This window comes from Hydra vulgaris, chromosome 06, assembly GCF_038396675.1.
Source record: "Hydra vulgaris chromosome 06, alternate assembly HydraT2T_AEP".
NCBI classification, from domain to species: domain Eukaryota; kingdom Metazoa; phylum Cnidaria; class Hydrozoa; order Anthoathecata; family Hydridae; genus Hydra; species Hydra vulgaris.
In genome coordinates, this window is record NC_088925.1 from 59,224,144 (window position 1) to 59,351,596 (window position 127,453).

The following is a 127,453-nucleotide window of genomic DNA, read 5'->3' on the forward strand; positions in this document are numbered from 1 at the left end:
AGTATAGCTTCATGTCCTCTTGGTCATTTCTTTACTGTACAATGTGCTGAAATAGGCGGTTGTCTCCAAAAATGTCTACCCTGCGTTGTTTATGAGGTGAAGAAAATATGGCAAAAAGCAGGAATTTCTTTTATTAATACTGATAAGCATATCAGGTTTTTATAAAATTAGAATAATTTTAATTTTTAGTTTAATCCAATTTCAAATTTATGTTATATAAGTAGCAATTATAAAGTCATACAATTTTATATATTTATAACAAATTACATTAATTTTAATGCATTCTTCTTCATTTGTTTTAGAGACAAGATTGTTGACTTAGAAAAGAAGAGAAAAGATTTAAACAAACACAGGAACCGTTTAAGTACAAATTTAGTTTTAAAAAGAGAACAGTTTTCAAGAATGCTAGAGGAGGTATTTGATGTAAGTCAAAAGAATTGTGAAGGTATTATTATGAAAGATAAAACTAAAGATATAAAAACTAGAAGAGAAGATGCAGATTTTCTTAACGACCAGAAAGGAGCATGTGTTCAGAAAATGTTGGGTAAAGATAAAATTTCACAAAAATTTGTAAAAAACAAAATAAATAAAAAAATGAAAATAAAAAATCAAAGAACAAAAGAGCCCGTAAGAAAACAGAAAGAGTAGGTTACTGAGAAATATAAAAACACAACAAAAATTTTAAATATTTTAGATGATAACCAAGATGAAGAGTATCTACAGCCTTCGAGAAAAATTAGAAAATCTATTGTTGTTCCTCTTATTGTTCCAAATAATATAGGAAAAGATTTAGCTCCAAAAACATCACGATATAGAATAAGTTCGACTGCACTGAGTGCAACTCTTGCTTCTCTTATAAATAATAGTTCTGGAATGACAGATGATTTTTCTATTTCTAAACAAAGTATTTTGAGGTAGAAAAAATTAAGTATAAGAAAAACTGCCTGTAATATTAAAGACAACTTTATTACATTGGCTAAGGGTAAAAGTCTTACTGTGCATTTTGACTCAAAAATTATGTTAGAAATAAAAGAACTTGGTAAAGAAAAAGTTGAAAGAGTAGCTGTACTAATCAGTTCACCAGATCTCTCAGAATCCCAACTTTTGGGTATTTTAATTGTGAAAGTTGGCACTGCTGAGTCTCTTGGGAAAGCAATTAAAAAAAAACTTTACAAGACTGGGAGCTATTTGACTATGTTGAATTTCTGTCCTTTGACACCATAGTTACAAATACTGGTTGGCTAAAAGGAGTCTGTACTCTAATTGAGCAGTGGAGAGGAAAAGCTTTAATTTGGATGGCTTGTCGTCATCACGTTTATGAAATACATATAAAGGTAAATATTAAAAAAATCATATAATATTTTTATATTTATTTATATATTTGATTATTAATATTTCTTGATGAACTAAATGCTTTATTAATAAAATTTATTTAAATGATCTGAAATAAATATATTTTAGTACTTTTCAAATGTTCTGGTGGTAAAACAAGTGGACCAAAGACTGAGTTATTTGATAGGCTGAAGAGTAATTAGAAATTGATTCTTGAAAAGAACATAAATTATAATAACCTAAAGAGATTCTTTTTTGGAAAAGCAGGTTGGTTTAATTGTCCTATTTAGATTAATGTGTTTAATTATAAGTTTTAATAACAAAGTTTTTTGAAATTTAGGCTTTTGAATCATTAACATTCCTTCAAAATTGTCTAGATAATGATATATTTCCAAGAAATGACTACTAGTATTTTATGCAATTAGCAGTTCTTTGGATAGGTGGCAAAGTAACAAAATTTCAATTTAGATTTCCAATAGATTTGCATCATGCCAGGTTTATGGCACAGGGAGTTTATTATTTAACATATGATCAGCCACAATTCAGTAACTTATGTCCTAACATAATATCATTGCAAGAGGGAAAACTGATTTATGAAATTGCTTCATTTACAGCACTATTTTATGTTCCATGGTTTATTAAAGCTTCTATCCCTGCCATAGCACCTTCCTTAGATCTAAAAGCTATTAATGAAATGATACAATATTCTGAATTCAGTTTTAAACCAGCATAAGTCGCACTGAAATCACTTAAAAAGCACAATTGGTATTTAAATGAAAGATTTGCGGTTATGTGTCTTGCTGATAAATGTTTACCTGTAGATCAGCTACAAAAATTAGCTCTTAAATTAGCTCAAACAGCGAAGCCCACCAGTTATAAGATGGGGAAACTGAATTCCGAAATTTTTACTAACAATAATAAAAAAATTACTAAAAATATTGAAGATTTTATTGGTCCTGAAAGCTGGTTTTTATTTAATTTATTAAAAATGACATTATATGAGACAGAATGGCTTAAAATCAGTTCTTCAACCTGGGAAAAATTTTTGAGTTATATTAGATTTAAAAATTATGTCACTGGTCTTCTTGTTGTAAATGATAGTGCAGAACGTGCTATTAAACTTGGTCAAGACTTCATTGAAACTTTCAGAAACGAAGATAGCCAAGCTAATTTATTAGTTGTTGCAGATCATCGGCTAAAATTTCAGACAACAGAAAAAAAATCTTTGTTGAAAACTTTAAAACAATCTTTCTTTAAAAAATAAATGCAAATGTAAAAATATTTTTTATTTAAAATACGTAGGGAAAAAAATATATACCCCCTCCCTACCTCTCAAATATACCTCAAAATATGCTCAATACGCAAAATATGCTCATATGCAATATATGCTCATATGCTGATATGCAAATATGCAAATATGCTCATATGCAAATATGCAAATATGCAAATATGCATAAATATGCAAATATGCTCATATGCAAATATGCTCATATGCATACGCAAAATATGCTCAATATGCAAAAATACCTCAAAATATGCCCCCTCCCTACCTCTCAAATATAAAATCATGTATTTAAATGGGTAGGGCTGACCATTTCCATCATCTTTGCAATAAAACAAAACATAATCTAAAAATAGATATATCAGGCTACAAAAATAACCCTTAAGATATCTTTAAAATATTTGTAAGTGACCCTGCCCCCCTTATTATTTACAAAAACTATAAATTTTCTAACTTTCGGACTACTAGGACCAACCATAGGGGTACCCATAAAAAAAAATTACATTTTTTTAATACACATATCAAAAGGAACCAGAAAATTTATTATGATATTGTTTTAATTGACTTTGGTGTTTTATGCCCCACCCTAATAAACATACAAATGTTTGGAGTTTGTTCCATGTCTGGAAGTTAGCAAAGAATCTCAAACATCAAAAAATGAGCCTGCATCATAGCATTTTATGTTTGTTATTTAAAGAAGTCAATGTGTTTAAAAAGTAACTTTCATAAAATGGTTTTATTATGGATGACTCTGCTACTTTTTTTTTTTTTTTTTTTTTGACCCAGGGATTGTCCATAAATTATATGACGCTAAATTTCACTAATAAAAAAAGAAAAAAGATGAAAAGTTTTTCCTCGCAGAATCTTAAGTTAAATATAGCTAAATTAACTTTAATGAAAATTGCCACGTAAAGAGCTTAAGATCTCCTACTTCTGTTTTTAAAACAAATTTAGCGAAGCATAATTACGGACGATTCCTTACTGCCAGTGCCGTGGCAAGTGGGTCGTAGGCCCCCACCGCCAAAACCTGCCATTGGTGCCAAAAAAAATTTTCCACCAGATAATACCAAAATAAAAAAAAAAGCTCATTAAGTTTGCAAAATGACCCCTAAATTTTTAAATAGGCTCCCTAAAATTGCTTCCGCACCCAACCAACCGTGGCTAGACTCCCGTGGGGGAGCCTAGCCACAGCAGTGCTTACTGCATTAAGCTATTATAAAAAAGTAAGATGCATTAATGATTTTAAAATTTATACTTATGTAAAAGCAATTTTTTGAAACGACTTTTACTTTGTAAATAAATATGAGTTTACTTTCAAATGTAAATAATGTAAAAGCAAATTACAACAAAAAGTACATTTAAAGGTAAGTCACGTGAGAAAGCTCTGGTTTCTTTTACTTTTTTACAGGGCCGCCGAGAGCCGTCATGCCTCCTGGGACAGCAACCCTGATTGACGCCCTTATTTATGAAAATTTCCCTAAATTATTATATATTTTTTAAAATTTATTTGAATTTTCAAACTATATTTTTCTATACAATGTTATATCTCTTTTTTTTATACAATGTTATATCGACTTTTCGTTTAACGCTCGAACCAACTGAGCTATCCAGCCACAGATTTTAGATGAAGGACTTTTTTTTTTTTTTTTGTAGGTACCTAATTTTCAGTCCCGGGACAAACTATCCCTTTCGCCCCCCCCTGTCTCTCTCACGGCGGCCTTTCATTTTTAAATTACATTACATAACACAATGGTTCCTTAAAACGTATTTTACTACTACTTTTAAAAATAATTTATTTAAAAAATTTATATTATCGTAAATTGTAAATTAAAAAAAAAACGTGTATAAAAATGAATTATGTAAAAGTCATATGCTACCATAAGTAAATGAAATTTACTAATAACTTTTTTTAGGTAGCCTTTTTATATTTTATTAGAAACATTCAATTATTGAAGAGTAAATTATATAAAATTAATTTCAATTACATAAGTTTACATTTTATACAATTTTTATTTACAGTTAAAGTAATCTATATGAATATATAAGTAAATTTACTGATATTCTACAATAATTTTGAGAGGATATTGTACAAAACTTGCAATAAAGCAACAAACTTTTAGTTTACGGCGACATTTGGTCTAGACAGTTTTGGGTATTTCTTCCCAGTTAGTTAGTAATTTTATATTTTTTGTTAAACATCTTCGGCTAAATTTAAATTTTAGCTAGTTTAAAAACTTATATACTAATATTTTATTTTTCAAAAGTTTCGGTTGTATTGATATATAATTATTACTTGTTATAAAATATAAAATTATTACTTGTTCTTAACTATCTTCAAATTACATCTTAAAATTTACGTACGGAGACGTCATTATATTTTTGGTTATTCATAAAGTTATTAAATGAGTTTTAATTAGGTTTTTAATAGAAAATTTAAAGTTTAAATAGAAAATAAAAATGTTTACAGAAAGCGTAATTGGACGTAACTGTATGATAATATTAGTTAAGGAAGCTGTTGGGTAATAAATTCTAGTCGGTTTGTTCATGCCTTTGACAAAACAATGTAAATTTAAATTATGTGTTTTGTTTGATATATATTTCATAGTCGCTATTTGTTATAATGCCTTTATTTAAAAATCTAAAACTTATAATTGCCCCCTAAAGTGGGCGCTTCGTGACGTGCACACGAAGCAGTTTCTCTTCATCTTGTAATAATTTTATTCAAATCTTATATGCATCATTAAAATGCCTCAGCTGCTCAACTGAACTCGCTGATTCAGCAGCTTGTGACTATTTTGGAAACTTTTTCTTAAAAAAATCTAAAAAGCAAGTTTTAATTTCTAAATCAATTTTTAGTAAATTAAAATAATTTTCTTATCGTGAAAAAGTTATGCAAATTCTTATTATTCCAAAGATTTTAAAAAAGATTTTAGACTGTTAAATTTAATAAAAGTTTTAGACTGTTCATTTAATAAAAATTAAAAAAAAACTACATTATTAATTTATTTTACCGCAATATTTTAATTTTCTAGATAATATTATTAAACGGATTTTTGTATAAAATGTGGTGTGGAATTTTGGAAAACATTTACAAATTAAGGGGTCTTAATACACGCTGAGCGCTCTCAAGAGACTAAAGATTAACGTAAATTTTTTATTTATTTATTATTTTTAGTTTTAGGTGCCCCAAGAAGACCCAACGGTCTTGACAAAGGACACCGCGTAAGACAATTTCATTAAAAAGTTCACACCTCCTTCCTTACTGATGGTGAGAAATATGCCCGGAGCTCGCTTCGCATTCAGGTTCTCTTTCTGTTAAAGCAAGCGCTCTCTTACCACTGCGCCACGGCTGCGCCACAGTTAAAATTCAAGTTAATGTTCTACTTTTAACTGAAAATTAAGTAAAATAATTTTAGCTTGAAATAATTTTATAAATAATTATTCAAAAAATGCAAAATATATGCTCTGCAATGTAAAATGAAAGTAGGTTTTTGAAAAAATGTTGAAATAGGGAAAAAGTTGGAGTAAATATACTTGTGGGTTTTTATATTCCCGGAAAAAGCCTTTTTTTTAAAAAAAAAAAGAAAACATTTTACATTCATAATGTTGTTTTACTTTAACTTTTAAATGTTTAAATGCAATCCTATCATTCTCATAAATATCATTCTCTCTAATCCAAGATTAACAAATCCTTCATTGAAGTGAAGAAGTCAAAAATCGTTTGTTAAATTTTGAATATTCACCTAAATCTATACTAAACTTGAAATTATTTTCTTTTATTTTGAGAATATTTTTTCTAGTTTCATTAACTTCTCCCATAAAATATTTATAAACAATATTCATTACATTTATTTTAGATTTTGTAAAGTTTAGCCTTTATCACCATGCAACTTGATCCGATTCAGATATTGCATTTATAGAAAACCTATCAATAGCAGCAAAACGAACCAATCGTTCTCTTGTGACATTTAAATCATAGAATTTATTGTAAATTGAAAACAGCTTTTTTTTATTTGGCGGTTTATCTACACTTTGGCGGTTTATCTTCACATTCTCTATTAAGAATAATATTTTGCATTTTTTTGATGGTGAAAAGTGAAACTTTGCATAATAATAATTTCTGACAATGTTTGTGATTTGCTTCGTTTTTTTTTATTTTTTTGTGATGATTTTCATGGTAAAACTTTACCAGAACCTAATTAACTAAAACTAGATAAATCATAATCTAATAATCTCAACATATGTGTATATATATACTTATATATATATATATCTATATATATATATATATATATATATATATATATATATATATATATATATATATATATATATTATTTTAAAACATCAAGAAAAACAGTTTCTCTCAATCTGTATTTCTTGATGTTTTAAAATAATATATAATATACTCTCATACAAGATGTCATCTTTCAAAAAAATATATATATATTTTATTTTATAGATCTATATATCTATATATATATATATATATATATATATATATATATATATATATATATATATATATATATATATATATATATATATATATATATATATATATATATATATATATATATATATATATATATATATATATATATATATATATATATATATATATATATATATATATATATATATATATATATATTTAATCAATATTTTAGTAAAATAAGCCATAAATACCCAACAAGATTATCCGGAAACAATTTTGTAACTCCAAAATTTAATCTAAAGTTATGTTCTTATTCTATTCAGTATCGGGGATCTTTTCTATGGAAAAGTTTTAAACAGTTTGTTCTTAATAAAAAACAAACACTTCCGCAACTCAAAGCTAATTTAAAATATCATTTAGTAAATATGGATTTTAATATTCTAAATATTGCCAGTTTTTTTTAGAAGGTATCAAAATAAATTTATAATAATAAATTAACTAAAACAACTTTAAAATGTTAACTACCAAAAAACTAAAAATAATAAGATCAGCTATTATTATTAAGAATATCAATGTCTTTATCACACTTCTTTAAAAATGTTTACCTTTGAATATTTTGTCTTAAAGTTTAAAAAGTTTTATTTCTTGTTTCATTTAATCTAAACATGGAGTATCTTTTTGTAAATTATCTTATGTTTATTTTACTTTTGACAATTTTATATATTTTATGTTGTTGTGGATGGAATTTTATTCATTTTATTATAAAAACGACAATACGAGGCAACGTGTATATATATGTATGTGTGTATGTGTGTATGTATATACACATATATATTTATAGATTTTATATCTTTCTTAACTAGGTTTACTTTTAATTTTTTAGCACTTTTTTGTTTCTTAACTTCTTATACTTGAAGTTTGTAAAGATTTTTTAATATTTTACGGACTTGTAAAATACGATTGTAATGGGGCTCGGTGATAAGGCTAATTGATGTCTTATACTATATATATATATATTTTTTTATACTGTTATTTAGGTGCCCCAAGAAGACCTAACGGTCTTGTCACAGAGCACCGCGGATGTGCATTTAACCCTTTCGCGACTGACTTAAAAATATATTTTCTCTATGTAACCTTTAACAAATAAAGAAGAAATATATACTCATATCGTTTTTGATATTAAATAAATGAGACATTAATTGAGGTGATCAATCAAAAAAAAATCTTCACCACTATCATTGAAAAAAAATATCAAGGATCTCATTATGACAGTTTACTTTTTATCTGTTTTTGTCATTTTTTAAAATTGATTTTTGAGCGATCTATATATGCAATTAACAAACGGTTTGAAGCATTAACTTAAGAAGTTATTCACATTTCATAAATAAGTTTAAAGTTTTCCCCAATTGCTATAGACAATTTGAAATATTCAAGACTGTTTATGTACCGCCATGCGGGTCACTCGTCATTTAGAAACAAATTTTATGAACCGCCATACGGGTCACTCGTCACGAAAGGGTTAACCAGAAAGTTCACGCCTCCTTCTTTACCGTGACGCGAAATTATGTCCAAAGCTCGTTTCGAACCTGGATCTCTTGCTTATAAGTGCAAGAACTCTAACCACTGCGCCACGGCCGCACGCACACACACACACACACACACACACATATATATATATATATATATATATATATATATATATATATATATATATATATATATATATATATATATATATATATATATATATATATATACATATCAATTAACCAATCATATATTTTCTAATTAAGGTCTAACAATTAAGAATATATACAAATAGTTTGAAACTAAATTAAAGTAAAAACCTGATGAAAATGATATCAAATAATATTAATGATACAAATAGTAATAATAATATTGATAATAATAATAACAACAATCATAACGATAAAAATAACAATGATAAGAAGAACAATAATGATTTTTAATATAATCATTCATAGATTTCTAAACAAAAACTGAATATTATATGCACAAATAAGAAAAGTTACAAACAGTTAAAAACTGACATTAAGTAACAACCTACTGTGAGATAAAAAATAGTTATCGTAAAGAAACTGACAATGATTAATTAATATTTATAACATTTCTAATCAAAATGAAAACTATATAAGTAATATAATAATATGATATAATACGAATAACAAATAATAATAACAAAATTCAAACAAAAATCCACAAACAAAAACTTAACAAAACTAAGCTTATAAAAAATAAGATAAATTTAAAAACTAAAACAATAACGACACCAATAATAACTAAATTAAAAAAAAATTAAAAATCAAGTAAACAGATAAAAAGCAGCAATACAAGCAGCAATACAAGAGACTCTTGCAGCAATACAAGAGACTAATGCTGCAATACAAGAGACTCAGCAGCAATACAAGAGACTCTTGCAAAGTCGAAAGTAAAAAAAATGTCGAAATAAATAGATTAGTATTTGTTTTTTACTTAAAAAAACAAATACTAATCTATAAATACTAAATACTAGTAAAAAATATTACAATTATAAAGTAATTAAATAATATTAAGAAGTCAATATTTATTTTCAAACAACAATTTAATATATAAGTACAGATGGGGAAGTTTCAAACAGTATATACTGACAAAACGTAACAGCCTACCACACGATAAAATATTTATTGTAAAAAAATAATTTTTAATATACAAAAAAACTAAACTTGTACACACAACATGACATTATAATGGCAATATGATAAAAATACATGAGAATATAAACATAGCGCATATAAACATCGCACAAGACAATATAAATAATGCACAAATATATATTTCAATGCTGTAAAAAACAATTAAAACTTAAAAAAAAAAGTCTTTTTCTTGTCCGTTTTCATTTTTTTAAAAGTTCTTTTTTATACAAAAAAGTACTAATTTTCTTTTTTTTGAGAGTTAAGGGTCAGCGACACCAAGCTGGGTTTTCCTTTTCATAGCACGTTCCCAAAACAGTTCGTAAATTTCGCTGCTTCGAGATTTTTAAAAATATAAATATAAAAATTCTTTGATCAAAAGTTGAAAAGCAACTTTTATATTAGCTTTGATTTTATTTGACACTTTCGGAATTTCAAATATTAAGTTAACAAAAAAAAAAAAAAAGATCTGCCTGCGTTACAAACTCGTTGTTGTTGATAAATAGTTGTTTTTGCAGATCGTGTGAAAATTAACTATTAGTTAATAATCTAAGCTACTATGGTACTAGTCTGATTGTTACAGATAATCACTACGTTCCACACGTTAGGAGCATTTTTTGCAATAAAATTTAGTATTAAAATAATGCGACAAAACGACACCATTCAATAACCACTATCACTTTAAGCGAAAACATGAAAGTTGATTGATTCGGTAGACAAATAAAATTCTAAAACAAGTAAAAGATATGGAATTTCTTGAAACATATTTTTGCATATATGAAAATATATCTGTTGAAAATATTTTACATATAAGTTTTTCCCTAATAAATATAATTTAATATTTTTTTCGGGGTGGGGGTGGGGTGGGGGGGGCAAGACCCCCTGGCCTCCCCGGTGGTTACGGCTCTGAATTAAGAAATCGCAATATGCAATTGAGAAGCAAAACATGTAATTTAGATATTGTAAAATGTAACTAAGAAACACAACATGTAATTAAGAAATCGTAAAATGAAATTGAGAAACACAACATGTAAATAAGAAATCCCAATATGTAATTAAGAATACATAAATTGGTCGTTATGTTATTTGTCAAAACACTCAAGGTTCTATCCTAGGTCATATGCTCTTTTTCATTTACATTAACATATTATCATATCTAATTTTCATTTACATTAACAAATTATCATATCTAAGGTGGCGTTGTTCCCTGATGATACTACCATTTATTCTTGTTTCGATAAGAAGCCAACACTCTCTGATTGCTTGGAGGTGCATTTGAGCTTGAAAAGGATCTCATTTCTGTTACAGCATGGGGCTCTCAGTGGCTGGTGAACTTTAACTCAGATAAAACTCAATTTTTTTTTCAGGTAATTTTTATTGCAACAGTCTAGATCTTTCTATATTTATGAACGGTAATAGACTTGATGAGTCATATACCCTTCGTCTTCTATGGTTAACTCTTACTTGCAATCTTTCTTGGAAAACATATATCAAATCCATTGCAAAATTAGCATCTGCTAAGGTTTCATCTTTTTATCATTCTTGCCACTTTCTTATTCTACATTTTATTTTTTATATCTATAAATCTCAAATCCGTTCTTGTATGGAATACTGTTGCCATATCTGGGGCGGATCTTCCAATGATTCCCTTTCTCTTTTAGAAAAGGTACAAAAAGTATTGTAAACATGGTTGGATCTCCTCCTGCAGCCAACCTTCAACCATTATCACATTGTTGTCATGTTGCTTCTCTTTCTATTTTCTATTAACACTATACTGGGCGCTGTTCAAAGGAGCTAATGTCTTTTGTGCCATCTACAAAAATTCATTCTGGCGTTACTCGTTATTTAGTTAAGCAGGGGTGTGGAGTCGTAAAAAAAAGTACCAACTCCGCCTCCGACTCCAATCGCTAAAGTTTTCAGAGTACGACTCTATTTCCGACTCCGATTATTACCTTTGGAGAAAATTCTTCTAGATATTATTGGGCTTTGAGAAAAATTACCAGATGTAGCTACATCTTCCTAAAGATGTTGTTAGGGGTCATTGAATTTCCAGATGATATTGGACAGATGTTGTTGGTGTAAAAAAAAATACAGATGATCTTGGACAAAAGTGTACACATGATCTTGGACTGCTCTATAGATGTTGTTGGACAAATGTAGTAATCTTTTACCAGAGGTTTTACTATTAGAGTCAAGGTCGCGATTTTGTTTAGCAATTCTTGGATCCTCTAATAATAATATGGAGTATAGAGAGGAACAACCACTATCTGTATATACAAATAAGGCTGTTATCAAATTTTTTACAGAGAATGCAATTCCATAGAAACTAAGTATAAAAAAAATTTCTAAAAGTTAAAAAAAGACCCAGAATCAATATTTGCCTAGGCCTGTGTTTTTTTATTAGTAGCCATTTATACGAATACTTTTTGAAATGAAAAAGATTCAATTTATTTTACGGAAAAGAACAAATTGTGTTAGTTTAAAAACTTTTTTATCCTTAAGGATTTAAGTGGATATGCAATACTTCGAATTATTTTAGTAAACAAAAAGGTTTTTAGGCGATTCAATTCTTCAGCAAGCATATATATTTCTTGCTGAAGAATTTGATTGACAATGAATTTTCCAAGTTTTTCTAGCATTTGGCTTTTAACCTTGTTGATGGTTGCGGTAAATGCCAGACTCACTGGAAATAGTAATCGCTTGAATTCAAAAGGCAAATCTGTTGAACCTTTTGGAGTGCACAAAGCGATATAATATTTGAATAATGAGGTTGTGGACAATCAACAGTATCATTAATGGTTTGTAAGTTGCATTTGCATTTTATTTTTAATCCTTGTTTATAACCTTTTTTTTATCTTAGTGCTTGCTGATAAACAACAGCAGATAAACAAAACATTTTTTTTTTAAATCCATAATTTGGAATAACATTAGGGCACTCATTTATATTCCCGCTTCCATTCCCCTGTTTTTATAAATGAATATGACAGGGAATTTTATTCTGGTTAAGAATGTTATAACAACATAGGCCTTGAAGTACCCAAATATAATAAAAAAGTTTGAAAATTTCATAAAAATCGTAAACATTTTCCAGCTTTCGGTAATTAATATGCTTAACAATGCGTTTACAAATTGTAATTTACAATTTAAGTTCATTTACAAATTACAATTTACGTTTTAAAATTACATTACGTTTACAATTAATTACGTACATTAACTACGTACATTAATTTACGTATACCCCTACGCTTAAATCGATTTATGTATGTTTATCTCCATTATTATGTCAGTCGTCGGTTATATCTTCCATTGCTCAGTGATATAAAAGTGCACATTAGTGTCAAATATCCTCACGCTTTAGTGAGTTCAAATTGACCCCAAAGCAATACATTTATGTGCGGTAGTGGCGCAACGGTTAAAATTCTCGCACAGGGTTAAGAGCAAGAGGTCTATGGTTCGACGCCGTCTCTACTTGAAGGAGGGGTGAACTTTGCAGTTAAAAGCTCTTCTGCTGTACTCTGTGATAAGACCGTAAGGAACACCTTAATAGCCACAAAAATTTATAATTCTAAAACAGGAATGCTCTAAAAATTACCATTTTTAAAAAAAATTGTTTTTATAGAAATTTTATTTAACTCAATTAAAAAAAGAAAACTTTTTATGTTATCGACAATATAAACCGGTTCGCGTAAATAAAAAGTATTCTTTCTAAAAATGCTTTTTAAAAAGTTAATGAACATTTTTTTGAGTAACTTTTTAAACTTTGACATTAAATTACAGTATTGGCTAAATTTTCAGACCTATGTTTTTATTCAATTCTTAATCAGGATAAAATTAGCTGTCATAATCAGTTTTAAAAATAGAGGGGTTGAGATTTATGGAGATAGATGAGTAAGATAGGTAGATAGATGGTACAGGAAAAGACTAAAACTCCTTCGTGCAAGGATCCAATGTGATTAACGCATTGTTTGTAGTCTAAAAACATTATCTATACCCTTTCTAATGAAACCTGTTTTGAGCACATCTTTTGATAGTTACAACACGTCGTCTTCAGCACTTGATTCAGTTTTCCCTGTGCAACTTGAACTAATAAGTGTGAAAAATTAAATTTCTTTTGTTATTTACTTGTTATTTCTTTCTCAATCTTTTTTTTGTTTCAATTTTCTTTTCATTTTTGTATTCTTGCCTCCCTTTATTGGATTCTCCCAGGAAAAGAAAGCGACCAACAATTTCGCTTTTGAGTGGTATCGTGCTGTAATCTTTTAGAGTATAGTTAATTATTTTTCTCCTCCGTCATTGTTATTTCTTTCCTCCGGCAAATGCGATGCACAGATATTAACAAAGATACAGATTGTTTTTATATCTTTTCTTACAATTTCGGTCCTCATTAAAAACTAAAAATTAGATATAAAACAAAAATGAAAAAATTAAATAGCAAAAGAAGCTTAAATAGCAAAAAAAAAATCCAAATATAATCTGAGCATCAAAACTTTTATTTATTTTGCACCAGATTTCTTTTATTTTTTCTATAAATAGCATAAATTTATTTTTTTCTCGAGCAATTTAGCATTCTTTATAAAAACCCTGCCCTCTTTTTACCAAAATAATGAATAACTGCAGCAAATTTTATAATCAAAGCGAAAAGTTTACTAATATGTCCTACAAAGAACTTATTAATCAACCTTAAAAATCGCTACACCTCTTTCAAACCTGATTCGTAAAAAAAACATTACTATTATTCTAAAAATAATAGAAATGTTTTTTTTACGAATCAGGTTTGAAAGAGGTGTAGCGATTTTTAATGTTGAATTATAAGTTCTTTGTAGGAAATATTAGTAAACTTTTCGCTTTGAAAAGGGTTTGAACGGGCTGTGAAAAAGATATTTAGAGATTCGTTCAAACGGGCTGTGAAAAAGATTTTTAGAGATTCGTTCGAACGGGCTGTGAAAAATATTTTTAGAGATTCGTTCGAACGGGCTGTGAAAAAGTTTTTTAGAGATTCGTTCGAACGGGTTGTGAAAAAGATTTTCAGAGATTCGTTCGAACGGGTTGTGAAAATTTTTGGTTTTTTTATTGTGCTTTTTAGTACTTATTTGTTGTGCGAAAAAAAATTCCAGCAAAGTTAAATTAAAGTTAGGGTTAGGGTTAGGGTCAGGGTTAGGGGTCTGGGTTCAGTCTTGTTCATTGTCATCTTTCTTACGCTAATATTGTTTGGGCTAACACACACAAAACTAAATTAATAAGATTACAGAGGCTACAAAACCATGCATGTAAAGCGGTTAACTATTTAAAAAGATTAGAAAACCCTTCCTCTGTAATGAAATACATGAATGTGTTAAATATATCAAAACTAAATTCGCTTCAAATATTAATATCTATGTATAAATATAAGAATAATTTGCTGCCAAAAGTATTTTCTGATATTTTTACATTAGCGTTTTCACAAAAATACAATCTTCGGTCAAATAGCAACCATAACTATCAATTGAGCAGAGTAAAATCACAAGTGTCAAAATTCTCAATTATTAACCAAGGTCCGTCATTATGGAATCAATTAAAAAATACCAATATAAAAGATTTGAAAGCTCTTTTAAACGACAAATGAAATTGCATCTCCTAAACTTCTGATGTATATGCGAGTATGTTTGTATATGTGTGTGTAAGTATGTTTGTATATGTGTTTGTGTATGTGTATGTGTACATATGAGGATGTATATATGAGTTTTTATTCTTCACCTAGTATTTTTCAGAAAAAATATTTTATTGCAAATTTACTAAAGCCATGTGGGCTCTAAATGTTATTGTAAAGGGGCTCTATGAAAAGATTGTGGTGACAACAGTCATCCGTATCTTCTTTGAGCCCCTGTCTGTTTTATATATTTTCTTTGTGTAACGTAAAAGTTTCATTGTAAATTTTAGTATTTTATTTTTATATAAACAGCGAAAAAAAAAAAAAAAAAGTTAGATTTACTCACCTTTTTTTAAGTGGCAGTTTGAAGATGTTATTTTGTTATTTTTACAGTAATATTTTCCCAAAGGTAATTTTTATTTTTCTATTAAGAGAATTAATTTTTTTGTTTGTTTGTTAAAGAAAGTATTATATCTAAATTGCGAAGAGGGCTTTGATTAATGACGTTTCTTTTGCCTTTTAAAGATAGTTTTAAAAAGCTGCCAATTTTTTAATTATTTTTATTTTATTTTAATAATGCTGTCAATGGGCCATCTCATCAATGCGATGACCCATTCATGGTTGCAAATGCGATTAATGTTTGTGAAGATAATTTCTAGATATTTGAGGGATTGTTCATTCCAAAAAAAATTTAAATGATTTGTTTTGCTTTCGTTTCTGTTTTTACCAAACTAAAGGCCTTGGCATTTATTTGTGTTTTATTTTTATTAAGGGCAAGGGTTTCACCTAAAAATTTAATAGAATTGTCTATTGTGAGATAAAGTTTTGTATTGCATGTATAATCTATATAATCTTGCAACTTTTTTGTTATTAATAGTTATTCCCTTAATTTGTGATTTTTTAGGATGTATCCTAAAAAATCACAAGTTAAGAAACGTAAAAAGCGGTCACCCTTGACTAACTTTTCTTTTAATTTTCTTCTCTTCCGATAAGAAGAGATAAAAATTGAAAGACATTATTAATCAAATTAATTAAATAAATACTAAAACCAAATTTATAAAGGCCATCAAAAAAAAATTCCTATCGGCGACTATTAAAATATCGGTCTATTAAAATTATGAATGCATCGAAATTACTTTCGTTTGCAATGTGTATAACGTCTATTGTGTATGAAAGGTTTTTAAATATGATCCTCTGAGGGACGTAATTTTTGTTTCTTTAAATGTAATAGGGAGGATGCTTTTAAGTCGGTTAGATATAATTTATATATATATATATATATATATATATATATATATATATATATATATATATATATATATATATATATATATATATTATAGTTCTATAGTTTGTTGGCTTTAGGAAGAGCGGAAGGAAAAAAGTGATTCTTACGCCAACACATACGTCACTTTTAATTACTTTTGACTTTCGTCTAACATTTCCGTGTTGGACGAAAGTAAAAACCATTAATTTAATTACAAATTAATCGTTTTTTAAAAAAACCACAAAAACGCAAATTTAATTGACCAGAATGTTTTTAAAAACATTCTGAATGTTTTTATAACATTTTGAATGTTTTTAACAATATAAACAATGTTTTTATTTTTATTTTTTTAATAAAATGTTTTTATTTTTATTTTTTTTAATAAAATGTTTTTATTTTTATTTTTTTTACTGTAAATCATGCGCGGAGTGTTTCTACATCGACTATCTTATAGCCTGACTCGCAAGGGAGTGCTGCTACATCGACTGACAAATAGCCTGACTCGCAAGGGAGTGCTGCTACATCGACTGACAAATAGCCTGACTCGCAAGGGAGTGCTGCTACATCGACTGACAAATAGCCTGACCCGCAAGGGAGTGCTGCTACATCGACTGAGGGTTTGGTTGGGGCAGGCAGTCTATCATTATTAAAAAAAAAAAATTCCGGTCTTGCATTTTAATTTTTACTTTTTGTCAACAAAATATCGAAAAAACTTTCGGACAACATCTAAGGGTTCTATATATATATATATATATATATATATATATATATATATATATATATATATATATATATTATTATTATTATTATTACTATTATTATATATTTGTATTTTATATTTTATATTTGTATTTATTATAAATATTGTAACGAAACGCTTATTTAAAATGTAATAAAAAGAGCAAAATAAAAAACAAAAGAAAAAAATTTTTATCAGTAAGGTAACGGTGCCAGTAATTGACCATATAGAAGAAAAATTGTTAAAATAAACTTAAAAATAAAATAAACCTTGTAAAAACAATTTGAAAAACAGCGAAAAAATACTCTCCTACCATTTGGTTGTACATACGTAAACGCAGCAAACATTTGATAGCTTTGAACAAAGATGGCTTACACTCAATATTAATGTGCTATGCTCTTGTCTATTTTTTTTTAGTTTTCTTCCGCAATTTGCTAAGAAGAAGCCGCAAATAAAGTTAATTTTAAAAGGTAAGTACCATTTATTTTCAGGTTACATGATTTTATTTTAAAATAGGTATGTTTGATACTAATTAAAAGTTATTCATTATCTGTTTACTGCTATCAGTAGTCATTTATGGGGGTGGTCAGATATTGGATCTATAGGCGTGCCCAGAACTTATTCGCAGGTCGAGCACAACAGTGGTATATTCAGGGGGAGTAGGTTCCTGCACCCCAATCACCCCTTAAAAAAAATTAGGTTTTGGTTTAGAAATGACCCCCAATTTTCTTGATAATCTTTATCATTATAATCTAATAATGATTAAATCAGTTTTATTTTTTTTATTAGAAATAAAAAACAATATTCCTTTTATTAGATAAATAATTAACTAGGCTATATGAAATTGTATTTAGTATTTTAAAATATAATTTGTGATTTTTTTATTTGTAAATTGTTACAAATTTAATATTTTTATGATAACAAATGGTTTTAATATATTTTAATATAATTCTAAACGTCGTTTTGTTGGTATCATCACTTTAAATTCCTCGATAACTTCGTCATAATTAATATTTGTTGTCATCTGTTGTTCTATGAATAGAAACATTAAAGCGTCAAGTCTTTCTTGAGTCATAGTGCTGCGGAGTTTTGTTTTTACAATCGTCAGCTTAGAAAATGCAAGTTTGCATGAACGAGTTGTTACCGGAATAGTGTTAAAAAGTACTACGACTTTATAGAAGTAAAGAAAAATACAAGTTTTAATACTTGAATTTAGAAAATAAATCGATTGATGAACTGTTTTAGAAGTTTTACCAGATGATATATTAGGCGATTATTAGGTAAATTAGTAACAGGATCATCATGGTGAGGCAAACTGTGTGCTGAAATGTATACATAGATAATGTATTATTTTAATTATCAAATAAATTGAATTCTAATGGTTTATCTAAACCTCAACTACTAGGTAAAGCTATAATATTTAGTTAAACTCAAAAATGCGTACAACAGCAAATTAAAAACATAATTAATTTGTACCTCACTTACTATATTTAGACATATTTATAGATGAGTAATAAGTGGAATATTAAAACTTAATAGGTTGATATTTTAGGGTCAACGCCAAGGGTCACTATACAAGGGTCAATAACAGCACTACTACTAACACTATTAAGTAGTGTATCATTATATAGAGATCGTTGTAGCAATTTATAATGTAAATTAGATCAAATTTTGCAGGTCACGCCTGTGCATGAACTCATAGACACGCCTATGATTGGATCAAAAAATTTAGATAACTTAGTAATTGACCAGGGGTAGTCAATTACTAAGTTTTTTCATTGTTTACCTTAGCTCATTGTAACATGTATGTTTCGTTTTTTTTTAGAAAACTACACTTGTTTTTATATTCTTTACATAATAAGTTAGTTTTATTTAATAGATGAGCAGGTGGTCAAATACTAGAACAATGATATGTCAACTTCTGAATCTATTTTTTTTTTGTATTGTTTTAGATTCATTATGCCTGCCATAAAAGTTCAATTTCAAAAATACTCAGAGAAAATAATGAAGATAGCTATCCAAGATTTAAGAAATAATAATACATTAGTCCGGACAGTAGCTAAAAAACATGATGTGTCAAGAACTACTCTAAAATATAAATTGGAAGGCAAGTCACCTATTGAAAGAAAAATAAGACCTCAAACCGTCCTAAGCTATGAAGAGGAAATAGTTATTGCAAACTGGATCCCAAAAATGGCCGAAGTAAGATTCACTGTAACTGTAAAACAACTTCAAGATACAGCGGTTGGTGACTGACCTTAGTAGAGACAATCTTTTTACTAAAAATTGTTCTGGGAGGACATGGATCCACTGATTTTTAAGAAGAAATAAAAGTATATCTAAACGTATAAGTCAAAACTTAACAGTTTCCTTTGCATCAGTGATACAGGACAATATTTTACAATCGTTCACGAAAGTTAAGTTACTAAAAAAAAAAGAAGATATTTTACAAGTCCTGATGGACCCCTCACAACTTTTTAATTGCAAAGAGACCGCCTTTTTTCTTAATCCAAAGAAAAAAGGCGGTCGTAAGAGATAAGACAATATATCAACAAGTTAATTCAGATGACAGGGAGTGTTTCACAGTACTGATTACTGACAATATCAACGGCAGTTTTAGAACACCATTAGCGATCTATAAATATGAGCGGCTGCCAAAGGAAATAACGCTAAACTTTCTTTCCAGTTGGGCACTAGGAAAAAGTGATTCCGGTGAAAAGCCACAGAAGAAAAACCCAAAAGTAAGAATACTTGCTATAGTGTCTGGGGAACTTAGCCAACTGTATTTTCAAAAGAAAATTGAAAAACAAAAACAAAATAGAAAGACTGAAACAAGAAAGAGCAGCAGAAAGGGAAAAACAGAAAGAAGAGAAAATGAAAGAGAATGAGAGGAAGAAAAAAAAAGAAAAAAAAAGTAAGCATAAATTAAAGAAAAGGGAACAGTATGATGAGTCTGATTTAGACTCATCTGTTTCTATTCCTCAGCTAAGCGATGGTGAAAATTCTGAATGGTATAAATATTCTTCAAATGAAGATTTAATTACGCTGAAAACGGATGATTTTATAATTGTAGAGTACAAAGGGAGTTATTTTCTGGGAAAAGTAGTGCAAGTTGTGGTTAATGGCTACGAAATAGCCACAATGGTTCAGAGTGGAATTTTTTCTTATTGTTCGCCAGATAAGAAAGATAAACTTGTATATTTAAGGGAGCAAATATAAAGGAAAATCCGCCCTACAAATTTGTGTTCTCGATGTGGATCATACCTTATACCGGAATTGAATGTTTAAATCGTTTAGGCGGGATGGTACTTTTAATTTAACGAATATCATCCCGTTACTTTTTTTTCTCCACTTTGAGCACAACTAACGAGTAAATGGTTTATGCCGCTACCAATAGAAATTGTTTGTTTTTATTTTTCTTCGTTTAAAAATGGCTGCTTTTAGTGTAGATCAGACTGATAGTAATAATAATAATTAAAATGATAAATGATAACAAATGCAAAGATAAAATTTATACACCAGCGCATTTATGTGTATATGTATATAATGTATATATACTTATATAAATATATATTTATATATACCTACTGATGGAGAAACAAGCTGTTGAAGAATTAAATTATATAAGTATTTTTACTAATTTATTATTGCTCTGTTCTTTAAGAACATTGAGCACTCTATTTGTAGAATACACTGACATAATATATATATATATATATATATATATATATATATATATATATATATATATATATATATATATATATATATATATATATATATATATATATATATATAAATATGTATATATACAGTAGCGTCCAAAAGACAGGCATGAAAAAAAAAAACTTTTACAAATATTTCAACGCATAAACCACTTAAACCAGGTGACAGGAATAATGTCGAAAAATGAATTTCTGAATAGTGTCAAATATATTAAAAAGGTCAGGTGACAGAAATAATGTCGCAAAAAAAAGGAATAGTGTCGCAAATGAATTTAATGGATGGTGTCGAAAACAAAAAAAAAGAATAGTGTCGCAAATAATAAAAGGAATAGTGTCGCAAATAGTAAAAGAAATAGTGTCGCAAGTAGTAAAATCAGAATAGTGTCGTAAACATAAAAGGGAATAGTGTCGCAAATTAATTTAATGAATAATGTCGAAAACATTAAAAAGTGTATAGTAAAAAAAATAAATAGTAAAAACGGAATTGTAACAAAACTTATTTTTCTGTTAAAGTAAATATGATTATAGGTAGCAGCTGTTCTGGCTTTAGTGGATGGGCTGGGTAACAGCACTGTATGGGTTTAGGTGTTTGGTACTTTTTCCACAAGAAACTACATACTCAATGTATTGCCATGGGTAACAAAAGGTCTTAAAAAAAAATTTTATACCTCAAAACAAAAAAAATGTGAAACTATTTGAAGATCAAAGATAATACCTTAAATTCATTTGTGACACTATTTCGTTTTTTTGTTTTCGACGCTATTCCTTTTATTACTTACGACACTATTCCTTTTTAGTGTTTTCAACACTATTCCTTAAATTCGTTTGCGACATTATTCATTTTTTTGTTTTCGACATTATTCATTAAGTTCATTTGCGACACTATTCCGTTTTTTTGTTTTCGACACTATTCCTTAAAATCCTTTGCGACATTATTGCTTTTTCTATTTTCGACACAATTCATTAAATTCATTTGCGACATTATTTTTTATTCTGGTATTCGACAATCAATCTTGCGACAACTTGCAACACTATTCCTTTTTCACATTTTCGACAATCAAATTTGTTAAAATAAAAATTTGCGACAATAAAAATTTTGCGAAACTATTCCGCCACACCCATCATATTATATACCAATAAAAAGATTTGCAGGTTAACAACTATGGTTTAAACTAATAATGATTATTTAATTAACAATTTAAAGTTAATTTTCAAAATAACGATTTTTGATAAGTTCAAAAGTTTGCGGACAAACTAAAGCTTTTAACATTTTCACCACAAAATTGCTAATTTGTTGATTTCATAAACAAATACTTTATGGAAATAATATACAAACTTTATTTATAAGTGATTGAGATCATATGATCTAAGAAATGTATTTCATCTTCAGTGAAAAAATTGATCTTGAGATCAGTTCAAAATGGAAATTCTTTTCGTAAAACAGCGCAGCTTTATGGATTTGGTAAGTCTGCTGTTGGACGCAAAATAACGCGTTATTAGGATAAAAAGCTTGTAATATTAAGCAAAGAAAATCCCCGTTGGACAGCTGTCAATATAAACGTACAAATGAGACGTTTCTATGGAATGAACTGTAGGACTTCTACTATAAAACGTAGTTTACGTCACGCTAACTTATTTGGAAAAGGCCCAGCTAAAAGGCCATTAGTGTCCTTGAAAAGCCGTAACGTCCAAAAGGAATTTGCATCAGAGCATCTAAAGGGGAGTAGTCAATAATGGTAAAATTCTTTTGTACCATTGTTCAAGAAAGCAAGTTTATGCTGTTCGGATCAAATGGAATCAGGTATATACCAACTGGAAAACGATCCCAAACATACAGCCAAATCAGTTTTAGAGTTTTTCAAAAAGAGTAAAGTTAATGTTTTGAAGTGGTCATTCCAATCACCTGACTTAAACCCCATTGAACATCTATGAGAACATGTTGACCGTCAAATGAAAGAAATCAAGCCTACAAATTAAGCTAATTTATTTAATAAATTTCAAAGAAATATGGGACATAATTCCCATTGACGTTTGCATTCATTTAGTTGACTCTATGCCTTATAGATGCCAAGCCATTCTTGATTTTAAAGGATATCCAACAAAATACTAATGTGATTTTGCTTTTGTAAAAGTTTGGGATCAAATATTGTTGAAAAATTTGTACTCTTTAAAAAAAAATGTTTTTTCTGCAAATTTTTAAACTTATCAAAAATCGTTGATTTATATATCAATTTAAAAATGTTAGTTAGATAATCATTATTGGTTCAAAAAATAATTGTAAACTTGAAAATCTTTTAATTTGTATATAACAAGTTAGCTTTAGTGAAGTATATGCTGATAAAGAAATAAAAATTTCTTTTTTTTCTTTTCTGTCCGCAAACTTTTGGACGCAACTGTATATATATAGTGCCGACGACACTGGGGGGAGAGGGCGGTCTCGTCGGTTTTTTTTCTTTAAGAAAATTCAGGACATAGAGGATTTTTTTTTAAAAAATTGCGCCCTCTCTTTGAAGCCCGTGTCGTTGGCCCTGATATATATACAGGACTGTTTCGAACGGGGGGTGTTGAGGGTGTCCTCCCCTCCCCCTTCCCCCCCCTTTCCCCCACAAAGCTGTCATATATGCATTTGAGATGGCACATTTGTACATTTAGCACTAGAGTTGGCTAGTTTTAAACAATAGTTGGCAAATTTTAAATATTAAGGACCTTTTTTTTTTTTAGGTATCTTTAGTTGGCAAAAGATACAAACAGCATCCCCCCTCCCCATTTGAGAGACCTCTTCGGAACGGTCCTTTATATATACAAAAAAATTGTGAAATAAAGTAGTTAAATAATAAAATAAATGTCCAATTATCAAAAAATATTACAAAAAGCAACTAATATACCTATATTAGTTGCTTGTAAAGTTTGAAGCAATAGACCGAGTTAGTAAGCAGTTGCTTTTACTCCGAATTTTCGGAGTAATTGCTCAAATTACGCGAATAAAAATTTTTGGCAATAGCTTTTTAGTTGCGCGATAGCTTTTACTCTGAGTAATTGCTCATATAAAAGAAAAAGGCGTGAATAAAAAAGGTCTCATAAAAACTCATAAAACGGCGAGCAATTTCTTCAAATTTTACGAGACCTATAATAGTTGTTTTTTGTTATAATTGGACATTCATTTTATTATTTTACTTCGTTATTTTACTATTTTTTGACTATATATATATATATATATATATATATATATATATATATATATATATATATATATATATATATATATATATATATATATATATATATATATATATTTATATATATATACATATATATATATACATAGGCGTAGAGTTTTAGTTTTCCCGGATGGGGTATAATCTATTTTGTAGGAGTTGAAAACCTATAATAAGAAATAAAAGGTTTTTTCAATGGACATAAAAATGTAGTTTATTTTCTCAAGTAAAATGTGTTCATTCGTATGGAGACACGCATTATAAACTCGTTGATTAAATGATCAAGATCAAGAGTGTAGGCAATATTGCGATGGCAATTTAAAATAGCAAAATGATTCAATTGCTCCTGACACATTGTAGAACGCAAATAAGTCTTTAGCCTACGAAGACAAAAAAAAGAGCGCTCACACGTAAATGAGATGACAGGCATACATAGTAAAATCTTTACCAGCTTGACAAACTCGGGAATCAGTGGAATTAATTGAGAAAGGACACCATCATGGTTTACAAGCTCATTCAAAACTGATTCTAAAACAATTAGTTGAATATTTTTGAATTTTGCATGATACACAAATATATTGCGATTGAATTGTAGCCTTCTATAATCTTCAAGTCATCTTTGTAACAGTCTCAACGAATCCAACTTCCAAGCACTAACCAATGAGAAATTTTTCTACATTTGCTCTCCGACTGGTCTCAGTCGGTTCGCAACGGGTCGCAAGTCCCGTTATAACACAATCCAGAGATGCATTGTTCGCGGTAGTGGTCCTTTGGAGTCGTAGCAAAGTATGGAACTCCACTTCCAGTAAATTTTTATGTAATTTTACGTTTCCGTGGCGTCTCTGGTTTGTCAAGTTAACTACATTCTGCTGCTACAACGGCTGCATCTCATAAGACTTTGAAGCGAGTCGCCCAGGCTTTTTTTAACACCTTAAGCGTGTTGATGGTATTTTATTGCAAAATTAAGCTGCATGCCTAAAATGATTTTCAGTAAACGTTTAATATTATAATTTGATTAATATAATATATAAAAAAAAAACACAAAATTTTCAATTTGAAAAATGTGTCAAACTTACAAAAAGATTCCAGATAACCCGCAGCTTCTGACTTATTTTTGGCTGAATTATCAGAACGATTTTCAAAATCCTCTAACCAGTTAATAATGGCGGAATAGTTACTCGTAGTAGATATAATGGATGGTTTTCTAAAGATCCATCGAGTGGGGCAAAATGACCGCAGTGATATCCCGCTTTCTACATCCTCTATATTTCGAAATTTATTGAAACATGCCAATGGTTTTGGAGATCCACGGGCAAATGCGATGAATGATTGCACTAAATTCATAATATTTCTGATCTCTGTTTGATTTTCAACTGAATCTTGTGCTACCAAGTTGAGATTATGAGCGCAGCAGTGCAGTGGAATTTCTGAAATTCGAAAAATAATATAAACTTTTGAAAGCTTAAGCTTTTGAAAATCACCATTGGTATTTGCGGAAATATTACAATCGTTTTTAAATTGTTATATTTATTAATGTTTAAGTATATTATGGTTTTCATTTTTTGTTTATGTATTTGCATATATATTTTATATGCATATATTTAGCATATATATTTTATCTTAGCGTTTGTAATCATTATTTTCATTTTAGTTATTATTATTATCAATCTGATTTACACTAAAAGCAGCCATTTTTAAACGTAGCGGCAAAAAGCGTTTACTCCAAAGCGGAAGCAACTGCTTATGAGTAAAAGTCAAACTTTTATCATCTATTTTAATAACAACACTCTTTTTAAATCATTTAAGATTTAAAAAAATCAAAATCCTGTAGTATAACTGGTATTTATAACTGACCAAAATATCCTAATGCAGTTTATAGAAACTACGTCTTTGATAACTCTACGGAATCTTTACACAATAGCCGATTACGTCCTCAATTGCAATTGAATCCAAAATGTCCTTCTCGGTCGACATCAACATAAATGTCTCAAGCTTGTCGTTACCTAGTGAAAAACGCTGCCAAGTTTTGACGATTTTTAATTTAATAAATGCCCGTTCACAGATCACTTGTGAGAATGAAAGTTGCAATAAATATTCTTAAGCAAGAAACAGATTTGAATAAGCAGTTGCGTATTATGCGTAAATATTTATTAAGGAATATTTGTATTAAATACTATCATAGTATTTTATACAAATATAGTAACTATGGCAACATTTTCAACATTTTTTACAAGACCCTACACAATGTTCAAAGTTTTGAAAATCTCATTTATTCTCATTTTCAGTGGCTTTTGTTGAAGTATCCAATTCTGAGATTGAGTTCGATTCTTTAGAATCTTCGTTACTAGGACTTACTTCAAATTTAGATCGCAATTTGTGAGAACAAAGATTAGTTAGTTAAGAAATTTTTGCAAGAATATTCTGGAATATCATTTTCAACAGTTTCTTTAAAACGTCAGAGATTTTAACACGTAGTGTCTTTAATGATGTGCCTGTTAATTGAGAAACGTTTATCTATTTTATCTATGCTAGTGTTAATCTGATCAATTATTCTACTGAAAAGATCCACTCAAGAGGATTCTCTGGTATGTCATCAAAAACAAGTTCCCCTGCCATACGTTTCTTTCGATGAACTCGTTTTACACGCAACTCTATTTCAACTTCTTAATAATGTTCACTAGCATTAAGGAGGGTGGTGGTTTCTTTAACAAATACATTGTCTTAGAATGGATGTCATCAAAAGATATTGTCTGCAGTTCTTGTTTGTTGACTCTACCATATTCCAAGTACTTAAATAATCTAGACCTCTTGTTTTCAAGTATTCTGAAGCTTGTCGCAAAATGGTGTACACACGTAGAAGAAGAAAGGCTGAAAGAATTGACACCATTTGTCATGCAGTGCTGTGGCTTAAAACGTAGATTTTGCATCGAATCTTGAAGACATCTTAATACAATTAAAAACTTGTAAAAGAGCATAGAACAATTCCACTTGTGGAGCATCATAAGCTCCAAGAATTCGTCTAAACATTCATTCGTTTTCAAGAATCACTAAAGTAAGTTGCTTTACTCTGCAAGAGACCAAATAAATTTTTGACAGCAAGTATAGTTTCTACAATATCTGTTGCGGACGAATTCGAGATCTGCTCGTAACACCACATATATACAGCATTTGTTGAAACGTCGTTTATATAACGTTGAACTCTATAATATTCGTTACGCATATTTGCTGTTCCATCAAAGGATTCACCCACATTTTTTTCCATTCTTAAATCATTGCGTTCCAGTTCTGATTTCAATAGTTGGTATAGTCCTGCACCTGTTGCATCCGTAATTTTTTTACCGCAAATAATCCCTCTTTCACGTCCTCTCCATGTACATACCGCAAGGTTATTGTCTACTAACCAATCACCAACGTATCTTGACTACCATACATTTGAACACTGAATTTCTGATCACCAATATCCTTTACTATATAATTTTACATCAAGTTTGATATAGCTGCAAGAATATTGTTAACTGTGGTCTTTGACATCATTGTTACCAAACCTACACGTCCACTTGTGATTCCTTTTCCTTTATGTATAAGCATTCTTTCCACTTTTTATCTATATTTTTTTTCTATATGATTAATAAATGGAACGTTGAACTCTGTTATCAGCAATACTAGTTTCCGTTATCGATATACTTATCGTGCAAACTGAAGAGAGATTCACCCCGATTACCTCTGTATGGAAGGGCGTGCTTCCCAATGATGCAAAAATTCGTTTGAACACTTCGATGTTTTTCAATACCTGCGCTTTCTGCGTTTCCACTAGATCTTTGTTGATTAAAGAGTTTATATTTTTCCCTGTTGTACAACTTAATAGTGCAATTACTTTTCTCTCTCTGATTCTTTGGTATATGTGGGAGAACTTTTTAAATCCAGTAAAACTAGTAATCTTCTTTAGAAAATGCCATGTGTGCATTGCAGTAAAGTACCACGATTTGAATGTCTTTAACTCTTGCGGTTATCTAACGTCTTTGCATATACTTATTATCTGAAACAAATCGTTGGTACACTCTTTTTGTATCATACAGTTAATGCTTTAAACCTGTATGGTTTGGCTGAATCATGTTATCATTTACTAATGCTATTCTTTGGTTACGCTGTACACTGTCAGGAAGCCGTTTATAAATCAATTTAGTTGTTTCGGTACACTGACATTTTTGGTTGAGACAACTTGAGTTAGCAAAATCTGCTGTTAGTCCTATATATACATCATTTTTACTTTCTTAAGTAACTACTGCAGCGGGTTCTGACTTACAGTCTGTTATAGTTTTTACGGGCAATTTGCCAGTGGTAAATTCTGATTGCTTATGTTGTTGAGGACTTGAGGACACTGTACTTGCTTCACTGATTTACGTTACACAAAAAATTATTTTTCTCAATTAACACTGGGTTTGACTTGGGAACAGTTGCTCCTTCAACAACATTAATATGTTAATTTTTAAACAGCAGCTTGCGTTGTTTAGAATCACGACCTGATTGAAGCAAATCACGCTTCTTCTTTTCTTGTCTTTCATGGGTACCGCTAGATTTTATTTTAGCCTTACATAACGTTGTGCCAGATTTAGTAATGGCCGTCTTCTGCTCATTAGACACTGAAGAATTTGCTTGCTTGAAAGTTCCGGACGAAGCTTTCATAGCAACCTGCTTAATGTACAATGCAATCACTACTATTAACATTTAGTGTCTAATTATTCCTAAATGGTGTTAGCTTGCAGTAACATAGATACATTTAATAATTATAGTAAAACCCCGTTAACTCGGACTCTCAAGGGGTATGTATATATTTTCGGTGTGATAAATGAAAATTTTTTAAAAAACAAAAGTGCTGCAGGTACTGTATGTGATTGTGAGCGAGGTCAACATCTAAATCATAATAAACAAAAAGAAGAAGTTGAGATATAAAACATTTTTTATCTCGGAAAGCTGTATGTTATAGCATGACAGCACATCTTTCCATGGATAAAGCTGTTTATTGTTGTATATGGTTTGAAGGTCAGTCTGGCATATCAGAAAATTAAATATCTTAAAAATTTCAGAGTCTGTGCTTACCACACATTCACAGCTTAAGAACTTCATTTTATGGTACTTGCGTTCCACACCACAGAAACAGTATTATGAGCACTGCAATATATCATTTTTTTTAAATACACACCCAGATGTTAAGTCTATCACTCAAAAATTATCTGCAAGCGGTATTACTTGTGTGTAAAAAGTGGATAGGGTGCATAGCAGCATTGATCATAAATTAAAAAAGACTAAGATATATAGTCCGCTAATTTTGATAGGAATATTAAAGTCTGTTAGGCGCCAAAAATCATTCAATATCTTGCACATAAAAGATTTTTTCAATATTTAGGCTGCAGCTAAATGTTACAACCAAACTTTTACGTAAGTAGAACAATTAAAATATACTTCCTTTATTGTTTCATTTAAGACAAAACATGCAGATGACTTTACCACAGTTTTCTTAGGTAAACAATCATTAAGAAAGGAGAAATCCGCAGACTACGCTGTTGCCCTAGTAAGCGACCGGGGTTGATATTTGACCAGGGCCGGGTCCGGGTTTGATAAAATATAGCCGAGACCAGGGCAGGGGGCGGGTTTGAAATTAGAGCTGCATAAACATTTATACATCTAAAGTATTTTTTTTTTTTTTTATTCAAAATTCATGTTATACTTTGTATACATATATATATATATATATATATATATATATATATATATATATATATATATATATATATATATATATATATATATATATATATATATATATATATATATATATATATATATATATATATATATATATATATATACATATATATATGCCTATATAAACATCATTATGATCAACATGATCATTATAATCATCATTACCATCATCATCATCATGATTATGATCATCATCTGATTATCTTCTCTTTCGGCAAATACTTCACAATATAAATACTAAAGTTTATAAAAATAGGAAAGGATATTGTATAGTAGGATTTGCTATTTATTTAGATGCTGGCATCTAAATAAATAACAAATAAATATGCATAAAGCGCATCTCGGAAGCTTTGGTTCTTTCTGGAATAAAAGTTTGGCAACTTTTATTTCTTCTCTTCAATTTTAAGTTGAGCCTCATTCTACTCCACATATTTCACCATCTTAAGCAGTTGCTTTATTATACATTAATCATTTTTTTAAATGTTTTTTACAAAAACATCTCTCATAAGAACAAATGTCATTTTATTGCTGCAAGAAGCTAATGTAAAAAGGTCCTGTCTGATGTTAAGCTCTGTTATTTTCAGTTTACAAAATCTTGTATTTTATCTCAGATGTTAGGTTCTAGAGAATTTTTTTCTTCAACTTTTACAGTGTCATTAACTAAAGTTAGCCTAACATTTAATCTCTAATTCATTGGTCTGATTTTTTTACATCTCCACAGAATAAAGCAGAGCTATTTGCAAAGAAATCTTACTCTAATTTGACTCTGATGGTCATACTCTTCCTGCTAGTTAAACAGATTAACCCGTTGTTAAACATCCAAATCACTCTACCTTCCAATGCTAAAGTTATTTCTCCAGAACTCTGTTCAATTTTTGCTAAATTTTTAAAACGTATTCAATAAGTGGTTCCGATTTTTCAAAACTCTAGAAAATGCTTTGACCTCTACAACTATCCTACGATTAGTGTTGACTGTTACTAATTTCTTTATATAAAGTTTTTTAGATTATTAAATTTTTCTAACTGCATTATTAAAGTTGTTCATATACTCTTCTTTATTTTAAGTAACTCTAATGGTACCACAAAGTTCTTTGCTTCTGTATAGTTTCTTATCTACAATATCGATCTTCATGAAAATTTTACATCTAAAGTGGCTCTATTTGCTGACAACTTAACTTTATACTCTTGTCTTGACAAAAAATTGTCACTTTTTGCACCCGATTTTTAATCTAATCTCTCTTCTGTAACAGCCTAAGGCTTGCAGTGGCTTATTGATATAAACTCTGGACTTAAAATCCATAATTTTTGTTAGACAACAAAACTCATTTATTTACTGCAAAAAAATAATGTTAGCATTCCTCTATTGATGAATAACAACCATCTTACTCTTAGACAAAGTCTAAATGCACAGTATAAATGTAATTAGACCTGCTTTATCGGCCAGGCTTTAGCCACTCTCCCATTGTTGTAAGGTTGCGTTTGTTTCTTTTTTCTATATATCACGAGCTAACATATTACGAGTTAACATACTACGAGTTAACATATTATGAGTAAACATATTACGAGTTAACTTATCACGAGTTAACATATCACGAGTTAATATATTACGAGTTACCATATCACGAGTTAGCATACCACGAGTTAACACATCACGAGTTAATATAATATATTACTCATATTACGAGTTACCATATCACGAGTTAGCATATCACAAGTTAACATATCACGAGTTAACATATCACGAATTAATATATCACGAGTTAGCATACCACGAGTTAACATATCATAAGTTAACACATAATGAGTTACAAGAATTTTGATTAACGACTATCTTAAATCACTTGGTAAAAATAGCTCATTTTTTTATTTTAAAATACATAAATCTCAAAATAACAAAAAAATAACTTAACGTATTTTTGCCGCGAGGTCTTCATAAGAGAATTCTTCTTTGATACTGAATTTTTTACTATTCTAATAAACACAAGTTTTTTACAATAATTTTTCTTTTATAGTTTTAAGATGACATTTCCTTTATTGTTAATTGATATTTCGTTGGTTGTTTAGAAAATAGGGGAATGGTCTGATATGTAGGTTTTTTTATAATGTACTTTGGCAATTTTTTATCAAAAATATCTGTTGTAACATTATTATCAATTAGAATTAATGAATATTTTGATACTCTAGTAGAGGAGGTGAATTACTCTAGTAAAGCAATTGATCAATCAGCATTGATACTTTGTTACTATGGCAATTGGTCAAGTGAATTGCTTCTGTGATAAAAACTTGATTGTATAAAAGTATTTTAATTTTTTATCTTTACTAAATCTGGAAAAAGTTCAATTTGAAATCTCATTTAATGTAACTTTTTTTCTTTTCTCTATTCGATAATCTAAAATTTGTAACGTATGTTTCAAAATCAAAGAAACTCTAATCAAACAAAAATTATTAAGCTTAAACTAAAAAATAGAATGAAAATAAAATCTAATAATACCATAAACTTTATAAAGAAAATTCCGATTAGTCTATATTGTTGGGTCGTCCTTATATTTGCGTTAGCTGATGCAACTGCAATAGGTTTGCAGTTGGATCAATCATAATTTGCTTTAGTTGACCTAACAGCATTTGCCCTTGGACTAACGTAATTGTGCTTAAGCGCAGTTGCATAAGATTTCTAGGTCGACAGTTTCCAGGAATCAGATAAAAAGGTAAAACAACTAAAAAAACGAATAATTTAATATCATAAAATATTTTGATAAATACTTATACATAAAAATTAAAAAAATAAAGTTAATAATATTTTATATCATTAACTTTAACTATTTGGAGTAGAAAAAGTCTACTAAAAGAAACAGTATAAAAAATATATATATAAAAAAAATAAAATCATAACAAAAGCTATATGCTTATTTCACTCTTTTTAAACTCGTCAAGTTTCTTTTCAAGTCCAAGTTTCCTAGATTGATCTTTGATAAATCCTCTCAGTGCAGATGCGCGACAGTAGTGACAAATAAAATGAGGGTTGTTGTTATGCTTTGGTTTATGACCGCATTGAACGTGTGTAGCAATCGGGATATACCTTTTTATTAAATATAAGGTTAGAACAAAAAAAAAACGAGCTAAAGTGTATTTATGTGATGAAAGGGTTTTAATAAAATTATAATTTTTGCAAAAACTATAATTTTATTAAAACCCTTCAAAAGTAAAAGTTTCAGTATGCGGGACAAAAACAAAAACCTAAAAAAAGATAGAAAAAAATAGTAAGCTTCAAAATTGTGAAACAAAATAAAAAGTTCTTACATTTACCTCATGTCAGAGGCTTGCGCAATTTGTGCTGTTTTTTTACAATAAGTTTGCAAAATCTTAACATGTTGCTCAGCCAGCTTTAGTTTGTTGCTTTCGCTCAGTTCATTGTATCTTGGATGGTCTTGCAATAAGGCTAACGCTTTCTCTGATAGCTGTAGAAGACATTTTTCCTTCAGTAATGTAAAACCGTATTCTTGCGCAATAATCAACTGCTCTACGGTTGGTATTTTTTGTAAAAGATATTTCTCGCACAAACCACGAATTTTGTTTATTTGATATTCACGCGATAAGTTTAATAAACAGTTTATATCTGTTTGTTCTAAAGCAAAATTAAGTTTGCTGTAGTTAACACAAATTTAAAAAAGCAGGATACAAATATTCACTTTAATTAAAAATATAAACTATTAGGAACCTGTTATATGATGCCCAAATGGATAAATAAAATTAAGCATTAATTGTATATGCTCTTTCTTTTTGTTCGGTAATTTTATTATTTGGCAAGTTTTCTCAACAAAATTGTCAGACTCTAACATTACGTTAAACACCGGCGAGCAAGACGACAAAATAAATCGATGCACATGAAACTCGCTATCCTGAACCAAAAGCGTTAAATCAGTTTTTCGGGTAAAATCCCAGCTATACTGGTTCATGACAACGAATGGGAAATCTAAAAAAATAATTTAGTAATGAGTTCATAACAAAATAATGTGTCACTATTTTTTTATTATTTTTATTTTTTATTTTTTAATATTTATTTTAATTATTATTATTTTTAATATTTATTTTTATGATTAAAAATGAATGTTAAAAATCTTTGCACAAAACACATTTTGTTAAAATTTTGTTGTATACTTTTTATTCTTTCAAAGAAATATTTTTAAAGGCTTGACGTCATATTTTCCCTTAAGAGGTATCTATTTCTCTAAGGAAACATTACATAGTTTGTTATATCTCAAAAGAATAATATTAAAATCCATTAACATTAAAACTTTATTTGTAAAATAGAAAAGTTCTAGTAAATTAGTTTTTTATTGTCGTTTAAAAGAAAGAAGAAATTATATTTAAAAGTGGTTAAACTATTCGAGTTAATATCGTTAAACTTTCTTACTACACAAATTATTTTAAAATATTTTGGTTTTTATAATCACAAATTTTTATAGCACAATATATAAAAAATAATATTTAATTTATGCTTTCAAATTAATATATATTGTAAGGGTAAAATCATTTATTTTTTGTCATTAAATCAAAAAATTTTAATGATTTTACGCCAACAATATATTTTAGTTTGTAATCTAATGTAATGGCCTCATCGGCCTTGGTGAATTCAATAAAATATTAATAATAATAGCATGTTATTATTATTAATATTATATTGTATTCGCCTCTCCAAGGTCGTTAGATCGAGTACTGGTTTTTTCATTATTATTTATATAATTGTTGTTGTTACTACCCTCTCTCAACCATTTCACTCCGAAACACGAGGAAACAAACGATGCCGCTGCACAATGAAATAGATTGAACTAATTGTATATGACCTTAATCCCTAACGCCACTTTAAGTTTTTTTTTTGAAATTTTTAACCTGTATAGACTCGTGTTTTTCACGATACATGCACGTTACAAAAACACGTGAATATTATGGGTACTTTTTACTCGAGTCTAACACGTGTTTTTTGAGGTTTTAAAGTGGAAGGGAAGGGAAGTAAAGGGAAGCTTTTACCAGTGGTTTCACATTCTTTACGGAAATTTATTATAATATATTACGTTTCCGTAACGGTGAAGCCATTAATATTTTAACTGGTGTTTATGGTAAATAGTGATAGTTAATTTCACGGAATAAAAACCATTATTGGCACGTGTTATTCTTTATCTTTTAGAAGGTTTTAAAAACGCAACAGAAACCACGCGTAACTTTTTTATGAGTTGTGCTGGCTGGAATAATTGAAGATATTGAAGATAACTTAAAAACATTGAAGATAACTTAAAAACATTTAAATTTAAAAACACCTTTAAGTATGTAAAATTATACTAATGCATTTTTGCTTTAAAACAAGATTATTTAAAATTTCTAATAATAAAATAAAAATTCTACTCTACAATTAAATAAATACACGAACTTATTATATGTTATTATAATTATTATTTTAATATCAATGTTATTACTATTTATTTCATTATTACATTTGATAAGTGAACACGAGTAGAAATAATTACTTACGTAGGTAAAGAATGCTTACTTCAAATTAACTTCTAAATATATCATTTTCTTGCTTTGTTTTATTTTTATAAATATATAGTTTAAGCAACTTGATTTGAAGACTGATTGATTGAATTGTTTTATGGAAAAGAATAAAACTAGTTTTTTACCATTCAAATATAATTTATAACCTATAAATCAGTGGTTAAACTTTTCAACTTTAATTCTCATAGCTTCAAATAAATAATTTTGCATCAGTGTGATTAAGAAATAAACATCGTAACGTTATAGAGATTCCGGTCACTATCGAAATGCGTTGGAAGCTCCGGTCACAGCATTTACATGCAGAGTTTTGCAAAATCCGATGCTACTGACTAGTTTCTATTTGTGTTTTCATTTGTTACGTTGAGACTGCGCAACGGTTCACATTTAATAAACAGAGGAGGGGGGGGGGGGGGATAATCAATGGGTCAGTAGAAATTTTTTACAGAACACGAATAAAGCAATTTAATTTTAGTGTGACTTATATAATGTGCTTATATAAAATTTATGGTGGAAAATAAACGAAAACCTTTAAAGGTCAACGATTTTTAAAGCCCGATTACATTGAAAGTTTTTTATTCCTACCAGTGACTGATATATATAAATACATTTTCTGACTTTTTTTTATAGCTTTAACAATGTTGTTTGTTTGTAGATATTAGATAAATATCCCTACGGGCATTTGTTTTTCAAAGTTACGTTCTAAATATCTTTTAAAAGTTTTTTAAACGTCTTTTAAACGTTTTTACGTAAGAATAGTTAGAAGACGTTTAAAAGACATTTAAAATACATTTAGAACGTAACTTTTAAAAACAAATGCCCGCTAGGATTATTAAACGGGGAGCGGGGTGTGGGATTGATAAGCTTAGGGTGCGTGGGAAAAATTTTCGAAAATTAATAAACATCCTCTACCGTGTATTAAGCATCTTAGAGTATTTATACAAATATAGATTTGCTCAATATGCTTTTGGTATTATTAGATCCTTTCGTCAACCCACAAAGAGAATTGTCAATAAAACCGGTAAATTAATATAATATAATAGAAAGCTCTAGTAGTTTGAAAACTAAGAGTGAAATTAATAGTAATTAAAATCTCTTTGACAGCGTATACACTGTTTAGTTTTGTTAACTAAATAAACTAAATTATGAATTACAAATCATAAAGCTCTTGGTATTTATCAATGCAAGTTTTGAATAATTTCTTGCTTTTGCTTTTAATGATAAAATCAGGTAGTTTGTTCCACATTAATAAGACTATTGGTTAAGAATTGATGACGAAGATTGCAGTTTTTAACAATTTCTCTTCTGATTTTGAAATTATGGCCTCTTGTGTTGGGCTGATATGATGCAAAAGTATTATTAATTAGTTCTACATTATTTATTTCTTTAAATAATTTGTACATTTCAGTGGCGGATCCAGCATTTTTTGACCTTTGAGATAGCTAACTTCCAGACATGGAGCTAACTCCAAACATTTACATGTTTATACTTATATCAAGTAATGACAATTTGCAAAAAATTGCGATGATTGGAGGCTGGAAGCAAAAAAGCCCCAAAATTTTTGCTACACCTGCCCCAAACGTGAGAGCAACAAGTTGATGAAATATTTTTTGTATTATTCTCAACTAGACTTATATTCATCGACAATTTTTAAGTTTCATAGCATTATCTCTCAGCGTTCAAAAATTATGACCATATAAAGTTCCAACCCCCCTCAATTTGAGATGGTTGTAATTTTATATGATCATAATTTTTGAACGCTGAGAGATAATACTATGAAACTTAAAAATTGTCGATGAATATAAGTCTAGTTGAGAATAATACAAAAAATATTTCATCAACTTGTTGCTCTCACGTTTTGGGGCAGGTGTAGCAAAAATTTTGGGGCTTTTTTGTTCCCAGCCTCCAATCATCGCAATTTTTTGCAAACCGTCATTATTTGACATAAGTATAAATATGTAAATGTTTGAAGTTAGCTCCATGTCTGGAAGTTAGCTATCTTAAAGATCAAAAAATGCTGGATCCGCCACTGCATATGATTTAAGTCGCTTCTTATACATTTTTTTTCCAGTGTGCTTCAGCTAAATATTTTAGTTCTTGTTTCATAACTTTGTTTTAGAATCTGGGGTAACTATTTAGTGGCACAACGTTGAACTTTTTCAAGTGCGATAATATCACCTTTAAGGTATGGGCAACATGCTTGTATCACAAATTCAAAATGGGTTCTTATAAATGGTACGTATAGTATCTAAAGCATTTTTTTGTTGATGCAATAAATGTTTTTTAACACTCCAAGCATTGAATAAGTCTTTGATGTACTATTGGTTATGTGACTATATTTGAGATTTGATGACATTATAATTCCAAGATCATTTTTCTGTATCAGAGACTATACATTTTTCACCTAGTTTACAAATATAGCAAAGTTTATTTTTTCCAAAGTGCATGATACAACGTTTTTCTCTATTAAATTTTAATCGCCAGATCTCAGACCACTTGGAGGCTTGGTTAAGTTCATTTTGAAGCAATTTACCGTTCTTGGAGTTAGCTTCTTTCCTGATTAACTTTGTGTCATCTGGAAAAAGCTTAGAGTGTTCAAAAATCTCAGGTAAATTGTTGATATATATAATGAATAAGATTGGAGAAATTACCGATCCTTGGAAGAAAAGCTTGTTATCATGTCCCAGTTTGATGCTTCAATGTTTTGTATCACTCTTTGGTGACGATCAGTTAAAAAGTTGCTAATTCAGTTGCATAGGACATTTGATATTCCATATAACTTAAGTTTGATTGATAATCGTTCATGAGGTACCGTGTCAAAGGCTTTAGTAATGTCAAGATAAAAATATTTAATGTAACGTTTTCTGCTAGCAATTTACTCAAAAATTTCCATTTTTTAATTAGATTGTAAAACAAGATTTTTCCTTTAAAAATTCATGTTGATGTTTATTTAATAGATCATTATTTGACATATGTTTATATATTGTGTCGAGTACTTTCGAGTACTTTAGGGGCTGTTAAGGTTAATGGTTGGTAGTCGGTTGCTATTAATATATCTCCTTTTTTGAATATTGGGATCATGTCTGCCAATTTCCAATTAATTGGTATTATTCCGGTTCATAGCGAGCGGTAAAACAAAGGCTGATGCACATCGTTTTAGTACTAATGATTTTCTCATGTCTAATCCTGGAGATTTATATTTATTTAACTGAATAAGTGTTTTTTTAAACATATTTACAGTTACTGTATTATCTATTTTTGCTTCAAGAGGGAAGGACAAAAAGTAATTTTTTAGAATCGGTAAATTATTTGTATTCTCCCTGGCAAAGAATGACTTAAGTAATCATTCATAATTTTAACTGTTTGGTTAAGTTCTTTAATTAGTTTATTATTGAATGTTCAAAGCTCGGATAGTATTTTTTAAATTGTTTTTGCTGTTATTATATTTGAATAATAGTTTTAGATTGTGAATTGATTTACTTACAAAATTCTTTTCAAATGAGCCTTTTGTTTTTAGTACTTTACTCTTAAAGTCTTTGCATACTGCTTTGTATTTTATTTTGCAGTTAGCCTGAATGCTTTGAACAGAAATTTGACCATAGTGACCTTTTAATACGCACTAAATTTTATTATATCGTTTGATCCAGGGAAATCTATTGGCATTATGAGTTCTAGTTTGTTATGGTAAAGATTTTATGATATTTTCGCAAATTGATAAAATTTTTATTACGCATTTTATCTGGAGATAATTTCTCTACTTATACCAGAATAGTTTTATTATGATAGTCAAAATATTTATTTGATATTTTATTTTCGCTTTTAGTCGATGGCTAATTTCCATATTGATACAGAATGTCCTTGTCTGGTGTTGTCAAGATGAGGTAAATGCATAATATTATTATTAGAGAACGTTAGCGTCTCTAACTTGTTGATATAATGAAGATTTAATTACAGTACGAGCAAATTCTTTGTTGGGTTCATTATCACTTGTCCTAATGTCTTCAATTAAACCGTTCGACCATGTAATTTTATCGTAATTAAAGTCAATCCTATCAATAACAAACTTGTATACACTTTATTATTAATTTCAAATTAAACTTTTTTTTTTTGCATCATTTAATTGAACAATTTAAGCATTTTCTTTTTTTCCATGCTTTATGTAAGGTTACTTTCTATATATATATATATATAAGTTTGTGTGCCACAAAATTTGAAATCAATTTTTGAAAGCTTTTTTCTTAACCAATTTTGCTCAAATTTTGCACACTTAATCATTTTCGATGACAATACAAGGAAATGGAAAAATTTGACCAAAAAAGTTAATTAAGTTAACAAAAATTTAATTTGTATTTCCCCATAAGAACAATGAATTAATAAAAAAAAAATTTAAAAACGTAACAGTAATTTTTCCTCCTACAAAAGATAACAAAAAAAGAATTTCTAGGCCCAATAGAATTCTGCTTGCATAAAGCATGGATTTGAAAAAAGAATTTTTTTTTGATTTACTAGTTTTTGCATCATTTCATTGTACAATAAAATGATGCAAAAAAAAAAGAAGCTTAATTTGAAATTAATAATAAAGTGTATACAAGTTTGTTATTGATAAGAAATTCGATTTCAAATAAACTCGATGATAAGATTGATTTTAAATAAACAATCGTTTATTTAAAATCGAATTTCTTGGGCGGTATATGCATTCTATTAATATTTTCGCTTCATTTTTTACTTTAGGTACCCATACTATCTCAAAATTTTGTTTAATATTTCGAAATATCACTTCAAATGGCACAAAAATTTTCTAAAAAAAATAGTTGTCTAAAATTGCTACCGAGTTGCTAAAAAACCATGTTTCTGTCAATTACATCTATTTGATGTACGCTTATAAAAGTTTAAAATTCCAGCAGCTTGTTTTCCAAAGATGTGTCGTTAGTTAACAAGATTTAAATTTATTACTTTCGTTGTTGCTGTAATACTTCAAGTTTGACCACTTCGTTTCCACGGAAACCAAAAGGGAGAACCATTTTTCAAAGAATTATCTAATTCATTCCTTTAAGAGGGCAGTTTTTATTCCATTTAGATCGCAATCTTTCTGCATCAGAAAGCTGATGAACACGTTTTAAGATTTATGGTTCCTCATTAAATTTATTGCTGCAGCTAATATTGGATTTTGATCAGCGTTATCTCGTAGTTCTACGACAATTGGACCTGGTTTATCTGTTTTATCTGGTTTATCTGTTCGAGATTTCAAACTTTTAACGTGATAAGGGTGATATCTTTCTTATTTACGATATAAATAATTTTAGTTACTTGCTGAATATCATCATTTGCTTTGTCGATAAAAGTTTTTTTTACTTGATTTTTTTTTCTCCTCTTCTTTTTTATATTGATTGATAACAATTTACTTTTTGTAAACATTGAACTTTATTTAATTTTGAATTACATGCTCCCTCGTTGCAAACTTGCAGTTTTAAATCATTTATTTTGCCTTGCTTAAGTTTGAGAACTTTTTCTAGATTTGATAACCGTTTTTTTACTTCGACATCAAGCATTTTTTTGTCTCCTCAACGGCGTCCTACGATTCAACCGAATCGTAAATTTTAATTTAGAACCGAATTTGAAAAATTTATTACACAACCGAAAATATTCACGAAAAAAATTAGAACCGAAATAATTTCAATCAAATTTTCGATCGAAAGTCATAATTGTATTTAGAACCGAAAAAATTTCGATCGAATTATCAATCAAAATGTCATAAATAATTTTAGAACCGAAAAAATTTCGATCGAATTTTCGATCGAAAGTCGTAAAATAAAGTTTTTAAACTAAATTAAATTATAAAAAGAAAGGATTTTGTAATTCGATCCTGCAATGAAAGTATACTTTCCGGTTCTAAATTTTTTCGGTTGCGAAATATTTCAGTGATATTTTCGAGGATAACTATTTTCGGCTCTATCATGTGACACGTCTTCAACTTGTTTGGTTTGCTGAGGTGTTAAGTTTGTCATTGTATTTAATAATGATATTAAATTATAATAATGATAACTACATATAAGTAACGACCCTAACAAACGTAACATAGTAAACATCACCGCTGAAAGTTTTGAGTTTAATTGTCCCAATTGTAACATTTTTATTTTAATTGTCCCAACTGTAACATTTTTATTTTAGGCAAAATTTTGTTACATAATTTATGTGTTGAAGTAAAGTATTTATTTTTGTTACTTAACTTTTTTCAATACTCAAGTTCCCTAAAACTTAAAAATAGTCATAAAATGCGTAACTAATCAATAAAACACAAACATGTTATTAACTAGATTCTTAAATATCAGATCTTAGAAAATTCAAAATCTTAGAAAATGTTAATCAGAATCTTAGAAATTACTTCTATCCGCTTAGCATGTATAAAAAAATAATATTAATCAGAATCTTCGAAAACATTTTTGTCCTCCTAGCTTTTATAAACCTAATTGCGGTTGATGACTACTTGGATGTCTGCCCCTATTGATGCTTTTGAAATAAATATCTTTCAACATTTAATTTTTATGTATCGATTCAATAATAATCTCTCTCCTGAAAACCTTAACAACAAACTTCAAATATATAAGTAACTCATATAAACTGCCTCAAAACTTTTATAAATATACTGAGTATAGCATTGCATATCGAGGACCAAATAAATGGAATATTTACCAAAAAAAATTCAAATGTATGGCAAAGTCATTAAGTTCATTTAAGTTTCTAATCAACAAAGAAATTTTTAAAATTTAAGATTCGTTTGTACTTAAGTAACTGTGAAGTTATTTGATTTAACTTTTTTCAATTTTTTTTATCTTTATTTGATCTACTGAACAGCGCAGCAGTTTTATGTCCTTTGGGGTATTAAAATTAATATCTATATTATATTGAAAATATATATAATGGCTCTATGAAAAGATTGCGATGATGTATTGTCATCTTCATCTTCTTTGAGTCCCTGTCCGTTTAATTCTTTATTTTATAAAGATCATTGTAAAAAAAGAAAAGTTTATAATTTATATTGTGTTTACAAAAACTGTGCTTGTTGATAAGATGTTACTGTCTTCTTCGTTCTACGTACATATTTTTTCTTTCTTGTATATATATATACGTGTGTGTATGTTGATTATTTATTGTTAACCAGCAAAATAAATGAAATAAAAAAACAAAGACAAAACAAAAACAATGAATAAATAATCATATAACTGTAGCATTACGGTAGTTTCTTTTCGATGATCCAATTGAGCAAAAGTATTGTGAGTTTTGTGTGTATGGTAGTATACATAGTCAGATTACGAAATCTTTGTATTTAGCAGAAGTCTTCAGCCCTCTTGGGTTAATTTAAGCAATGTTAAAAGTTAACCAAGATAAACCAATTTGTATAAAAGAGCGATATAAGAAATTTTTATAAATTCCAAATTACAAGAAGGTTTATGTTTTAATACCAAAACACTTGTATACAAGTTTAATGCTCCTGGGCATGTGTATTTCTATATTTATTTTATAGACATTTATATACAGGTAGCGTTGTCTAAGCTGAAATAAATCACGCAAGCATCAGAAAGTAATCTTGAAGAACAATTAAACAGTGGTCTTCAATAAATTCAGAACTGTTAAAAATTTCAACAAAACTGTTTGCGGATAACTATAGAACTTTAGGTATACATTACAAATCTGTTTAAAATAAAATCCTAGCTGCTTTTCCAAAGTTTTTAATAAATTTTTAAATTATTTATTAATTCAATAAATATATTTTCATTTTTTTCATGGTTAAGTACAACTTTATAACTTTTATAAATATAAACTTATCAATTTAAAATTACTCTAACAAGCTGCAATATTTTTAAAGTTATTATAAATTTACAAAGAACAATACCGCCACAAGCAATGGGAGCAATGCCCTTGCTAAGTATACTAGAATTAAAAAGAAATACAACATCTTTTAATAAATAACTTTATATTTTAATATATATATATATATATTTTAATAAATAACTTTATAACCTAATCCTAACCCTGTCAAAAAAAAAAAAGAACTTAAATAGAAATGAAAAACTATAAAAACAGTTTTCATCAAACGCTCCCCATACGACACTTACGACATACGACACTTTGGTTATTATATTAGTTTGATACCGCAACCAATACTTTAAAAAATTCTCTATGAATTGACTCTCCAGCTTGTTCAAGTCCTAGTCCATAATCTGATTTCAGTTAAGGAAATTGTTCAGCGTGTTTGCCATGTATTTTGAGAGGCTCAGACAGATTTGTACCCTAAAACATTGAAAAAATTTTGAGACTTTTTCATAGCAACCATTGACCAAATTATCTTTTGCTTTTGATATTGATACTAAATGTAGCAACAAGTATTTTACCAAGGATATAAATTATAAAAAGTTTAATTGCATGTTGAAGTAGATTGCGATTTCCTTTAAAACCACATACCAAACAAATTATGATTTAACTCATGATGTTTTTTAGTAAAAACTTCTAAAATTGTTCTAAAGTTCTTATCTTGTAACTTTGCAAGTTTTAATTTTAACGGCCATAGCAAGGCATTTATTTCTGCTTAAAATTGGTAAAATTTCCTTCCAGAAAACATGATTGTCAAATCCTTTTATTAAATGTGATTTTGGAAGATTGCATTTAACTATAACCAACATACAATCTGGTTCATTAAAAAGTAAAAGTTTTTGCTCGTGGAGTTCAGGGCATCTCTTTCTTTTATTTCTTCATTCAGCAGGAATCTATGTATAATAAATAGCAGACATGATAATTATTTAGCGAGTAATAATATATAGATTAAAAAATTTATTTAAAACAAGGTGTTTTATAATATTACCTCTTGTAATATTTTTTAAGATCACCGTATGCTAGCAAACCTGTAAATCTATTGTTTAAAGTTTTGGAAGTGATATAAAAATTACAGTTTACATCATATATATTTTCTTCCTCCTGTATATCTTATCCTCGGAGTGATTGCAACTTAATATAGCAATATGGATAGAGATTTCTGCAGATTAAATACTACCAAAACTGATTTAAAAATCTGTTATAAAAATAAAAGAAGATTTCTTTTTTTAAAAGTCTTTAGCTTCATATTTTTATAAGATTTAATCAATGAACTCCTGTTAGCTTTTACTTTTTGTTAGCTGTAAACCTATTAGAATACAAAAATCTTTTCGGTTTCGTCTTCAATCAGTTCACAATCTAACCTTGGATGATAACTTTCTGGTATAATTTCTGCACAATTGTTTAGAAAACAGTGACCTCTATAAACCGTAACCTAAAATAAATAGTTTTACTTATGAGAAATTCTATTTCAAAATACAAAATAAATTAGAGTATAAATATGGAACATAAAATAACACAATGAATCTACTTTTTCATTAGCCTCTAGCTGTCATCACGGCATCAACATTTCTTGTAATTCTGCCCAACAAATACATCCTTTTTTCTTCTTTTTAGGTTCACCCTCTACATCAAACTATTCAATAATTTAGATTTATCCGATGCTTGTTCTCTGTAATATGGAGAAACAGTCTTTTTGCCTATATTGGATATAATAAATATTCTCCATAACATTTATGATATTCTAGTGTTTACTTAAAAGTTTTTCAAGCTTTCAATTGAAAATTTGATTTTTTTAAGCTATATCAAGTTTTAAAACAACTTGAGGTTTGATTCTGTTTTTTAAATAAAGTTCCAAGCAAATGCTTTTTTTACTCGAATCTTGGCTGATGTTTTTTTAGATGTTAAGCGAATAAACTATAGTAAAAACTTTTTTCCAAATTATGCACACAAAAAAAACTAGAAACATTTTCAGGATAAAACATATTTTGAAAGGATAAGGATAAAATCACATGTGATAAATTATGATGTAAGGGAGGAGAAAAAAAGGGGTTTGAAAATAGACAAACGAAACACGATGATTTTTATCGATGACACCTAATAACTGTTTTTTAATTTTTAAGCATTAAAAAAAACTTGAAACTTGAGATATGTTTTGCTAACGTTTTTTATTTAAAATTGTGAAAATATTTTATAAAAATATAATTACATAAAAACTACCTAAACTATTATTCATATATATATAAATATTACTTTTAATGTTAGCAATATGCTAGAAATATCTTATATCTTTTATACTTTATGTCAAAAAAGATTTTTCAGGTTTTCCTTATATTGATTGTAACTCTCTTCTAGGTCAAGTAAGTATCCCCACATGTCAACATTTAGATTGCATATAAAGTCTGTTAACTGTTCTTCATATTTGTGTATACGTCGAAAGTTTCCTTGCTTCCATTTTTTTAAGACTTTATCTTTTCTCACATTTTTCTGAAATGTCTCTTTCCAAGTCATGTTATTCGGCTTCATACTTATTATATTTTCAAATACTGAGCAACGATTTCTCCATAGATATTCATTTTCAGTAATAAAACTTTGCCATTGTTTTGAAACTTGTGATGCAGAGTACTGATCTTTAACAGTTACAAAAAGCAGAATTTTTTCAAATACTTCTTCTGGAAATATATTCATAGGATCCATGCATTATAAATCTTTGAGAGCACTTACTAAATTTATATAAAAACAACAAAAAAAGTTATGTTTTTTTTTTACTATTATTGCAACGTATTTAAAGTGACTGTTTACAAAATGGGCTTATTTGATTGGTTTTGATATGGTGTTAGCTGGTCACACGCTTTATGATAAAAAGCATAGGTAGTTAAGCTCCGTTTTGGACATAACCATGATAAGCGTGGTATGTTTGTATAATGGACTCAACCGCGGGGTCTGCTACTAACCCTGTCTAGAAAAACATTCTAAAGTTGTAACTCAATATGCCTCCTAAAAATAGTGGAGCTAGCAAAAAAACTGTAGAAAAAGTTAAGCAAAAGATCGTAGAGGTAATTAATTTTGATGTTTCATATTGAAGTATGAGTACTTCATGCTACTTTGGCCCAACATTCAATTTGATGCCCTTAAAGATTTCGTTTCATAAGTTTATCTTGTGCACAGTGATTAGTTATTATCAAGTACGCCTTGTAAAATAGTAGTTATAGTCTTTTAAAAAATATTATCAGTCAATTGAGAGAGATCTTTCTATATTTCTATATAACTCATCTAGATTTCCTTATTGTTTGCATTTTATATATTATAATTATGATAATATTATCAACCATAGTCAGCCTATTTTTTTTTTATCATTATTAACCATTAACTATACATGTCTAACAAATGTCAATGTTGTCATGCAGTAAATTAGTATATAATAGATTTACTAGACATGTAAGGTATTTATGTTAAATAACAAGAAAGTAGAATAAAAGATCGAATTGAGGACCTAGATATTTTTTTTCGTTTATGCTATATTTACAAAAATTTTTTAAAATAATATATACAATTAATCAACTGGTAAAAAATGGCCTCGTGCAAAAATATTAAATTGATTGCAACAGCATAATTAGTTGAGATCTCAACACAAAGAGAGACTTCACTGGGATACAGCAACAATCTATCTTGTTTCAACTTTTTCAACAGCTGTAGTGGTCACCCAGTAGCCTTTTTTTGTCATGGTTTGTGTTTCAGAGTTTAGGGTTGTAACACAATAAGTAGCCTCCTCAAGGGTTATAGGATCTATAGCCCATCTTTGGGAGGTAAATACAGGGAGAAAAACATTAGATCCCAAGTATTCAACCTTTTTTTCTTGTTCCAGCAGCCATATCAAATTTAAGAATTCAAATCTAATAGTTTCTAAAGAATAATTAGAAATATAGATTTATATTAATTTATGTTTTGAATTATGTAATAATAGCATTCATATAAATATGATACTGGTCGACTCTACTAATCTTGTTTAACAAATAAAATATAATGAAAAATTGATAATATGCAGTAGTCTTAAATCTTAAATAAATGGAAATTCTGACTGATCCTATCTCCATTTCTTTTTATCAAATTTCTCTCTATTTTTTTCAATTCTAAAGTTAATAAAAAATCAATTTATTGTAAAACTTGTAAAGATTTAACAAAAAGTTTTTAGCTTTGTTTCCTATAGCCTCCTCTCATCAACTTAACTGCCAATACACAAAAAATCAATAGTTTGCATAATAAACAAATAAAAAATAGCAAAAAAATAAAAATTTTGCGTAATAGATATTTTAAAAAGACTTAAAATTAAGTGTGCAACTATATATAGAAAATTATCCTTTTTATTAAAATATCACAAGTTTATATTTTTATGAAATTTTAAAGACCTAATTGCAACGATTCGTTTTAATTTCAATTTTTTGATAGTTCTAAATGTATTTAACCTTTTTTTTAGTTTAGTAAATCTGACTTTTGATATTTTGCCCCTGTGTATGACATACAGGGTTGCCACCAAATCAGGGAATTCAGGAAAAGTCAGGGAAATTTAGAAATAAAAATTAACTTTTATTCTGATAATATATTTACAGTATTAACCAAGTGAAAGTTTATGCAAAACATTTTATATAGTTTTGAGTGGAAACATTAATAATAATTTAAATGAATTTATTAGGTGCTTTTTTTAGAAATAGCTGCAACATGTGATGAGTTTCAAAGTTTCTTTAAACCATATTGTTTTTTCATTCTCTTATTTTAGAATGAATAAAAATTTTAAGTTTTTAAATGACGGTTTATTTAAATGAAGAATGTTTGAGTTTAAAAAATGGCTGGTAAATGGCACAGTTAAATATACTTTATACTTAGCAATGATATTGCAAATGGAGGAAGCATTTTTTTAACTGTGAAAAGGTTGTTAAAAATTTGTTAAAAGTTGTTAAAAATTTGAAAAATAAAAAAAATAAAGTGAAAACAATGAAAATATTAAAGAATAGAAATAGAAGAAAAACATTAAACAGAACTAAACGCAAAAAGTTAAAAGAATAAAAATGTTTGTGATAAATTCGAAAATAAAAAACTTTAATAAGTTATTAAAAAAAAAAACAACTTTTTTTTAAGTTTTATTAATTTATGTTGTATGGATTGTTTATACTGTCATGTATTTTTATCTATTGATTTTAATGTTGTGTGTTTTTGTGCATTTTTTAATTGTCATATATTTCTATGTTTTGTTTATACTGTTGTGTAGTTTTGTGCATTGTTTATATTAACGTGTTTATATTGCTAATTATTTTTATTATTATTGCTTTTTATTTTTGTTGCTATTATTCAAGTTATTTCTTATTTTTTGTCTCATCATAATTAAAAAATATTCTTTTGTTTTATTTTTTATTTTCTATCATCCTTCTTATCATCAAATGTTGTGTTAACTCATTCATTTGTTATCTTTCATGTTAGTTTATTCACATTTGCCCTTTTTTATGTGTGTTATTTGTCTTGCTTTTTTAAGTATTTTTGTTCTTTTTATTTTGTTTAATTTTATTTTGGTTGCTATCTATATTCCTTTTTTTTATTTCCTTTTGCTTTATTTGTTTGTTTTATTAAGGTGTCACTCCAATGACTACTTTTTAACTAAATGAGTGACACCAAACTTAATTTTGTAAAATTATAAATCACTTTGTAATTATTTCAATTTTACGGTTAAATAAATGGATAAAAAAAAGTCAGTCAAGTGCAAAACATGCCAAGTTCAGTTCAACTTATCAAGTATATATCAGAGAGCTGTGACAAGTCTTATGGAGGGGGAAAAACATGTTTAGAAAGTCAAAACTAGTATCCCGCTCCTTTAAACCTGCACAGTTTACATCTAAAAACCTAGGGGTTCTTATAGTAGATCATTCTGATAAAACTTGTGCAGGTATCTCTTTTGCATGCTGTACAAAACAATTGAACTTGTGTAATGAGAATTGTCTACTATATCAAAAAATGTTTCCTGATAGCACAACTGTTAAATCTTATGAGGTTGGTAGAAAAAAACTTGGTTATTAATTTTGGTCTTAAGCACTGTTTACACATACTTTTAAAAGAAATATCTAGAAATTTTTTTTTATACCTTTTCTTTTGATGAAAGCCTGAATGATTCTTTTTAAAATTGTCAAATTGATTTAAGTATTCATTTTTGGAACAATAATCTGAATTGTGTTTAAATAAATATTTTGACTCTAAATTTTTGGGCTACTCTCCTGCAAAAAAATCACTTAAAACTATGGCCACATCTTTGACAATGATTAATTGCATAGATCTGACAAAAATGTGTACAGATGACCCAAAGTAAACTGGTTACTTCTTGATCTTAAAAAGCAGCCTAAGCAACTAGAGCTATCTAAACTTCTTAAAATTAGGAGTTGCAACATCCATGTTGCTTTAAAACGAGTTTTCAATCAAGGAAGTTAATGAAAGCTTCATGCAATATTTTCCATGGTTCTCCTGCCAGAAGTGCTGATTATGTAACTGTCACTTAACTAAAGTTAAATTAACTTTCACTAAATTGAATTTCTTTTTTTTGGTTACATTGCTAGTTTGTTGCAGAAAATTTAATATCAAACAGACATGATTCTATTTCTTTAAAGATTTGTTTTTAACTGATTAAAGCTTAATGAGTTTAATAATTAAACAAGATGTTTTATGCAGCATCATCAATGGGAGGCAACTTCTGAAATTTTATTTCACTAGAAAGCAGAAGTTTCTTCTGTTATAATCAATGACAATTGGTTTTGCTGCAGAACGTAACTTTATGGAATTAAAGGAGAAAAGGTGTGATCTCAAGATGTGATCAATATATTCATGAAAGATTGTTGGCTTATAGTAATTTAAATTCTTGAAAAAGGTTAAATTGATCTTTTCTTGAAGCTACTAGTTATATTACAGGCCGGTAGCAACCTGGGGGGGGGGAGCAGCAGGGGCATTTGCCCCTCCCCTACCCCCTACCCCCCAATAATTTTTCAAATAAATAATTTTAAAGAAATTGACTGTACAAATTACAAAAAAAAAAGGTTCTTAAAAATATTTTGAGGTAGTACTGCCCCCCAATATAATTTTTGTTCCTAAGGCCCTGTATTAGTTTAGAGTAAATCCTATCAAAAAAAAAAATTTTCTTATACAGATGAAATCTGTAGAAGATCAGCTTTTACTATCTTTTACTATCAGCTTTTTTATCAGCAGAATTAGATGAAGTAAAAGCCAGCTTTTACTTCATCTAATTCTTTTCTGCTTGTATATCTCTTCAAATAAATGTGATCTAGCTTTCACACAATTCTTGAAGTTGTTAGAAAAAAGTTCATCTAATCTTTTACCAGCATTAAAAGAATGTCAAACTAAAAATTGTTTAGATGAATTTTAAAACCATCAAAGTTGTTATAAAAAAAAATGAAAGTAAAAATATGAAAGAAAAGTCACTTGTCTTTTTTCACAGAAGAAGAGTAACTATCAAAGATCTTGTGGTATCTAACAAATTGAAGGCTATCAAATCAACAATGAAAGACTGTTTGTAATGCCTCATTGAAATATTAATAATATCTAAAGGAAAATAGAAAGTTGCAAACTAAAGGAATTGAAAGTAATGTGTTAATGTTGTTAAATCAAGTAGTATTAGGACTAAGGAGCAGGAAAAAGTTATGAGTGAAGTATGAAATGCAAATTGCTATTGTCTTCCTATTAATTTAAAATATTTTAAATGTTGGTTATTCCTTCAAGCTTTTTAATATTTTGACATTCTTTATGTTTAGTATGTTTAGTTTTTATATTTGTTTCAAAGACCATTTTACTAATTTTTAGCTGTTTTTTAAAAGGGTACAAATTATTTAATCTTTTTTTTTTATCAAACAAATTATTGGTTTTCCCTTTAAAACAGAAACATAAAAATTTCTTATATATAGAAAGCGGGCTATCTGTTTTCTTTGGGGTGGGTGGGGGTGGGGGGTAAAAATAGCATGTCTGGGGTTAATGTCAAAGTTTTAATTCTAAGATATATTAAAAATTTTTATTTAAAAATTAAGAGTAAAAATGATAGAAATGTCAGGGGAATATAAGTAAAATTTCATTGAAAAAATTTGTGAAAATCAGGGAATTTTATTCTAGAATTTTTGTGCAACCCTGGACATACCATAAGACCAACTTTAAAAAAAATTGAAGTTTACCATAATTGATAAATCTTTTCTCATTAATAATTTAGCTGCAACTTAAAAAGCATTTCTCAAGTTCTTAAAAGATCGTTACATTAATAAAAGTTCGATTCCCACCACGTCCCTGGTAGTACCGCACTCTACTTGTTTCTACGCGCAGCGGCCTTGTTCGTCAAAGTTCGTGTTTCAGAGTTATAGAGTTGAGATGGGTTATAACCACAAGTAGCCTCCTCATATGTAGTGGCCTTCTCAGCCTTGGGGAGGTGAATTACAAACAAAATTAAAAAAAAGACCATTGTGTCTATACGATATATTGATGTTTATTAGAACCACAACCCAAAATTCATTTCATATCAGTTTATTTTATGATTCAGTAATTTTGTTTAAAAAAATAATAACCTCACCATGTTGTGTTTCATGATCCCATTATGCCATTTTCAGTATTTATTTATGGGATCATAGAATTTATGGTCTATTGAACCCATTATTGGTGACTCCAACAATATCAGGTTTTATAAATAAAAATAGAAGTTTAAACTCATTCATTTTATTTTCAATATTAGTATATAAACAAGTTAAATTGTTCGATAACTGTTAATTCAAATCATTGTTATATTGATTTTTTTTTTTTCTCAAAAAAAAAAAAAAAAAACATAACAATTTCTTGTTCTTTTGCTTGTTCCATGCCTCATTAATTACTCATTAATTACTTGTTGCGTAAGTAATTATGTTTTGACACTATTGGTGCCCACTTATAAACTCCTGAAGATTATGAACACCAACAATGAGTTTTTTTCTAATTTCATTTTAGAGTTTTCTTTTATCTGCCTATAACTGACCTTTTGAATGTTTGTTATTTGTTTTTTTGTTATATTGTTAGAAAATAATTGTCTTTATTCACACAATTACTAAAAAATTTTCAAAAGTTTTCTAAAAATTTTTTCTTTTTGTTTGTTTTTACTCTTCTTACTTTTTCTTCTTATTTTTTTATTCCTACATTTTCTAATATATATTATAATTTAAAAATAAAGTTTTTTAAATTTAAAATGTATAGATTATTGTATAAACTGTTTAATTGCTCTATAGATATGTATTGATTTTAACAGGATTATATAGACTTTAATAATTTTAAAGAGTTCATTTCATTCATTTATAAAAAAAATTTTATATTATAATAATGAAAAAAATGTATTTTAAATCTAGTAAATCTTGATTCCTATTTTCTTATCTTTTCTAACCTTTTTATTTGAACCTAAGTAATTATTGTTGTGTAATTATGGTGTTTTTATATTTCTTTTTCTGTATTTTTATTTTGTTTACATAGTTTGCATAGATACATAGTTGTGTGCTTGTGAATTTTTTGCTTCAATCCCAAAAATATTCAAAGTATTAAATATTTTAACTAACACTGGTGTTTCTATCAACAGTTAAGCGATTGTAAGCGGTTATCATTGTTGTTGTCATCATCATTATCACTATCACCGTTATTTAGTTTTAGTAAAATTTACATATTTTTGAAATTTTTTTTATAGGATAAAACATTTGGCCTTAAAAACAAAAAGGGTAAAAAACAACAAGAATATATCAAACATGTTGCAAAACAAGTATGTTAAATTTTTGTGATTTTTATATTATTATTAATTTATAAAGTTATATTTATTATTTTTAGTTTTCTGAAAATTTTTCTTGATTTCAATGTAATTAAAACGGTTGAAAATAGTTTAAACAGGAGCGAAAGCAGTTAAATTTCTAGAAGCCAGAGTTGAGCTATGAAAATTTTAGCTCTACAAGTCTGCATATATATATATATATATATATATATATATATATATATATATATATATATATATATATATATATATATATATATATATATATATATATATATATATATATATATATATGTATGTATGTATATATATATATAATATATATATATATATGTATATATATATATATAATATATATATATATATGTATATATATATATAATATATATATATATATGTATATATATATATATATGTATATATATATATATATATGTATATATATATATGTATATATATATATATATATATATATATATATGTATATATATATATATAATATATATGTATATGTGTATATATATATATATATATATATATATATATATATATATATATATATATATATATATATATATATATATATATATATATATATATATATATATATTAGGGTGGTGGTAAAAACAACTTATTTTAAAAATGTCAGCTGACAACCCCTAAATGTGTTTTATATAATAAAATAATACTGGATTTAAAAAATTTTTGAATAAAAAATATTTTTACGGGTGCCACAAGGCCCTTATACATCAAACAGGTTCCTAATATTATAAAAAAAAAAGTTTTTTAAAAGTATATCATGTTGGGTCTCAAAAGAAGCAAAATTTTATAAAAATTCTAAAAATATTAATTATTTTATAAAAAAAGCTATTATTTAAGATTTTTTCGAAATTATAATTAAAAAAAAATAAACTTTTTTCATTTTTAGTTTAAAAGGTCATTTTTTTTGCAATAAACTATAAAATAACAATTTTTTTTTAAAAATAATTGTTATTTTTGAAATTTTTATAAAATTTTGCGTCTTTTGAGACCCAACATGACATACTTTTGAAAAACCTTTTTTTTTTATAATATTAGGAACCTGTTTGATGTATAAGGGCCTTGTGGCACCCGTAAAAATATTTTTTATTCAAAAATTTTTTAAATCCAGTATTATTTTATTATATAAAACACATTTAGGGGTTGTCAGCTGACATTTTAAAAATAAGTTGTTTTTAGGACCACCCTAATATATATATATATATATATATATATATATATATATATATATATATATATATATATATATATATATATATATATATATATATATATATATATATATAGTATACATGTTAGTGTTACCGGCAGTACCAGGAAGTAGCTAAATTCTAATGTTTATAATAAAATTTAATATTGCAACTCTGAGTTTCATGTGTCACCACAATCTTTAGGCAAGTAGTAAAATTTAAATATGCTACCATATGTTTAGTGGACATTACTGTTTATATTTGTATTTTAGATCTTTACCGGACAGAAATTGTTTAGTAGTTAGGTTAATTATATTATTAATTTGTTTTTAGTTAATAGTTAACTAATAGTTTTGAAATATATATGTTTTAATGCTTGTTTAAAATATTTGTTTATGTGATAATGTTCATTATTTATATGTTAAAAAAGATATAAAATTAAAAATTAATATAAAATATAAATAATGTGTGTATGTGAGTAATTTATTAGTTAGCCTACATCGGCTATTCTAGGAAAAAATTTGGGTGTCAGTACCCCCCTACCTCGTCCTGGAGAAATTTAGCGGAAATATTGGTTTGATTTTTTGTGAAAAAAGCAATAATTGCGGTTAAAAAAAAATTAAAAAGGTTCACAAATTTTAATTTGGGCAGTGCCCAAATATGGTCCACACTATCAAAATTGGTCTAGAATAGCCCCTGGCCTAGAAATATATGAAGTGGAGTAATATAGTTATTGTTAGTTGTTAGTTAGGTTTGTAGCAAGCTTTTTTATTTTTTTAATAAGAATTTGTTTTCATGGCGGCACTTTGATATAATTTTGGTTTATTTATTTAGCAGTTTCTCAGGTTTTGGATATGATATAATAGCAAATTTTTCATAAAGACGTAGTGGGCACTTTTTGAAAATACTTGAGTAGGGGGAGGGGGTACAGACTTTAGAACAGATCATGTTAATATAGGAGTTTTGTTAAAATTGTTTTTCAAATCCCACATGTAGTTTGATAGGGCAGTGGACTTTTTGACTTTAACATTACTGAATGATGTGTGGTTGTTATATCTGGTTTTCCATTCACCTTGTGTCAATCCAATATAAACTTTGCTGGGTTGGTTTTTAGCTGTAATGATACATTTGTATATAATTTTTGTGGATTTGGACTTACCATTCAGGGGCATTCTGTTTTATTTCAGCAATTGCATTTTTTGTTTTATTTTTTTCAATTCTTGGGAAAATAATTTTTTTGTGGTTTTTTATAATTTTTTCGTTATTTTCAGTGCAGCTGTAACTGACCTTTACAGTGTTTCTGTTAAAGATTTTGTGAAGTTTGTGTGTTTTAGGGAAGTTTTTTTCTAATAAATTTAAAAACATTTTAGCAACATTTGTGGAGGCGTTTTTGTTAAAAGGGGGATTGAACCATAGGATAATGCGTTTATGATTTTTTTGGGGTGTTTTTTGCTTGATCTGATATTTAAGGGAGCAGTTTTTGTATCCACTATTTTTTAGTGGTTGTTCATATTTGGTTTTAGATCAATTAAAAATAACTTTAGAGGAGGTGATTTTTGGTTATGTTTTTTAGTTTAAGTTGGTCATCTGTTATTGTGGTGTGTTGTTTTGCAAAGAAAATGTGTATATTAAATATTTTGGTAATTATAGATGGATAAAATTCATTTATGTTGAATTGGGTGAAGAAGCAACTATTTTGACGACAGGCAGGTTTTGATTTGAAATTTTCTTTATGGTCTTTCAAGGTGATAAACGCTGGAGGTTTTGCAAGGTATTCTACTCAGTTACTCAGATTTAATTTTAAGGTTGACTAATTTTTCTAAGTTATTGGGTGCTTTTTGTAACATTCTTGTTCCTCTGTTTGTTGTGACTTTCAGCAGACATTTCATATAGATTATTGGTTTTATCAACAAATACGTGAACTTCTTTGCTGGTTACAGTTTTAAGAATATGTTTTTTTATTTTTATTTGAAATTGATTGTTTGTGATTTTAAATTTGATAGATTTTACTAAATTTAAAAGGTCATTTTCAATGTTGTTAAGCTCTGTACATTGAGGGGTTGTTGGTTTTGATTTAAAACCGTAATTATCATTCAGTTTTAGGGGTTTTTTTTAAAAAAAAATTGTTTTAAAGACCGGAAATTCTTTTTTTTTTTTTAAGTTTTTTTTTATTATTTTTAAAAACATTCTTTGTCTTTGAATTTGCATTTTTTAGTTTTTTATAAAAACAATAAATTTAATTAATTTTCTCAATTAAATTAATGCATTTTGTTATAATCTAACCTTAATTTTGTCAGTTTAGATACCATAGAGTAGCTAAGAGCTGTGTTTTATGTTTTTCTCTCTCTCTCTCTCTCTCTCTCTCTCTCTCTCTCTCTCTCTCTCTCTCTATATATATATATATATATATATATATATATATATATATATATATATATATATATGTATATATATATATATATATATATATATATATATATATATATGTATATATATATATATATATATATATATATATATATATATATATACATATATATATATATATATATATATATATATATACACATACATACATACATACATACATACATACATACATACATACACAGACTGTCAGATAGGGTAATATAGCCATAATTTGCCTGTTTATTTTCAATAGTTTCAAAATACAAGAGGTATAAACTTGTAGATTTTATTCAAGAATTACTCCTACAAGATGCACATTATATATGAAAATCAGCCATGCAGCTTTAAAACTTTAACCACAACTTATTAATGAAAATTATTTTTTAAAAATCTAAAAATTGGTGATTGGGTGAATAAGTGGTCACTTAACAAAAAAACCTAACTTAAACAACAAAACATTGCGATACATGTTTAAGAAATTAATGAAAGTTGCAAATCACAAAACTAGATTTTTGAAATAAAGTTCAAAATACAAATACTAATACAATAAAATACAAAAATTCCTAACAAATTGTAAAGGTATTTCAATCTTTATAATGGTATCTGGATATCTTGTGGCCTTTCTGTAAATCATTTTTTTGAAGCCAGAGTTTTTGCTGAGATTAGTCTTATCATAGTTAATTACATTAGAAGGACAGTGTACTTGATCAGGTTGTGTAGATTTTTGAAAATAAACAACAATCTGCATGGCTTTTTTAAATCTTCTGACCAATTCTCTGTAAAATTAGATTGTGGTGTCTAATTTTTGTTCCATTTTCGGTTGTGGTACTTCTCGAAGAAATAAAGGTGTTTCACTTTTTAAGATACCATCCACCGATGATGATTTCAACAAAGAATGGAGAAAAAAACTTATACACATTATAACTAAAGATAGAGTAATTGACAAAACCCTAAAGACCCAAATAAAAAAAAAAAATTTTATTTGCGCAAAGCATTACGAGGCTAACATGTTAATTGTCAATCCAATTAAAACTACCTACATTAAATCTTCCAGTTAAAAGCTTTTCATTGCAATGCCCTTCTTTATGTTTGCTTATTCCCAAAGCACGAGGATCAGCTTCTTCTATATCCCTAAAGAGATCAGCTTTTCCTTCTATATCAGAAGCAGTTAATAGTAAGTCATATAAGTCTTTTAAGGAATTGATTAAACGTATTAGCTTTAAAAAAACTTGACTGAGATATAAATGCTAGTGAAACTTTTTTTAAATTGAGTAAGATGGATGATGTTCACACTGTTCCAAAGTACGAAATTTACATTGATGATAGCCTCTCATTTACTATTTGTATATTTTTATGGCTTCTACCAGATAATCATGAAATATACTTGTATTTAAAAAGATCAATGTACAATACAACTATTTCTAAACTTATTTCAATTTTGTTATCATATATGCTATGCTCTGGTATTACAAATAAATCAGTTAGTTCTTATGGATATCTTATTCATGTTATACCTAAAAAGTTTGAATTATTTAATAGTTATTCTTTACCTTTATATCAAACAGAACATATCTGATCTCTTTTATGTGAAGTTATTATTACTAAGGATAAAATTTGTAAGGCATGCCAATGTCTTCATTCTCAAGAAAAAATATATTTTCAAAAAAATAGTGATAAATTATTTATTCCAGCTAAACTTAGAGTTCCAATTTCTAAAACTGCACCAGAACGTGTAAAATTAACTCTACAAAATTATCGTTTAAAAAATAAATTGCTAAAAGAGAACATAAAAGAAATGCAAAAGAAATTAAGTAACTTCTCTCATCTTGTCAGTGATGACCTACACAAAGACTTGGCTTCGATCATATCAAAAACTTATAGGACATTCACTTCATTTATGAAGCTATTTTGGGATGAGCAGCAAAAATACTTAAATACTTCAAAACATGGAATTCGTTATCACCCAATGATTATTCGCTATTGTTTAGGTCTTGTTGCTAAGTCTCCTGCAGCTTATGAGGAATTTCATTTTAATGAAAAAACAGATTCTGGATTTGTAATTTTACCAACTCAAAGGCGTTTAAGAAACTACAAAAACTATATCTGACCACAAAGAGGATTTAACCATGAAATTGTCAATGAATTAAGTTTAAAGGTAAAGGATTTTTCTGACCAAGAACGGTTTATCACTCTTTTATTTGATAAAATGAAAATTCAGGAAAATTTGGTTTGAAATAAGTATTCTGGTGATCTTGTTGGATTTGTTGATCTTGGTGACGCAAATATTAACTATGCAACTCTTAACAAAGTTGATGAAATTGCTTCACATATCCTTGTTTTTCTTGTGAGAGGTATTGTAAACCCTTTTAAATATAGTTTTGCAAGCTTTGCTACTACAAACATCCAAGCTATTCAATTATTCCCCTTATTTTGGAAGGCTGTCAGTATTTTAGAGCTTTCATGCAATCTTAAAGTAATTGCTACAACAAGTGATGGTGCCTCATGCAATTACAAATTTTTTAGCATGCATTTTCATATGACAGAAGAACAAGATATTAATACAAACGTTAAATTTATCTATCGCATCAAAAATAAATTTGCTGATGATGAACGTTATATATATTTTATAGCTAATCCTCCACATTTGATAAAGACTGCTCGAAATTGCCTTTTTCATTCTGCGTCAGGTAAAGGAAGATGTATGTGGAATACTGATAATCACATTTTGTGGAACCACATATCTGAATTATTTTATGAAGATCTAAACTGTGGCCTTCACACTTGCCCAAATCTCTCCTTAGAACACATTAGATTAAGCCCATTTTCCAAAATGAATTGCTTTAAAGGCATTTGGTCCTGCTGAACCCTCTAGAACTGCTGAATATTGTCAGATGTTAAATGACTTTTTTGATCGTGTAAATGTGAAAAATATTACAGATTGCACTAGAAATCAAACTTAAATAGAAAAAATAAAAAATAAATTAATAATTTCAATAATTTGTGTACTGTTTTTATTTTTGTTTCTTTAGGATACTGAAAATCGATTTTCCAAGCCATTTTATTTGATGAATGATGAAAGACTAATATGGTTGACTGAAGTCTTTTTAAAATATTTTGAAGTTTGGAAATTGTCTATAGATCAAAGACCTGGAAATATTACCAAGGCTGATCGGGGGAATATGTTTTTATCTTGGCAAACATACGAAGGGATCAAAATTACTGTTCACTCAGTTATTGATTTAATTAAATACCTTTTAAATATGGGTGTCCAATATGTTTTAACTGAATGGCTATGTCAAGATTCATTAGAAAATTATTTTGGCCAACAACGAGCCATTGGAAGAAGAAAGGATAACCCCTCTAAGACTAATAGTCTCGATAATAATCCTGAACCAAAGACCTTTGCCAAAGAGAAATTACCACGCCGAAATTGGAACAAAAAATGAACTCATCAAAAGAAGGAAATTAAAAAATGCTATTTTCATAGCCACAAATCTTATAAAAGCATTGTATAAAATAATTGTGTGTGTGTCTATATATATATATATATATATATATATATATATATATATATATATATATATATATATATATATATATATATATATATATACTCATTTGTCCTTAGTATTTGCAAAAAGGGTTCCCAAGTCTTGAATACTATTTTTTAGTATTCAAGACTTGGGAACCCTTCTTAAAAATAGTGAGATTAAAAGATTAAGGTACATTGTTAACCTTTAAGTTTCTCTAGGAGGCTGAAAAGTGACTCTTAAGTTGAAGTTGTGTTATAATGAAAGAAGAGACTAAAATAAAATTCTTAATGTTATTTATTTTAAAATTATTTTAATAAAATAATTTTGATAAAATAGTAAAAATAAATAACTATTAAACTAGTTCTAATTATATAACATTTGATACGTAAAATAAAAACTTACTTAATTTCATTTGGTTTTCACTTTATTAATCATTGCATCTCTCCATCATGCTCTAATATAGTTCCTATGCAAAAATATGTTTTTAATGACATTTGTGGCTATGAAAATACCCTTTTCTAATGTCTATTTTTGATCTAATTATTCAGTGGAGTTCAAAGTTCCTTTCTCGATTTCTTTTTTTAATGAATTTGTTCTTTTGTTCTTAGACTTGATTTTATGCAAGTTTACAAAGTCCTTTGAATAGGAAAATGAGCGAACACAAGTATAAAGAGTAAAATGATGGTCTAGAAGATTGAGAGCCATTTCTTTAGATACTTTGGTAGAAGAAACATTGCAAATTTTTGCGAAGTGAGATAAAACCCCAACATCTTAAAGTAACTCTGCAGTCATCTTGCTGCAGTCAATATTTTTACTTAAAATTTTTGTTGATTTTCTGAATGCTATTTCTGCTATTTTAAATAGTGACAAAGCATCAGAAGATGTAGACCAAATACCACCTCAATTTTTTAAACTAGTAAATTTTTTATTAGTATCATAATTATACTCATCAAAATAGTTAGAATCATTATCTACAATTTTTCCAGCCAACAGAATTGAAAGTGTTTCTTGACAAAATCTGATTTGCCAACTTTTTGAATAACGTATCCTTCAATAAAATGTACTAAATACATACCCACCCAAATATTCAATTAAATTTTTTTCTTCATCTGTAAACTTAATTTCATCATCAATAACTAAAACTGAGGTGGCATTTTTAGATTAAGTCAAGTGAGCCAAAATTTTTTTTAATGAAGTTATGAACTCATCTGCAGTACAATCACGCTTAATATCAGTTGTTGCATTTGTTTGCAGTGTTGAAGAATCTTAGAATGATGTGCTGTTATGTGGCATTTGAGTCCTTTCTCTGATTTGCATTTTTTCACACACTGCTGGCAGTTAAAGTTGTTTGAAACGCTTCCATTCTCAATTTCTGTAAGAAAAGCATCGACATCATTAAGAAACTTACTTTTTTAAAAAAAAAACATCTGATTCTAGATCTAATATAAGAGAATCAATGGACTGTCCCTCTCTATAGTTTGCCATTTTTTAGATTTTTGTGCACTTATTGGTAGTGTAGGCACGATAAATAAACTATTTTCAACATTAATTCAAATTTTTAATTTTTATTGATAAAAAACAAAAGAATCTTGCAAAAATGGCCCAACTGGCTGGACTATTATGACTATGCTTTTACTTACTTTTAAACTTTTAGAAAAATAAATATATATAAATAAATATTATATAATAATTAAATAATTATATTATAATTATATGATAAAAAAGTTATATATAAAAGTATACACATGCATTACATAGATGTTTTCATATAGGGACAATATATACTTTGTTACATTAAAATTATACAAATATATTTTACAAACAAATAGCAATTAATATTTTTGCTTTCCTCTTTAGAAAAAAAAAACAAATAAAATATAGAAAAACCATTCTTTTTGATGTTTACTTAAAATTTAAAGTTTTTTTTTTGCTTTGCCTTATCTAATTTTCTTACTGAAAATAACAACCATCCTAAAGAAACAAAAATAAAAACAGTACACACATTATTGAAATTATTAATTTATTTTTTATTTTTTCTATTTAAGTTTGTTTTAATTTCCTATTTTATCAGTTTTGCTTCCTTTGTTTTTAAAACTTAGTTTTGTTCTGCAAAGTATTGAAATGCTTAATATAATAAAACTTGCAAACATCCGTGACCAAGTTGTCTAAAATAAAAAAATGCTTCTCCTACGAAGGCTTGCACTTAGTAGTTGAAAAGGATTATTTAATGTAAAATAAAGTATAGACAAATTTTTTTTCTTTAATTGTAATAAACCCTCTCAGAAATTGATAATTTGATGTGGCGTATTGGTGTGGCCATTTTATTAAAAATTAAACGACATGCGTTGCAAACCACAGATGATATTTTAAAAATGGGCATGTGATTCAGGGCCAGGAAAAATATTTTATACAGCATTTTCAAGATAATGGGAGTTTAGGTGTCTCTGGCGAAAAAAGTTATTGCATTTCCACATTAAAAAATTATTTTCTTTGAAGCAAAATATTAAAATTAATATTTAAATAAACAAGCAACAACTGCATTTAAGAGACAAAGTGAGATTCATTCACCGTACTAGGGCGGAAAGTAAATATTTAGGCGGCGAGTATAAATATTTCGTAAATTTTGTATTTGTAAATTTAAAAGAAAAAAAATAATTTTGGTATTTGTAATTTAAACTTTTGCATTTGTAAATAAAATTTAGAAAAATTATAAAAATTAATGTAAATTTGATGTTTAATGCTCCTTAATGTTTTAAATATAATATAAATATTTGTTTAATTGCAAGTTGCATTTTTATTTTTTGTAGTTGTTCTTTTTGGTGTACTTTACTAAAAAATTTAGTTTACTGACAGTATTTGTAATTTTCTTAATAAAAAATGGTAATAACTTATTATAAAGTATATTATATATTATTTATTATTAGGCAAAGACTTTTGTAAAATCCCTAACTTTTGATAAACAGCAGTAAAAGTGTAAATAAAGAGTTTTTGAATAATAAGAATTAATATATATATATATATATATATATATATATATATATATATATATATATATATATATATATATATATATATATATATATATATATATATATATATATATATATATACATATACATATATACATATATACATATATACATATATACATATATACATATATACATATATACATATATACATATATACATATATACATATATATATATATATATATATATATATATATATATATATATATATATATATATATATATATATATATATATATATATATATATATATATTAATTCTTATTATTCACAAGCATTCAGTTTTGTCAATACCTTTTTAAATAAACAATTTTTTTCTTACATTAAACTCGTTTCGTAATTACAATTAAAATACCACAAAATTTCTTCATTATTATTAATAAATATTTATTACTTTAAAAACTCGTTACGTTTAAAATATATAATTTTCAAATAGCTTTAAAAAGTTTTAAAGCAAAAAATATTTCTAAAGGAATAAAACACCTCCGTTTCGTACTATGACTTGTATTAAATATCATTGTAGAAAAAAACATCCTAAAAATATGAAAATAAAAATATAAAAGAATAGACTAATAATATTAAAGAATCACATGCACATTTTTAAGTTATTACTTGTGGTTCCTAACACATGTCAATTAATTTTTAGCATAATGTCTTGCTATATACGCCAAATCAGCCTAATAATTTTTAAGAGAGCTTTTAATGATAGAAAAAAATAATTAAATATTGTTTATAATTCACTTTGCATTAATTAATCCTTTTGAACTATCAAGTGTCTGGTTATATTTCTATTGTATTGTTAAATGGTCCTCAAGTTCTAATATTTTATGTACAATGGCATTATACCAGAATATTTTGTAATAAGAAAAAAGTATATATACATATATGCATCCCTCGGAATTGGGTTGACTAAAAGTGTTTGAGGTTAGCAAACTATTGCTGATCTCGTTTCAGTGTTTTATGGTAAAACCTTTGTGTCAAATTTTTTTTGTTCAACCTGATGCTGACCTCTAATAGTTTATGATTAGCAAAAAATTGCTGACCTGATTTTTCCTTATTTCGAGGGCTGCATATTTAATTTTTAAATTAAAAAAATATATTATTTCATTGTTTTTATTTTCTCAATAATAACAAATCTTAAATTAATGATAATCATTTAATATATGCAAAAAATGGTTAACAATTTGTCAACAAAAAAGTTATATGCGTATACTGTAACATATTTTTTATACTGTAATATTTTCTTTAAACTGTACTTTTTTTTTTATACTATAACATATTTTTTAGTTGTAACAATAAATTATATTTCTTTAGTAGTAACAATAAATTATATCTCTTTAGTTGTAACAATAAATTATATCTCTTTAGTTGTAACAATAAATTATATACTCTTTAGTAACAATAAATTTCTTTATGATTTATGATTAATTATAACAGTTACAGTAACCTAAAACAAGAAATTTAACCAAGATGCAAAGATGCAAAGTTAAATTGCTAAGAGCTAATGGTTAAACTCTAAACTTTTAATAATATTTTTAAATTAAATAATTTTGTCACATGTTACAAATTTAAATATTATTATTTACTTCAAAGTAATGTGTTTAAATTACAAGTGCCATTTTGTCAAAAAATATCATGGTCATCATATTAAAAATATGTTCTTATCAATCACATATGTAAATATGGTTGCAAAATTGTTGGTTTTATGTTAAGAAAAAAGAAAATAAACTTTTTATTTTTAGTTTTATTATATTTTACTATAATGACTGTATGTTTCTTTTTAGGTAACTGGTGACAAGGTTGGTCTTTTTATTTGTTATTTTACTTATGAATATATTATTGTTGTTTTACTTATGAATATATATATATATATATATATATATATATATATATATATATATATATATATATATATATATGTATATATATATACATATATATATGTATATATATATATACATATATATATACATATATATATATATATATATATATATATATATATATATATATATATATATATATATATATATATATATATATATATATTGTTTTACTTATGAATATATTTTATATATAAAATGTCACTTAATTTTATTATCAAAAAATCTAAAAAATGGGGAAGTTATAGTAATGAAAAGAACAAATTTAAAATTAAAATTAAAAAAAAAGTGTTTTTTTTTTAGTTCTTTATTAGAGATTCTGTAAACAAAAAAACAAAAAAAGTACTATTTAGTTAATAAAACAATGACGTTTTTTTTTTATTTAAAAAACTTTGAAATTTTTTGTTAAATATTCATTATATCCTATCCTACTATAATTATTATTGTAATGTTGCTCATCATACCTCTGATAGATACACCAATGACAACAAAGGACAAATCAGGTTGTACACTTGTAGTTTAACATACAAGTCTTTTCATAGTGTTCTACATTAAAAAAAGACTTGTTTTAAAGTTTACGGTTGAGTGAGTTAAAAATAAAGCAAAAATTTAAAAAAATAAACAAGTAACCTAGTAACCTTGTTAACTGTAGTGGTAGCACTGTTGTAGCCTCCTCGACTGTAGTGACTCTGCAGCCTTGGAAGAGTGAATTTACACACACAATAAAAATTGCATTATAAAATGAAAATATGAGATATTTTTTATTTTCAATGTTCAATTGGTTATAAGTAACTAGTAATAAATAACATTCTAATGAGTCGGATAGTTAAGGCAGAACTCAGTTGACATAAAAAATTCATATCAACTGAGTTCAGTATGAAAAGTTCATATTTTGCTTTACCATTTTGCAGATTTTTTATTATGCATTCAAACAGGGTATCAATATTGTGTTGAGAATGTTTTTTGGTTGATGTTGAGGTTGGAAGCAGTTTGACAAACTTGAAGGTAATGAGGTAAAGTGAAAAGACAAGCTTGCTGATGAAGAACTGTGGTACATGTTAAGCAGGTTCCTAATGCAATCATTGGATTATTGCTGTTGGAAGTTGCTGTCAGATAGTACAAAATATTTTTATAAAATGCGTTAAAAGAAGACTAAGTTTGCTGTAGCATAAATCGTTTTAAACCATTAAATTCAATTTTGAACAAGTTAAACCATTGGAATCGGCTATGAACAAGTTAAACCATTGACACTGTAAACACTGTAGTTTGAGATACTCCAGGATATAAAGTTTAATCTTTAGTTGGTTTTTTGTTGGTTTTTTGTTTCTGTTCTTTTGTTTTTTTGTTTTGTGAGTTAATGTTCACTTAACTTGAAAATCTTTTATACATTATTATTCTAGAATGTTCCACAATTCATTTTTTATTAACTTTTTCTAGAAAATCAGAGAAACTAGGGATTATCTTTTTCCAGTAAATGGGGTTCTCAGAAAACATGTTCATACTTGATGCTTTTTTTATTTATTTAATTATGGATGAGTTGAAATAATACTTGGGAGCTGGATGCTCTTCCTTAGGTAACAGATTTTTTGCAAATATAGTTTTATAGTTTTACATTTACTGAATGTCACTAAAATGATTATTCTTCAAGTTTTACAAGCTCCTCCTACTCCTACCCTTACTGTAGTTAAATTTTTTGTATCATAGTTTTCCTTTTCCTAGAAAAGTTGCTTTTCCCAAAGGTAAAGAATTTCACCTGTTCTAATATAGGATCAGTCATGACCAGGGTTGTTCTTCTTTATAACATTTTAGATACATAAAAATAATCTTAATTCTCTTAAATTGGACTTATTTTGATTTTGTTCTAGTTTTAATAAATAGTTTTATAAAACCTATTATAGCCTGCAATAATATTTTGCTATTTGAAATAATTTTTTTCTTTTTTTTGTTTTTATTTGTGAATTTAGATTTTTGTAAACAGGATGGTTGGTCAAAACTGCACTCTATTTCCACTCATAAACAGTAAAGAAATTCATAGTGATGTCAACATGTTTGTTTTTTCTTTGATTGATTGTAAACTAGAAACAACAAAGATTGATAATGATAAAAATATTTCAAATCTGAAAGCAGAATCAACGTAGCAGTCAATTCAAGGATAGTAACTGCTTTTTTTTTTTTATCGTCTAGCAGGGTAGCCAAAACAAGAAACCAACTAATAGCAACAATAAATATCAATAAATTAGATAAGAGAAAAAGGAGATTAAAATATCTTATTATTTATAGCATTACAGAATTAAATAAAAAAAGAAATGAAATTGAGTCAAAGTAATGAAATTTTTGAAACCTATAAATCAAGAAAATGTTATATCAAGTTTTGTTACTTGAAAAATTAACAAAAAAAAACAACAGTGAACAACAAGTATTTTTATCTTAAAGGGATCCCAAACCGCTGAGACATATTGTGTTCATATTAAAGAGAATGATTTAAAAAAAATGTTGGGGCTAAATTTTTTTAATTAAAACAAAAGAATAAATACATACCAAGACAAATGAACTTTTTTATTTTAGTCAAAGCTTGCCTTCTCTGTTTTGTTGTAGGACAAAATGTCAGCATAATATATACAGACTTGATAATTTATTCAAGCACGTTTTATTCCAAAGAGTTTCAGTACATGACGTCATTGATTTTTTTGTTTGTTTATATGATCAATTTTTTATACAAACAAAAAATTCAATGGCGTCATGTACTGAAACTCTTAGAAATAAAACCCTAACCCTCAACTTGTTTCTCTGTGCAGCGACTTTGTTCGTCAAGGCTCATCGCATTAATAATAACAAAACATGTCTCGGAGGAGTGTGATCCTCCGAGACTTGTCAGCAAATGAAAGTAAATAAAAGCAAGAACAGAAAATGTTTCTTTTTGGTATGATATCCATGAAAATCAAGTTGTCAAATTCAAAACGAAATCAGATCTGTTAAAGACAGGGAGATGCACAAGACTATATAGATGCTGGATGTTATGCATAATACTTCATTAGTTGTAAACTGCAATAATTTTAATGTCGTAACAATTTTATGCAATGTGTTATGCAATTGTTTATGTTAAAGATATTTTTTGTAACATTTGTGAAAGTTATCTTAAAATAAGTTTTCTTGAAACTAATATTCATTTTCAAAAATTGAACTTTATTAATTTTAAAGTTTCATAGTTTTACAGAATTTTTGTAGTCAATCTGTATATTTATAGCATCTTTTTAAATTTATTTTTAAATCATTCATTATCTATTATAATAACCCTTGTTTAATGGTTTCTTTAAAAAAGGACTTCATATTGTAATCATTTCAAGTTGTCAAGTATACAATGGTCTGAAAAACATTAGAATCATCACAAATTTTACTAATTTTTCAGTTTAAATTCAGTTTTTAAATTAGGTACAAGTATAAAAAAAGTTTTATGTTTTGTTATTTTTGCAAAGTAAATAAAAACAAGAGATTCTAACTAGTTTGTTAATTTTTTAATTTTATGTTTGCAAGATTATAATGCCTTTTAAAAAATGCTCATGCAGTATGATTTGGTGGCTATTTTATCATTACTAGAAAAGTTTTAATTACTCTAGAAAAGTATGTGCATACCTAGCATAAAGATGCTTTGTGCATTTTATTTGTATTTTGAACAGATATTTGATTATACCTAGTACAAATACAACTTCATGACAAATGTCATTGCATTAGTTAGCTGATGCCCTACTAAAACTTAATGCATTTTCTCAAATAGATACTAAAACTTAAACTCAAAAGATACTAAAACTTAATCTCAAATAGATACTAAAACTTAATCTCAAATAGATACTAAAACTTAATCTCAAATACTACTAAAACTTAATCTCAAATAGATACTAAAACTTAATCTCAAATAGATAATAAAATTTAATCTCAAATAGATACTAAAACTTAATCTCAAATAGATACTAAAACTTAATCTCAAATAGATACTATTAAAAAAGAAATTTACAGTTAGCAAGTAGTTTATGCCATCCCAAAAAATGTTATATAGCTGAAATTGACTCTAAAACGCTCAGATTGTAGTCAAAAAGTTTATTGCATATGCTATACTGTTTTGATAAGTCAAATGTAAGAGAAACAAACAAAAACAAACAAATCAGCTTTAAAGCATAATAATATCAAGGCTTCTAACAGTTGTGTGTAAGTCTTTCTGATTCAATCAGGTTGTTTTTTTTGAGACTGAGCAAGTATCTACTGCTTAGTATTCAAAAAGCCTGTATCTCTGTATGTTATTATCTCTTGTAGGACATGGGCTGCCAATATTTTTCATGGTTTAATGCAAACTCCTGTTTGCACCAAACCAAATTGAATCACATTACTTTTCTGCACGATTTGTTGTTGCCCGTGGCTCATTTTTTCTTATATGCAACTTAGATCTTTAAAAAATCAATTTATTAATTCAAATTGTTTGTTACATTTGTGATCCAGAACATATGTCATATAATGATAACCTTGATAAAAAATTTTTCATCTTTCATGGTCTAGAAGTTCATCAGAGTCCAATTCAAAATATAAAAATAATTAACATTCAGAGAATTTTAATAAAATGTTTAAAGGGTTGAAGTCTACAGCGTTTATAGGTTCTTTAAAAAAAATATATAAAAAAATATGTTTGCATTAAAGGTAAAAAACATTATCCCCTTCAAAAAAAATTATTTAACCATTAACAAAAATTTACTAAGGGGGTAGTGCAGTTTTTTTTAGTTTCCTGAAAGTTGTTTGTTGGATTGTTGATTGTTGGACTTCCGCCCTTTTAACATTTACTGATTCATTTATGATCTTGTTATTTTCGGAGCAAAAATGTTAAATTTACATTTTGTTTTAATGTATAAAAAAATGTTTATGACCCTAAAATTTAATAAATAGGCCTAAAATTTAAAAAAATGTTTGTGATTCTAAAGTTTAACAAATAGGTTTAAAATTTAAAGATGAAACACTAAAACATATTGAAAAGTTTGCTAAACTAAAATGTGCATGAATAGATTGTTTGATTTAAACAATATCAAGAACTTTACACAAAGCCATTGTTTTTTAAGTTGTTTTTTCTAATATTTTTCACATTAATGACTTAAAATGAGCTTCATATCTCATTTTTATAATTTTTTTTTTTTACATTACATTTAAATTTATTTCAAAAAAAATTTACATTATAAATACATTATAGTTTTACATTACAATTACATTTTATTAAGTTGCTTTGATAAAAGATGTTACTGTTTGCAAACAGGTGTTTGTTTTCTAACAGGTGTTTGTTTGCAAAGAGACAAGTAGTTATTTCAAATAAGAAGAGTAAATTTGCATTTGCAGTTTTAATTAAAATTAAAAGTTTTAATTAAAATTAAAAGTTTTAGTTAAAATTAAAAGTTTCAGTTAAAATTAAAATTATTGGAAAAGAATACTTATAAAGCCAAAACTATAAAAATTAAAAGTGTTATATTAACTTTATATTTTTATATTATCAATTAATCTATATTTCATTTTAGAAAGCATCAGAGAGAGGCGGGGAAATATAAAAATTAAAAGTGTTATATTAACTTTATATTTTTATATTATCAATTAATCTATATTTCATTTTAGAAAGCATCAGAGAGAGGCGGGGAACAAGCAAACAAAGTGACTAATTTTTTTTTTCATTCACAAAACTTTCTTTAAAGAAATTCAAGTATTTTTTAAATAGTGGTTCAAAAATTCAGTTAATTTAGTTTCTATTTCTCTAGTTGACTAAAAAAGAACTGGAAAAGAAAAAGCTAGATGAATTAAATGAACTATTTAAGCCAGTGCAAGAAGTTCAAAAAGTTGCATTTGGTAATATATAATTTTTATTTAAATATAAAGTATATGTTTGAGAACTGAAATTATTGACTTGCTTATTGTTTAGGTGTTGATCCAAAGTCAGTAGTGTGTATGTATTTTAAACAAGGTACATGTCAAAAAGGAAATAAATGTAAGTTTTCTCATGATCTCACCTTGGAAAGAAGGTCTGAAAAAAGAAGTTTATATGAAGATATACGAACAGAAGAAAATAAAGAGGGTAAGGTTTTTGTAAGTTATTCAAGCATATTGAATTTGTATTTTAGTTTCAATTCAAAATATTATTAACTAAAATTTAAAAGATACATAGTGGTTTTCATACCGAGTAGAATTTTGATAGTTAAATAAGTTAAAGAACTGTGCATATCAAAATAAACATCATTAGGATTCAAGGAGTAATTCAAATAGTTTTATATTGTTTTTAAAATTTCTATTATTCTTGTTTTATTTTCAAATACAGAGATTTGTTTTTGGTAAAAGAAATCAAGTTTTTCAATTGTATTTATTGTTTTCTAACTTGATGCCATCAAACTAAATTTCATAAAACTAACTAAATGTATCCAAACTAACTGAAATGTCATCAAACCAACTAAATGTTATATCAAACTAGATAAAACTTTATAAATGTCATATCTTACTAATACACAGGTGATTAAAGCAAATAAGACATACGTTGGCAATAGTAAGGTAATAGTAACACATTGTTTAAAATCTATCATTATTTGTTTTATCCAAAAATAAAACAGCTGGCACAATCAATTTATGTTAATTATAAACAAGATTTTGAAAATCTTTTTATACTCATTGTTTGAAAAAAAAAAATTTAAAAAAAAGTTAGTTATAACTTAATTATTACAACTGTCTATGAGCAGTTTTTTTAAGAATTTTAAAGAACTCTTTAATATTTAGAACTCTTTAAAAATACATTAGCTAGAAAATAAAAAGTAAACCTAAAAAACTAATATATGCTATAATAATTATATAATAATTGTTATTTTGTTATTAAATATAATTAAATATATATACAATTTAAACTATATATTATGCATCATTCTGATAGTTGTGTTAATATTCTAGAACACAGCATTAAGCGATTGAAAACTAAAAGATTAAGTAACTAAAAACTAAAAGATATAAAGATATAAAGAAAAGGTACTACAGTGGAATCTCATTAACTTGGATGGATTTTCAATTCTGTTTGAACTTTCTCTATCAATTTACTATAAAATCATCTGCTTCATACCCTGGTTAGGTTGGACCATTTGCTAACTCGAACTGTTTTTTGGGCAAAAAACTTTGCTTAGTTCAACTTTAATTTTCAAGTGCATATAATAACAAAACTTCCCATACTTTAATAAAAATTCCAAATTTTGAGCACTCAAAAAAAACAACCTTTGCATCAAATATAGTTAAACATAGCTAAACAATTTCACTGATATCTTCAATTCGGTTATTCTTTGATTAAACTTTATTTATTAAAAATGTCGAAGGTTGTTAACTGAAAGTAGAACTGTAACAAAAAAATATTAAAAGAACTCAACAAATATGAATCATCTGTATCTACATCAATAAAATATTCCAAAGCAAACATTGTATTGTCAAAAGAAAAAAACACAATCAAGTCAGAAGTCAAAAAAAAACTTCTGCGAATAGAGTGAGGATGCAAGTCTCCCTAAATGAGGATGTCTCCCTAAATGAGGATGTCTCCCTAAATGAGGATTTGGATAAAGTTATGATAAAGATAAAATTTAATATTTAATATAAGCAACCAACACTAAAACATTCTTGTGTCTGAAACCATTTTTAAAGTCAAAGCTTTGTATTTTGAAAAAGAACTTGGTTGTGATAACTTTCAAGCATTTAATTGATGGTTAGATAGATGGAAAAAAAGAAACAATGTATCATTTAAAACAATATCAGGTATTTTATCATGTTACTTTTTGATTGATATTTACGTATTTTTCAGAAAGTTTGCATTAGAAGGCCGTACAGTAGAATTGGTTATTGGTAATTGCGCTGTCCATCTAAATGTTGAGAATATTGATTTGTCACATTCTTTTTTTTCCCAAACACAACTTCAGTGTTTGTACTCGATGGATCAGGGAGTCATACAATCGTTAAAGTGCAAGTACTGAACTAATTTAATTAACAAAATCATAAATGCTGTTAGTAACACAAAACAAATGCCTCCATTCTCCATACTTGATGCTATGAAAATTCTTGTTCATTCTTAGACCACTATTTTTTACTGCTTCCATAAAGCAGAATTTAAGAAGTAGGAGTACCAGACAAAGATGATGAATACTTTTCTGCATTTAAAAATCAATTGACCAGTTATATCATTATGATAAGGATTTTGTTCTGGATGATTTTACTTACAAAGATATGTTAACACTTAATGGTGATGATTTGGTTATGAGAAGTCACCAAAGCAAACATCAGTTTACGACTTTTTTTCATTTATAGTATATATTATATATATCAAATATATATTTTGCATAAACTTTTATAGTTCTATATATATGTACATAATATTTATATATTGAAGAACATTCGATAACTCCCAAAACACGAGAAGTTGAACATTTCCAAAAAGTCGGACATGGTCAATAGAGTAATTTTAAAGGTCACTAATTTTGAAAGTTTTGGTATTCAAATCTCTGAGAATCTTAAATATGCTCATCATATCAATAAACAAAGCAAATAGCATTCTTTGAATTTTTAAACATTCATGTGTATCAAGAGGTTGTCATTTAGAAAAATAATTTACACTAAATACATCAAACTGCATCTATACTAGCTTGGATCCTTTACTTATTTACTTTTAAAAAAATGGACAAGGTACAACATGATACCACAAAATTTAATGCAGTAGAAGACTAGTGGTAGAACAATTAGATCGCAATCAAATCAGATGTTCAAATCCACCCTATGCCTCTTAAGCTATCATGATCAACCTGTTTTAAACTACTATTGAACAATTATCATCAATCTTTACTACAGCTCATCATTTGTTGTACAAGCCACATTAAAGTAGCTCATATGTTGAGTATGGATACAAGTTGGGTATAGATATATTCAACTTGTATTAAAATTAATGAGGTTGTGACTTAATGTAACTTAGTTAGCAAAGAGCACCTTGTTTATTTAACCAACACTAACTTTTCCAATTAATTTTAAGAATGTTTTTAGATGATTTTTATGAATCAATTATAAAGGGTTTTATTAAAAGTTTAATTTTTTAATGATTATTAATTAATAATAGAGTAGTTAAACAATAAACAATAATCTGCTCAAAACAAAAACAAAAAACGATTCGGATCTCTTATTAATTGTTATAAGAAGGCACCCATATGTACACTAAAGCAATTTTTTTTATTTATATATATATATATTAATTATTTTTATATATATATATATATTAATATTTTTTATATATAAAAATTTTTTATATATAAAGCAATTTTTTTTATTTATATATATATATTAATTAATTTTATTTATATATATATTAATTTATATATATATATATATATATATATATAAATTAATTATTTTTTTTTATATATATATTAATTTACATATATATATATATATATATATATATATATATATATATATATATATATATATATATATATATATATATATATATATATATATATATATATATATATATATATATATGTAAATTAATTATTTTTATTTATATATATATTAATTTATATATTATATATATAAATTCATTATTTTTATTTATATATATATTAATTTATATATATATATAAATTAATTATTTTTATTTATATATATATTAATTTATATATATATATATAAATTAATTGTTTTTATTTATATATATATTAATTTATATATATATATATATATATAAATTAATTATTTTTATTTATATATATTAATTTATATATTATATATATATATATATATATATATAAATTAATTATTTTTATTTATATATATATTAATTTATATATATATATATATATATATATAAATTAATTATTTTTATTTATATATATATTAATTTATATATATATATATAAAAATTAATTATTTTTATTTATATATATATTAATTTGAAAAGTAAATTTATAGAAACAATGAATGACTGGGATCAAAAAACTCTTGAGGATGTTGTAACAAAAAAACACGGAGGATCAAATGCTATTAAAACAGAAATTGTATGTTTATTTATAATTTTATTTTTAATATTAATATATTTCTAAAGACTTTTTAATATTTTATTTATAAATATTAAACTTTTAGTAATTTTATATTGGAATTCTTTGAAAATCTCTCCCATCTCACAGTGGGCCAGTAGGTGGACAAAATAGGAAAAATTTTAGTTGTCTAATCTTGAAAACCTATTTAATTTTAGTATCTACATATATTAGGAGAAATCTATTGATAATTTATTTATATTAAATCCCTTAGTTACCAGGACTCTAAGCATTTGAATATTGAGATAAAATAAAATATAAAAAAAATTATAAATAAGTAATTAACGGTGACATCAACGTTGTGTTATATTTCAATTACATCTACGTTTTTGAAACAAAAAATTAGTACATGTTATTCTAGAGTATTTAGAGATAAGAAAAACCAATGTGTGAAATAAATTTGTTTTAGCATGTTATCTCAGTTATACTTTGAAAATCACAGATTAAAAAATAAAATTTAGAAAAGAAACTTATTTTTTGCCGCACAATAACTGATAATTACCACAATTTGCCATGTGTTGTCTTATATTTATTTGAGCTATATGATGCTTCAATCGAGTTTTAATTGATTGCTCGTCTCCTTAAATCCCCGTTCAGATTTTATGTATGTTTTAACTTGGTTGCTATGGTACTAAATTTTGCATAGCAACAACTCATTTTTACATTAACGTTGTTTTAACAGTATTTTACTTGCGCTAAATACACAATATTGGGGGTATGTATTAAAATGAGATTCAGAATTCTTATGAGGTTAACTTTTTTTGGTTACTATGGATACCTTACTTTGCATAACATAGCAACAACATATTTTCGGTAGTTGTTAGTAATTTAATTACTAACACTGACAGTAATTTAATTACTTTTAATTTTAATTACTAACACTTGTAGTAACTTAATTACTAACAAGTATTAGTAGTCCAGGCGGCATATATATTATAACATTTTACTTTTAAATACAAAATACTTGTTACAATAATTATTTAGATATGGTTTTGTTAAACTTAGACATTCATAATTTTCTCCAAAAAAACAATCTTAGTATTTCAAAACAAAATATTACTGAAGATATATTAAAATTTATTCAGCCAAAATTTGCTGACTTTAAAGACGTTGATTTTAGACATGCTGTTCAACGATTTGTTTACTTGTATAAAAAAAAGTGGAAATCTGCAAACTATACTGTGAAAAATTTTGAAAAGAAGTTTGTGAACTGGCTTAATGAACATTTAATTGTCAGAAAAAAAGACAATGAACCAACTGCAAGTAGACGTGGTCGAAAACCAGTTGCATTTGATAATAGTTCTAATAAAACTAAAAAACGGCGTGTATCTTGTTTAATTGAATCTCATTGATCCAATGAATTATTTTTTGCTGCTAATAAAAAATTTAGAGATGAATCTGTTGTTATTGCTGCCAAGAATGTTTTAAATATATCAAATACAGATAAAGCAACTAAATATTCAGCAGACGAAGCACTGGCTTTAATAATTGATGCAAGTCTGGCAAAAGCTTCCTATCAATTGATTAGAAGCAGAGCCTTGGAGAAAGAATATAACATCTACCCTGCTTACAATGATGTCAGAGATGCAAAATTGAAATGTTATCCTGCAAACATAACAGTGGAGGACTATTCAGCTTCAGTTCCTTTAAAAGATTTAATGACTCATACTTTGCAAAGAATCTGTGCAGTTCAGGAACCTGTGCTAAGGCACTTGATATTGAACGACAAAGCAATAAAAACAATGACACTAACGTGTAAGGCTGGTTTTGATGGTGCTACTGGCCAAAGCATTTATAAACAAGTTTTATCAGAACCCGACATTAACAGAGATTTAAAGCGTGAAGAATCATTATTTATTACTTGTCTTGTCCCATTGGATTTGACTGGATTTAACAACAGCAACGAAAAGGTGCCTATTTGGAGAAATCAAAAGTCGTCCTCCACAGCCTATTGTAGACCCATAAGATTTGCATACAAAATGGAATCCAAGGAATCTGTGATTGAAGAAGATCAGTACATTAAAAGTGAGATAGAAAGCTTGGGTATGATTTTATTAGAGGTTTGCGGATCTTCTATTGAAGTGAATTGTATTATTGAACTTACAATGATTGATGGGAAGGTTCAAACAATATTATCTGAAAAAAATAACTCATACCAATGCTGTTCAGTGTGTGGTGTCTCTCCAAAAAATATGAATAGTCTTGATATCCTTAATATAGATTATACTAACAGAGAGTTCAAATATGGTCTTTCCAGTCTTCATGTATGGATTCGATTTTTTGTGATGTTATTGCACATTGCATATAAAAAAGAAACAAGAAAGTGGCAAGCAAGATCTAAAGAACACAAAGAAAAGGCATCTGTAGCTAAACGAAAGATTCAGACTGATTTTATGAACAAAATGGGACTTGTTGTTGATTTCCCTAAAAGTGGTGGTTCTGGAACAAGTCATGATGGCAATACCTCTAGGCGTGCTTTTGGAGCATATGAACAAACAGCTGAAATTCTGGGTATTGACCAAAACCTTATATTCAGATTTTACATTATCTTGGTAACGCTCTCTTCAGGATATGAAATAGACTGCTTAAAGTTCAAGGATTATTGTTTTGACACTTTTAGACTATATGTGTCCCTTTATCCATGGTATTACATGGCTCAATCAGTTCACAAAGTATTGATACATGGACATGACATAATTAAAAGCCTTACATTACCCATCGGACTTATGTCAGAGGAAGCTCAAGAGGCTAGAAATAAAGACTTTAAATCTTATCGCGAAAATTTCAGCCGAAAAACATCCAGAAAAGCAACAAATACTGATCTTATCAATAGACTCCTAGTTTCCAGTGATCCTGTTATTTCATCATTGCATAAATCAACATCACACCAAACAAATCATAAAGCATTTCCTTTAGATGTTTTACAATTACTTAAACAATCTTCAAACTATATTATTGTTTTATAATTTTTTGATGTAATTTAAAATTGATAACGTTTTCTTGCACTATTTTTTGCTTTTATTATTCCTAAAACATTATTTACCTAAATACTCAATTTTTATTCAATATAGGTGGGTCAAAAATCCGATAAGATATTCAAATATCAATTTACCACTTTGTAACTAAGGAAAGTATCCGGTAACTAAGCAATATAAGTATCCATAACAACTAAATTTAAAAAATTATCACTTTTGTAAGAAGTGTGATCTCATATTGGTACTCATGCCAAATTTAGTGAATATAGCACTTACAAAATATCTGCAGATAACAAAAGTAGGTTGTTGCTAAGCAAAATAAAGGTATCCATAGCATCGAAATAAAAAAATATTACCTTCATAAAAAGCGCAGACATCATATTAGTACTCATACTAATTTTAGTGAATAAAGCTCTAATATTAAATTAGTTATGAATTTTGTCCAGTAAAAGTGCATTCTGGCCCACTGTGCATCTTCATGTTTTCCTGACACACCCTACAACTGCTCAAGTCTTCTGTCAACCATTTCCTTGCTCTATAACAGAATGGCCATGCCTCCTTAAAAATCCTAAAATATCCTTATATTTGAAAAACATCCTAAAAAGACCTAATTTCTCCTAAAGTATAGATGATTTTCTCAAATACTCCTAAGTTCTCCTAATTTATTTGTCCTGAGTATAATGAGTATAATATTCTTTTTTTTCTAGTAACTCCCAACTTCATAGTGGTTGCTTGCAGCCTTGTTGGGAGTGAATCAGAATAATGTATATATATATATATATATATATATATATATATATATTATATATATATATATATATATATATATATATATATATATATATATATATACATATATATTAGTAAAAACACTTATCTAATTTTTGATTACTTCAACACTGTGTTTCACCATCAGTAGGTTCATCAGGAAGAATGAGGTTATACATTTCTTCCTGATGAACCTACTGATGGTGAAACATAGTGTTGAAGTAATCAAAAATTAGATAAGTGTTTTTACTAATTTATTATTGCTCTGTTCTTTTAGAACATTGAGCACTCTATTTGTAGAATACACTAACATAATTTATATATATATATATATATATATATATATATATATATATATATATATATATATATATATATATATATATATATATATATACAGATGTATATATATATACAGATATATATATATATATATACAGATATATATATATATATATATATATATATATATATATATATATATATATATATATATATATATACAGATATATATATATATATATATATATATATATATATATATATATATATATATATATATATATATATATATATATATATATATATATATATATATATATGTACATACATACATACATACATACATACATATATATTTTAAAATGTCTCTGTATTTTAAAATTTTTAAAAATTAATTGGTTTTTTAAAGTTCAAGATTATTAATATTATTTTAAAGGTATGCAAATATTTTTTGGATGCAATTGATAAAAACCAGTATGGATGGTTTTGGAACTGTCCAAATGGTGATAAATGTATTTATCGACATGCACTACCTCCTGGTTTTGTTTTAAATAAAGATAAAAAAAATGAAGAGGAGGAAAAAAACAAGATTTCACTGGAAGAACTGATTGAAAATGAGGTTATACTTTTTTGCTTTGTTGAGATTTGAGTTCAAAGTATTTTTTAATAAATATAATCCTAGTTATAGTTTATATTTATTATTTACTAGTTATTAGTTTATGTATATTTTATTATTTATTTATTAATTATAAGTTTAGAAGGGAAATAGTGTTATAAGTTGAACATAATATATAAAAAATTAAGTTTAAGAAAGGTCTGTTCTGTTTTTTGTCATCTTTTGAAGCCACAAAACTTTTACTTGCTTTGATACAAAAGTCATTTTTACTAGCTTTATATACCAACCCAAGCTTTAGATACTAACCTTAGATTGTGGGTAATATTTTAAAAGTCTCAAAAAAAAGTAAAATTATTTCAATTTGAAAATAGTAAGAAAAAATGTTGGTGTTTATTAAAATAAAACTTATAAACTAAATAAAATCTGTTTTATATAAAGTATTATAATAAAAATGATTATAATGTTTGAAATCCTCATCTAATTTAAAAATTTTGGTCACATCAAATATCACCAAATATATCATACAAATATCATAAAAGTATCATCTTTCATATTTGCTCTCATATTTGCCTGCGATCAAGCGCTATTGCTGACCATGCAAAAGATTTTTTTTTTTGAAAACTTGACCATGACCCGTTTAGATGTTTAGGTGATTTTTAAACATTTAAAATGTTAGCATTGAAAAAAGAAAATGCTAGCTTAACTTAAACTAGGAGGAAAGCTTAAAAAATAATGATAATGAAAAAAGAAAACAACTCCTTACGAAAAAGAAAATTTAAAAAACTCAAACTTGAAGCGCAAATTTCTTTTTGTTACGTTTTTAATTGTGTTTAAAATAAATTACTTAAAAATTTATCTTTTGAAATGTTTTATTAAAGTTACTCAAAGTGCTTTTACAAATTACTTCTAATGATTGTTTATTTAATTAACAAATTTTACTTAAATTACTAAAAAGTGTTATATATATATATTATTTTTAAATTATGTAAACATTTATTTTTCCAAAAAGTTGCACAAAAAAAATAATTATTTAAAAAAATTATTAATTTTTATTCATTTCATGCTCTGATTAGTTAGTCAAGTTAATAAAAATAAAGCAATTAAATCATTCCATTGCAACAGAAGATTAAATTTAACCTATTCATAATTTAAAGTAACTTAAAAAATTATCTTTCAAAAGACATGGAAAAATATTTTCAAACAAATTATTATATTTAAATTTATCATAAAAAAAACATGCCTACATAAAAAAAAAATTAAATTTAACATTTGTGTTACACAAAATATTTTTATTTTAAACAATCACTATAATTACTTTCTTACTTTATTTAAAGCCTTTGGGTAAAATAAAAACTTTAAAAGAGATCAATATTTAAAGTTATTTAACAACTTTTTTTATAGCATTTAAGTTGTTAAAACAAATTGTAAAATAAAGTATAATAATTGTGGTCAGTTACAGCATCGCATGCCATTCCTGTCCAAGCCTGATATATGTATATATATATATGTCTTTGTATATATAAATGAATATATACATATAAATTTCTATATATATATACAAATATATATATCAGGGCTCCAATAAGGCGTATCGTGATTACTTTTCGCACCTTCGCGATTAGTTTTTTCTTAAAATTTGTTTTTTTCCGATCTTTCTTTTTTTCGTGATTATACTTTTTTTTATTTTAGAAGATTGATACTCTATTCGCGAATATTTAGTGTTCTTTTACAGTATAAAACTGCAGTGACTTCTGTAACGATAATTTTTTTTTTAAAGCGCAGCATAAAGTAAAAGAAAGAAAAATAAAAGATTTAGAAAATCAATTAGCAAAAATGTTCAAATGCAGGAAAAAGACCGATTGTTTAAGAAAGGAAAAATTTATAAAAAACAAATGATTAAATACCTATTTGAATTAAGAAATAAAAGATTTTGATTGAAAAAAGAAATAAAAGTTAATTGATTGAAAAGTCACTTTCTTAACTCGAATTCTCAAGGGCTTTATTCCGATTTAGCTCATTTATTATGAACAAATTTAAAGATATTTTTTTAAGTTTATTTTGCAAAGAATAGTGAAAGGCAATATAGACTCTAAATAGTTATTAAAAAAAAACTTTAAAGTTAGTACACTTGCTAATTTTAAATTAATAGCAATAAATGGATGCAAATAAGGACCACAAATGCAGATTATCTACAATTAAAAAGTGGGGAAAACATTTTAATTGCGAGTTAGAATACGATTTAAATGGAAATGAAGTTATAAGATTAAGATGCAGTTTATGTAAACAATTTGAAAAATGGATAAGTCAAACAAAATTGTTTTCCATGACCTGGATCAAACCGGGAACAATATCAATAAAAAAAGATTCAATGGCATCGCACTTAAGCAGTACGCAACATAAAGAGGCCACGCGAATTCATCAACAAACAACATTAGGTTCAGTTTCATTATCTAACCATGTTATTCATAATACTCCAATCGGGCGTGCTTTACATAAAATGGCCTTAAAAGACACTAACTCGTTACGGAAAAAGTTTAACATTGTGTATTACTTGGCAAAACTTAAATCAAAAATCAAAAAAAGTATTAAATCGTAAAAGATTCTATTATTTAGACACATTTTTTTATTTCGCTTTATTTTATTGAATGAAAAAAGTGAACACTAACTTTTATTAAAAAATACATTGAATGAAAAAGCAATAGATAGAAATATCATGGGAATTTGATAAGAAAACTTACTTAATAAGAATTTAATTATCATTCTTGTTTGTGATTGTGCGGGTTTTAGTGAAAACGTTAAGTTTTAACATTTTATCACGATAATGTTTTCGTCATTTTTAATATTTTTTTATAACTGTTTCAAATTTATAGATTATTTTGTTAGAGTTTTAAATAATTTTTTTTACTGTTAAAAATTTATAGAAAATTAAATATTCTAACTGTTTTAAACAGTGTAAAATATGTAAATAAAATAGAAAATGAAATAATTAATTAAAAGAAGATTATATCAAGTTCATTGATTTTACAAAAACTCCCTCCGGCGGGAGTGGAGGAGGGGTTATGAGCAACAAAAAAATCGCAATTAGATTTTTTTACGTTAATTCGAGCCCTGATATATATGTGTGTGTATATATATATATATATATATATATATATATATATATATATATATATATATATATGCACAGGTCTGTACCGTGAAAATATTTAGGCGGTGTGTTTTTTAAAAAAAAGGCAGTTGAAATAAAAAATAAAACTCTTTCTCTATAGAACTTGCGTGAAACAAAAAGAATTGTGTAAAAAAGGGGGTTGATTGTATCCAACAACCTCCTTCACCCTCTCTCCTCCTCCTCCTCCCCTCATGGTACAGGCATGATAATTTGGGTGATCCAAAAAAAAATTTTTTTTAAAAAAGTCCATTTGAACCTTCCATTGTTATCCATCTACTAAAACAAAAATTTGGTAAAAGTTTGAGGTGATTTGAAGCATTTTTAGAAGTTGCACAAGATCCTTAAACATCAGATCCCTTATATTATCAACAACAACAAAAAAAGTATATCATGTTGTATCTCAAAAGAAGCAAAATTATATAAAAATTACAAAAATATTCCTTACTTTAAAAAAATAAAATTTAATAAAATTTTTATGTAAAAATGCATATTTTTATTTTTAGTTAAAATTGTTATTTTTTAGCAGTATGCTATAAAAATAGAAAAACTAGTAACAATTTTATATATATATATTTATATATATATATATATATATATATATATATATATATATATATATATATATATATATATATACATATATATATATATATGGATATATGTGTATATATATATATATATATATATATATATATATATATATATATATATATATATATATATAGGGAGGATTATTTTGTTAAATATTTTATCTTTTCTAATATTTTACCTTTTTTTTTAAGCATGTATTTATTAACTATATTTTAATGTAATTTATTATGTGTTTTTTTTATTATTTATATTATTTTTTATATTAAAAACATTAAAACTTAGGTGTAATAATATCTAATAATATTTACTTAGTTGATTATTTTTCAATAATTAGTAAGTTACATTACATTAAAAGTGACATTACATTAGAAATATGTTTTTATTTAAGGTTGTTTTCCACAAGACAAAATATTTATGCAAAGGAAATTTTTTTGTCAATAAGCTTGTGCAGAATAAAATATTTCTGCTAATTTTGCTGATTAATTGTTTTGCTGAAAAAAAAAATTGGATTCATTTTGACTTTTTGTGGATTGTTATGAGCAAAAATCAATCATTTTTTAAGTAGTATAAAATATGATCCTAACGAGAAAAAAAAGCGAAAGTTTTTTGTTTTTTTATAAGAAACAACAATTTACAACAACAATGATCAAAATGCTCAACTTTATGTTCTTGTTGATTAACATTGGAAAGCATTTGTAAATTTATCAAATAAATATGTATTTACTAATGTTGTCAATTCCGCAAGTTTCACTTAATAAGAAGGTTTATTTTCATTCAGAGTTGAACCATCTGTTGTTTCTTGCAGTAAGAGTTTTTTCACAGAAATATTCCCATTAAAATTTAGTATTTATATTTTTAAATATTCTTAAAAATAATTATATTAAATACTATTTTTAAATATATTATATTTAAAAATGTATTCATGTTTGTATCCATGTATGTTGAAAAAAGTAGCACAATAAATAATATATGGAAATCAAAGTGGTGTTTTTTCATGACGGAAAAATTTGTGCTTTGCGATTTATTTTGTCCTATGGAAAACAGCCATTATGCATTATTGAACTTTTTTTTATTAATAGTAATATTAAGACTCAATTGTTTTTAAGTAACTATGACTACAAATAATTGATTTTATAATTCAGAGAAATGCACTAACTGGTAATTTAACACCTGTAACATATGATTCATTTATGGCATGGAAAAAACAAAGGGTAATTTTAATCTACTATGCTTGTTATGTTTGAGTGACATTTGAGTGAATCATAATTAAAAGTAAACAAATGTTTTAGATCGCTGATAAAAAAGATAAATATGAATCTGATATGAAAAAGAAAAAAGAAGAATTTAAATCTGGAAAAGGAATTGTTAAAGTAAATATGTTTTTATCTATTTTTATGCTATTAAAAGAATTTATATATTTAATATAAAAGTATAATTAAGTGACTTAAAATACCCCCTACTTAAAAGATACTTAATGTACCTCCCACCCCCACTTATTTTAGGCAAATGTTAACTGTTTCTGTCTTTTAGAGTAAGTGTAAAATTTCCTTGGCTAGCAGTGCACTCCTTGCATAATGTGCACATGTGTTAGATTGTTTTCTGCATTAGATGGTGAATCTTCTTGACTATGCTCATAGATTTTTGCATGTGTCTCCTATAATATGCACATATATATATATATATATATATATATATATATATATATATATATATATATATATATATATATATATATATATATATATATATATATATATGTGCATATTGACTATGCAACTCTCTTTGTTATCTATGTCAATAACTTTAAAGTATCAGCCTATAAAAAGTATCAGCCTATAAAAAGTACTATTTTGCTCATGCATGCTTTTGTACTTTTATTTTACATTGTAGAGGCCACATAGGCAGTCTTTTGTTAAAGTTTTGATTAACAGGACTGAAGAAAATGCATAGGTTATTGCTAATAGTTTATGATCTAACAATTTAAAACATGGCTACAGTATCTCAAAGTACTAAACATAAAAAATTATCACAAAATTTTTTCAATCTTTTACAAATATTTGTTGTCTTTAAAGTACAAATTCATACAAACTCATGGTTTTTAAAATACAGATATTCATAGTTGTTAAAGTACAATATTCATTGTCTTTAAAGTACAAATATTTATGGTCTTTACAGTAACTTTTCAACAACTTTTTAATCTAACCTTTCAAAATTCACCACATTTTGAATAAATCTCTAAAATTCTTTGTAAAATTAATTCAATTTCTGCTGTTTGGTTTTAGGCGTAAGTATTTGTTGCTGATATCTTTTGATTCACAAACTTATATCAGAAAGATTTTATTGTGCATTAGAAGTAAGCGGTGAGACAAGAACTATTAGCCTTTACATATTAAGATTTTTGATGGTTAGTTCTCTTTATGATGTTGTTTCTCTTTTAGATAAGGTTTGGAAATTGTAAATGTTGTGAAACCTGCTCTAGTTTAAAAGATTGAGGCTCTGTCTCAGTGAAAACTTTTCACTCCTTTTTTTTTATTTTATTTTCCTACTACCAATACTTGGTTGCTGTTAAGAAAAGTTTTCATGACAACTGTTTCAAGAATTTTGGTTCCATCAACCAAAATTCTGTGACTCAGCAAAGTTGCATTTATTTACTACAACTGTTTCTTCATGCTCAAAAGACTTTATTTATATAGTTTTTTCCTTCAACATCAATGTTTTAGAATTCTCTTTTGCCTTAATGCTTTCTTGACTCATTTAGTTATTTATATAGTTTTTTCCTCCAACATCAATGTTTTAGAATTCTCTTTTGCCTTAATGCTTTCTTAACTCATTTAGTTTATAGTTTTTGCTTTCTTGACTCGTTTAGTTTTCTTTTAATACTTTCTTGACTCATTTAGTTTTCTTTTAATGCTTTTTTGACTCATTTAGTTTTCTTTTAATGCTTTTTTGACTCATTTAGTTTTCTTTTAATGCTTTTTTGACTCATTTAGTTTTCTTTGAATGCTTTCTTGACTCGTTTAGTTTATAGTTTTTGAAGTTCTGTTTTCTTTAATTCTCTTTTTTGCTTTCTGTTATTTTTATATACTTTTTTAGTTATCTCATAAATAGTGGTTGCTTGCAGCCTTAATGGGAGTAAAATTATTTTTTTATTATTAGGTTAGTGGTAAAGAAGTTTTTATGTTTAAACCTGAGCTTGCTGATGCCGATGATGAAGAAGCAGATGACAATATTTACCAAAGAGAGCAAGTATGTTAACTATGTTAATATAATCTTAGTTAATATTATAAGGTATAGAGTTTTTTTTTTTCCCGAAAAAGTTAACTGATTGGGTTTAGCAATTGAATTAGTTTGTAGTTGATTTTTTTTTACTGAACTTTAAAAGCATCATCAATAACTTTTTTGACTTTTTAAACTTTTTTGATGAACATTTTTAATTTAATTAATTTATTAAATTCTATTGGGCTACATGCCTACCAAACTTCACAAAATATTGATTATTTATTACTGGTGAAACTCTATTTTTGTCAGTATTAAATTAGTTATAATAAAAAACTTAACAATTTATTCACAATAAGACTGCTTTATTCTTGATTAGTTGTATTTGAATTAAATATGTAGATCTACTGAAATCAATTGTAACATTGAATTTTAGTTTTTTTTTGTATTATTACTTTTTTGATAGTTATGTTGATTTTTATAAACTAAAATAAACTAGAGAAAAGTAAAATAAAATAATGTTGCTCAATTTGCCTCACCATTTTTTTATTGTAAGTTTTTTTAATTTGATAATTACCATAAAAATAAGGTTGGTATGTTTGACTCGCTATACCATTTTTTCATTATAAGTTTTTTAAATTGATGAAAAAAAATGGAAATGAATAATACTCCTGATTAAAATTTGTCAGCGTAGTAAATGTGACCAGCATTTAACTGTAAAACGATCTTAAATACTGTAAAATAATCTTACTCTAACTGTAAAATGTTCTTACTGTAAAATGATCTTAAATTCAATTTAAATTCTAACTGTAAAATGATCTAGTTGTAAAATGATCTTAAATTCAAAAAAAAAAGGTTTTAGTTACTGTAACAATCATAATCTAAGTATTAAATATATAAATTCTTCTTGGAGTTGCTATTGGAGTTTTTGGAATAAAATTAGAAAATATTTTAGATTTATTTTCATTTACTAGGTATTTATCAAATATAATAAAAAGTATATATCTGAATGCATACCTTATCAAATCATACTTTGAATGTGATGATTACTTTTATGATTTTTTCAGTCACAACACCATGGTTCAAATATGTATTTTTATTTGTATTTGGTAAAAATAAAATAAAGTGTACATATTTTTATTTGTATTGTATTTCAACTTGTTTCTCCGCGCAGCAGCCTTGTTTGTCAAGTTTCGTGTTTCGGAGTTATAGAGTTGAGAGAGGGTTATAACCACAATTAAGTAGCCTCCTCCTCTGTAGTGGCCTTCTGGGCCTTGGGGAGGTGAATTAACAAAAAAAAAAAAATTTGATTGAAAAACTTATTAAATAATTGTCTTAGTATTTGATTGAGATGTATTTCCAATTGTGTAAACTAGGTTAACCTGTATTTTTTTTATAACATTAAAATAAAAAGTTGTTTTTAAGAGATAATTCTTAGAGATAATTCTTAGACTTGTTTTCATTCTTCTGTTTAGTTACCATTTTATCAGTCTTATCTTAAAAAAATCATTTCTATTTCTATTTAGAAAATGCTGCTTGCATATATTTGTGTTTCAATTTGTATTTGAAAATCTAGAATTAATGTATTTGCATCTGGCTGCTGTCTTGTAGAAGGCCTCCTAGGCAAAGGCTTAAGGGTAAATAGATTCTATCTGTTGACCAGCCTTGCACCCCTTCTGCATCTATTAGGCTGACGCAGATGTATTTATAGTACATTGTTTTCAATTTAAGATGGCGAATGCTGGATGATCTTCTTGACTTAATGTATGGGTTTTACTTGTGCGTCTGTTTTGTAGGGAAACTAAGTTTGAATCCATTGACTATTCTTTTATGTGCTACAGACAACCCCAATCATTTACCTTCTCTACTAGACTTATGTCTTGTTTCTGATCCTAGTCAGTGCTCTGATCACAGGTGCTTTTGATCACGGTTTGATTTCTCTAAAACTGTTATCTCATTCTTTTTTATCATCAGAATCCCCTTATCATACAGCTACCTTAAAGCTGACTGGGGCTCTTTTCGTCATTTTCTTTGTTTTGGCCCTTAAGTAGACATCTTTCGTCTTCCTGCTGGCAAATGTGCTTCTTACATAACTTCTTGGGATTCAGGCTGGCATGAAATACTTTATTCTCTCTCAACGATTCTAAGTCAAGCCTCGCTTTTCTCCATGGTTTTCCTTGCATTGTGCTGCTGCAATTTCCAATCAAAACCATTACTTTCATATTTATCAACAAAAAAAATCTCCAGAAAACAGAAGTCTGTTTACTATTGCTAGAAACCATTGTAAAAGAGTATTGTCTTATACCAAATACTGCTATTCTCAGGTCACACAATCTTGTATTTCATTTTAAACATTAGGCTCTCATGACTTCTAATGAATCTTTAACAGTATCTATAATTAGGGCAAATCTGTTATTCCACCTCTCTTGTATGGTTCAGATTTTGTCACCTCACATAAAGACAAAGGTGAATTGTTTGCTAAGAACTTTTCATCAATATCATCTCTTGATTCCACTAGTTACGTTCTACCTGATATAGTTGACAAACAGGTTGATCTACTGCTTGATATTCTGACTTATAAGTTACTTTTTTTTATTCTTTTTTTTTTGTAACTATCTATAGCAGAATTTTAATACTCTTCACGTAATCAATACATCCAAAAATACTAACATTTCTTTTTCAATATACTTTTCAATCCTACAGGCCGGATACCTTTAAACCATGTAAACCTTTCAAACCAATATCAGATATTGGTGCAGCCGCAGATGGTTTGAATGGTTTACATGGTTTGAAGGTGTCCAGCCTGTAGGATTGAAAAGTATATTGAAAAAGAAATGTTAGTATTTTTGAATGTATTGATTACGTGAAGAGTATTAAAATTCTGCTATAGATAGTTACAAAAAAAAATGATGACTCTACATACACTTTGACACTCATTTCCTCTAACATTATCAAAACATTAAAATTGATGTTGACGATGATTGATATAAAATCACTGTTGTTGATAATGCTGATAATGAAGGATTTTAATTTTGGAGTTAATGGATTTTATATATTTTTAAGGATCCATTAGAAGAAGATGTGAAAGTACAAGATATTGACTTGGAATCATTTGCATCATCAGTGAAATCAAGTATAGATGACTCTATTGCTACGCGTGTATCTACTCTTTCTGTAAAAGATCGTGAATCTGTCGGCCAACCTTCTACATTAAATGGGGTAAGTTTTATAATCTTTTTTTAACTCTAACATCAACTGCCTAAATAGGTAGCGAGAGTGCTGCTACAAAAACATTGACTAAGGACAACATCATTTTTAAAACAATGATGCTGCCCTTAGTCAATGTATGACTAAGGGCAGGATTTTTAAAAAAAAATGATGCTGCCCTTAGTCAATGTATGAAAAAATCATATGGAATTAGGCAAGCAAAAAATCCCATCAAATGTATCTATATACCTTTTTATAGTATCAGACGTGGACAGGAAAGGCGTGCGATCGCACTCTATTCCTGACCACGCTCGCAATTATTTTTTTGGAAAGCTTGACCACAGGTTTTTAGTTATTTGAAAATGTGCTGAAAATACCCGACAAAAGAAAGAAAATTATAAACAAGCTAAACCTTAAATAGGAAAGAAATCTTAAAAAGAAATTTAAAAAAATAAAAATACTCAACTAATCTAACTGGAAGAAAACTAAAACTCTATTTGAAAGTTATTTTTAATTATGTTTATATTTATGTTAAGGTTGAATAACTTTAAAACTTTAATCTTTTCTAATGTTTTTATATCTGTTAATTAAAAGCAAACTTTATTACAAATTATAGGCCCAAACTAAACAAATTGTAAAGCGATAAAATTTTAAGTATTTTAATTTACACAATTAAGACTTATCAAAGATGATATTTAATGCGAGCGCTACGGTCAGTGTGAGTTTCAAGTTCGAGTATTTTAGTATGAAATATTATTTAGTTTTTAATTTTTAAATTACTATTATATACTTAACTATTATTTTTGTTTATCAATTTTAAAATTTTATTCTTTTTTTTTTTTATAAAGTTTATTGGAATAAGCAGTGACATAACTTTTTTTCTCGAGAAAATAACCTGCCCATTTAAAAAACAAATATGGTAAGGGTTAGGATTAGGAAATTTATAGTTCGGTATAATTAGAGCAACGATGATTTCACTTCTACTATGGAATCGGACTATTAACTTTATGTATTCTTTTAAAAAAATTGTTGAAGCCACAATATCTCTTAAAAGTCGTAGTTGTTTATAAAATAAATAATAAAATTGCATTCAAACAAAGTAAAAAGTATTTTATTACTTTGTTTGAATGCAATTTTATTATTTATTTTATAAACAACTACCTATTATTTATTTTATAAACAACAATCACAAACTTTTAAATAAACTATAATTTTTTAATATTATTCTTTGTTACTTAATGTATAATGCTTTTTATTAATAACAATCGTTAAAATTAGTAAATTTTATAAGAAGTGTTTAGGGTAGTAAAAAAACATTTAATTAGAAAGTTTACAAAAAGGCAAAAAAAAAAGACTTTAGAATGTTTTTGATGATATTAACTTAATGCGTTTTTTATAAAAAGTTTATTGAAACACATTGATAGTCATCATTGTTTATAAATTAAGATTGCTAATTCTTTTAAAAAAAATTTGTTGTCGTCGTTGTTTATAAAATTAAGAATACAAATTGTTTTAGAAAAATTACATCTATCGTTGAAACAAAAATACTTTTGAAATAAATAAAAGTTTTATTTAATATTCTTTGATAATTTATTTAATAACATTTTATTAAATTTAATAACACTTTATTAAAAGGCTTTAGTGTTGTGTAAAAACATTTCAAAAAAGAAGGTTTACTTTCTACTGAAATGTTTTTACACAACGCATAACAACAACAAAAAATAACTTTGCAATGTTTTTGACTATTAAATTTATGGTTTCATCAAAAAGTTTATTGAAACAATCGTTTTCGTTATTGTTTATAAAATTACCAAACAAGTTGTTTTAAAAACATTTACATCTTAAAAAATGAACTTGTTAACTACACAGAATCTTTCAATAATTTAAATGAAAAAAAAATTTATAATATACAATCATTAAAAGCAATTTCTCACTTTATTACCTTATAGTTTATTTTGCAAGTTTTTGAAACGTTTTCAAAAATCTTAAAAGCCGTGGTTAAGTTGTTGCAAAAAAGAAATAAATGCGTGGTTAGGAATAGAGTGTAATTGCACGCCTTTCCTGTCCACGTCTGCCTTTAGTATGTATGTATCTATATACGGTATACAAAATCTACTTGATATATATTGTGTGTTACTTGATATATATTGTGTGATATATATTGTGAAAAAATTATATCACTTTATTGTATATATATATTTCAAGAAAAATGGGTTTGTCAAACTTGTTTGAAAACATGTTTGTCAACTTGTTACTCTGCTGCGCAGAGTAACAAGTTGACAAACATACTAAAATGGTTGTTTTGTAAAAAATTTTATGACAATCAAGGTTCTCTTTTCATAATTGAATTTGCTAGTTTTCGAAAAACTTTATGAGTGAAAAATCAAAATAAATGTTTTTCAAGTAAAGAGTAAACATGCTCACACTTATGCATTAAAATGAGCAAGGCTAAACTAATTAATAATTATTAGTTACTTAAAATGTAAATAAATATGATTTGCTATCTACCTAAAAAATTTTAAAACAAAATTGACCCGTACTTTACATCCGTAAAACGCAAACAATTTACACTGTAGAGCAATTTCAACTTACAGTAGAACAAATCAAAAAAGGCAAAATATCACTCAGTAAAGCTTCAGAGCCATACAACATACCTAAGGCAACTCTTCACAAGTGTGTGCACAACAAAGTCTAATCACATGGTAGAGGTACAATTACTGTGGTTAGTACACCATTTGAATTTACTCTTGTTTAAGTACTTATTAGTTTAGCTGATTAGGGGTTCAGCAGAATGTTCGCAGATGTCAATGCAATAATTTGGGGGTTTTGGGGTATCTACAAATCAATGTCATCTGTTTCCACCAAATGGTATACCAGGACAAGAATGGTATCAAGGTTTCACAAAACGATGAAGTCATAAACTTAGCCTCATAGAAGCAGGCAATATTTTGTCTCTCAGTGCTTCTTCTTGTATCCAGGACAAAATAACAAGTTTTTTTAATATACTTTAAAAACTATTTCTTGAAGCAAATATCAACTTTGTGGAATTTTGACGAAATTGGATTTTTAGGTGATCAAGGTAAACAGCATATAATTTGCAGGTTTAGTGCTAAACCCCATTTAAAATTGGTTGGTAACATGAAAAAAATTAATTACACAGTTGGTAATTGTGTCAACGCTACGGGTACCATTCTGCCATCAATCGTTGTTTACAAATCAATATCACGTCTGTACAAAAACAGGTGTGTAGGGGGACCACTAAACACTGTATTTACAACATCCAAGTTGGGTTGGATGGAAGAGAAATAATTTATTCAATGGCTTACTAAAGTTTTCATACCGGCAATCAAATAAATTCCAGGTAATTAGTTTGGTTTACTTATTTAAAGTTATTAGTCAAATAATTTTTTAAATTACAGGTGTTCACAATTTAGTCTTGGGCGGACATGTCACACATGTTACTTACGATGTTGCATGTATTTGCATTGAAAATAACATCAGGCTGATGTTTACCGGCTCATTCGTCCCGCATACTTCAACCGTTAGATGTAGGTGTAAATTGTCATGTTAAATGAGTTTAGTGCAAATTACTTACAGATTTTTAAGTAGCTACAAATTTCAACAACTTCAAAAAAAGAAAGTTTTATTCAACTACAAGCAAAACTTGTTTTTCTGCGCAGCGGTCTTGTTTGTCAAGGTTCATGTTTTGGAGTTATAGAGTTGAGAGAGTTGTAACCACAACTAAAGTAGCCTCCTCGACTGTAGTGGTATTCATGGCCTTTAGGAGATAAATTGAAAAAAAAATCATTTTAGTTCCAGTGACGCATTTACAGGAACACAAATAATCGCTTTTATATTAATAATAAATAATTTCAAAACAATGGTTTGTTTACACTTGATGTTAGCAAAGTAGATCAATCAAAATTACAAATTGCTCACACATTTTAAGTACCATCTCAGCCTGCTTTATCATCTTTACCTGAGCCTGCTTCTTCATCCTCAACCGAGCCTGCTTCATCCTCCACTTCCCAGCCTATATCATCATCTAACATCAGTCAGCAACAAACTCCAACGATTTACTAACTTTAAAACTTAACAACAACACCAGTGACTCCTGCTCAAATTATTAAATGTTGCAACACTTAACAGAAAGACTCGAAGGCAATTTACAAAATGTTTTACAGTGGCACCATGTTGACACACAAAAAGACCCAAAAGATTCAACATTCCGAAAGGCCAGTGTCTGAGTACATCTAAGGTGCTTGAGAAACTAAAGCAAGACGCCAAAAAGTTAAAGCAATTAAAGAAATGCAAGATTGACTTTAGTAAAGCTTCGAATGAAACTCAGCAACTGCATCATTCAGAAAAACCGAGACAAGACAAGATGTCAAGAGGTGCAAAAAGTCTCGCAGAGTTTGGTAAGTATTAACTTAAATCAACATGTGGTACCAAGTGAAGTATTTAGTTGCAAGTCTTTGGTTTGTCGATCATATTTACCCTAAAAATGCAAAATTAGTTAAGAATTTTATTGCATGAAAAATTTACTTTGGACCATGAAACAACTCAAATTTATTTAATTAATGAATAGTTTTTTTTTGTATATTTGATTAAAATAGTTTTTTTGTAAACATTCCTTTAAATAAGATTAGTTTTCATTTTATTTCTAATTAATTTAGATTTTTTTAATATCTCAATTAAAACTTAACCAGTTTACTTTTCCCCAATTATAAGGAGAAAAGTAAACTTTTTTTTTTTCATAAAAATTGATTTTTTTTCAAACAAATAAACAAGTCATAAAATACTTTTTCTTTAAAAAATAGTTGACTAATACCCCAGTTTACTCTACTAGTTTAATATATATACTAATTTACATATGTATTTATATTTATATTTATATATATATATATATATATATATATATATATATATATTTATATAATTGCTCTGTTCTTTTAAGAACATTGAGCACTCTATTTTTTAGAATACATTTTAAAATTGTTTAAATATATATTAGGCTCTTTATTAACATTTGTTGAGCACTCTTAATTGTATTTTAACATTCCGTGTAAATATGGAAACTAATAATTTCACTTACTCGTTGAAAAATATGCCTATACTAGATGAAAAAAGTTATACTATTTCTTTGATTGAAAATGTTGAGCATTTAATTAAAAGAATTTGTTGGAAAGCCCATTTTTTCTTAAAACCAAAAACAAACACAGATGATGTACTTAATAGTAACCAAGATAATGATAAATATGGATTTAGACAAAAAAATACTTCACCTTTTATACCTGATTTGGAAAATTTTGAAAATGATCTATTGCATTTAACTAGAACAATCAAATTTCGCCCTATAAAAAACAAATTTCAAACAGAATTAAAGTTATATGTTAAAAAAATTAAATCAAATCCTAATATTTTGGTTTTTGCTGATAAAACAAATATCATTTACCAACTCACAACAAAAAAACTATGAAAAATTTTTACGCGATAATATTACTAGTTCTTAGGAGAAAGCCCCTAAAAATATGGAAAATACAATTAATTTAGAAGATTTCTAACACTTAAAGACCATAAGCCAAATTTTCAAAACAAACTTCCTTGTAGGTTATTGATTATCTCAAAAAGTGAGATTGAACATGTAAGCAAAATTAAATAGGACAAAATTAATAATATTCTTAGAAATAAAATAAATTTGCAACAGTGGAAAAATACCACTGATGTGAAAATGAAAATGATTGTACATTTATTGAATTTGACATTAACGATTTTTACCCCTCAATAACTGCAGATATTTTAGATAAAGCAATTGAATTTGCGAAAAGCCATACAGTTATTCCTGAAGAAACAATCCGTATAATAAAACATTGTAGAAAAACCTTACTTTATTTTAAAAAGGAAACTTGGAAAAAGAAAAACATACAGGACTGCTTTGATTTTAACAATGGGCAGTTATGATGGAGCAGAAATTTGTAAATTTGTTGGATTATATATTTTAGATTTATTAAGTAAAATAATAAATATTAATGATTTAGGCCTTTATTGCGATGATGTTTTAATAGTAATGCGTAAAAAATGTGGTACACAGCTCGATAAAATTAGAAAAGATATGAAAATTTTTTAAAATATTGGCTTTCAAATTGAAATAAATATTAATTTAAAAATTGTGAACTTTTTTGATGTCACATTTAACCTCTCTGAAAATTCATATAAGCCTATCAAAAAACCAAACAATGAATTATTGTATATTAATATTAACTCTAATCATCCACCCCAAATTCTAAAACAAATCCCGATTTCGATTAACAACAGGCTAAACCAAAACTCCTCTAACAAAAATGTATTCAATTTCTCTAAACAAATATTTGAAGACGCCCTTAAAAAAAGTGGTTTTGAAAATTTTGAACTAAAATTTGACTCTGAAAAAAAGAATACAAAAAGAACTAGAAATGTGATTTGGTTCAACCCCCAGCAAAAATGTTTCCACTAACATAAGAAAAGTGTTTTGAAAATTGGTCAATAAGCATTTCTCATCCTCAAATAAATTACAAAAAATTTTTAATCGAAATTCAATTAAAGTTAGCTACAGTTGCACCAAAAATATGGAAAGAATTATGGAAAGGTCACAATAATGCTTTGTTAAACAAAAAAGAAATCCTAAATAAAAAAAACTCCAAAAAATTGTAATTGTAAACAAAAAAATAATTGTCCAATGAGTGGAAGTTGTTTATCAAAAAATGTGGTATATATATGCGATGTTTCCTTTTGGAATGTATCTGATAAACAATATATTGGCTTAACAGGGGTTGAATGGAAAAAACGTTTTGCCAATCATAAGCAATCTTATAAAAAAAAAGTTTGATGATTTTATACTGAAAAAAAAAATATTGATGATTTTATACTGAATTGGTCCATCCTTAAAACAGCACCTGCATATAACAATATTTCCAAAAAATGCATAATATGCCTATAAGAAAAATTTGAAATAATTACATATGCAAACCAAGAATGTTTATTAAACAAAAAATCATAATTGGTTTCTAAATGCACGAAAATAAGTTTCTCCTAATAAACTATAAAAATAAATGAGCTCAAATAATAGTTGCATTAAATCCCCCTTTTAAAAAAATTTTCTTTTCACAAAAGCAGAAGTAATCAATTCTAAAGAATTCTTTTTATAATAGTGTCAGCATATTCCACAAATGTGTGAAAATTTACAGTAGTTAAGACATTTGCGACTTCCTGTAATTTAATTTTTGGTATAAACTGAAGTTTTATTAATTTGATCATTCATTTCTGATGAGTCTTTATTGATAAAACACAGTGCGAAATAAAAAAAATTTTCTACTAATTTATATATATATATATATATATATATATATATAATATATATATATATATATATATATATATATATATATATATATAAACACACACAATGAAAAATGTATGTCAAGCAAAATAACAACTTCAAAAAAAGTTTTTATTTCTAAAAAGATTTTTAACAAAATATTACAAAATACATTTAGCACTAAAAGCCTTTCAATGTTTCATCAGTAGTGCTAGTTTAATTGCTGTTATGCAAAATAAAATCTATTTGTGTTACAAAAGTATAATCTTTAATCAATTAAGGTATTGTTGCTATTAGTTATCATTGTCTAATGTTTTTTAAAACAGGAAGTGTTAATTAAAAGTATCATTCTTTTGTTTATGCAAATGACTTTTATACGACAATAAATTTTTATCACTTTTAAGTTCTAGAAAAACAAAAAGCTGGAAAAACGGTTCCATAATTTTATTATTTATACGTTGGCAACCATACACATGGTTGTCAAATCTGTCATTTGAATGTCTGGTTCTGCATTTAAAAATTCCTATATTTTTATTGTTAGATGGTACGGAATTAAATTTAGCGGAAGTAAGTTGTCTCAGTAAATTTGGTGGTTGTTTGTAAGCTATTACAGGATTAATATTAGAAAAAATTTGTTGTATTTTTTCACTAGAATATAGACTGAATGGAAGATTAGTTTTAGTTAGTATAGGCTGGCAGTTTATATTACTTCAAAATGTAGTGACTAAAAAAAGATTTTTTTAGCTTTCATTTGTTGAACTGGTTCTTGCAGTTTTACCTTATAAAATGCTTTTTCAATAACATTGTCCGGGTTATTGCATTCTTTCAGCCATAGTTTAAGTTCTGCTAAATGCAGTAGTTCTGTGGTTCTTTTTGCAAGATTAAACGTCATGTTCTTTTTAGTGTGGTAAGGATGATGACTATTAAAATATAAATAATCATGAGTGTTAGCTTCTTTATAAAATGTATCCGTTTTGATATATTTGTCATTTTGAAGAATAACAGAAATGTTTAAAAAATTAATTATTTTATAAATATTTTCTTTTTCAATTTATTCAATGCCATAGTCAATTGTAAAGGTAATTGATTTGTTTAATTCAGCGAGTGACAATTTAAATTTTTCTATATCTAGATGTTTAGGTCAAAGGTTAAAACCATCATCAACATATTTAAAGTAGAACTCTTTAATACTTTGAACTTCGTCATTTGAAAAAACCTAGGTAAAATTTTTGGACAAAGTATAGTTTCTTCTAAAAATCCTATCGAAAGACATGCATAGTCCAGTACAAAGTCTATGCCCATGGCTATGCCTGTAATTTGGTAAAATAATTGGTTATTGAAGAAGAAATTATTGTTTTTTAAAATAAAAGAAGCTGATTCTATAATGAAATTGGTAGTAGTTCGTTCAGGTATTAGGTTTTTATATTTTTCAACCCAGAATTTTAATGCTTTTAATCCAAGGTCGTGAGGAATCGTGGTGTAAAGGTTAATGTAATATTAGTATAATATTATCTAAATTATCCACTTTTTTTGGAATTTTTTCTTAAAAAAATCCCGATCATCTTTTATATAAGTTTTTTGTTTCCGTACTATAGAATTAAGTGCAGAAATTGAGTGAATATAAGTTTTTTGTTTCCGTACTATAGAATTAAGTGCAGAAATTGATTGAATTATCTAATATCTGAATTATTATGTAAGAAATTACCTTGGTTCTATTACTATGTAAGAAATTACCTTTGGTGGGCAGAATTTAGGACCTTTTGTTAGAAGTGATATTTGCATTATTGCAGTAATCGACTCACCTTCGTCACATTTAAGCCAATTTCTGCACTTAATTCTTTTATGGAAACAATAAACTTATATAACTCTGCATATAATTCTAGTACGGAAACTAGTGAAACATTGAAAGGCTTTTAGTGCTAAATATATTTTGTTACAAATCTTTTTAGAAATAAAAACTTTTTTTGAAGTTGTTATTTTGCTTGACATGCATTTTTCATTGTGTGTGTGTGTGTGTGTGTGTGTGTGTGTGTGTGTGTGTGTGTGTGTGTGTGTGTGTGTGTGTGTGTGTGTGTGTGTGTGTATATATATATATATATATATATATATATATATATATATTTAAGTTACTTTTTTGTATTTATTTGAGTGGTTACTTTAATTTTAAGGCTGTTACGATAACAACTGAAGATAATACCCTCGATTCTTCAAACGACCTAATAACCTCTAACGATGTTGTAATAGACGGAATTCCCGTTGATGAAAGTCTCTTCGAAGATATAGACGATTTAGATATAGGAGATGATGATGTTGCAGATTAAAATAATTTTCATGAATTTTTTTTGTTTTGCATAAATAACAATATGTTTTATTTAATTGGTTTGCCAACCCAAAACTTATCCCCTGATTATTTTTGTGTAGATTATTTTACACATTATCGTTTCGTTTGCGTTATCTTTGTTTTATAAATTATTCTTTTGGTATCGTTTCACGTTGTTCATGATCGTTTCGATAACTTTTCACCATACCGTTATTTTATACATTATTTTTAGCGTTACTATTAGCGTTTTTTCAATTTTCCTATTTCAATAATGTATAGTCTAATTATTGTACGCATAATGTATTGGAATACTAATTAAAAAAAACCATAGGTATAGACATAGGTTAGAATTCAGAGAAACAAATTTGACATTTTGCTTTTTTTATAATATTAATCAGACTAATGTTAAGCGTGATTTATTGCATGCATGAGTGCATATCCACTATATATAGTAACTTATCCAGAAGTTATTTAGGGATACGTTTATAAATTTTCCGCGAACCTTTTAAGATCTTTTTTTTATTTATTTACGCGCCTCATTCGCATTACTTACACTGTAATAATACAATGTTACGCTAATGACAATGTTACGCTAATGCTCCTTGTCAGCAACGGCGTATATTAAATATAGAAATATCTTCATAGGTTATTCGTCGGATAGTGTTGCTTCGTTGTAGAAATAAGAATTAAAAAGGTTCTATTTTTTGCAAAAGCCCAAAACACATTAAATACCTGTATTTTATAAAGCAAACAACTTGGGTTTATAATTATATGATATCGATATATCGATGTTAGGGAAAGGAAATATTTAAGTTTTTTCTAAAACCGGTTTTTCGAATAAAACCGCGGTTTTCAATGTTTTAAAAACCGGTTTTCTAGTGTATTTTTTAAGTAATTTCATAAAATATTTTCCTGGTGTTAAACAAAGATTCTTCAAAACATTAGCTAGAGCTAAATATTCATCATTAAAACTTACTACTGATGAAAACGTACACATTTCTAGTACATCTTTTGAAACAAATGTATTTTTGGGGCATTTCTGCCAGTCTGAATCTGAATAAATGCTTCGTTATCATTTTGGCTTGTGCCTTGTAAGCAGCGCGACAAAAGCTCATCATTACTTAAATCAATAAAAACCTTTTCAATTTCTTTTTTAATGACTTCAGGAATACCACCTTTTGAATTGTATTATGACAAGCCTTTCTCAAAAAAGGTTGTTACAAGTTTGGTTATTAGTTTTGGCCCAAAACAACCAAAAATGATTGTTGCTAAGGGAAAAGGCAATTGCATTTCTCTTTGGCATGGAATTTTCGAAAATGTCATGAGTTGCCCCATTAATAATATCAGAATTATTCAGATATTTAACTAAGTTTACTAACATAGCGTTCCTCCTCTCAGTGACTCTTTTAGTAAATGAGTCAACTAGCTCTTGACTAGTTCGAAAGTCTCTCCGTTTTAACGGGAGACTTTCGAAATAATCTGACACATTTTCTAACCTTGTTGATGAGTTCTGTGATATCCTCCCTAATCATTGGAAGAGCTGATGCTTCTGCTGAAACTTCTAATTTCTCTTTCCTCATTGCTGTCGTCATCTCTTGGTCCTCTTCTAGAAAAATGGCTTACTCAGGTGTGCAATTATCTTCTTTCCTAGATTGCCTATATAGAATATCACAGGCAGCTAAGTAGATTCTATGTACGAGGCAGAGCTGATGGTTTGGTAAAATTGAGCTACCAAATTTTTTCATTACAGCAGCTCCGTCTGTGGTTACTGCAACAATATCACAGGCAAAACTTAGCCCGAATTCTTTCAGTTTTTCGTCAACAATTACACAACATTTCTCTGCAGGCATAGACCCATGTACCCTGATCATTCCAAGGTTCCAATAATCACCTTCCGTATGAACATTTATGTTCATATATCTTCTGTGAATGTTTTCACATATTTTCTCGAGCAACTACATATCAAGAAAAGTGTTTTAGAATCGCCAAATAATCAAGTAAATTTTGTACAAAAGATATATATCCAAAAATCGGTTATGAAAATAACATTTTCGGTTTTCGATTTCCAAAAACTGTACAGTTTCCGGAAACCGGTTTTCCTTTCCCTAATCGAAGTCAAAATCGGCTTGGATGCGTCACTAGCATATTCATGCTCATAAACATAATTTAAGATATAAGTATTATGTAGAAGGATATATTTTCAAATAAAAAAGCTGAAACTGATTTCTTTGACCCTTCGCTTTTTAAAGTTTCAAAAAGTATAGCTTTCAGGAAGCATTTATTACTTATATAAAAACTTCACATTTCAAAAATGTTGCCTAAAATTATAACTTAAGCCACATTTCTAATAGCCGCAGAGATGCAGCAGAACAGATGGACTCTCTTGTTTTACAAGTAGCTTGTTTTTTTATTTCTGCATAAATTATTTTACAAAACTTGTATTTAAATTTATTTTTTATTTTTAAATATATAATATAAGTAAATGATACTACATTAAAACTTAATTGTTGTGTTTACGACATTATTATATATCAAAAATTAGGTAGTTTAATAGTTTTTCCAGATTCACCATATGAAGGGAGTTAATAGAGAAGGCCAGCATGCCAAACCTCTGATATAACAAAAGTAGTAATCCTTGCCACTCCGCTTCTATCCAATGAGCAATAAAACTTTTTTTTGTTACAATGGTTAACAAGTCAGTAGTAGAAAGTTGAACTCCGTATTGATAGAGGAGATGTTAAAAGTTTTTTAATAAAAGACTATTTGTGATTCTTACTATTATTCGTTAATAATTGTGTGGAGAAATAAGAAAACGAAGATTGAATCGATTGGAAGAATCAAAGAAAAAATGGAAGAATGAAACTAGAAAATGAAGAATTAAAAGAAGAAAAGAAAGAATAAAAAGATTGGAAGATTGAAATCATAAAAAGGATCAGAGAGATCAACAGAGTTCTTTTTAAATTTGAACCACAATTTTAAACCTATGTCTACCATCATGAAAACAAGATACAGTTAAGCATCTGTTACTTAGCATAGAAAATGATGAGGAGAGTTCTGTGGAACTCTTTTAGAGACTGTGTTAGAAATGTTGTTTGGACCATAACCACACTCCGTAAATTTTAAGTGATACATAATCTTTGCAACGGAAACAGGAGAACGTCTATCTGTGGATTAATTTAGTCTGTTGATCGGATGAATCTGATGATATTATGAATCTGATAATAGGATGAATCTAATAATAGGATGAACTTGTTGTAAAACAAGATCATAGAAGTTTTAGTTAAATCATAGCATGACCTGAACCATTTCTATGTTAAGAGATAAGGGACAAGTCAAGGAGTGAAAGTAATTAGAGTTATCCGGAAAACAAGTCATAATGTTAACTATCTAAGAAGGAGATTAAGATAATTTTTTTGAGTTTTAGAGCTAACAGATTTAGTGGTACTCAAGCTAACCTATAAATTGTGATAGCTGTTGAAGTTACTATAACCAACAATATTGACTGAAGGTTGAGGAGAAAGAGTTTGCTCAATTCGATCACGTGTCACATAGCTCAACCTACAAAAAACTGCACCTACAAACTAGATCTACAAAATAAAACATCTACTAAAAAGTAAAAATAATTTTTAGATGTCCTACTGAGGCCAAAACTGATTTCAACCGATTATAGGCTTATAGGCCTTTTTTTAATTCGACCGATTTATGACGTTTTCAATTTCGACCGATTTTTTTCTCAACCTGTTTTAGAGCTTTTATTTTGAACCGATTTGCGATAACTTGATTTTCAACCGATTATAAGCGATATTTATTTTAACCTACTAGCCTGTGTTTTTACCGTTTTTTCTTTGCGCTTTTAAGGATTTTTTTCAAAAACCACTAACAATAAATCAAGAACAGAAAAGTTTTTGCTTCAAGAACTCAACTGGAAGCCTATGCAATATGAAAGCTTATGAAAGCCAATAAAAGTTACTGACCTATTTTTATTATTTTTACTATTAACTGCCAATTTCATTAAACCTAAATGCATACAAAAACAAACTTGTATTTGTTTGTTTTTGTCTGCATATATTGACAATATATATCACTCACCATACATGTATGTGTATACATTTATATATGTATATATATATATATATATATATATATATATATATATATATATATATATATATATATATATATATATATATATATATATATATATATATATATATATATATATATATATATATATATATATATATAAAATATTTGCTTTTAAAAATATAATTTTTAATTTAATATATTTTAATTTTTACACTTTTTCTTTAAAATAACTTGAATTGATGCAATGTATTTTATAAAATGATAATTTATTTAATTAAATAAACACAAGTGTGATTCATTACTTTAGAAGGAATTTTTGGAAAAGAAAAAAGAAGGTTGAAAAATTAATAGATAAAAAAAAAGAAGTATAGAAAGTAGAGTAAAGAAAAATGAATAATAAGAAAATTGATAAATAAGCAAAAATATTAAAACATTAGAAAACCAAAATAAAAAATAACAACAACATCAAAGAAAGAAGAGAAGTAAGGAACAATGTTAGAACTAATTTAAAAAGAAAAAGAACGTATTTAATGAAAAAACTATTTCTATATGTTTTTGTAGTATTTTTGACCGTTTTTTTTTTTATTATTGTTTTCTTTTTTTTAATATTTTTTATAGTTATTTTGAATGCTACAATTTTTTAAGAATTTCTCATATGTATCACTGATTATCTTAATATAAATAATCTAATAACACCTAATCAGCACGGCTTTTTTTCCAAAAGATCTACGTGCACAAATATACTAGAGTCAACTAATGACTGGAATAAAGCTTTAGACAGCAATTTAATTACTGACGTGGTGTACATTGATTTTCAAAAAGCATTTGACTCTGTACCTCATCCAAAACTTTTGAAAAAACTTGCAATGTACGCCGTAATAGATAACCTGCTTCATTGGATATCAGCATTTCTTTTCAACAGATATCAAAGGGTTATGGTTGGAAATTCACTATCCAATCCAACCAGTATCCTTAGTGGGGTTCCACAGGGTAGCGTTTTGGGTCCAACGTTATTCTTGTTATATGTTAATGATCTACCCTCTATAGTAAAAGATCTTAATTGCTATCTAATGTTATATGTTGACGATATCAAGCTGTATAGTTTATTTAAGGATGCCAATTGCAGTCACCATCTTGCTGTTGCCATTTACAAAGTTTATCTCTGGTCAAAAAAATGGCAGTTAAAAGTAGCCAATAATAAGTGCTTCACTCATAGAATAGCGCCTACTTCATTATGTAAAGATATAAATTACAACTATCAATTAGGAAATCATAATTTGACCTGGTCAACAAACCTAAAAGATTTTGGTGTGACCATGAATTCTTACTTAAATTACAATAATCATATTTCAAATATTGTCTGCGCATCAAGCATTCGAGGATATCTAATCCTTAAGTGTTGTAATAGTCGTGATCCACGTGTTATCGAAAAGGCCTAAACTACCTATATAAGACCTATCTTAGAATATTGCTCTCCGGTTTGGTCGCCAAACCGCACTGAAATGAACAAAACAGTGGAAAGAGTACAAAGACGTTTTACCAAGAATTGCTAACCTAAATAACTTTTTATATTTTAATAGACTTAGAATTCTTGGTTTGGAGCTACTAGAAATTCGTCGCCTTAAGCAAGACATGATTACATCTTACAAAATTCTGAACAATTTAGTTAGCTTAAATAAATCAAGTTTCTTTTTAATTATATTTACACTCAAGGACATAAATTCAAATTACGCAAACTAAAATGTAAACTCGATGTTCGTAAATACTCTTTCTCACTCAAGGTTGTTAATATTTGGAATAACTTGTCGTCTGACGTCGTGAACGCCAAAAATATTAAAAGCTTCAAAATTAAAATTCATTCTATCGACTTTGAAAAATACTGTTCAGGCTAACTAGTTTTTGTTTTATAACTGTGGTCTTATATATAATTGTAATATATATATATATATATATATTGTAAATTATCTCGCATATGTATTATGTGATTGTAGGGCACGTTGTCAGAGTCCTTCATATTTTATGAGCTTGCGTGTCCTTTAGAACATGTATCACTGTTCTAATAAATTTTAATCTAACCTAATCTAATTATTTACCATTACATATTATTATAATTATGATTGTTATTATTTTTATTGTTATTTTTTTCAATTATCAAAAAATTGTTTTATATTATCATTTTAATCATTGTTGTTAATGTTATTGTGATTTTTTTTGTTTTTGTCTCACGTTGTCAGCCCATTTGTAATCAGCTGTTTATCGCTAATCTGAAATCATCTAATTTTAATAACAAGATAGACACTCTTTCCTTTAAAAATCGGTTTAGAGATCTTATTGTTAGGACATGAAAAAAATAGTTTAGAAAATACCGACATTGTTTTAAAAAAGATGGCAAATATTCGAGTTATAGTGTGCATTTTTTGCACTAATATTTCAATACAAAATTTTTTTATTTCTTGCTAAATAATAATAAAACTATTGTAATTGGTAATTTTGCAAAAATATAAATATACTAAAGTTAGATTTCAAGGTTATGTTGCTGTTATTTCTCAAGGTTGCTTTCAAATAGTACAATTAATAATATTAAGTAAGCACCTACGTAACCTTAGTAACTATAAAACAATAATATTAACAACAATGATTAAAATGATAACATAAAACAATTTTTTGATAATTAAAAAAAATAACAATAAAAATACTAACAATGATAATTATAATAATCTATAATGGTAAATAATTGCCATATAACTGTTAACTGTAAAAAATATTTTCAAAAATTTTAAATTGATAAAACTAGAAAGTTACTGGATAGGAAAATCTCACATATCTTCTTACAAATTATTTTGTGGTAATTTTTAATTCAATATTCACGTTCACACTGTGAATTTGATATTGAATTTAATATGTCCTTGTGTGAAAATTGTAGGATCAATTGATAAATGCAAACAAGGAATAATATATAGTTTAGGTTTAAATTCAATTTTGTGCAAAACAGAAAACTTTGAAAATATCAGTATAATATTTGTTGTGTTTACATTAACACTATGACACCCATTTCATAACAGCTACTAGCCACAATTTAATAAAAAATTATACAATTTATTTTTAAATTCAATTGTTGAAGTTAATTTTTCTAATTTACCAGATAAATTATTCCAATCGTTCGCTGCTCTATTCGTAACAAATTTATTTCGGGGTTCATGTTTACATATTTCTCTTGAATAATTCATACTTTAACCACTTGTTGTGACATTAGATTTAAAAACTAGTCGATTATACAGTTTAACACAGATAGTACCTTTTAAAACTTTGAACATCTGAATCAAATCCCCTCTTTTTTGTCTTTATTGTAATGTTATTATAATTATGGAAATCATGCCTGTTACCCTGTGCTGGACACTTTCTAATATTTTTATGTCAGCTTTTCTAAATAAATACCGAACTAAAACAGAGAGCTTGATTAGAGTTTTAATATATACAGTACAAAATTTCCAAATACTTCGGGTAAAAACTAAAAACATGTGTTTAATCATACCAAGCATAGAGTTCGCTTTAAAGGCGCATGCAATTATAATTGTTATTTCTACTTTAGGTCATTTGTAAAAACCACACCCAAATCTCGTTCGCTCATTTTTGCATTTAATTGAATATTGTTAATAAAATAATTGCTTACGATGTTTGAACCGATGTTAGAAGCATTACAAACTATTTTATTATACTTAACTCAACTAGCCATTTTTTAGACCAATTAAATATTTTTTAAATCGTTTTGCAATAGTAAACTATTATTTGAGAAATCCAAATTTGATATAATTTTAATGTTATTGGCATATAGTTTACAATCATTCTTTATTGTATCAGATATATCGTTAATATAAACAATGAATAGTAATTATTATTCATTGTTGAATGCTTTTCTTAGCGGAGTTCCACAAAGATCATTACTCGGAGCTTTACTTAAAGGTCCAAGTTATGATCCTTGTGGAACTCCCCTAAGAACAGCATTCAACAATAATAAAATATCATTCAGAAGCACTCTTTGTCTCCAATCAGTTAAGAAAGCGACAATCCACTTTAAAACTTTTCCTTTTACTCATAAATTAGCCTTTTTTGCTGTGTCGAATCAAAATCCTTGACAAAATCTGAGCATACAACATCAATTGTCAAAAATTTGCAGAAATAAAATGAGAAATAATGTCCTAAGTTACTAATTAATTTTTTTATTTTTTTATTTATATAATTGTTAAACACCCACTATATATTACAAGTAAGGTAAATAAAAAGTTTCAAAAAAAAAATCTCTAGGATCTAGGAATTTTATTTTCAAGAACATCCTTGAAGATTGTTCTTTGTTCTTTTGAGTTCCAGTACTCAACAGCACATTTTAAGATTTTAAGATCCGTTTCAGGAATTATATTTTTTAAACCAGTAATTTTTATTTTTTCTTTGTGTTGCATTAGTTTCTCTATATTTAATTTATGACTATTGCACAGAGCCTTGACGCTATCTACAAAAGGTCGTGGACCTGATTCGTTGTTCAACTGCGACTTAAGAATATCAAATGTCATTTTATTTTTCAACAGGCGAATAAATAAGTTTATCTTATTTTGTTGCGTAATTATAGATATATCTTCAATACAAAATAGGGGATGTATATAATTTTTACTGTGTTTTGAAACGTTTAGTAGTGACTTCAGTGCAATTCTTCCTACTATATCAAGCTTTTGCAATAACATTTCTTTATGGTCGCAAAGCTCAAGACCATACGTTAGTGTTGGAACAGCTAAAGTTTTATATAACTGGACAATAGAGTTTGGGTGAACAAAACGAATTCCAGCTTGAATTAAAGACTGTATTACTGCCCGGAAATGGGATATTCGGTTATCAATGTTTAAACAATTAAATGAGGCAATTGGTGAATATTTTGTGTCCCATATAAAACCTAGATGAGTAAGTTTATTGTCTAGTTTTATTTTTTGGTGGTTGAGTGTTATCGTGCATTTTTTAATTTGATGTTTTCCGGTGACCAAAAACTCGGTTTTGTCAGCATTCAATTTTATGCAATTTTCTTTTGTGTAAATGTTACAGATATTAATTAGCTTTTGTAGGCCAGAGAGGGTGGAACTAAGAAGTATAATGTCATCAGCATATGCTACAACACCCGTGTAGTTTCCATTTATTGATGTTCCTACGACACTTTCATTTTGTAAGGTTTCTAGTAGGTTTTGAGTGTAAAGATTAGTTGTGCATGAATTATTTTTTTCAAAGCGGTATTGGTTTCTGAAGCTGTTTAATAAATTTGTCAGTATTCTGTGCTTCAGTAATATTAAAAAATCCCTTATAGTCTTATCACAATGCATGGTAGGAGAGCATTTAACTAGAAGTTTACACCTTCTTCCGTACCAATGTCGCTTGTTAGGCTAGTCAAACCACGGACTTCTGGTTTCTGTGCCAGAACTCTAACCACTATGACCACAGTGTATGACAGAACCTGGATTATACAAAATTGAAAAATTTATTTCTTTTTTAAGTTTTAAAAAAAATTTAATAACTTATATTAAATGAAGTTATAAAATTTGTTATAAATTTTGTATAAAGAATTGACTCTGCAACTACAAAAGGCTTTGTTACTATGCAAAGTTATGTATGTGTAACAACAAAAAACTAACGTTGGCACACCGTTGTATTTTAAGTAAGGTTGCCTTTTAAGTTAATTTGACGTTATATTTTGTGTTGTATGTTCATCGGAATCATAGTAGAATAATTTTTAAAAACTGTTGGTTGAACGAGGACTGGACCGCAAGATTTATAAGATTTAATAGATTTAATTTTGTTAACGATTCAACAATACTATCAACAATACTGGATTTTTTTTTAATTTTTAAACTAATTCTTGTTCAAATAATTTCATAACCAATACTTAAACCAATAACGCTTCTTTTTTTACTGCTTTAAATATTATTTTGTACTGCCAAATTTTAACTATATCTTTCCATCGAGACAAAAAAATTTTAACTATATCTTTCCATCGAGACAAAAAATTTTTAGCTATATCTTTCCATCGAGACAAAAAAATTTTAACTATATCTTTCCATCCTGACAAAAAATGATGTAACAAAGAATTTTCTTACAATTAAAAAAAAATCTTTAAACAGCTATTAATCCAAGGAGCTACGTTTTTGCATTTCAAATTTACAAGTTTCCGTTAAACACATCAGTAATGTATCTCCATTAACTGTAGTGGTTGGTCTTTAAAACAATAATTCAATTCATACTTTTTAAATAACTTATAAGCGAAGTTACCTCTTCTATAAAATGATAAATTTAAAACTAAGTAACAAATGACCATTGACTACGTTGCCTACCTACCTAAGATGAATTTTGATTTAAGCTCAGTAATATTATCACAATGTTAAAATAAGATCGAATAAAACTGTTATTTTTATTTAATTGAAATGTTGGTATACCCACATGTTGAGTCAAAAATTGCTCAAAATTAGATTTTTGAAATACGAATTCAATGCTACTACTACTTGATAAAATTAGACCATTTAATATTTGGGACATTGAAGTCTCCCATTATTCCTTAATGCCGAATTTTCCGACATAAGCCTTGGCATTTTTAAATACATTACCCTGATCTATAATATCTACCATATGATATGGCCTGTATATACATCCAACTAAGTATTTAGATCTGCATAAAGTTATTATTGTCTAAACTTGTTCAACCTTACGGTAAGTATAACAAATATCTTTAAGTAAATACGAATCTAGTTCATTGTCTATATATAACGCTACACCACCTCTCTTCTTTCATTGATTTTATCTTTTCAGTACAAATTAGAACCAGTTACGTTGGTAGGTTGAAAATTCATTAAACGATGTCTTGGTAACCCTTAATATGTTGGTTTTATTTATGGTGCTTTAATTAAATATTTGAGCAGAGGAAGATAAAATGAACTTTTTGACAATTTAGTTAACTTTGTTATTGACTGTTTTTTTATATTTAAAGTGACACATGTGGATAATGTTTCACCATTACTGTGCAAGAGATTATGGCTATTCCGACGTGGGGTGGAGGGTATGGGCCAGTTTTTCTTTTTTAATTTTATTTAGGTGCCTCAAAAGTACTTACTGTCTTATCACAGAGCACCGTGGATGAGCATTTAATTGGAAGTTGACGCCTCTTATAAAAATATTTATAAATGTGAGTTTTAATCATTTTAATCTAAAACAATTTACTCAATCCAAGCCTATTTTGAAACGAAAAGAATGTATTTAATATTCTTTGTTTTCATTGTGAATTAAAAATGATATTTAAGTTAACATTAGGTCTTTCACAAAAGCATTCAACATCTAGTAGGGCCCCATCCTATTATTATTTAAAAGATAACCCTTCCATTTTTAGTACCCCCGTTTAATAATCTCATCTATCCGTTAAACTTAAAGGAGAGTTAGTCAAAAATTTATTTTTATCTTTATTAATAAAAAAATAATTTTAAATATAAATTTTTTTAAATAAATGTTTGATTTTAGTTTATATTCTATTTTAATGTATTTGAGTGAGGTTTTTAACATTCTTTCACTTTAAAAGGATGCAATAAAGTTGCGAAAAAAACTCCGTTAAGCTAACGGAGATATGCGAAAATGACCCCTAAATGTTTAAGAAAAGAACCAATTCGATGCTCAAAACTCTGAAGTGATCGGACGTGTTTTTTCTTTTCTTTGCGTGGATAAATTTAAGAAATTTTAAATCTACAAATTTATTTATTACTTATATATTTAAATATTAACATAAATAAAATGAGCAAATCAACTGAATATGTCTCCGTTGTAATGATGAGGGAACTACTCAATAATCAAAAAGGAACCGTAATGGCGTTTTTCAAAGAAACAGTGAAAGACTTTAATTTAAAAATTGAAACTCTGCAACATAATATTACCAGTTTAAGTAATGAACTTCAAGAAATAAAAACTGGTATGAATTTTGTTGGTGATTTGTGCGTTGAAAAAAAAAAGACTCACGAAGAAAAAGTTAAACAAGTAAGTGATGAATTATCTAATATTAAAAAAATACAAGGAAAAATTTTGTCGGATAATAGTGAGTTAAAGCTACAGAGTGTGGACATAGAGGACAGGAATAGAAGGTGTAATTTACGAATTGACGGTCTTAAAGAGAGTAGTGACGAAAAAGAGTGGAATTTACGAAAGAAAAAGTTAAAAAATGAACGTACGCATAGAGTTGGTCTTTCTAAGATCGAGCGTGCGCGAACAATTGTACTCAAACTACACGACTTTGAGGACAAAAAAATAATCTTGAAAAAAGCTTCCTATCTTAAAGATACCAACATTTATATTAATGAAAATATCAGCAAAACTACAAGGAAAATTCGAAAAGAACTTTTTGCTAAAGAAAAAATCCATAGGCAAAACGGATACTTCGCGAAAGTGATATACAACAAGCTCGTATACTAACTTGTTGTTTATCACTTTCGCGAAGTATCCGTTTTGCCTATGGATTTTTTACTATAGTACACGAGTTTAATAAAAAGAAATCCGACGATGCTCAAAATTTAAAATCTGGATTGATTTGATCTAAATTTATATTTTATTTAAAGTAAAATTATTGAAACTATTTGTTTAATCAAAGTTCTTTATTTTCAAAAATGGAAATGAAAACTCTAAAAAATAGAGATTTTGAAAATCTAAACTTTGACTCATTTTGGGAGGTTGTTATTAATAACATATCTAATGAAAACATAAATATTTTTCAAGAAACTCAAATGAACTTAATAGACACACCGTATTTTAGTCCTTTCGACTTTAAAGTATCAAAAGATCTTAATTCATTTTCTATATTACACGTAAATATTAGAAGCATGCAGCAAAATAGCGAGGAGTTGAAAGAATTTTTAAGTATTTTTAATTACGCGTTCGATGTCATAGCTCTTACAGAGACTTGGCATGATACAGGAAGTTCTGTTAAATTGAATTCTATCTATAGTTTGCAATCTTATAAATTAGTTAGCCAACCAAGAGCCAGCGAAAAAAAAGGTGGAGGACTAGGGGTTTATGTCTCCAATAAATATATGTATAAAATTATAAAAGTACTATGTTTCTCTAATTCTAACTACGAAAGTCTTTTCATCGAAATTATAAACAATAAATATAGTAATATATTAATAGGATGTATTTATCGTCCGCCAAATAGTAAAACTAAACCATTTGAAAATTTTATGAAAAAATATATAGGTTTTTATTTTCATAAAAATTAATGAAAATAAAAACCTATATATTATTGGGGACATAAACCTTGATGCTTTGACTTATCAAAAATTTTCTTAAATAAAATCCTTTTTTGAAATGCTATTTAAACTCAACGTCTTATCAATAATTAATAAACTCACACGTGTTACAAAAAACTCAGCAACTGCGATTGACAATATCTTCATTAATAATCACCTAAAATTAACATTTAAAACTGGAATTTTCCTAACAGATACTAGTGATCATTTTCCTATCTTCTCAAAAGTAAATTATTTAAAAACTGCGTCTGATAGTCAACTAAATGTTATTAATTTGAAAAAACGTAACATTAATTTTTGTAATATTAACATGCTAACGTGTAGATTAAAACAAGAATCATGGAGTAATGTATATAAATGCAATGATACTAACGAGGCTTTTAATAACTTTTTATGTACAATATTAAAACACTACAATGAAACCTGTCCATATGAGGATATTAATGTTAAGGCAAAAGCTATTGCTAATCCATGGATGACCATATCGCTATTAAAATGCTCATAAAAAAAGCAAAAACTATATAACAAATTTCTAAAAAATAAAAACACAAAAAATGAACCAAACTACAAAAAATATGAATACTTTTACCAATCACTAATCAAAAATGCAAAAAAAGTTATTTCAGTAGGCTAATTTCGAATTGCCATTTCAATAGTAAAGAAACATGGTCCATAACTAATAACATCATCGGAAAAGACAAAAATATTGCTCCTTCACTGCCTAAGAGATTTAATATTGACAACACCGATATATTCTGTCAAAACCTAATCTCAAAAGAGTTCAACAAGTATTTCACAAATGTTGGACCTAAACTTGCCAACAATATATTGGCAACATCAGAATCATTTAAAATCTAGAACCTTCAAATAACAAAATATTATAAAGAATTTGAAACAACGTACTCTTCTTTAAAAAAAATAAATCCCTAGGATATAATGAAATCTCTAGTAATACATTGATTTTTAACAAAACTAGCTTAGGCAAACCTTTGTTTCATATACTGAAACTTTCATTAAAATTCGGTATTTTCTCTGATGCTCTTAAAATAGCTAAAATAATCTCAATTTCCAAATGCAACGATCATTCGGACATTACAAACTATAGACCTATATCATTACTTTCTGTATTCTCAAAACTTTTTGAACGCGTAATTTATAATAGAATATTCGAGTATTTCACTATAAACAATTTATTTTACCCAAAACAATTCGGGTTCCAGAAAAATCACTCAACTGATAGTTAGGAGTATTGATAGACCTATTTAAAGCTTTCGATACAGTTAATAAAATTCCAAGGAATTCTTGTCGATGATAGTTTATCCTGGCTTCCCCAGATAAACTATATTCAATCAAAAATCACCAGAACAATTGGCGTAATGTATCGAGTCCGCCCATACGTGAATATTTTATGTCTCAAATTGATATATTTTGGGCTAATTCACTGTTTCATTAACTATGCTAATATATTATGGGCATATACGCATAAAACAAAACTTGAAAAAATTTATAAGCTACAAAAACACGCTTGGCGAATCATATACCGAATTATATAAACATAAACGTGAACATGCAAAACCTCTTATGAAAGATATGAAAATGATGGATATATTTGAAATAAATACCTACCAGCATCTAATTTTTATGTATAGATACTACAACAATCTTTTACCAGTAAACTTAATGATAAGTTCGAAATAAAGCTAAATGATAAGTTTAATCTAACATCAAATAGAAACATTAACTATAAATTGCCTCGGAAATGTAACAAGCTCTCAGAATATTGTATATCTTATTGAGGAACTAAATTATGGAATGAATGTCGAAAGGATTTTAAGTTTACGGTGAAGATTTTAAGTTCATTTAAGTTCCAAGCATAAAAAGAAACTTTTAAAATGTAATGATCTTAAGAATAAAAAAATTATTTTTATTTTAACTAATTCATTTTTTGTTTGTTTGACTATTTTACCTGTAACTTTGCTAATTATTTGCTTCTTAATACGAGCTTTATATTATTCGTGTTTATATACTTCTTAATACGATCTCTTTGGTATATTTATTATGAGTTTTATAGTTATATTATACTCAATATTAATGCTGTATATTTACGATTTATTAAAATTATTTATTACTCTTCTTAATTATTTCATAAATCTACGATTTATTATTCTTTTAAAAAGGGCTCTATGAAAAGATTGCGATAACGTAATGTTATACTTATCTTCTTTGATTTTTTTTTTTTTTTTTTTTGCTGTTTAACAATAAATAATTAACATATATATACAAGAAAAAAATAAAAAATATGTCCGTAGATACAAAGAAGACAGTAAAATCTTGTCAACAAGCACCGTTTTTGTATATACAATAAAAAATAAAAACTGTTCTTTTTTACAATGATCTTTATAAAATAAAGAGTTAAACAGACAGGGGCTCAAAGAAGACGAAAATGACAATACGTCATCGCAATCTTTTCATAGAGCCCCTTTATATTAATAGAATATAGATATTAAATTAAAAAACCCTAATTGGCATAAAACTGCTGCGCTGATCAGTAAATCAAAAAAAGATCAAATAAAATAAATACTGAAATAATTAAAATTACTTGGTGATCCCTTTAAGCACAATTGATTTTCAAATTTTAAAAATTTCCTTTTTTGTTAGAAACTTAAATGAACTTAATGACTTTGCCATACATTTGAATCCTTTCTGATAACTGTTCCATATATTTGGTGCTCGATATGCAATGCTATATTCAGCATATTTATTGAAGTTTTGAGTCAGTTTATATGAGTTACTAATACATAAAAATTAAATGCTGATAGATATTTATTTCGTAAACATCCATATCTTTCATTATAGGTTTGGCGTGTTCACGCTTATTTTTAGAGTAAATGATTCTGCTAGCATGTTTTTGTAGACTATAAATTTTTTTAAGTTTTGATGGTTGCGTACTCGCCCATGTTATGTTTGTATAGCTGATGAAGCAATGAATTAGTCCAAAATATATTAGTTTGAGACTTTGTTTATTGATATATGAGCGAACTCGATACACCATACCAATTATATTAGTGATTTTAGATTGAATATATTTTGAGGAAGAAAATTATTTGAGGAAGCTAGGATAAATTCTCATCAACAAAAACTCCTAAGAATCTAATACTGGCTTATTTTTTAATTAAGTTATCATTTAAGATAAAGTCAGGCAACTTAAGAAGAAGGTTTTCTTCTTGTGTTTTTTTATGGAATAATATATAGCTTGTTTTCTCTGAGTTAAGTGAGAGTTTTTTAGCCCTAAACCAATTACTTACTTTATTTAGTTCAATATTTATATCTAAGTATAACTTCTTGATATCATTGTTAGTAAGAAATATATTTGTATCATCAGCAAACATGACTGAATTAAGTTTTAAAGATGCATTGCAAAAATCATTTATATAAATTGAAAATAGGAGTGGACCAAGGACATATCCTTGGGGGACTCCACATAAAACATTTAAAACTCCAGATTGTATATTACACACGTATTGTTTTCTATTGGTAAGATAACTTTTAATCCAATTGTAAGTTTTATTAATTATACCATAGTGCTTTAGTTTATCTAAGAGGATGCAATGGTCAACTGTGTCAAAAGCTTTTGATAAGTCAATAAATACTCCTAGAGTAAATTTGTTTTTTTTAAAACTATCAGTTATTTGATTAACTAAATCAATGATTGCATGCTCTGTTGAGATGTTTTTTTGAAATCCAAACTGGTTTGGGTAAAATAATTTGTTTTTAGTGAGGTGATTATAGATTCTATTATAAATTACACGTTCGAAAAGTTTTGAAAATACAGAAAGTATTGATATAGGTCTATAATTGGTTATGTCTGAATGTTCATTGCATTTAAAAATAGGAATTACTTTTGCTAATTTAAGTATATCAGGGAAAATCCCGATGTTATTGATAACTTAAGTATATGGATCAGAGGTCTGCTTAGACTGATTTTATTGAAGATAACTAAATCGCTAGTTATTTCATCAAGCCCTGGTGCTTTCTTTTTTTTATTATCATACATGATAGCGTTATTTGCGGTTTTTTAGTTTTTAAATGAATAAGATGTTGGACTTATTTTATTAGCGAGATTAGGACCAATATTTATAAAATATTTGTTAAATTTTTCCGAGATTTGTTTTTTACAGAATATGTCAGTGTTGTTAATATTAATTCTTTTTGGTAAAGAAGTTGAATTTATTTTTTTCCTTCCCATTATCTCATTAATGATGGTCCACGTTTTCTTGTTATCAGATTTGCATTTAATGATTTGATTACTGTAGTATTTATTTTTAGCCTTTTTGATAAGATTTTGGTAAAAATATTTATAATTTTTGTAGTTTATCTCATTTTCAGTGATTTTATTTTTTTTTAATTTTTTATAGAGTTTTTGCTTCTTTTTTGAGCATTTTATCTGTGATTTATCCATCCACGGATTGGCAACTGCTTTTGTGTTATTTGTATGTTCTCTTGAGGACAGGTTTCATTAAAGCAATCTAGGAATATATCTAAAAAATTATTAATAGCTTCGTTAGTGTCATGACATCTATACAGGTTGGACCACGTTTCTTGTTTTAGTCTAATCAATAATTCATTAGTATTACTCGTTTTAAGATTGCGTTTTTTCATATTTATAACTTTTGGTTCACAATCAGACATGGCTTTTAAATTTCTTACTTTTATAAATATCAGAAAGTGATCGCTAATATCAGTCATAAATATCCCGGTTTCAAATTCCATTTCCAGGTGATTATTAATCAAAATATTGTCTAATGCCGTTGCCGAGGTTTTTGACACTCGTGTTGGCATATTAATTGCTGACAAGACATTAAATTTAAGAAGCATATCAAGAAAGGATTTTGCTTTCAGGGACTTTGAATAAGTTAGAGAATCAAGGTTCATGTCTCAAATAACGTATAAAGTTTTATTTTCTTTATTTATTTTTTCAATCGTATTTTTGATAAAAGTTTGAAATGATTTGATTTTGCCACTTGGTGGACGATAAACTTCCTATCTTGTTATCTGAGTTCCTATCTGACTTATTTTATTGTAATACTAGTGTATACTCTTGTAACTGAATTTATTTTAAATATATTTAAACGAGCATTGTAAAAGTTATTATTATTATGTTAAACATGTTAAACAGAAGGAAAAAAGAAAAAAAGAAGTAAATTCAAAAAAAACCTGCAATAAATGAAGGAGATTATCCGAAAAGTAGAGATAAATATAGTTTAGAAGAAAAAAAATTCCCCCCAACTTTTTATTAAACCTCCTAACGGGTGATGCGGAAGTTATCGGACAAAATAAAAACGTCAATAACTTATTTATAAATAAAAAAACAAACTACTATTATATTTTTTTTACATAAAGCATTTATCTTTTAATAAAAATATATTATTTTTTATATAAAAAAACACCACCATCTGTAATTGATCTCAATTTTGCTCTGACGCCTTTCATATGCGACTGTAAAAAGCTTAAATCAATTTCTTGTAGTTTTAGTTTAATACGATCAATCAAAACTTGCTCTGTTGAAGCTTGCCAATCTCCCTCGTAAACCTTCTGAGCCAAATGTCCCCACAAACTTTCAATAGGTTGTGCTTGAGGCACAATTGGGGGATTGGATTCTTTATCATCGTAATAGACATATTGGTCCATCCAATTTAGAGAACCTTTAGAATAATGAGAACTTGCTAAATCTGGCCAAAATGAATAGTTAAAGTCTCTATGATACTTGTGAATAAATGGAAGAAGTCGTTTTTCTAAGCATTCATTAATATAGATTGATGAATTGATCGCTACAGCCTTGAAAGTGCGAAACAATGGCTCGGACATACCACGGTCAGATATTGCTATCCACATTAATAATTTTTTTGGAAATTTCTCTTTTCCTATAAAAACGAACACTTTCTGGGCATGTCTTTTTGTGGTTTGTGTAGTATCCAGAATTTCCAGGCATGTTGTCCCCTGCAAAACAAAAGTATTTTTCATCATCGATGACTAGAAGCGATTTTGTGTTATAGAGTTGGTTAACTAGTTTCCTGCTTCTTTTCTTTGCCTGCATTTGTTATTCTATTGTATATTTTGGAGTCTTTTCACGTTTACTATATTTGATATTCATTTTTTTTAACTGAAGACCAATTGTTGATTGATTTACACCGAATTTAATACCTATTTTTCTCTGACTGACCCCTTTTCGATTGTTGACAAGTCTCGTTATTAGTCTAAGGTCGTCTGACATCCTGGACTAGTTACTCTAGTCCAGGATGTCAGACGACCAGGGTGCTTTCTATCAGAAAGCGATTGAATAGTTTCAAGTCTTTTTAGGTTATCATATATTGTACTTCGAGCAAACCCTTCCTTTTCAAAATGATTTACGATTATTTTATTTTTATATTAGGTTTATTTACAAAAAACATTTTTAGTCGCTTTCGAAAAGATTCTTGTTCAGCTGCATTTAACCTCATTTTAAATAATTGTGTTTCAAATAATAAAGTTTATATTTTATAGAACGTTTATTCCTACGCATAAAATCACAAAAACTAATTATTATGCTCAAATAATGAAATTAGGATTTGTCCGATAACTTTCGCATCACCCGTTAATACCCCCCACCCCACCTCCGTTTATTAGATCTGGACTAAAATTCAAATCCCTGCCATTATTCTCACCTCCACCTTATATTAAGGATTCGAGAGTAATAAGAACTTAAATATGCAACATTGGTACGGGAGGAGGCGTAAACATCCTTGTTAAATGCCCTTCCGTGGTGCTCTATGATAAGACCGTTAGGTCTCCTTGGAGAATAAAATACCGCCATTTACATCAAATGTTAGAAAATAATTTTTTTTCATTTTCTTGTTGTTATTATGCTACTCCAACAAGACTTAACGGTTTTGTCGCGGAAGAGCATTTAAGGAGAAATTTCACGCCGCCTTATATACCTCTTGGACCTCTCAGTTATAATCCAGCGGTCAAGTCACTGCGCCACGGCTGATTAAATTCAGCTCTGATTCAAACCAACAATAAATAAAATACATACCGGAAAAGATGTAGTTATAAAGTCGATCGAAAAAACTGTAGGTTGAAAATACAGTAGGTTGAAATATCAGTTGGTTGAAAATTCAGTAGGTTGAAAATGCAGTAGTCTTAAAAATTAGTAGTTCATGTTTTAATTAGTAGTAAGTATGAAAAATCAAAAGTTGTAGGTTGAAAATCAAAATTGTCATATTCTATGATTTTAAAAATTTCAAAATTAGGTCCAGTTATAGACCAACTTCGATCAGAAACAGCGTTGAAAAAAGGGAAATCTTTGGGAGAAGAAAAGAAATTGAAAAAAAAAGAAAGGTGATTGTATGATGAGGTGCTAAACAAAAATACATCAAAGAATGGTAAATGGGATTACACCTGATGTCACAACAAGTGGATGAATTAATGAATAAAAATATGTCCATACCAAGCTGACTATTAGACTCAAATCAAAAGATAATAGTCATTACCTATTGGATTCAAATATAAACAACTGGTGAATTTCGCAAGAAGTGTCATTTAACGGTGGCCTATAAATACGGTGGTCGAAAAATAAATTAGTCGAAAACAAAAACATCATAAATCAGTTGAAACTAAAAAAGACTATAAATCGGTTGAAAACAATTTAGGCCTCAGTAAGTTAGCTGAAAATCAGTTCCACTTTTTAGTAAATGTTCTTATCACAAAAATAAAAGAAGTATAAAGTCCTTTAGAAAAAAATGGGGGCCATTTCAAACTTTTTTTTTCAGCACACTTTTAGCTAATAAGAAACCTCACCCCATTTATTTATTTTTAAACAAAAAAATGGATGTAAAATCTTCAAATAAAAATAATAGAAAATTGTTTATTTAATAAGTTAGATGCGCAGATTTACCTAATTGATTACATAAAAACGTCAATAACATCTCTAACACGGATGAAAATTGCGTGGCATTTCTCCTGGTCATTTTCCAAATTTATAGTTATAATAAAGTATATAATAAATAAACCTCCCATTAAGAACCCCTCCCTTACTTTAATTCGGCAAGTGAGAAAAGTTATTTTATCAAGATTTATAATCAAGAGGAACTTTTCCCGAAATAATGAAATCCAAAATAAAAGTGTATACTTACTTATATCAGTTTATATACTTATTTACAGTTAGAAAAATATCAATTATTAGGAAAGAAGAACAAAATGTTTAACTTTTTCACAATTAAAAAAAAGTAAATTGTTAAAAAAAAAAAAAAATACAACGTTTCAACAAAATTTATTTACAAAGCAAAACAAAACAAAATTCTTATCTATAAAAAAGAACAAAAAACATTTCTTTTAAATAAAACGTTACTTAACTAATATAATGTTTTATTCTTAAATTTTAGGAAAACAAATTTTTATTATTTACAGTTACTATACAGGGGAAGGGGGGTAGGGCATTACCATCCCAGCCACGCTTGGATATGATATTATAGGAAAATAAAAGCGAAATGTGTCTTTTTAACAGTTTATTTCAATAACCACATTATTAAGTTTTAAATTGCTGTAATTAGTAAAATATAAATCGATTTTTGAAAACGTTATTACAAAAAAAGTATACTTAGTGAAAAAACGGTTTTGCCCCCATTATGAGGCACAACCGCACCCTCACAAAAGTCGTTGAAAGTACACTTTTTATGGTACATTTTTTTTTTTTGATTAAGAAATGCACAACTATATGCCTAAAGTATATAATAGTATAATAATCATCAGATATACATAAATATAACAAGATATCGATTTATACTCTTAACTTTATATTTTAATCAAAAACTCATTTATAAAAATTAAAATAAAAAATACGAAATCTAGTTCCGACATCTCAAAACTAAACTGTTTCTATTCAAATTTTTACATGAACGCATTCAAGTGAGACGATTGTATATATTGTTATTCGTAATTAGCTTACTTTGATCAACATCAAAAGTATGCGGTTGTATCTCTTGTGCGTCGATGCGGTTCTGCCCAGGAGAGAGTTTTTAGAAAGAATACAGTTTCATAGCTTGCTTATTGGGTTATGTTGATATAAAAACAGGTTTTCACTTGATGAAATAACGCTGATAGCACATATCTTTAACACTAAAATATTGCTCGAAAATATTGCTCGAAAATATTGCTCGAAAGAAAAGTCTGGAAAAATATTTTTATCAAAATAATGATTATTATGCACAACTTCTAAGAAACGCTTCAGGCACTCTTTTTGACATAAACAAAATTAAAGAAACTGTTTTACCAACGCGTGGTATGTTTTTTTTGCCATATTAGATAACATCGAAGATAAATGTTAAAAAATGGTTGTGCCTCCATATGCGGTTATGTCCCCACTTCCCCTATATACAAAATAAGAAAATAAAATTAAAAAATATATATATATTTAACTACATCAACAATTGGTAGATTAAAAAACATTTTTCATTGGTAGATTAAAAAATTGGTAGATTAAAAAACGTTTTTAATTTACCAATTGTTGATGTAGTTGATGTAGTTGATGTCAATGTTTAAAAAAATTCCTCTGTATCTAGAATTTTGTAAAAAAAAAAGGTCCTTTGAAAAAAAGTGGAGGGCACGTGACCCCCTGGTCCACCAGTGTCATCGGCTCTGTGTTATTAAATCCTCGATGATTAACGATAGTTTAAATGTAAACAAAAAGTTTAAAAAATAAACTTTTAATAATTTTGCATTGGCTCCTTATTATTGTAAAATATATTAGGTATTGTTACTATTATTAAGTCAAAAACAAAATTGACTAAAATGATAAAACTTAAAATGTTAAAAAATAAAATGCGGACTTAAAAGAACAACATCACTAATTCTATTAGTAATACTTAGTGACCATTTCCACCATGGTTTAATACATTATCTAAAAAAAAGATGGTTTAGCAGACTAAGATTCAACTTATTGCCTTATTCTTTATTCAATTTTAGTTTTTTAGAAAAAGAATAAAAAAATAAGTAATAATTAAATTACATAGACAGATTATATGATTATGTCAATTCATCATATAATATAACTAACATATTTATATCTTAAAACTGGTTAAGCAGATATATACATATTAATGTTTGAATCAAAATATTTCCATTAATTCTTAACAATTCTTAATAAATATTAAAGAATGTTGTATTCTTCAATTATTTTTACAATATCTAATAATTAAAGTTAAGAATTTGAAGTTATGGTCGTAAAATGAAAATTTAAAAAATATATAAAAGTTTATCAGAGGTGACCGGCTAAGAAAAATAGACTTGTTTTTTTGATACTATGTATTTAATTTACATTGCATCACTTACGTTACCAAGCGACTTTTATCGTCGATTTTTATATCAATGATAAAACTCATTCATTAAAAATAAAACTCATTCATTAAAAATAGTTAAAAAAGGAAAATTTAAAAAACTGGCGGCACTCTTCCTCAGTGATTTTTCATAACATTTATGAAAGTTATCAAATCGTAAACCGCAAGACCACGTTTTCCGCAAGACCAAGAGCAACTTTAAAAAATTATTTTTTAGTATTACAACTATATTAATACTTATTTGAGTCATTTAAATAAGAAAATCTTTGTTTGTCGAAATTTCTATTTACACTTCTTACATTTATGCGCTTTGCTATATTTTCATTAGGTTGAATTTTTCAAATGCTGCAAATGCAATGGAAAGTATTTACATTTAAACCTTTTAAATTTCTTTGACGTAAAAACTGCTATCACAGTTTAAGAGGATGTTAAGGTATATGTGATTGTTTGTGACTAGAGGGAATGGGTTAAGAATTGACAAATATAGGGTGACGTGCTTTATGGATGACCCCCTTAATTGCTTTCACAAACGATTTGTTTCATTAAAACAAAAATAAAAAAGGTTCTGATTGATTGTATTGTAAACTGATTTTTTGTATATCAGGAGAGTAGCAAATTATTCTTTTCTTATTTTTTTAATGTTTAAATAAAAATATTTATATAATTCATTTATGTATATTTATATATCAACCAAAATAAGAATACATAAAAAAATAAAAAAACAAAATAATATAAATAATTTTAATTAACATTTAAAAAAAATAAAAGATTTATTTTCTAAATTCTCTTTAATATAAAAAGTTTCAGTTAAAACCATGTCGACGAATTGAACCTGTCATTTCGAAAAGGACATAAGTCCAAAACTTTTAGCAGTTAGTTTATAAGTTTGAATTAAAAATTTCTGTATGATTTATATTTTTTTTATAAAAAATAAAAAATACATAAATTATATACGTTCTTTATTTATCTACTTCTATGTTTAATTTCTTTAGCAACCTAAACATTATTTTAATAAAAATCATATTTTTGTTGATTTTGAAAAATTTTAGTAAATGGACTTGTGCCCTTTTCGAAATGACAGGTTCAATTAAGAACTACTTAATGACGTAATTTATTTTGTTATCGAAAAAGCGCCAGAACTTTAGGAAATGCATGTAACCCTAACCCTGTAGTTTTAACATACGTTACAGAAGTTTAAAATAAAAATGTGCTTTAACTCGTCGTTATTCTTTAACTAAGCGTCGTTAAACTTTAAATGCAAAAATGTAACATTTGATATTCTTTCGCATATATTATTAAAAAACTTAAGTTTTTTAACTAAATTTTAGAAAAAAACAAAACTTTATCATGTTTTTGTTAATTTACGTTACATGAAAATTGCAAAAGTTCTTTCGTTATTTTCTTAAGATATATTTTTTGTGAAGTTTAAAATCTGACCAACAACAATTTGAACATGTTAGCTCCATTTTCACGTTAAATTAATTTCGATTATGCAAATAAATTGATGGTTAAAATGACGTTTTGCGGTGATACTTTTTTATCGTGCGACAATGGGAAAAACCGTAGCTTTATGGGGCATAGGGATGGCATGAATGAGTTGGTTTTGTGTGTTTTTTAACTTAATGTATTTCTTAAATAAGCTTTGATGTGTCTACATCAATATTCAATGGTTAAAAGTTGACGAAAAAAAGAATAAAAATTTGACTACTTTTTCATTTTCCGCCGTGGAATTGCCCATAGATATATATATATATATATATATATATATATATATATATATATATATATATATATATATATATATATATATATATATATATATATATATGTATATATATATATATATATATATATATATATGTATATATGTATATATATATATATATATATATATATATATATATATATATATATATATATATATATATATATATATATATATATATATATATATATATATATATAGGTTTCTATTTTGAATATATATACACAAACACTTTATGTTGACATTGTCAAAAGTTTAATTTAAGATTTTTACTACCTTACATATAATACATATCAATTCATTACATATTCTTATTATATAATCCAATTACCCATTCCATACAATAATAATGATTCGGTAAGTTGGTGATTTGATCCCTATTTAAACATTCTACTAAACTAATTACCATAGTACCATAATTACCATTGTGCCATAAATACCATAACTAAATACCAAATAAACTACCAAACATTTTCACAACTTTATTTAGAGAATTCAAATGCACGAGTTATTTCTAATAATAATTGTATAACTTTATTATTAAAACTGCTTTTAATAATTTATTCTTAAAACTATTCTACATTAATTCACCAAAGTTTGTATAATAATAATTCAATCAGAGAAGCTCCCTTATTAACAAATTCAGCGTGGATGATCCAGAATAAGGGTAAGCAGAAGATAGTATGGCTCAAAATGAGTTTCAAAATGAGGCAGGTCAGATATCATACTGTTTTCGTGAGAAATGTACATTTGTACATATGCACGAGTGCTACTAAATTTACCGATTTATACCTGCCTCAACCCAAACCCTCAGTTGATGTAGTTGCATCCCCTTGCATATTCTACTTATATCAGTCGATATAGCAGCTCTCCTTTTTATGTTTTCAATATATCAATATATTATCTGAAATTATTTTGAAAGCTGAAAAACCTCATTTTGAGCCATACTATCTTCTGCTTACCCAGAATTAGGTTTACAATTTGAACGCATGCGTAATAGCAACTCCAACCGTTCTAGGTCTGCGTTTTTTTGAAAATTCAAAATCTGCTTTTGAATCATCCTAAAGAACGGTAACGTTTTCAAAATGGCAACTAAAAATATTGAAACATGCTCTAAATTTTTTTTTTTTTTTTTTTTTTTTGTTCATTTAACAATATTCTCTGGTAAAAGTGTCGTTGGTACATAATATATAAAGAACACGGAAACTCGAAGAGGATCATAAGATCCTGTCACCGAGAACCGTTTAACAATACAAAAATTATAAACCAATTATTTCAAAAAAATATAAAATAAAAAGTAAACACCGTTTAAGATAACCTTCATACAAATAAAATAACCTCAATTATAAAACACCGTTTAACTAAACAATAAATAAATAAAATCAAATATTTGAAATTAGTAAATACCGTTTTTATGAAAACCGTCATACAAATAAAATACCGATTAAAAACAATAAAAAATAAAAACAAAATTTTAAATTACATTTAGAAGCACTTATAAAAGAGAAACGAGATCAGAAGAACTCGAGAATATTTTCTATTGAGAAAATAACTTTTTTCAGTTTGTTTTTGAAAGAAGAAAAGTTCCAACTTTGGGAAAAATCAAAATTTTTTAAAACTATTTGGTTCCACAAATAAGCTCCGCGATAAGATATAAGAGACCTTCCAAAATTTGTATGCGAATAATGTTGATAAATAAAATTGTCATTTCTTAGATCATATTTGTTTTTGGGCTTTATTGCATATAAATTTTGAAAAGGTATTGGAGCTAAGTTTATCTTACATTTAAATATAAAGCAAAGAGTATTAAAAACATTTAGTTGGTATATATTAAGAATACTCATTTTGAATAAAAGTGGTTTTGCATGAGTAAAACGATCTTTAAAATTTATTAGTCGTGCTAGATGCTTCTGTTGCCGATAAAGAGGATCTAATTGAC

At 27.1% G+C, this 127,453-nt stretch overlaps 3 protein-coding genes across 4 annotated transcripts; 1 reads left to right on the plus strand and 2 right to left on the minus strand.

Annotated features, from left to right (window-relative positions):
- Positions 1 to 32,792: 32,792 nt before the first annotated feature.
- Positions 32,793 to 34,079, minus strand: LOC101236379 (BTB and MATH domain-containing protein 36). Of its 2 annotated transcripts, none has more exons than XR_010639355.1 (3): positions 33,793 to 34,049; positions 33,375 to 33,699; positions 32,793 to 33,153 (listed from the first exon to the last, which is right to left on the minus strand). XR_010639355.1 is itself a non-coding variant. In XM_065800570.1 (3 exons), the coding sequence occupies exons 1-3, from the start codon at positions 34,028 to 34,030 to the stop codon at positions 32,973 to 32,975; spliced, it is 738 nt and encodes a 245-aa protein (XP_065656642.1). In that variant the 5' UTR covers positions 34,031 to 34,079; the 3' UTR covers positions 32,793 to 32,972. The 2 variants fall into 2 exon arrangements, 1 of the variants encoding a protein (XP_065656642.1); XM_065800570.1 differs by having other exon boundaries at positions 33,381 to 33,699; positions 33,793 to 34,079.
- Positions 34,080 to 45,791: 11,712 nt separating this feature from the next.
- Positions 45,792 to 46,184, minus strand: LOC124814463 (uncharacterized). Its single transcript, XM_065798878.1, has one exon. It carries the CDS (start codon positions 46,182 to 46,184, stop codon positions 45,792 to 45,794), a length of 393 nt encoding a protein of 130 aa, XP_065654950.1.
- A 166-nt stretch (positions 46,185 to 46,350) lies between these two features.
- Positions 46,351 to 100,004, plus strand: LOC100208388 (zinc finger CCCH domain-containing protein 15). Its single transcript, XM_065800571.1, has 13 exons — positions 46,351 to 46,543; positions 53,215 to 53,286; positions 65,280 to 65,294; positions 71,016 to 71,051; positions 71,156 to 71,243; positions 71,317 to 71,469; positions 75,366 to 75,451; positions 79,952 to 80,134; positions 85,034 to 85,102; positions 85,181 to 85,261; positions 87,048 to 87,137; positions 90,171 to 90,326; positions 99,837 to 100,004. Exons 1-13 carry the CDS (start codon positions 46,478 to 46,480, stop codon positions 99,987 to 99,989), a joined length of 1,248 nt encoding a protein of 415 aa, XP_065656643.1. The 5' UTR covers positions 46,351 to 46,477; the 3' UTR covers positions 99,990 to 100,004.
- The last annotated feature ends 27,449 nt before the right edge of the window (positions 100,005 to 127,453 follow it).

What these genes read in the sequence shown, in the direction of transcription:
- LOC101236379 (XM_065800570.1), bottom strand. Translation starts at nt 34,030, where the DNA reads ATGAACCAGTATAGCTGGGATTTTACCCGAAAAACTGATTTAACGCTT. An exon ending in ATTTGGGCATCATATAACAG is followed by an intron (nt 33,700 to 33,792) that starts GTTCCTAATAGT and finishes ATTTTGCTTTAG; the next exon opens with AACAAACAGATATAAACTGT. An exon ending in GCGCAAGCCTCTGACATGAG is followed by an intron (nt 33,154 to 33,380) that starts GTAAATGTAAGA and finishes TTTAATAAAAAG; the next exon opens with GTATATCCCGATTGCTACAC.
- LOC100208388 (XM_065800571.1), top strand. Translation starts at nt 46,478, where the DNA reads ATGCCTCCTAAAAATAGTGGAGCTAGCAAAAAAACTGTAGAAAAAGTT. An exon ending in GCGGGGAACAAGCAAACAAA is followed by an intron (nt 71,052 to 71,155) that starts GTGACTAATTTT and finishes CTATTTCTCTAG; the next exon opens with TTGACTAAAAAAGAACTGGA. An exon ending in AACAGAAGAAAATAAAGAGG is followed by an intron (nt 71,470 to 75,365) that starts GTAAGGTTTTTG and finishes GTAAATTTATAG; the next exon opens with AAACAATGAATGACTGGGAT.
- LOC124814463 (XM_065798878.1), bottom strand. Translation starts at nt 46,184, where the DNA reads ATGGATCCTATGAATATATTTCCAGAAGAAGTATTTGAAAAAATTCTG.